Source organism: Onychomys torridus, chromosome X (genome assembly GCF_903995425.1).
Source record: "Onychomys torridus chromosome X, mOncTor1.1, whole genome shotgun sequence".
NCBI classification, from domain to species: domain Eukaryota; kingdom Metazoa; phylum Chordata; class Mammalia; order Rodentia; family Cricetidae; genus Onychomys; species Onychomys torridus.
Window position 1 is genome coordinate 131,573,969 of NC_050466.1, and position 144,179 is coordinate 131,718,147.

General features: G+C 42.8%; 3 protein-coding genes and 2 long non-coding RNA genes across 11 annotated transcripts; 1 reads left to right on the top strand and 4 right to left on the bottom strand.

The window, feature by feature from the left end:
- Positions 1–326: 326 nt before the first annotated feature.
- LOC118574185 lies at positions 327–14,793 on the bottom strand. Of its 2 annotated transcripts, XR_004943696.1 has the most exons (6): positions 14,762–14,793; positions 12,536–12,630; positions 12,368–12,440; positions 11,789–12,006; positions 3,597–3,688; positions 327–1,445 (listed from the first exon to the last, which is right to left on the bottom strand). It is a non-coding gene; the product is annotated as an uncharacterized LOC118574185 (long non-coding RNA). The 2 variants fall into 2 exon arrangements; XR_004943695.1 differs by lacking the exon at positions 12,536–12,630.
- A 59-nt stretch (positions 14,794–14,852) lies between these two features.
- Positions 14,853–36,867, bottom strand: LOC118573595. Of its 2 annotated transcripts, none has more exons than XR_004943666.1 (3): positions 36,689–36,867; positions 36,483–36,562; positions 14,853–14,882 (listed from the first exon to the last, which is right to left on the bottom strand). It is a non-coding gene; the product is annotated as an uncharacterized LOC118573595 (long non-coding RNA). The 2 variants fall into 2 exon arrangements; XR_004943667.1 differs by lacking the exon at positions 14,853–14,882 and adding an exon at positions 16,007–16,036.
- A 6,014-nt stretch (positions 36,868–42,881) lies between these two features.
- On the bottom strand, positions 42,882–48,636 carry Tspyl2 (TSPY like 2). Its single transcript, XM_036175473.1, has 7 exons — positions 47,680–48,636; positions 46,475–46,552; positions 46,255–46,366; positions 46,034–46,179; positions 45,812–45,906; positions 44,860–45,530; positions 42,882–43,607 (listed from the first exon to the last, which is right to left on the bottom strand). Exons 1-7 carry the CDS (start codon positions 48,469–48,471, stop codon positions 43,459–43,461), a joined length of 2,043 nt encoding a protein of 680 aa, XP_036031366.1. The 5' UTR covers positions 48,472–48,636; the 3' UTR covers positions 42,882–43,458.
- A 74-nt stretch (positions 48,637–48,710) lies between these two features.
- Positions 48,711–74,989, bottom strand: Gpr173 (G protein-coupled receptor 173). 5 transcript variants are annotated; one of them, XM_036175474.1, is made up of 3 exons: positions 73,966–74,989; positions 73,258–73,347; positions 48,711–53,780 (listed from the first exon to the last, which is right to left on the bottom strand). In XM_036175474.1, the coding sequence occupies exon 3, from the start codon at positions 53,681–53,683 to the stop codon at positions 52,562–52,564; it is 1,122 nt and encodes a 373-aa protein (XP_036031367.1). In that variant the 5' UTR covers positions 53,684–53,780; positions 73,258–73,347; positions 73,966–74,989; the 3' UTR covers positions 48,711–52,561. The 5 variants fall into 5 exon arrangements, 4 of the variants coding, with proteins under 4 accessions (XP_036031367.1, XP_036031368.1, XP_036031370.1 ...); XR_004943736.1 differs by lacking the exon at positions 48,711–53,780 and adding an exon at positions 68,068–73,106; XM_036175475.1 differs by lacking the exon at positions 73,258–73,347.
- An 874-nt stretch (positions 74,990–75,863) lies between these two features.
- On the top strand, positions 75,864–121,664 carry LOC118574533 (protein FAM156A/FAM156B-like). Its single transcript, XM_036175493.1, has 3 exons — positions 75,864–75,881; positions 120,042–120,053; positions 120,275–121,664. Exon 3 carries the CDS (start codon positions 120,397–120,399, stop codon positions 121,042–121,044), a length of 648 nt encoding a protein of 215 aa, XP_036031386.1. The 5' UTR covers positions 75,864–75,881; positions 120,042–120,053; positions 120,275–120,396; the 3' UTR covers positions 121,045–121,664.
- The last annotated feature ends 22,515 nt before the right edge of the window (positions 121,665–144,179 follow it).

Sequence of the window (144,179 nt, forward strand, 5' to 3'; positions counted from 1 at the left end):
TCAGGAATAAAACAAACGTAAAAATCCCCCAAACATCTGGGAGCTTAAAAACATACTTCTGTATAATTCATGAGTCAAAGAAGTAAGGATAATAGATATGCTCAAGTTCTTGGAACTGAACAACAACGAACTAACTACCACAGACGATCATGTAGGCAAGTAGCATTAGCAGGAAATTTGTAGCTTTTCAATACATGAACCAGAAAACAAGAAAGGCAGAGAGCTAGGCCCAGTGCCTCCTGCCTGTAATCCCTGCACTGGGGAGGCTAAGGAGGAAATTATGAATTTGAGGTTAGCCTGGGCTATGGAGTGAGACCCTGTCTCAAAGAAAAACCAACACCCAAACCAAGCAAACAGAAAAAGAAAAGACTGAAAATGAATGAGCTCAACATACAGTTTAAGAAATCAGAAAAACAATAGCAGAATAAATCCAAAAAATGTGGAAGGCAGGAGGTCAAAAAAAATGAGAGCAGAAATTAAAGAAATGGAGAACAGAGACACAATAGAGAGGAGTAACAAAGCCAAAAGCTGGTTCTTTGTGAAGACTAGTAAAATAGACAAGCCTCTGGTGAGATTGATCAGGAAAAAAAGGGAGAAGGCACAAATGACCAGTATTAGCAACGAGAAAGGAGACATAGCTACAGATTATATATAGCAGAGAATTTAAAAATGGAACTTTAGGCCAGTGAATTTGGAAACAGACAAAATGGAGCAATTCCTAAGAAACTATATCTAAGACTATATCCAAAAGCGACAAAAATACATTCTCAGTAGTACTTACTATAACTACAGAAGGGAGGGAAGCAACATTTAAAACTCTTCTCGCCAAGAGGATAAAAATGAAAATACAAATCGTTCACAGCGGTTGCCAGCTGGGATGTGGATTAGATAGGTGAAAAGATGAGGATCTCTGCAGTCCTGGAGGTGTCTGGGTAGGTAGGACTCAAGGCAGTGAAGAGTCTATGAAGAGCCCCCTTTACTAGTGGACCCTTCTCTGGAGGGATCCCCAGAGGGTGGCCCTTAGCGACCTGGGGCCTGACAACTCTCTCTGTAGTCCCTGTTGGTGGTGAGCACAGATTCCAGATTCAGCACTCAGTGACTGCTCTGTGGTCAAGGTGCTAAGCAAGGCCAGTAAGGTGCTCTGCCACCTGCACCGCCTCTTCAGTAGCCGGCTTCTGTTGTCTTCTGCTCATTGAGGACAAAGGGCCTGGAGAGCAGCTGGAGGAGTCTGTGTTCCAGTTGCCAAGAAACACCAAGCACAGCCCAAGTTGTAAGTGGTTGGGATGGCGTTGGGTGCAGGGAAGCCAAGCAGGGGCTTCTGGAGGGTGTAGCTCCAGGCGGAAACCCTGAAACTCTGTCTTCATGAATATCAGCTACTCCTGATGAGCCCTTTTAATGATGTCCAAGCTAGCTGCAGGGTGACGGTTCTAATAATGGTGGACGGTCTGCAAATAAGAGCTTCATCATTATTTTGAAATAGTTAATAAAAAAGACATGAAATGGATTTGAAATCTACTCACATCATCATAGAAATTCCAACAATATATTTGTCAGTGCAACAAAAGAAAAACTTATATTGTTTTAGCTGTTAAACATCTTTGAACAATTTAAGAACTGGCTTTATGTATTTTATCACCTACTCATATTACAAGTTTTTGTTGGTGGTGAGTGACTGTTAAGAATTTGATAGATACATTATTACAAAGTCTTGGTTAGGATTTGTGTATATCCATTTCAAATATAAAATATTACATGAAAAAATATGTGGTGAAAGCACATTTCAAAATTCTCATTTAAAACATTGAAAAGAGGAGTGGGAGAGATGGCTTAGCTGTTAAGAATATGTGCTGCTCTTGCAGAGGACCTGGGTTCCATTCTCAGTACCTGTACAACAGCTATAAACTGTAACTCCAGTTCCAGAGGATCCAACAAACACCCTTTCCTGGCCTCTGCAGGTACTAAGTATATACATGGCGCACAGACATGCATGTATACATCTTTAATTAATTAACCATTTTTTTAATTTTATGTTCATTAGTGTTTTATATGTATATGCACCATGTGCATGCTTAGGGCCTGCAGAGGCCAGAAAAGGGCGTTGGGTCCCCTGAAACTGGAGCTACAGGTGGTTGCTAGGAATTGAACCAGAATCCTCTGGAAGAACAACAATGCTCTTAACCACTGAACTATTGCTCCAGTCCCCATGTATAAATCTTTAAAAAAAAAAAAATGCAAAATTGTTCAAGCATGAGAAAAGTCTAAATTTAATTGGGCTATCAGACTATTGGAGACAAAATATATTCATTTCTAAGAAACAGAAAAAAAGTCCAACATTCTTTCATGGTTTAAAACAATAAAAACTTCTTAGTATAGAGAAATAAGATAAAATTTCGTAACCTGATGAAACCTGTAGAAACCAGATGAGAAATATTGTTCTAAATAAGGAAAACTTAATGTTATTTCCTTGAAAATACACAATCAAGGAGGAATGTCCCTTTAACCTTTCTATTAAAAATTGTACTAGGTGTCCTGGACATCTCATTAAAACAAGAAAATAGATTAAAGGCACAAAAACTGAATAGGGAAAAAACCCCATTTCATTATTTATAGTTGACAAGGTTGTCAATATAGAAAACACAAAAGCTGAGAAGACAGCTCGAAGGGAGCCAGGTGTTTTTGGAAAATAACAAGATGACTCTGGAGTATCTTATAGAACCAGAAAGCAATGAAGTCCTTAAAACCAAGAATGAGGGACTTGAGAAATTGGTTCAGTGGTTAAGAATGCTTACTGCTTTTGCTAAGGACACAAACTCAGATCCCACACCTTTATCAGACAGCTCACAACAGCCTGTGACTCCAGCTCCAGGGAATCTGGCACGCTATATTCTGGCCTCCATTGACACCTCTATACTTGTGGTATATATGCACACAGACATACATATAAGTATAAATAGCCAATAAGGAGGAGAACATGCCAAGGGGACATAGGAGCCAAGGTGAAAGTGTTGCCAGGGGGCAAAGGTGAAACAATTTAAGCATCAAACCAAGAAACTGAGTATTGAATTTATCGAAATTCTCCCAGGGGCCTGCCCTGAGTAAAGACGTTAAGGCCAGAGTGCGGTAATCTGAGGGAAAAGAATCTATGTACACCATGCTCTTTTGTCTGTTTACTTTATTCCTCTGAGATGAAATTCTGTCTCCACAGCTTTATTGCTATTCTTATAAATTGCTCCTCTCCGCCCTTCCTCTCATAGCTCTAAGCTCTTCTTTGCCCTCCATTCCTTCATCTCCATCTTTCCTTCCTCTCCTACTCTCTTGACCTGATTCAAATCCACCTACAATCTGCAAAACCTTTTCCTTCCTGCCTTCTCCTTGGGCCACGCTACCCTAACTCTCCTGCTTTCTCCTCAGGCTGAGCTACATCTCCTCCTCCCCCATCCAGTCAGGAACTCTTCCCCAGCCTTCACTTGCACTTGGTCATGCAAAAAATCCTTTTGTCCTCAGTCAATAGCTCTGCAATGCCACTAGGCCTTTGTCAGGGGGATGGTCTGAGCTTCATTTGCACAAGAAACAAAGCTATGCATCTACATACCCACCTGCTAGGAGACAGGTGTCGTCTCTGTAGGAGTGTTACCTAGTTTGGATCAGCAGTAGGTCTGAGACTCTTAGGCTGTTTACCGTCTGTGGCCTAGGAGTATGAGCACACAAGAAATTAACAATAGGAAACAGCTGATATATTAAAAGCCAAATAACACCAAATATTCCTTGATATGGCTTCCCTCTAGAATAATTCTTTGATCTTTCTAGGTATAGCTTTATCATATACAACTGAATCTTTATTTCATATTCTTGAGGCCTGCAGTGTGGATTTATAACTCAAATTATTAAAGAAATATGCATGAGCTCATACAGATGTAAACAAGTGACAGAATAATAAAAGATACGACACAAATCATTACAGAAGAATTCCAAGAAACACATACATTAGACATACCCTCTTCTAGGGGCGCGAGCTCAATTGCCCCCCCCCCCACCTTCTTGAGAGTGGATTAGATTCCTCCAAAGAACAGAATATTAAAAGAGAAAAAGAATCAGCCACTTTCCCATGCAGAAACACAGCAAATACTACTTTAACCAAAGGATTATAGTTCACATCATCAGGGATGCCATGTAGATACCATGTACTCCTTGATATGTATGATGAGAAGAACATTTACATTCTGTGGCATTCTTTCTAAAAAGCTCAGTCTAGTTATGATAAAAACTTCAGACAGCTCTAAATTGAGGAGCATTGTATAGTACTCAAAACCATTAACGTCATAAAAATAAGGACCAACAGATCAGGGTTATCCAAAAGATTCCCCAAACAATGTTGGCTATTATTGCAATTGCCCTTGGTTGCCTCCCAGAGGTTGAAGTTAAATCACTATTGCTAAAGACACCTATGCTTTGGACATTGGATCTGTGTGATCTGAGCTGGATCTGACCTGAAAGCCGCCTTCCTAAGGACTAGCTTCCTTTAGGACTGGAAGGTGCTGCGCAAGCTTCCAAGGGAGGGAAACAATCAATAGTTCTATCCAGCTGTGATGTCTATGAACCACAACACTGACATCATGACAAGATATCCCTAAAAGTGCGATAGTGGCATTCATTATCTTGGTGGGAACCAACATCTGTCTAATTGAACTTACAGCCCACTCAACAGAGGAAATCATGCCCAATACTGAAAACTTACCCAACTTTCTGGAGCCACTGAGGCCATGGATCTTACAAGAAAACCTTCCACCACCATTTTACTAAACCAGCATTCTAAATACTTATCCTTATACCCACAGATAAGTATAGTTCTCACACCTCATCAAAGAAACTTCTCTTTCCAATAAATGGAGAGCATTGCAGAAAACCACACTGGTCAAAATACAAAATGCAAAAAGAAAAAAAAAGCCCCAAAAACTGATCATGGAGTGCCCAGCCCCAATAGATACATCTACAACACAACTTGTGCATCTAGGGGTCAGGGAACATCATGGCAGAAAGATTCCAAGAGGCAAAGGACCAAGAAATCTCCTGTGAGATTGTATCAACCTAGAAATCATACAGAGGTTTTCCCCAGGAAGTCTCATTAACATGGCTTCCTAAATCAGACCTGAACAAGTACAACACCAACAGACATGTTAACATGGAAGGGGGAAGTCATACAGGGCCCCATCCCTAAATAAAGAACTACAGTGACTAAGAAATCCTGAGAGCTGGAGAATATGTCTTCCCCAGGGATGAGCCCCCTAATTGATTATTGGATACCAACTGGTCAGCCTTGAAATCATTTACATACAAGTAATACTAAAGAGACTGAGCAAGTTGTCTTTGTATACTTATGCATATACATATCTATATAGGTAACAATAACAAAGAAAAGGAGGCCATGAACTTGAGAGGGAGCAATGTGGGAGAAACATGGGAGGGGTTGGAAGGAGGAAAGGGAAGGAGGAACGATGTAATTACATTTTAATTAAAAAAAAAAATCATTGAAAAAAAGGGAGCAGTAGAGGAATTGTCTTCGGCCAGAGAACACTATGGAGATATCACAACTACATACAAGGGAGTATTTTGAACTGGACAATAGTAGGAAACATGACAAATTCTTGTAAAAGTCTTATCTAGTTAACAGGGATATATTGATGTTGCTTTCTTCGTTTTAAAAAGTATACTACAGTCAGCTATAGGAAGTTGCTATAGGAACTCTCTGCTTACTAACTTAACTTTCTGTACAACTTGAATTACTACAAAACGTAAAGTGTAGACATGAAGAATGCAGTGACGCACACCTATAAATTCCAGTTCTTGGGAGGTTGGGGCAAGCAGATCACAGTTTGGGGTTAGCTTGGGCTTTATAAGAAATTTCAGGACAACTTGGATTGTATAGTAAGACTTTCTCCAAAAACCCTAACAGCAGCAGCAGCAACAACAATAACAGTTTATAGAGTGAGTGATTATACTATCAATCAAAATCCATTTCATTTTTATATACCTAGGAAATTGATAAAAAAAATACTAAATGAAAATATCTCTTGGGTTGGAGGAATAGCTAGGTAGTAAAGCATTCATGAGGTTTTGGATTTAATACCTAATACCACGAGAATAAAATTTCCGCCTATTACAGCATACAAATCCACAAAAATGAAGGGGTATAGCTCATACAATATACAAAAGGCTTTATATAAAAAAATCCTAAATATATACAACCATACCACCCCGAACAGGCTGATCTTGTCTGATGTCAGAAGCTAAGCAGGGCTGGACTTGGTTAGTACTTGGATGGGAAACTGCCTGGGAATAATACCGGGCACTGTAGGCTTAATACAATTCTTTTAAAAAATCATAATACTCAGACAAAAAGACACACAAGAATGTATTTAAAATAAAAGAACATACCAAATTTATAGCTAAGAAAACTCAACTTCATAAGCATCAATTTATCTTCAAACTGATTTATATAATCACTGCAATTCCCAAAACCTTATAAAACGTAACAAGTGGATTTGGAAGTGTATTTAAAATATATAAAAAAAGGAATATCTAAAGAAGGTTGGGCATGGTTGTATGCATCTTTAATTCAAACACTTGGGAGAGGCAGGTGGATTTCTGTGAGATTGAGGCTAGCCTGGTCTACATAGTGAGTTTCAGATCAACCAGGGTTACATAGTGAGTCTGTCTCAAATAAAAATAAAAATAAAGTATGAAGACTATTTGGGCAAAACAATCTAGGAAGGTTAATTTTGCTTTATTAAATAACAATATTTACTAGGAAACTGAAATAATTTAGGGAACGTGATAGTGGTTCAGGGACAAAAAGTTAATCAATAGCAAAGAGAGTCTATAATCAGACCTATGTGATAATGTGACTAATAGTGTTAATTTTACTAGATTAAGTAATACTTAGTCCAGAACATTAGTGAGTTGTGGTTATGAGGGTGACTCCAGAGATGTTTAACCAAGATGGGAAGATTAAGTAATACTTAGTCCAGAACATTAGTGAGTTGTGGTTATGAGGGTGACTCCAGAGATGTTTAACCAAGAAGGGAAGACGCATCCTGAATGTGAGTGGCACTGCCCATGGGCTGGGGTCCAGGCTAATTTCAAAGGGGAAAAGAAGCCAGCAGAATGTTGACATTCCTTTTTTGTTTCGTGATCCACCTGGATGTGAGCAAACAGCCTCTAGCTACCAGGATGGATTGCATCCCCAACCTGTGAGCTAAAATAAACCTTTCATCCCTTACGTTGCTTATTGCCATGTATTTGATTGAGCACAGCAATGAGAAAGTAACCAAACTAGGAGCTTTGATGTATGACAGAAGTGGCGTTGGGTTATCCATGTGGAAAATGATGAAACTAGCTCCCTACCTTATACCACACCAAAAAATCAATTCCACTTGGACTAAATACAAAAGGCAAACTTTTATTAGAAAAATAATAAATAAATACATATGTATGATCATGGTCCAAGGAACTCTAGAAAATTGCCAGCTACAACAGAGAAAAAGAATGATTCATTCAATTCCTTAAAGAAAAGAATTTCTGGGGCTGAGGATAGAGTACTTGCCTAGCACTGGTGAGGTTACAGAGCTCTGGCTTCGCTCCTCAGCATCACAGGAAAAAAACATCTGCTCATGGAAAGACACAATAAAGCAAAAAGCCACAAATGGAGAGTATGTTGGCTAGTTTTATGTCAACTTGGCACAGGTTAGAGTCATTTGAGAGATGGGACCCTTGATTGAGAAAATGTCTCCATAAGCTTAGGCTGCAGGCACATCTCTAGGGCATTTTCTTAATGTGTGATTTATTGGGGAAAGCGTAGCCACTATGGATGGTGTCACCCCTGGGCTGGTGGTCCTGGGTTCTAGAAGAAAACAGGCCAAGAAAGCCAGGGGAAGCAAGCCAGTAAGCAGCACTCCTCCATGAACTCTGTATCAGCTCCTGCTTCCAGGTTCCTGTTCTGACTTCCTTTAGTGATAAACAGCAATGTTGAAGTGTAAGCCAAATAAACCCTTTCCTCCCCAACTTGCTTTTGGTCATGGTGTTTCACTGCAGCAATAGTAACCCTAACCAAGACAGAGAGAAAAGATTTGACATACACAACCCAACATATTATGAGAATCCAAAACAAAAAATTCCTACAAATCAACAACATTTATTTTAAAGATTCAAACATGATCAATAACCAGGAAAAGATGATCAGCTATATCAATAACTAGGATGCAGAGTCTATATTAAACTATCATGGTGGTGGTGGTGGTGCATGCCTTTAATCCCAGCACTTGGGAAGCAGAGCCAGGTGGATCTCTGTGAGTTCGAGGCCAGCCTGGGCTATCAAGTGAGTTCCAGGAAAGGCGCAAAGCTACACAGAGAAACCCTGTCTCAAAAAACAAAACAAAAAAAACAACCAAAAACAAAAAATTAAATTATTAAACATTAAATTACTTTTTTAAAAAAATGTTAAAAAAATAATATATATATATATATATCATTTTATACTATATTGACAAAATAGGTGGGATTATATCAAGTAGGTGAGGTTATGGATCAACAGAATCTTTCATTCATTGCAAAAGAGCATAACTTGTATCATCTTTTAGAATATGGTTTAATAGACTCCTGTGAGGCTAAACTTCCATATATCTTATTAGCTAGCAACTCCATTCCTAGGTATATACTTATGTGGGAAGCAGAGACATGCACAATAACGAAAGCAGTGCTGTTCATAAGAGGAAAAAGCTGGAAAGGACCCAAATGTCCATCAACGGAAACATGGATTATTTGTTTTATGATCACCTGAAATGCTACCCATCATTGATAATGAACTACAACCATATGCAGCAAAAGATGTGTCTCCCAGGAATATAATACAGATGAAAAAGTAAGTTACACAAAACCATATACAATATTGTTCTGTAGCTATTTCCTCTGAACTGAAACATTCTCTGGAAGGGAGAAGGCAGATGTTTAAGACTCAAGATGCAAAAGGGATTTCCAAGGCCCAGCAAGTTCACAAGATCTCTAAGCAAGTTTATAAAAGCAGTAAGAAATTAATGGGGAGTGGAGACTCTCAGTGGGGGCTTCATACAGGACAGGCTAAGAGCTCCAGGGATGCAGCTTTTGTGAGTTATCATCCATGCTGGCATGGGCATTTCAGGGATGCAGCTTGTTTTCAATCTCCCATGCACCTATAAGTAACTCTAATACATTCATTGGTTCATGTGATGGTTAATACTGTCAACTTGACAGGATCTAGAATACTGAAGAATGAGCCTTCAGGAATGTCTGTGAGGGATTATCTAGATTAGGATTAACTGGGGTGAAAAGCTTCACCCAAAATATGTGTGGTACCATTCTATACACTGGGGTCCAAGACGGAATAAAAAGGAGAAAGCTGAGTGCATTTATTCATCACTGTTTGCTTCTGACCGTGAACACAATGTGAACAACTGCCTCAAGCTCCTGCTGCCATGACCTTCTCACCATGATGGACTGTCCCCCCCCAACTGTGTGTCAATACAAACCCTCTGACTACTGAAGAAGAGGAGGGCAGAGAGATTGTAAGGAGCAGAGGTCAGGTCAAACAATGTCTTCTGGAGTGCACAGGACTTCTGCACTCATAAACTCACAGCAGTTGTGCTTGCCTGTGCACGATCAAGCCAGTCAACACTCCAGCATGGAAGGAGGAAGGCTCAAGAGCCCCCATATCTGACAGAGGAGCTACTGACAGTTGATGACTTCTGGAGGAAAGACGGTTTTCTTTAAGGATGTGGCCCCCTGGCTAGGCTGGCCATATTCTAATGGATGCACCCATAACTATGTGTATATGGGCAGTATAAATTGGAATCTGTGTGATATTAAAAATAGAGGATGCGGATGGACATGGGAAGAGTTAGGAGGAGGGGTGGGAGGTGAAAATGACCGAAATGCATTGCATGTGGGGCAGGTGTGGTTGCACACACGTTTTAATCCCAGCATGCAGGAAGCAGCAGCAGCAGCAGCAGGCGGGTCTCTCTGAGTTCCAGGCAAGCCTGGTCTACTTGGTGAGTTCCATACCAGCCAAGACTACACGAGATCCTCTCTCAAATAAATAAATGAATAAATAAATAAAAAATAAAAAAAAAGAGAAAAAAAGAGAAACAGCCCCCTAACCACTGTATGCACGTATGAAACCCTAAACAAGTTAATAAAAATACTCTGTTTCACAAAAATAAACCTTTTCATGGTTTGCATTCATTTCAGCAATGTCATAACACAGAAAACATCCGATAGGGAGAGAAGTGAGGCCAGTACCCATCCTGAGCTGGCGGCAGAATTTGGTAAGAGTCTTTCGCATGGTACTGGTTTTGAAGGCATGAAAGATGCAGGATTGAGGGGGGTCATGGATTGTTGCACTGTGGTTCCAGACTGCACTGAGGCCAGACAACATATGGGTTTGAGTCCCTGAAAAGCATAAGAGGCCACTGTGTAAAGCTGTGAAGGTGAAGCCTAAATTGTAATGGAGATCCCCAAATCCTAGAGATGGTGGAACCATGGCAGGTGTGCAGGCATAGAAATGAGTCACTTCAAAAGGCTATGTGCACTGCAGGAAGCAGAGATGGAGGGGTGGGGACACCTCATGAGTTCCAGTGCTCAACACAGAACTACAGGAATTTGCGTTTTCATACTGAATTTTGTTTCTACTTTGGTCCAATCATTCCTTGCTACGCCATCATTCTTTCCTTTGGAAATGGGAGTGTTTATTTTGTGCCATTATGTACTAGAAATACGTAACTTGGTTTTTAGTTTTATAGATCACATCTAAGAGATTGCCTTGAACCTGAGATGAGACGCAGACTAAGCTTTTTTGTTTTTGTTTGTTTCAAGACAAGGTTTCTCTATATAACAGTCCTGGCTGTCCTGGAACTCACTTTGTAGAGCAGGCTGGCCTTGAACTCATAGAGATCTGCCTGCCTCTGTGCTGGGATTAAAGGCGTGCGCCACCACTGCCAGGCTAGACTTTTTAAAAGTGTTGAAACTGTTAAAGGCAATGAATGCAGACTTTGAATAAATTTTGCATTGTAAGATGTCCACACTTTAGGAACAAGGGGTGGAAAATTAGTTTGAAAGTGATAATGTTTGGGTGTCACTGAACAGACACGTCTGGGCAAATCTGTTCAGGATTATCTAGATTAAGATAACTGAGGTGAGAAGACCCACCCTAAACATGGGTGGTACCATGGTAACGGCTAGGTCCTGAACTACATAAATCCAAGCTCTTCCTCTCCATGATTGTGCTGGTTAGTTGGTCAACTTGATATAAACTAGAGACATCTGGGAAGAGGGAATCTCCATTGAGAAAAAGCCTCCATAAAATCAGGCTGTAGGCAAGTCTGTAGGGCATTTCCTTAACTAGTGATTAATGCGGAGGGTATACCGGAACCAGTGCTACTCCTGGTCCAGAGCTGTATGGAAAATAGTTTGTTGATCTCTTCATTGTGTCTAGCTGTGTTTTCTGTAATGGTCTCCAAGAGAAGTTTCTTTGATGAGGAATGAGAGCTACACTTATCTGTGGGTAAAAAGGATACATGTTTAGAAGGCAGGTAGGAATTATGCTGGTCTAGTAAAGTGGTGTAGGAGGGTCTCTGCTAAGATTCATGACAGCATCAGTCATGATTTTCCTCCTGTTGAGGGGGCCTTAAGTCCAATTAGACCACTGTTGTCTAATTACCACCAAGATATGCATACCACTATTGCCCCTTTAGGGATATCTTACCATTGTTAGTAGTTCTGTGGTTCGTAGGCACCACAGCTGAATAGGAGTCGTGACTGCTTCCCTCCCTCGACAGCTTGCATAGTACTTTCTGGTACTATGGAAGCTAGACCACAGGAAGGAGGCTTTCGGGTCAGATCCAACTCAAATAATCCAAGTCTTGTCTCTAAGTGTGTGGTTTCTTCGCCAATATGAACTTATCTTCAACCTCTGAGAGGCACCTAAGGGCAACAGCAATAGTCAATATGGTTTTTGGAGTCACTTGGACTACCCTGACCAACACCTGCAACAGAGGATTTTCATGCCTAGCATTGGGGTTTTGTTAGGTAGTCTATGACTCTTGTGGGGAGCACTGTCAGCCAAAAAGGCATAACTTGTTTAGGAGATATATGGCAGTGGTGGCGCACACCTTTATATAATATAAACATATAATTTCTAAAGGTTTTATCAAATAACCGTGGCTTCATTTCTCTCTTCCTTTTTTCTATATTGACCTTCCTCCCCCTCCCCAACTAGAGCGCCCCCTCCCCATTTCCATTTCATCTCACCTATATCCTGCTATTCCCCACATATCCCCCTTACCCCATGGTTTCTTGATAGTTTCTCAGTTTCTTTGGTTATTCCATGTCATACACTCACATCTGAAGATTTGGAGCTAGGAATGGCAGACAAGAGAGAATATGTGGCACTTATCTTTGTGGGTCTGGGCTACTTCACTCAATATAATCTTTTCAAGTTCCATCCATTTACCTGAAAATTTCATGACTTCATTTTTCTGGACACAATGTAGAGATCAAGGGATCATAGGGAACCCAGCCACGATGAATACATCCTCAACACAATGCCTACAATTAAGGTTCAGGGAACATTTACAGTTGAGGGGGCAAAAAGATTACAGGAGCCAGAAGATCAGTAAGTCTGCTGTGAGACTTTGTCTCTTAAAAAGGCTGTCCAGCCTTTAATCCCAGTACTCACAGGCAGGGGGATCTCTGTGAGTTCGATCCCAGCCTGGTCTACATAGTGAGTTCCAGGTCAGCCAGGACTGTTACACAGAAAAACTCTGTCTCAAAAAACAAAAACAAAAATAAATGGCTGTCTAAATAAGACCTGAACAATGACAATATTAATAGATATGCTAACAGGGAAGGGGGTAAAACCTCATAGAGTCACTCCTAGACAAAAAAACCACAGGGAACTAATGACTGCTGATAGAGGGAAAAAAAATAGCCTCTCCCAGGGATGAGCCCTCTATCTGGTTATATAATACAAAGTGGTCAGTCCTGAAATCATGTACACATACACACAGACACATAGCAAAACGAACTCAGAGGGTTGTATTTAACATATACATATACATGTACATACATACATACATACATACATACATACATATATATATATATATACACAATAAAGAAAAAGGAGACGGGCTGGAGAGATGGCTCAGAAGTTAAGAGCACTGACTGCTCTTCCAGATGTCCTGAGTTCAATTCCCAGCAACCAAATGGTGGCTCACAGCCATCTATAATGGGATCTGGTGCCCTCTTCTGGCCTGCAGCAGGACACTATATATATAAAATAAATAAATATTTTTTTTAAAAAAGAAAGGAGCCGGGCGGTGGTGGAGCAAGCCTTTAATCCCAGCACTTGGGAGGCAGAGCCAGGAGGATCTCTGTGAATTCGAGGCCAGTGTGGGCTATCAAGTGAGTTCCAGGAAAGGCGTAAAGCTACACAGAGAAACCCTGTCTTGAAAAACAAAAAAAAAAAAAAAAAAAAAAAAAGAAAGGAGCCATCAATTTGAGAGGGAGATGGGTGGGGGGAAGGGTTGCAGAGAGGAAAAGGAAGGGGGAAATAATGTAATTATATTTTAGTTAAAATACATTAAAATTTTAATGTTAAAAAAATGGAAATGAAAAAAAAAAAGCAGGCTGAGCAAGCTATGGAGAACAAGCCATTAAGCAGCATTCCTTCATGGTCTCTGTATCCATTTCTGCTTCCAGGTTCCTGCTTTGAGTTCTGTCCTGACTTCCCTTCATGATAAACTAGAAGCTGTAACATGAAATAAACCCTTTCCTCCCCAAGTTCTTTTGGTCATGGTGTTTCCCACAGCAATCGAAAACAAACTAAGACAATGACAGGCTCTACTCAAACTGTGTATCAAAATCAGCCCTTCCTTCCCAAAGGATTTGTCAGGGATTTTGTCATGGCAAGGAGACAAGTGACTCCAGGTCATCAAGCTAGACTTGGGTGGAACAATTTCTTTAGCTCACTGTCAGTGTCCTATCTGAGATGAAAAGACATCTGTTCATGTCTCTCCAAGGAAAAGGTCACACCACTATGATACTATTTTCCAAAAGTTTGCAACCAAGTCAAATAAGCAACATATTCGTTAAACAGTACCACAAATTTGAAAAAAATTCCACATGTCTAAAATAGCACAATAATGTTAAACTCAAATTTAAGGGTGGCAACTTGTTTTTTGTTTGTTTGGTTTTGTTTTTAAAGGCATATCCCATCGCCACCTGGTTTAATGATTTATTTATTTTTATTTTATGTGTATTGGTGTTTTGCCTGCATGCATGTCTATGTGAGAGTGTTGGATCCCCTGGAACTGGAGTTACAGACAGTTGTGAGCTGCTTTGTGGGTGCTGAATAGAACCTGGGTCCTCTGGAAGAGCAACCTGTTTTTAAGACAGGGTCTCACTATGTAGCCCTGGTTGGCCTGAAACTCACAGAGATCCACCCATCTCTGCCTCTCCAGTGCTGGGATTAAAGACAAGAACCACCATGCCTGGCTAGGAGTAGCGATTTTGATGGGTCAGACAGGCAGGGACAGGGGACATATGGATAGATGCTATCATTAATGTCATCCTTTCATGGAGTGCTGGATTCTTGAGTTTTCAATAAGTTATCTTTATAATATATATATTTTTCATTTATTGAATATAATTTTAAATGTATTTTTAAAAGATTTACCTTTGGGGCTGAAGAGATGGCTCAGTAGTTAAGAGTTCATACTGTTCTTCCAGAAGACCCCACAATTGCCTATAACTCCAGCTCCACGGGATCCGATGCCGTCTTCTGGTCTCCACAAGCACTACTCAGAAGCACAAACGCACATCCAGAAACACATACATATACATAAATAAACAAATATTTATCTTTAGTTTTACTTATGTGTATGTGTGCACGTCTGTGAGTGTATGCCATGTGTGTACAGGTGTTCATAGAGGCCAGAAAAGGGCACTAGACTCTGTCCTGGTTAGTGACTCCGTCAACTTGACACAAGCTAGAGTCATTTGGGAAGAGAGAACCTCAGTTGAGAAAATGCTCCCCCCAGAGTGGCCTATGGGGGAATTTTCTCTATTAATGATTGATGTGGGAGAGACTGGTGAAGCAGAGGCAGGAGGATCTCTGAGTTCGAGGCCAGTCTGGTCTACAGAGTGAGTTCCAGGACAGCCAAGACTCCACAGAGAAACCCTGTCTTGAAATATTAAACAACAACAAAACCCAAAAACAAACAAACAATCAGCTGAGCAAGCTATGAAGTACAAGCCAGTAAGCAGCACTCCTCCATGGCCTCTGCATCAGCTCCTGCCTCTAGGTTCTTGCCCTGACTTCCTTCAGTGATGGAGTAAAACACAAGAATTCTAAGATGTAAAAAATCCTTTCCTCCCCAACTTGCTTTTGGTTATAGTGTTTTATCCCAGCAATAGAAACCCTGACTAAGACATAGCCTAGAGCTGCCCGATGAAGGTGCTTGGAACTGAACTCCACTCTGCAAGATCAGCAAAGGCTTTAACTACTGAGCCATCTCTTTAGTCCCATATCTATATACTCTATATTAACAAAAAGAATGGAAGAAGAAAAGAGAAATTAAGGATGAAAATGCTTCAAAAGTTTTGCCATCAAGATAATTAAAGAATTAAATAATAGTTGCATAGGGACATGGTATAGGAAATGCACTTTTTTTGAGACAGACATGGTACAAGCCTGTAGTCCCTATTACCCAGCGAGCTGAGATAGGAAATCAGCAGCTTGTGGCCACCATGGCTATATTTCAAGATTATGTTTCAAAAAGCAGAGGGCTATATAGCCTGGAGAGATGACTTAGTTGTTAACAGTGCACACTCCTCTTATAGAAAATCTGACTTTGATTCCCAGCACCTATGTTGGGTGGCTCACAATTGCCTGTAACTCCAGCTCCAGGGAATATGATACCTTTTTTGGGCTCCACAGGTACCAGTCCTCCTGTACACACACACACACACACACACACACACACACACACACACACACACACACACACAGAGAGAGAGAGAGAGAGAGAGAGAGAGAGACATATAATTTAAAATATAATAAAAATAATTCTTAAAAACACCTGAGTGCTAGGGCTGATCATTTATCTATCATGTATAAGGCCCTGAATTCCATCACCAGCACCTACCCATACACTCACACTTATACCCACACCCACCTGCACACACAAATAAAACCACACCTCAAAAACCATTTCTTAAAAACAGAATTAAGAAATCCATAGAATGGCTGAGAAAGGACTTTGATGAATTCACTTTTTCCCTCCAGAACACTAAAAACATGAGCAAACCAACCAAATCATTTCAAAACTGTGGCAATTAGCCATAGTAACACAATGAAGTCAAAACCATCCAAGAGACTACTGAATCCCGAGGAAACAGTACGGTTTGTAGCACTGTAATTGTGGCTAGTCCCTCTGTGAACTTGCTACCTGTCTCTGGTGTGTTAGCCCAAAGGTGGATGAAGTTCCAGACAATGTATATTACCACCTTGGGAATTTAAAGGGAGAAAATGGGTAGACCAGGCTGGCTTCAAACTCAGAGATCTTACTGCCTCTGCCTCTAGAGTTCTGGGATTAAAGGCCACTAGACCTGACACAAAAAGGAAGCTTTGGAGACTGATACAACCAGAACTTCGTTTTTTTTTTCAGAGCTGAGGAGCCAACCCAGGGCCTTGCGCTTGCTAGGCAAGCGCTCTACCACTGAGCTAAATCCCCAGCCCTGTTTTTTTTTTTTTTTTTAAATAGTTCAAAATTTTCTTTTCTTTTTTCTTTTTTAGATTAATTAATTAATTTTTCTATTATCAGCTTGATACAGTATAAATTCTTATCTTAATAGTGTAATGTTTCAACAACCAGAACTTTGAAAAGCTCTGACATATTACTAAGGATTTGATGGGCTGTAGATATACTCAAGGCCATGTGTATGCACAGGAAAAACAGGGAAAGACTAAAGTCACTCACTTCTGACTAACTGTGAAGGCCCTGTGCAAATAGAAAATGAAAACTTAGGTGGTCTTATAAACCATCTGAAATCTGTAGGTATGTTTTCATACACGGATCTTCACAATAAAAAGTGAAAAACATATAGGTAAATATTTAAGATTTTCTCAGCAATTATTGGCTGATTACAAAACGTATTCACCTAGGCCTGATCCTTAGGAATCCAGGCTTAAAAATAAGAACAAGAACTTAAAAAATGTTAAAAGAGCCTGGAACTCCCATCTGGACCAGAGGTGAGTGCCTGGGGTTGTAGTCAGAGAGGCAACCACCTCTGGGTCCCACCCCTGGGCACCAGCCATCCCGGGAGGACCTGACCAACTTGGCCCCAGTTTCCGGCCATTCATCGGGCCCTTTGGGAAGGCTCCCCCTTTCCAAGACTGCAGGCAGACCCTGCAGTCTCCACACCCTGCCCCCACACCCATTTGCCCGAGATCCCAGCCACTTCCTGAGACTCAGAGACCAGCCCCCAGCTCCCATCCGCCCCAGAACTCCCATCTGGACCAGAGAGACCCTCTGGTGGACACTACAACCTCAACGCCTTGCCCCCACACCCACCTGCCGGAGACCCCAGCCACTTCCGGAGACTTAGAAACCAGCCTCCAGCATTCTATCCTGCCCCGAACTCCCATCTGGACCAGAAAGCCCCAGCTACCATCCGCCCTGGAACTCCCATCTGGACCAGAGGTTCCATCCTGTCCCGGAACTCCCATCTGGACAAGAGGAGCTCCCATCTGGACAAGATAAGGAGACCCCAGGGACTTCCTGAGACTCAGAGTCCAGCCCCCCAGCTCCTATCCAGCCAGCACTCTCATCTGGCCCAGAGCTTCCATATGGACCAGAGAGAGGCTCCCTAAATCTGTCAGCTCTGTCTGGACCAAGTGCACTGATAAGACCAAGAACGAATCCACAAGGAGATGGGCAGGCGTCAAGGCAGAAAGAAGTACATACAACAAAATAAAGAACAATACAGCATCACCAGAACCTAGCCCTTCTCCAACAGCTAGACCTGAACATCACGGAATGGAAGAAGAAGAAGAAAACAACCTTATAAGTAACATCATGAAGATGCTAGAGCCTTATATAGAAGAAATCAAAAATAGAGGAACAGACAAACAAAAAATGGGAAGAACGCTGTAAAAAACTAGAGGAAAGGACAGTTAAAGCAGAAGAAAACAATAAATCCCTGAATGAAAATCATGAAAAAGCCAGGGAGACAATTCGAGACCTGAAGAGGGAAATAGAAAAAATGAAGAAGACACTAGCAGAAGAAATGCTGGAAATAGGAAATCTGAGTAAATGAACAGGAACTTCAGATGCAAGTATAACCAACACAATGCAAGAGATGGAAGAGAGGATCTCTGGTGTTGAAGATACGGTAGAAGAAATAGATTCATCAGTCAAAGAAAACACTAAAACCAACAAAGTCATGACCCAAAATGTCCAAGAAATTTGGGACACCATGAAAAGACAAAACCTACGAATAATAGGGATAGAGGAAGGAGAAGAATACCAACTCAAAGGCACAGAAAATATATTTAACAAGATCATAGAAGAAAACTTTCCCAACTTAAAGAAGGAAATGCTTATGAAGATACAAGAAGCCTATAGACTAGACCAAACAGACTAGACCCCCCAAAAAAGTCCCCTCGCCACATAATAATTAAACAACTAAACGTACAGAATAAAGAAAGAATATTAAGGGCAGCAAAGGAAAAAGGCCAAGTGACTTATAAAGGCAAACCCATCAGAATAACACCCGATTTCTCAATGGAGACTTTGAAAGCCAGAAGGACCTGGACAGATATAATGCAGACACTAAGAGACCATGGATGCCAGCCTAGACTAATATACCCAGCAAAACTTTCAATCATCATAGATGGAGTGAACAAGACCTTCCAAGACAAAACCAGATTTAAACAATACTTATCCACAAACCCAGCCCTACAGAAAGCACTGGAAGGAAAATTCCAACCTGAGGAAGGCAGATACACCCATGAAAAGACAGGCAATAGATAACACCATAGCAGTAAACACCAAAGAAGAGAAGTACACACACACTACCACCAAAAAATAAAAATAACGACAGGAACAAACAATCACTGGTCATTAATATCCCTTAATATCAATGGACTTAATTCGCCTATAAAAAGACACAGACTAACAGAATGGATACGAAAACAGGACCCATCTTTCTGCTGCATACAAGAAACACACCTCAAATTCAAAGATAGGCACCTCCTAAGACTAAAAGGCTGGGAAAAGACTTTCCAATCAAATGGTCTTAAGAAGCAAGCTGGTGTAGCCATGCTAATATCCAGCAAAATAGGCTTCAAACTAAAATCAATCAAAAGAGATGATGAAGGACATTACATACTCATCGCAGGAAAGATCCACCAAGATGAAGTTTCAATTCTGAACCTTTATGCCCCAAACACAAGAGTACCCACATATGTAAAAGAAACATTACAAAAGCTTAAATCACATATAAAACCCCACACATTAATAGTGGGAGACTTCAACACCCCACTCTGGACAGATCTGCCAAAGTGAAACTTAACAGAGAAATAATGGACTTAACTGATGTTATGGCTCAAATGGACTTAATCAATACCTACAGAACATTCCACCTGAACAAAAAAGAATATACCTTCTTCTCAGCACCCCATGGAACGAACCTTCTCTAAAATCGACCACATACTTGGCCACAAAGCAAATTTCAACAGATACAAAACAAATGGAATAAATTCATGTGTTCTATCAGACCACCATGGTTTAAAGTTAGATTTCAACAACAGAAAAAACTACAGAAATCCTACAATCTCATGGAAACTGAATAATGCTCAACTGAATCACCAATGGGATAAGGAAGAAATAAAAAGAAATTAAAGACTTCCTAGAGATCAATGAAAATGAATACACCACATACCCAAACTTATGGGATACTATGAAAGCAGTGCTAAGAGGGAAATTCATAGCACTAAATGCCCACATAAAGAAGCTGGAGAAATCTCATGCTAGTGACTTGACAGCACACCCGAAAGCCCTTGAACAGGAAGAAGCAAAGTCTCCCAGGAGGAACAGACACCAGGAAATTAGAGTTGGTTCTTTCAGACGATCAACAAGATAGACAAGCCCTTATCCAAACAAACCAAAAGACGGAGAGAGAGCTTCCAAATTAACAAAATCAGAAATGAAAAGGGGGACATAACAACAGACAATGAGGAAATCCAGAGAATCATCAGGTCATACTTCAAAAACCTCTACTCCACAAAACTGGAAAATCTAAAAGAAATGGATAATTTTCTGGATAGGTACCACATACCTAAGTTAAATCAAGACCAGATAAACCATTTACATAGTCCAATAACCCCTAAGGAAATAGAATCAGACATTAAAAGTCTCCCAACCAAAAAAAGCCCTGGACCAGATGGTTTCACTGCAGAATTCTACCAGATCTTCAAAGAAGACTTAATACCAATACTCTTTAAATTGTTCCACACAATAGAAGCAGAAGGTATATTACCAAACTCCTTCTATGAGGCTACAATTACCCTGATTCCTAAACCAAACAAAGATGCAACAAAGAAAGAGAACTACAGACTGATCACCCTCATGAACATTGATGCAAAAATACTCAATAAAATTCTGGCGAACAGACTCCAAGAACACATCAAAACAATTATCCACCATGATCAAGTAGGCTTCATCCCAGGGATGCAAGGGTGGTTCAACATATGAAAGTCCGTCAATGTAATACACCATATAAACAAACTCAAAGAAAAAAAAAACCCACATGATCATCTCACTAGATGCAGAAAAGGCATTTGACAAAATCCAACACCCCTTCATGATAAAGGTCTTGGAGTGATCAGGAATACAGGGAACATACCTAAACATAATAAAGGCAATCTATAGCAAGCCAACAGCCAACATCAAATTAAATGGAGAGAAACTCAAAGCAATACCACTAAAATCAGGAAAAAGGCAAGGCGGTCCCCTCTCCCCATACTTATCAATATAGTACTTGAAGTTCTAGCCAGAGCTATAAGACAACATAAAGAGATTAAGGGGATACAAATTGGAAAGGAAGAAGTCATGCTCTCCCTATTTGCAGATGACATGATAGTATACATGAGTGTCCCCAAAAATACAACCAAGGAACTGATACAGCCAATAAAAACCTTCAGCAACATAGCAGGATATAAGATCAACTCAAAACAATCAGTAGCCCTCCTATATACAATAGACAAACAGGCTAAGAAGGAAATCAGAGATAAATCACCCTTTACAATAGCCATAAATGATATAAAATACCTTGGGGTTACTCTAACTAAGCACGTGAAGGACCTATATGACAAGAACTTTAAGTCCCTGAAAAAAGAAATTGAAGAAGATGTCAGAAAATGGAAAGATCTCCCATGCTCATGGATAGGCAGGATTAACATAGTAAAAATGGCGATCTTACCAAAAGTAATCTACAGATTCAACGCAATTCCCATCAAATTACCAACACAATTCTTCACAGATCTGGAAAGAATAATACTCAACTTCATATGGAAAAACAAAAAAACCCAGGATAGCCAAAAGAATCCTGTACAATAAAACAACCTCTGGAGGCATCACAATCCCTGACCTCAAGCTCTACTATAGAGCTACCATAATAAAAACAGCTTGGTACTGCCATAAAAACCGACATGTGGACCAATGGAATCGAATTGAAGACCCTGACATTAACACGCACACCTATGAACATATAATTTTTGACAAAGAAGCCAAAAATGTACAATGGAAAAAAGAAAGCATCTTCAACAAATGATGCTGGCATAACTGGATGTCAATGTGTAGAAGGCTGCAAATAGATCCATATCTGTCACCATGCACAAAACTTAAGTCCAATTGGATCAAAGACCTCAACATAAATCCAGTTACTCTGAACCTGATAGAAGAGAAAGTAGGAAGTAGTCTAGAACACATTGGCACCAGAGATCACTTCTAAATATAATACCAGTAGTACAGACACTGAGAGAAACAATATCAATGGGACCTGTTGAAACTGAGAAGCTTTTGTAGAGTAAACAAGACAAAGCGACAGCCTACAGAATGGGAAAATGTCTTCACCAACCCCACATCAGAGGGCTGATATCCAGAATATATAAAGAACTCAAGAAATTAGACATCAAAATGTCCAACAGTCCAATTAAGAAATAGGCTGTAGAACTAAACAGAGAATTCTCAGCAGAGGAAGTTCAAATGGCTGAAAGACATTTAAGGAATTGCTCAACATCCCTAATTATACGGGAAATGCAAATCAAAACGACTCTGAGATACCACCTTACACCTGTCAGAGTGGCTAAGATCAAAAACACATAAGACAGCTTATGCTGGAGAGGATGTGGAGCAAGGGGAACTCTCCTTCACTGCTGGTGGGAATGCAAGCTTATACAGCCACTTTGGAAATCAATATGGCGCTTCCTTAGAAAACTGGGAATCCATCTCCCCCAAGACCCAGCTGTAGCACTCTTGGGCATATACCCAAGGAATGCTCAATCATACCACAAGGGTATTTGCTCAGCTATGTTCATATCAGCATTGTTTGTAATAGCCAGAACCTGGAAACAACCTAGATGCCCTTCAACTGAAGAATGGATAAAGAAAATATGGTACATATACACAATGGAGTACTACTCCTCAGAGAAAAACAATGACATCATGAGGTTTGCAGGCAAATGGATGGATCTAGAAAATATCATCTTGAGTGAGGTAACCCAGACTCAGAAGGACAAACATGGTATGTACTCACTCATAGGAGGATACTAGATGTAAAACAAAGATGACTAGACTGCTACACAACTCCAGGGAGGCTACCTAGAAAACAGGACCCTAGGAAAGACACAGGGATTGCCCAGTGACAGAGAAATGGATGAGATCTACATGAACAACTCGGACAACAGTGGGAGTAATGAAGGGCAAGCTTAGGGGAGCAGGAAATCCCAGCTGGATCAAGAACAGAAAGGGAGAACAAGGAATAACAGACCATGATAAATGATGACCACATGAGAACAGGAATAGGCAGAATGCTGGAGAGGTCCCCAGAAATCCACAATGATATATCCTCTGTAGACTGCTGGCAATGGTCGAGAGAAAGCCTGATCTGACCTAGTCTGGTGATCAGATGGCCAAACACCCTAACGGTCGTGCTGGAACTCTCATCCAATAACTGATGGAAGTGGATGCAGAGATCCTCAGCCAGGCCCCAGGTGGAGCTCCAGGAGTCCAATTGTCAAGAAAGAGGAGGGACTGTAAGAGTGTGAATTGTTGAGACCAAGATTGGAGAGGCACAGGGACAAATAGCCAAACGAATGGAAGCACATGAATTATGAATCAAAGGCTGTGGAGCCCCCAGCTCGATCAGGCCCTCTGGATAAGTGAGACAATTGAATAGCTTGAACTGTTTGGGAGGCATCCAGGCTGTGGGACCCAGACCCTGTCCTTAGTGCATGAGCTGGCTGTTTGGAACCTTGGGCTTACACAGGGACACTTTGCTCAGCCTAGAAGGAGGGGACTGGACCTGCCTGTACTGAATCCACCAGGTTTAAATGAATCCCCAGGGGTGTTTTGGTCCTGGAGGAGATGGGAGTGGAGGGGAGGGGATGGGGGGGAAGGTGGGGGTGGGGGGTGGGAGGGGGAGGACAGGGGAACCCATGGCTGTTGTGTAAAATTAAAACACAAATATAATAAAAAAATTTTAAAAAGGTTAAAAGAAAACTCAGGAGTCACATAATATAGTACAGAGAACACAAAATCCATAGAATTAGTCCCCAGAATTCAATAAATACATAGCAACAACCAAAAATAGTCCTATATAACAGCAGTAACATAAACCAAAACAAAATAAATCAGAACAAAATCTAGAGAATCCAGATGTCAGCCAGATGGCAGAATGGGACTTTCCAGCATTTGCCCCCGTTACATGAAAATGCTATTATTCAAGCTAAGGAAAGCAGGTGGCAGGTTACAGTACCTGGTGCAGCAGAGAAGTAAGATGGCACATTGAAGACACATGCAGTAAGGGCGGTGCTCTATCACTCATCCCCCAAACCCAGTCACTACCCTTGTTTTTGACACCCAACTTGAGCTGATCCTAGTAAAGTCCCATTCTGGGCATCTAATGCAGTCCCAAACTCTAGGTCAGTACCTGATGATAGCCTCAAGGCCCATCTTGGCACCACAGTCCCCAAGGCTTCAGGCTACTGGTTCCTGATGGGTTCAGAACCAACCCACCAGGAGAACTCAAGTGGTCACAGGCTCCAGAATGGGCTAAGTATCAAACCTGTTTAAGTACCAGGTCAGACCTCGCATGCTTAGGCTATAAGCTTACTTCATAGCCAATTGTGTCCCAGTGAGCCTGGGTCCCATACTTCAGGCCCACTCTAGCAATAGGCCAGCCTTTGTAGTCTTATGCCTGCCTCAACCTAAGGGCAGCACTCTTGGCTATAGTTACCAAGTTGGTACCACAGACACACGTTTTAGGCCTGCCTAGTGATGGGCTAGCCCCCTATATCTCTATATTCTATAACACCCACAGTCTAGGCTATTCTAGCAGAATGAGGATCCAGGTATATCCCAGCAGACCTCAATGCTGGGCCAAACCCCATAGATCCATGCCCCATACTTGCCCCAGTACCAGGCCTACCCAGAATCTAAGCTAGCCTCCATGGTTTCAGGCTCCATGGAATTCAGATTCTAAGTCTTCTCCAGCATAGACAGGATCCATGCTTAGCCCAGTATGCAGTGGTAGCTGGCCAATCTCCGTAGATGTAAGCTGTAGTCTTATCTTATAGATCCAGAGTCTAGATCTCCAGCCCCATGGTTCAGATTGTAAGACTGTCCTAGTGCTAGGCTAGATCTCACTGACTTAGGATTTAGGCACAAGTCAACATATCAGACACCATCTCAAATCCTGGCTAGCTTCTGCAGACTCAAGCTCAAGGCTCACCCAGTATCTAGTGGACTCTGTGGACCTAGACCTCAAGCTACTGCCTGAAGATACCCATGGACATAAGCTCTAGGCCTATTGCTTAAGACTCAATCAATAGATCAACGCTGTTGTAGCCAGAGTTCTAGGCCTAATAACACATAGCCAGGCATGAGGCCCACCTACTGGCAACCCAGGTATCAGGAACAAACTTTGCCATACTAACTTTGTCTATAGAACATACTGACCGGGCTGGAGTGATGGCTTAGAGGTTAAAAGCACCGACTGCTCTTCCAGAGGTCCTGAGTTCAATTCCCAGCAACCACATGGGGCTCACAACCATCTGTAATGATATCTGGCGCCCTCTTCTGTATACATAATAAATAAAAATTAAAAAAAAAGAACATACTGATCAGTGATGGGCTGCCACAGAAAAAGCCACTATAGAACGATGAAAATAAGGTCCTACTTCTTCAGATGTACAGACACAAAGGCACAGCCGCAGGGATCAATAACAATCAGAGAAACCGTGCTAAAGGGGCCAAGGAAAGCACGAGTAACTAATTGTAAAGAAGAGATTTAGGACTGGCCGAAAAGGGTTCAATATAATCATTAAAAAGTTCACTGAGAGCCAATGAAAATACAGAGGAAAACAATTCAATGTTAGCAAGACAACACTAAGTGGCCAAAAGGAAAAATTAACAAGGACACTGAAATTATTTTTTAAAAAAAATCAAACAAAAATTGCAATGCAATCATTGAAGTGGAAAATGTAATAGAGAGCATCAAAAGAATCCGAAAGAGGAAATCATCTGTGGACTCAAAAGCACTCTATTTGAGAATATATAGTCAGAGTAGAATAAAAGAATGGAAATGAAGAAGCTTATGGGACACGAAAAAAGCATAAATACATGACAGAGAAGAGAGAGAAAGGGACAAAGAACTGAAAGAAGAAGAGAAAATGCTTTGACTTTTACAAAAGATCCAACTACGGGAAAGTCCAAGAGATTCAATCAGATTCAATGCAAAGAGGACTTCAGAAAGACAGAGTTAATCATAAAAAACCAAGAACAAAGAGTCCCAAAAGTGGCAAAAAAGAAGCAAGCAACATACAGAGTTGCAATAAGGTTGGCATCAGATTCCTCAGCAGGGATCTTAGAGGTCAGGAAAGAATGAGAGGGTCTAGTCAGTCTGCTGAAGGAAACCAAACCAAACCTTCCCAGTTAAGAAGCTTGTACTTGGCAAAGCTGTTCTTCACAGATGAAGAGACACTTCACCAGACAAACAAAAGCTGAGGAAGTTAGGCATCCTTAACCGTCTCTTAAGAGATGCTAAAGGGAGTTCTTCAAGCTTATACCTTTACCATGAATAGTAAGCGACAAAATACTTAAAAAAAAGTGCAACAATTTAACAAGCATGCAATACAAAAAATGTAGCTGTGACATCAAAAACTTGAGATGTAGTGAGAATGAAATAAAAGTATAGTTACGTGATCCAATCAAAGTTGCTATCCGCTCATAACAGCTTCTGATGGGGTCAAGTACAGAGAACCCACAGAATCAGGACTGGTGAGGTGGCTCAGAGCTTAAGAGCACTGGCTGTTCTTCCAAAGGTTTTGAGTTCAATTCCCAGCAACCACATGGTGGCTCACAACCACTTGTAATGAGATCTGGTGCCCTCTTCTGGCCTGCAGGGACACATGCAGGAGGAACACTGCACACATAATAAATCTAAAAAAAAAAAAAAAAAGAAAGAAAAGAAAGAAAAGAAAAAAGAGAAAGAGAAAACCCACCGAATCAACTAACCTGGACTCATAGGGGCTCACAGAGAGTAAACCGACAGTCAGGGAGCCTGCATGGGACTGACCTAGGCCATCTACATATATGCTATAGCTGTGTAGCTTGGTCTTCTTGTGGGACACCTAACAGTGGGAGCAGGGGCTGTCTCTGACTCTGTTGCCTGCTTTTGGGAACCTTTCCTCCTATTAGGTTGCCTTGTCCAGCTTTAATAATAGGAGAGATGCCCAGTCTCACTGTAACTTGATATACCATGGCTGGCTGATATCCCTGGAAGGCTCGCCCTTTTCTGAAGAGAAACAGAGGGGGAGGAGTGGATGGGGGGATGTGAAGAGGGGACTAAGGAGGGGCAACTGCAGTGAGGATGTAATATAGAGAGAAGAATACATTCTAAAATTAAAGAAACTGGAGCTACAAAAAAATAGCCTCTTATAATTAACTTGAATTTAAGTCAATTAAAGTCTCCAATTCAAAGGTTAAATGGATTAAAACAGACTATACCCAAATACGTGCTGCTAATAAAGATACTCAATCTATTTTTAAAGATGTATTTATTTATTATTATATATACAGTATGTATGCCTGCAGGCCAGAAGAGGGCACCAGATCTCATTATAGATGGTTGTGAGCCACCATGTGGTTGCTGGGAATTGAACTCAGGACCTCTGGAAGAGCAGTTGGTGCTCTTAACCACTGAGCCATCTCTCCAGCCCAAGATACTCAATCTTTAAGACACATACAGACTAAAAGTGAAAAGATGGAAACTGAATCAGCAGGGGTAGTTGTATTATTTAAGTTAATTAGATTTTGAAAACTATTGCCAGACAAAAGATCAAGAAAAAATAATCAGCCCTGGGGCTGGAGAGATGGCTGGGGGTCTTAAGTGCTTAATGCTCTTGGGGAAGACCTTGGTGCAGTTCCCAGTACTCACAGAGAATCCTGAAATGTGGCAGATTTGTTTCTCCCCTTAAGGAAACTATTTAATAACAAATGAACTGTGAAACCGAAGATACTATTTAATGAGGTTGTATGTTTCAGAGCAAATCTAAGCGGTTGTAGCTGTATATGCAGAGTGAATTAACTCTAACTTAGTGCTAGTCTTGAGAATACTTGTTGCTTGAGAAGAAGGTATGAAGTTTTAGTTAAAAAATCTTCAGTTTGGGGTTGGGGATTTAGCTCAGTGGTAGTTGGCCTCAGCTCCAAAAAACAAACAAACAAACAAACAAAAACCCTTCAGTTTGCATTTTCCCACTACAAACTGTAACGTCTGATCACTTAAATACTCTCACTTCTATTGGCTGAAACTTGACATTTTAGAAATTTAAGGGTTTGCTTTGTTTCCCTACTAGTTAGCACCCCACATCACTGTTCACTCCAGCAACAGATGTGTTGTTAGAGGGGCAGTGGGAGGGAGAAGCTGAAGTATGTAGAAGGTAATTTTAAATTCATTCATTCTCTCTCTCTCTCTCTCTCTCTCTCTCTCTCTCTCTCTCTCTCTCTCTCTCTGTGTGTGTGTGTGTGTGCGCGCACATGTGGAGGTCAGAGGACAGCTCTGTTGAGTCCTTTTCTCCTTCCATCTTTATGTAGGTTCTAGGAATCAAACAGACTCAAGTCACCTGGGGCAATTGTCTTTACCCACTAAGCCTTATTTTCTTATTTTTCAGGTAGAAGGGAATTTCAAAGATCTATATGTGGACCTTTTTTCCCCCTAAAGATTTATTTATTTATTATGTATACAGTGTTCTGTTTGTATGTGTGTCTGCACACCAGAAGAGGGCACCAGATCTCATTACAGGTGGTTGTGAGCCACCATGTGGGTGCTGGGAATTGAACTCAGGACCTCTGGAAGAGCAGTCAGTGCTCTTAACCTCTGAGCCATATCTCCAGTCTCCTATATGGACCTTTTTGCAGTGCTTGGGACAGAACCTGCATCCCTGGTCCTGAAAATATTATTAATATTAGAAACCTCATACTTGAAAAAAGCCTCAAAGATCAGTTAAAAGCTAAGCTGGAAAGCACACAAACGGATCTGTGTTTGTTTTGTGTGAGTAGCTTGTTGCCAATTATTTTCATTTAGTGTGTAGTTCTTTGATAGTTTGCTGCCACTTTATACTCTATTAAGTGTGTTGTTTATATTGTTTAATCCATTATATTAATTATAGCAATTTTACTTTGTCTTTTTAAAATTTTCATACAAGTACCTACTATATATGAAGCATATCCAGGAGGAGTGGATCTGGAAGCCGGGAGGTTGGGAGTGGGGCTGGTATGAGTGGAGGGAGGGGAAACTGTGATCAGGATGTATTATATGAGAGAAGAGTAAAATTTTTAAAAAAGCATATCACTATCTTTTTTTTTTATCAGTTTGATTAGTCTGAAAGTTTTTTAGGTCTTGCAATAAGTCTTGACTAAGTGATTTTTTTTAACAAAATAAAAAATGAAAATGGGGGCTGGAGAGATGGCTCAGCGGTTAAGAGCACTGGCTGCTGTTCTTCCAGGGGTCCTGAGTTCAATTCCCAGCACCCACATGGTGGCTGACAACCATCTGTAATGAGATCTGGCGCCCTCTCCTGTATACTAAATAAATAAATCCTAAAAAAAAAAAAAAAAGACTTAATAACAATTGCCTCTCAAAAACCATGAGGCCAGAAGATGGTATGCTGACAACTTCAAAATGAAAAAAGAAAAATACCATCAACTTAGAATTCTATAGCTAGCATTACTGTCCTATGAAAACGAAAAAAATTAAGATAAAACAAAAACCTCATTGCTACCAGATTTACACGAAACACTAATTCATGTTGGAATTAAAGGGTTAAATATTAACTTGAAGATAACTACACAGATTTTATGAAGCAAAGTATTTTGTTTGTGATTTTTTAAAAATCTGTTTAAAAATAATTGCATAAAGGAGTACTATTAGAACTATTGACAGTTCTTTTTTTATTTTTATATATATTGGTGTTTTGCCATGGGTGTCAAGTCCCCTGGAACTAGAATTACAGATAGTTGTGAGCTGCCATGTGGGTACTGGGAACTGAATCCAGGTCCTCTGCAAGAGCAGTCGGTGCTCTTAACCACTGAGCCATCTCTCCAGTCCCCTATTGACAGTTCTTATGACAATACTACAACAGACACAGGAGAGATCAAGTTACAGAGCAGAAAGCCCCTCTTTCCCTCCCTCCCTCCTTTGACAGCATCTTGCTATGTATGCAGTGGAGGCTCTTCTTAGCCCTGCCATCTTTCTCCCTCAGCACCAAAGTTCTTATACACACCTAAAGTAGATTGTTTCAAGTTGCAATTTTAATTGTAACGCCTAGAGCAATCACTGAAAACTTAACTAAAAACATCTTTACAAAGGAATTAAAAGGTGATAGTAGACAGACTATATTTAACACAAAAGAGAAATTAAGAACAGAAGAACGAAAGACACATAGAAAAACAACAAACAGCAGTCTGTGTTAGTTACTGTCCTCCTTGCTACAACAAGATGCCTGAGCAGAGGAACTTAGGGAAGGAAATGTCTACTTTGGCTCGCAGGTCAAGGGTACAGTTCATCATGGTGGGGAAAGGCACGGCAGTGACAGAAGCATGAGGCAGTTGTTTCTATTAGAGCCACAGTTAGGAAGTAGAGAGTAGTGAATGCTTGCGTTAAGTTCTCTTTTCATTCAGTCCTAGATCCCAGTGCAGGGCATGGCACTGCCCATATCCAGGGTGGGCCCTCCTACCTCAGTTAACCCAATCTAGATGAGCTCTCCCAGGCATGCGCACAGGCTTGTCTCCTAGGGGATTCTAGGTCCTGTCAAGTTGACAATTGATATTAACTATCACACAATTTTACACAAATCTTTTGCAAAACTAAAGGAAGAGGAAACAGTTGGCAAGTCATCCTAAAGGAAAAAAAATGCCTCTGAAACTAAAATGTGATAAAGCCATCATGAGGAAACTATACATACAGTCTGTGTGAACAAATGCACAAATTACAACGTATCACCGGCTAGCCAAATCCAGTGGTATATTTTAAAAACATCTTTAGTTTTTGAAAATGTTATACTTAGTGTGTGTTTGCTTGTGTGCATGCCATACAACACACGTGGAGGTCAGATGACAACTTGTGGGGGGGGGGGTGGTTCACTCCTTCCACCATGTGAGTCTCAGAGGTCGAACTCGGCCCATCAGGCATAGCAACAAGTGCCTGTATCCATTGAGCCAACTTCCCAGCCCTTAAAAGTCGTATCTAATATGACTAAGCCCTTCCTGAAGAAAATTAGAGGTGAATGTTGTGGCTTACTTCTGTAATCCCAATAATTGGGAGGCTGATATAAGAGGTTCAGGTGTTCAAGGATATCCTTGGCTACATAGTGAGTTCAAGGATGGCCTGGGTTACAATGAGAACCTGTTCTCAAAAAAAAAAAAAAAAGTGAAAAATACAAAACAAAGGAGCTATAAGAGAAAACTCAAACTTAACTCACTCACAAATGGAAATACATTAGAATAACATCAAACCACTTATCGACTCTAAAAGCCAGGGAAGTATAGAATAGTGTATGCATTTCAGTCTGTGAGAGTAAGTACCTACCAATCCATCAAAGTTATCTGTTCAAATTGAAACAGAAAGGAGGTTGTTTCAATACAAACACAAACGAAAGCAATTCATAACCCCTGTGCCAGAACTTGCAGAGGATGATAAAAGAATCTTAAACACAGAGGAGAAAGAAATGCAGCCAACGAGGAAAGCATAGTAGAGAATAAATTTCATGAGAACAAAGAACTAGAAAAGAATCCTATGTCCAACACAGAACTAGGAAGCCCCTAATAACAACAACCAGGAAAACAGAAAAGAACAAAGAATAATGCAAGCAGCCAGAAGAAAAAAGAAAAACACCAACAAAATGATAAGAATTAGAAAATAACCTTAAATAGAAATTATCTTAGTTTTCCAATTAAAAGCAGAAAATTAGCTCAGAGTTAAAAACAAAATAAAACAGAAAACCAAAACCACCCTCCCCAACCCCAAGATCCAAGTATCTGGTGTCATTGGCAAAGACATTCGCAGACTGAGAGCCAAAGCAAGAAAGTTAATTTGTAAAGTAAATGGAAGCTGAAAAAATGTCGGCATTGCTATTCTAACTTTGATAAAGTCGATTTCAAATCACAATTAGTCAGAAACATAAAGGCCACTGCATATTAATAAGAGGAACAATTCAACAAGAAGACTGTCTTAGTCAGTGTTCTGTTGCTGTGAAGAGATGCCAGGATCATGGCCACTCTTAGAAAGAAAGCATTTCACCGGGGGCTGGCTTACAGGTTCAGAGGTTCAGTCCATTATCAGCATTGTGGGAGCAGTAGCTGAGAGCTTTACAGCCTGATTCACAGGCAGAGAGATAGATTAGGCCTGATGTGGGCTTTTGAAACCTCAAAGCCTCCAACAAGGCCATACATAGTGATCCTTCCCAAACACTTCCACTAACTTGGGACCAAGCATTTAAACATGAGCCTATGGGGGTCATTCTCATTCAAACTACCACAAAGATGTAATAATGGTAAATATATTAACATATAATGTTGGGGTTCTTTCTCAATTTCATAAAACACACACTGATGGGCATAAAGGTCAGATAGGTCCTGATATAATAATGGTGGGTGACATCATTACTCACTTTCATTTTTTTTTTTTTTTTGGTTTTTTTGAGACAAGGGTTTTTCTGTGTAGCTTTGTGCCTTTCCTGGGACTCACTTGGTAGCCCAGGCTGGCCTCGAACTCAGAGATCCGCCTGCCTCTGCCTCCTGAGTACTGGGATTAAAGGCATGTGCCACCACCGCACAGCCTTTCACTTTCATATTTAGCTAAGTCATCCAAACTAAAAATCAACCAACAAACTTCAGGACTAAATTAACCATAAATCAAATGGACCTAACAAGAAATAGTCTATTCAATATATGCAGAACACACATTCTTCTTAGGAACCTTCTCTACACTAGAACACCTTTTAGGCTACAAAGCAAGGCTTAACAAGTATAAAAGAACCACAACAGCTTCTTTTAAAAAAAAACTTTTTATGGAGCGTGGCTGTAGAGATGCATTTAAGAACACTTGCTGCTCCTGCAGAGGGCCTGGGTTTAGTTCCCAGCACCTACAAAGCAGCTCACAACCGATTTAAACTCCAGTTCCATGGATCCAAGGCCCTTTTCTGTCCTCCTTGGGAACAAGACACACCTACACACACACACACACACACACACACACACACACACACACACACACAGGCATTCACATAAAAGAAAACGTTTTTAAAAAGCCTTACAATTATTTTAAAGATTTCTTTTTATTTTAGAAGTTGGAAAGAAGCAGCTAAGAGCAGGTACTACATGGGCATGGGGCATGTGATGGTATATGCCTTCAATCCCAGCACTCAGGAGGCTGAGGCAGGCAGATCTGGGAGTCCAACAAGAGTCAGTTTCAAGCCAGCAAGAGACACATAGTAAGACCCTGTCTCAACAACAAACAAACAACAACAAAAACCTAGGTACTGCTCCCATAGAGGGCCTGAGTTTGTTCTCAGAAACCACATTACGAGGCTCACAACTAGATGTGACCCTAGTTCCTGGGCCATTTGCTGTCCCTGACCTTTACAAGCACAAGTACAACTCCCCCTACCCCAATGTAACTTACCAGAACCCTTAGGATATAGAAAAAGTTCTAAGAGGGAAGTGTACAGCCATGAGTGCTATAAATCAGAGAGATGTCAAATATATTATTTAATGATACATCTCAGAGTCCTAGAAAAACAAGAACAAGTCAAACTCCAAAGCAAGTTCCAGTGGATCTGACTCCCTCACACAGACATACATGTAAGCCAAACACCAATGCACATAAAAAAATACTTCTATAGACAGAGAGCAAAAGTATATTAGTGCTTGCCTAGGACTGGGGGGTAGGGAGGGAAATACTAGGAACTGACTACTAATAACTATGAAGCATTTTTAGCATGAGATAAAAATAAAAGGGTTCCAAACTGATCATGGTGATGGCTGCGTATCATCATGAATATACTACAACCACTGAATACCCCTCAAAGGGGTACACTGTATGGTATGTAAAATATATCTCAACAAATTGTCACAAAAAAAGATGGGAATGGACGGGGGTGTAGCTTAGTGGTAAAGTGTGTGCTTAGCATGTGAGACGGTTCAATTCCCAGCACCAGAAATATGAGACAGAAAAATGGGAAGCAATGATATAACATTTGGGTGTTGATGATAACTTGTTTTAAAGAGAAGGGAGAACTGGCAAAGCAATGTCTTCAAGAGGATAAGGGGCTTTCACTGGGCATAGGGTACACACCTTTAATCCTAGCACTTGGGAGGTAGTGATGGATCTCTGTGAGTTCCAGGATAGCTAGAGCTGTATAGGGAGATCCTGTCTTGGGAAAAAAACACGAAGTGAATATGGGACTTTTTTTTTTTTTTTTGGTTTTTTTGAAACAGGGTTTCTCTGTAGCTTTGGAGGCTGTCCTGGAACTCGCTTTGTAGACAGGGCTAGCTCAGTCGGTAGAGCATGAGACTCTTAATCTCAGGGTCGTGGGTTTGTGCCCCACGTTGGGCGCCATTTGTAGTTGGAGAGCTTCTCTCTAGCCCCCGCCAAGCCCTATTAGTCCAACAACCCACTTACAAAATAAACACACAGACATTTATATTATTTAAACTGCTTGGCCATTAGCTCAGGCCTACCATTGTCTAGCTCTTACTCTTATATTTAGCCCATTTCTATTAATCTATACTTTGCCAGGTGGCTCGTGGCTTACCAGCACCTTAAGTCTTTTCTCTCATGGTGGTGGCGTGGCAGTGTCTCCCCTCAGCCTTCACTTCCCCGCCTTCTCCTCTTCCTTGTCCCGCCTACCCTATGCTTCCTGCCTGGCTACTGGCCAATCAGCACTTTATTTATTTTAACCAATCAGAGCAACACATTTGACATACAGAATATCCCACAGCACAGAACTGTAGCCTACCTGTGGTTTCTGAGTTACCACTCAATACACATGTGGCTGTCTCATGCCAGGGTCACATGCATGTATTTATGTGTAAGACTATTTCATTATTTCTTCTAGTGTAGCCATATTCAAGTATTTAGGTATTGAAGTGCATACTGTTTTATTATAAATTTTTCTTCAGCCCAGTGTGGTGGTGCACGCCTTTGATCCCAGCACTCAGGAGGCAGAGGCAGGCAGATTTCTGTAGTTCAAGGCCAGCCTTGTCTACAGAGTGAGTTCCAGGACAGCCAGGGCTGTTACACAGAGAAACCCTGCCTCAAAACAACAAACAAAAATAAAATTTTCTGATATCACAAGTGAAGCGTTATATTAGCTTTGAAGGGATTGTCCATGTAGATTCTACTTTCTATGCTCTTCATTTTAAAATAGTGAAGGAGGTATTTTAAACTATACATTATAGAAATAGAATACTGGATCAATGGGTGTCAGAATGACAAAGGTATGGCAATAATGTTCAAAAGTTAGGATAGGAATGGGGATGGGCTTTGGTGGTACTTGACAGTGAGTTTCCAAAGGTTTGATCTAGAAGAACTCCTGGATGAAGACAGAAAAGATGTTCAGGGCTCCATGGAGACATAATTAGAAGATCCCTGGACTGCCTATGGTGACCAACATTACACAAGGCTATTAAAAAGTGTTTTGTGTGTGTGCGGGATGGGGGTGGGGTTCAGACAGTGTTTATACTGCACCCCAGATTTATTTTGAACTCACTATGTAGCTCAGGCTGGCCTTGAACTTGTGGCAATCCTCCTGCCTGCTGTGAATTCAGGCATGTACCACCACCAAAAAGTAGTTTGTAATCTTATTTTCTCCCCATCCTTGGTGTCTCTACCTGTTTAACAGAGAAGGCTGGGGAACAAAGAAGGCCCTTTCCCCAATGAGACTTAGAAGCAGCCCAAGGCCAGGCTCCAGTTTTGTGCCCTACCCTTGGGCCACTCTCACTGGCTATAAATAGTGCACCTCTAACCACATTAGGGATGGGAAAGAGATAGGTTCAGGGGGGAAAGATAAGAGAGGACAGAAGCATTGAGGGTCAGAGACAGACAAGAGTGATTAAAAAAAAAGTCAGACTAAGAGAATTAATATTCTTTTCAATCACAATCATCCTTATTTATTGAAAAAACTTCTAGGGACCAAGCATGTGCATTGGCTCAGGTAGAGACAGACCTCCATTTGACCGATGATGAAACTGAGGCCCAGATGAGTAAAGTGGATAGTTCAAAGTTTCATAGCTGGTTTTAAGTGGTTAGGTCAAGATTAGACGTCCTGAGTCTGGGATGTCTTAGTATGTCGATTGAGACAGAGACAGAGACAGAGACAGACAGACAGACAGACAGACAGACACACACACACACACACACACACACACACACACACACACACACACACACACACACACACACATACAGAGACAGAGGAGGCAGATATGGAGTCGAGACTGGAACACAGACAGACAATCACGTGAGCAGCAGACCTGCACGGAATCTTTTCCCCAGAGGCTGGGATAGGAGGTCCACAGAGGGTGGGCACGGGTGGTGGGTTCAAGGGTACTCACCTGGGTGCCGTCTGGAGGGCTGCAGGAGCACTCGCCTTCCCTTTTTTCGCTACGCAAATGATCCTCCACCACCCACGGACCTAGAGTTGAAAGGCCGCCCAGGTAAAAGCGCGCCAGGTCCCTCCCTACACGCGTTCTGGGCCGCTCTCTCCCCTCCCGCCGCTCTCTTTCCCACCACCCCATCTTTACTGCTTGTCGCGGGGTACCTCTAGCCTCCGTAGGTTCTACAGCTGCCGCAGGAGAACGGATACCTGGCTCACAGCAAAATCTTGCAGACACACGGATGCTTCACGCGACGATCGGCGGAGCGATGGCAGGGTAGCGGGGCTCCATCTCTACCGCGGGCTCCTCGGCTCCCATTGGAGGAGTGCCCTTTTGCATTCCCTCAGATTGGCTAGAGATGGAAGCACCGATGAAAACTCCACCCTCTCGAAGGTGTGATTGGCTTAAGAGCCAAGCCCTTCCGTTAACAACCCTGGCCAGGAAAGGATCACTCCTCATGCCATTCGACTGGTCTTCCGGGGGTCGCTTGTGAACATGCAGGAAACCCGAAACCAGGCTAAGCACAAATCACTAAATAGACTTCCAACTTTCCTGACATCTTCTTTCTTTCTGTAGCCACTTTGCCCTCACACCGCTTTGCTAAGAGACACTCTGCTCCCGGTTTCCCATAGCTCCACACCCACTTGTAGGAGTTTCTGAGCCAGGTGTCTCTCATTCCAGGTAAGCCTTGTTCCTAATGTCATCCATGGAGAAAAAAAGGTAACCCTACTTCGTAGCCCTGGCTGACCTAGAACTCGCCATGTAAACCAGGCCTGCTTCTCCCTGGGATTAAAGGCGTGAGCCACTATACCCGGCAGAGTTCATTTACTTTTTAATTAGGTGTATAAGTCAGTGTTCAAGTAGAATAAGGCAAGCTTGGTGAGGTGCTGGTGGTATAGTGGTGAGCATAGCTGCCTTCCAAAAGAGGCAAACTTACTGGCCTGAAATTGAGCAGCAATTACCCAGAATAAACCCCAGCCCTCTGTCTTCTAAAGGAAAGCTATTTAAGAAGGAAGGGAGAACAGGAAGGCTCCTTTTATGAGCAAGTTTTGTTTTTTTTTTAAATTTGGGTAGCACAGATCCTCTAGGAGAGTCTGGGGGTAGGGTTTGGGGGCAAGGAGGAATGACTTGGATGGAAATTAATTTACATCTTTGCTTCCCTTCCTGTTTAGCAACATTTAGCATGTTTTCAATAAAGAATGTAACTCACGTATTCTGGAGGCAGAGGCAGGCGGATCTCTAGGTTCAAGGCCAGCCTGGTCTACAGAGTGAGTTCCAGGACAGCCAGGGCTACGCAGAGAAATCTTGTTTTCAAAAAACAATAAAAAGGTGTAATTCACCATGACTGTAATAGTAATATTGGCGATTGTCACCAGTAGTAATCAGAGATTTGTCCATCATATAAAGTTGCAGATATCTCAAATATATAACCTCTGAAATTTATAATTAGTGTTTAAAATCATGATAATCGGGAGCCAGAGAGACAACTCAATGGTTAAGCTTGCTGCTCTTGTAGAGGACCTGAGTTTGGTTGCCAGCACAAATGTCACTTGCCTGTGACTCCAGCTCCATGGGATTAGAGACCTTTTTTCTGGTCTTCATGGGAACCTGAGCACATGTGCCACACACCTTTGCCTAGCACGCATGAGTGTATGCATGGGAGCACACACCAAAATACACACATAAATAAAAATTAAAAAACCTAAAATCATGATAATCATTGTAGTCATTAAGCCATAGCATTTTACAGTTTAATGGACTCTAGCACATATACTTTTCCTGTATTTTACTATTTCAATTTTTGGCTTTCTTTCTAATTCTAGATTTTTTTTCTGATTTTAAAAGATATTTTTGTGAGAAAGGGGCTATAGGCTTCATTAGGCCACAAAAGAGATCAATGACACAAAAAATTGAGCTTGATCTCCGAGCTCCAATAGGCCAGACATTCTTTTCTTTTCTTTTCTTTCCTTGTTATATTCCTAGTCTAGTATGAGGCACATAGTAAGTACTCAGTGACAATGTGTTAAATGAACAATTGAGAGAACAAATGCTGGCTTTTTGGGTCATCTAAGGAGGGACATTCCTGAATCTAGTTTTGTCCCTGCCAATCTGATTCTGTCTACAAAAGTGAATGGCGCTTCTATGTGACACCAGGAGATCTTGGGAACCTCCCACCCAACTGCAGTATCCTTTGTTGTGGAGGGCTGTAAAATGTGAAGTTGACAAAAACAAGTAGTTTTAACACGAGAACAGGCCCTGGGGACCCATCATTACTCATTCTTCTGGTTTCTGTTTATAGTCCCAGCTAATGATGCCCATGTTCTCTGATGCTTGCTGTATGCTGTATGTTAGAGCTAGATTTGACATTAAAAGCATTCTAACCTTCTTTTTGAAGAGTGGGATTGAGAAAGGAGAGTACTTATAACAAGATGTCACTCTGGGTGAAGCACTTGAGCCCAGGGCATGAGCACTCTGGCCAACCATATTAAACTCCCATAACGGACTCCTAAGAGTGTCCCAGAAGACTAGGGTCCCTTTTGGATAGGTGGATAAAGAAGAGCCTCACATGCCAGAATGAAGAGTAGAAGATTTGATCGGGGGAGAACATGATGAAGACTAGACTTCGAAGACTAGCTTCAAGTTTAGACTCTGTCCTGGGATCTTGGGCAGGTTGTTAGCCCTGGGCTGCGTTTCCCAGAATAATAAGGCTAAAATAGTAATTGGGAGGATTGAAACCTGCTAGAGAGGATGAGGGAATTACATCATTTTGATACACTGAGGCAAGAGGAACCAACCAGGCTTGCTCCCTGTTACACTGACTGAGCTATTCTTGCCAGGCTGACTTCCTTTCTGGTCCACTCTGAGACCTCCTCTTCTCCCTTCACCTTCACACATACTTGCTCACCGGGACTGGCTTCAGATAGTTCAGGGATATATATCCTTATTCTTCACAAGGTGCCTTGGTTAAGATTCTGTTCTATAAACTCTAGTCTTGAGATACTGCATATACTGCATTACCTTGCATGAGACACCCCCTTACCTTTTTTTGTTTTGTTTTGTTTTGTTTTGTTTTTTTTGACAGCTCTGGCTGTCCTGGAACTCTTGTAGACCAGGCTGGCCTTGAACCCCCTCAAAGATCTACCTACCTCTGCCTTCCGAATTCTGGGATTAAAGGTGTGTGCCACCACTGCTCGGCCCCTCTTTCTTTTTCTTTCCTTTTTTGGGAGGGGGTTTCGAGACAGGGTCCCTCCGTGTAGCCCTGGCTGTTCTGTAACTCTGTAGACCAGGCTGGCCTTGAACTCAGAGATCCACCTGCCTTCCGAGTGCTGGGATTAAAGGTGTGTGCCACCACTGCCCAGTCCCCTTTATTTCTTCTTCCTTCCTTCCTTTCTTTTTCTTTCTTTTTTTTTTTTTTTTTTTGGTTTTTCAAGACAGGGTTTCTCTGTGTAGCTTTGCGCCTTTCCTGGGACTCACTTGGTAGCCCAGGCTGGCCTTGAATTCACAGAGATCCACCTGTCTCTGCCTCCCAAGTGCTGGGATTAACGGCGTGTGCCACCACAGCCGGCCCCCTTTTATTCCAATAGCTAGTTTTTCCTTTTGAAGACTACAGAAAAATGGAAAGTTGCTGTGTTGCTCAGGCTGGTCTTGAATTCCGGCCTTAAAAGCAATCTTGCTGCCTTGGCCTTCTGAGTACTTAGAAGTAAGCAGCACCATGCCTGGCTAAGACAGTCCTCCCTTCTAAGTCTCAATCCTGTTTACCTTACTTTGACAAGGTGAGTCAAGGTCAAAATCAGAATCATCGAAATCTATATCTTTTCTCCAAAACATTTATCAAGAACATGTAGAGCTATTTCTAAGATCTAGCATTCAAACCATAGCAAAGAAGAAAAGGCCCAGAAAGGGAAGGGGTCTTGCTAAGGATCCCACAGCAACCTAGCACCGTCTTTACTCCTTTATTCTCACTTACCATAGGCAAAGGCTGTCAGTTCCAGTATCCTAAAAGCTATTAGGGAACAGGGAGAGTTCTTGTGCAATAGAATTCCAATTAGTTTATGTAGGCTCTTTCCTCTCAAGTAAAAGGAGCATAATTTCTCATTTTTTAAGCATGGGCTGCACTTGACTTCTCTGCAGAGTACAGGACAAGGAAGAAAGAGTAACTTTAGGGCAGAGAAACCTGATAGACTGGGTGATCAAAGTTAAGATCTACAGTGATGTCATATTCATAGTATCTACCTTTGATATGATGAAAGGAAAATGGCCTTCCTCCCTCAAACCTATAACCCTCTGTAATAAGTAGAAAATAACAGATATTTCTTAGTCAGAGGACATTCTACAAACTATTCCTCAAGTGTTGACAATTCCAGTGCATCAAAAACAAGGAAACTCTGAGAAAGTGCCGTAACCAAGAGGAATCTAAGGAGACAGACATGATGATTAAATGAGTGTGGTATTCTGGATGAGAACTTGAGACAGAAAAGGACCATAGGTTAAAACTAAGGAAGCCTGAATAAGATACAGACTTTGGATAATTGAATGTGATGATATTGGTTCTTTAATTGACTAATGTGAAATATAAATAATAAGGGAAACTGGCTGTGAGGTATTCAAGACTTCTCTTTTTTTTTTTTTGCAGTATTTCTCAGATCTAAAACTGTTCTGAAATTAAAAAAGAATCTCTTAAAAATTTCCAAATCCCAGCACTTGGGAAGCAGAAGCAGGTGGATCTCTGTGAGTTCGAAGTCAGCCCAGTCTACAAAATGAGTTGCAGTACTGCTAAGGATGTTACACAGAGAAACCCTGTCTCAAAAACCAAACACAAACAAACAGAATTTCAAATTCAGCCAGGTGTGGTGGCGCACGCCTTTAATCCCAGCACTTGGGAGGCAGAAGCAGGTGGATCTCTGTGAGTTCGAGGCCAGCCTGGTCTACAGAGTGAGTTCCAGGGCAGCCAGAAACACTGTCTCGAAAAACAAACAACCAAAACCAAAACCAAACAAATTTCCAAATTTGTCCACACCATGCCCCTCTCATCTGAGCTACAGATAACCCCACTTCCACACGACTCTCCTTCCATGCTCCTGGCAATCAGCAGGGGGCATTTTCTAAAATGCAAATTTGACAAAGCTGTCCTTCGAAATAAGGCTTTGGACGGGAAGTTCAGGAGATATATTGATTAAAAACCCACTAGGGTATCTACTTAAAAGGCATCTTTAGGGCTCGAAGGATGGTTCAGTGGTTAAGAGTATATATTGCTTTTCCAGAGGACCAGAGGTTGGTTCCAGAGCACCATTGGTAGAGTGGTGCAGGGGACCTGACACTTCTTGCCTCTTTGGACACCTGCACATATGTACACCTCTGTACACTACACATAGTTAAAATAATTAAAATAGGGGGCTGGAGCCATGCTCAGTGGTTAAGAGCACTTACTGCTCTTGCAGAAGACCCAAGTTGGGTTCCTAGCATCCAATTGCAGCTCACAACCGTCTGTAACTCCAGTTCCAGAGGATCTGATATCCTCTTCTGACCTCTACCGGTACCAGGCAAGCAAGTGGTGCGCATATAAATATGCAGGCAAAACACCCACACACATAAAAATAAATCTTAAATAATAAAATAATTAAAAAATTAGTCATCATTATGATTGAGTGAATATGGTAAACATTTCTGGTGTCTGTTGAAATAAACTTTAGCATTTGCTAGTCTTTCCAAGGTCTTCCAGATAAAGCTTGCCTTTTAAATGTCCAGCCTGTCTGTCTCATCACACAGCTACACAGTAATTTTCCTTAGCTTTCCCATTATCTTCAATGCAAACTCCACGACCTAGACCATCTTTTTTCCCTGCTTTGCCCACTGGGCCCAAGGCCAGGAACCCTGCACCCCCTCCCTAAGACAGAAGAACACTTCTTCGTGACTCGGTTGTGCTGTCTAGACTGTTGTCGTGACTTCTTTTTTTAAAAAACTATGTGTGAACAAAAAAAAAAAAAAAAAAAAAAAAAGCTCCCCCACGCCCAGCTTGAACTAGGCCTGAAAAAATGGTTTGACGCACTGTAAACGAATAGATGAATCACCAAATTGATGTTCTAGGACGCAGGATCTTTCTGCGCGTGCGCCAGAGGAAAAGGCGTGGGAAGCGCTTTCCTACCTGGCTGGGTTTCTTAGGTCTCTGAGGGTGGGAGGGGGTGCCCCCAACCTCGTCCAGTCATTGGCTAGGGCAGTCCGCATTGGTCTGATGCAATGCTTTTGCAGTCTCGCGGAGCTGTACTCCGCCAGTGAAACCGTTCAGTACCAGCATCGTGCCAGGGCGTTTCCTGCCGGCCAAGGGACGGCGCAGTGAGGCGGACAAAAGACTCCAAGTGGCACTTTGAATTTGCTCAGTTTTATTAGGCTCGTCAAGGGTCACGGGGAAAGGGGCGGGGCTTCTGGGGAGCAGGGGTACCACAAAGGCGAAGCTGCCTTGCAAAGACACTGAGGCGGGCAGGCTAGCGGTCAGGGCTGGTGAAGGGAAGAAAGGGATTGGAGAGAGACTTCGCAGAAGGGGGTGGTAGCAGAGTCTCGAGGCCACTGCGCAGTTGTGACGAAGGTCACAGCGGCCCTCCTCACTTAGTGATCAGGATGTTGTTCACAGAGCATGGAGAGAGGGGCTTGGGCCTATGCTCACGAGGAGGGGGCTAGAGGGGCCCTGACCAAGGCATCACAATAAATAAGATTAGCAGCACACAGAAGCCTGCAGGGGAGGAGGGCCAAAGGGGAGGGTAATTCCTCCTCCAAATAAGGATTCTGCAATTACTAAACCATAAAAATAAACTTTAAACCCGTGTAATAAGTCGGTCTCCCCCAGAAGTGCAATGTGGGGCCGCACAGCCCTAGCTGAAGAGGAGGGCAAATGGGATAGGGTATAGGGGTATATAGAGAGAGCCCCCAAAGGGTAAGATGTTTATCCGATTTTCCCTTTCTTCCCCAGGCGGGCCCAAGCGTTTGGGACCGGCAGCACCTCCTGGATATCAGAATCATCGGAATTCACTTCACTTCCTTCATCCTCATAGATTTGTTCCTCTATGTAGCTGTCCTCGGTTAGTTCGGTATCTGTGAAGGGGAGAAGGAGGAGCGTGGTTGGACGGCCCTCGAAAAGTGAACAGAACAAAATAGCTGTGGCTTTTGAGGGCCTGGGACCACTTGCCAAGTTCCTCTGCTTGGAACAGGGAGGGTGAGAGAGAGGACACAGGAGGGGAGGGAGATGGGAGAGGAAGTGCCACTGAGATTGTTGGTATTCGAACCCAAGGTTAGAGGAGCTGAGGGAGGCAGGAAGGCAGAGCATTTATCTTTGCCCAGTCAAAAGGGAACATCCCTGAAAGTAGCTTTTTCTCCCTCTGCCCCGATACTCCTCAATGTGTGTCTGTTCCTGAGCAGGCCTTGGGCGTATGCTCATCAGTTACTTTTTGCCTTTAGTGCGATCCAAACAGACTCCAGTTTGTCTTCTTAAATCCGGTTCCCCACCCCCACTCCAGAGCTGGGCAGTTCTGCCTGGCATCCTTGGAGAAAAGTGACGCCATCAGACGGGAGGCAAAGAAGACCGACAGTTTCCTTAGTCTCCCTAGCTTACCCCAAAATATGTGTATGTGGCTCCTCACTCCCTAACCCTTCACCCTTTGTGCCCTGCTCCTTTCTTCAATGCAAGTTTGCCAGGAACCCCATGAGCAAGCCTTCAGTAATGGTTTTTCCCCATCCTCTCCACCTCCCTCAGGGGCTTCCCACTCCTCAAAGGAGTTCTTTCACTAGTCTTCCAGGCCAGAACTAAACCTGGGAGTCACCTTAAATACTGCTCTTCCCCTCAGACTTTCATGTGCAATCTTTCCTAAGCAGTTCCCCAAATGCATACCTTGTTGGACAAAGACCATGTTCGGTGGTCCAGAAGTTTGGGAAATGGGGAGTTCTGCGAAGTGTAATGGGGTTTTTAAAGGCAGGGGTCTCAGAATGTGTAGAGGATGCTGTACGCTTTATTTGCCTAATGCATTTGATCAGCAAACCCTTCTGTGGGAAGCAGCTTTCAAACCTGGTGAAGGGTCCTCAGATAATCCTGGAAGCCTTGCGAAACATTCTAGGTTACTGATGGAGTAACCATGTAGAAGGCTCCATATTGCTCTTTAGCAGAAAAACAACTTCCAACTCAAATGGTACCTCCTTTCCCTGGCTCTCCCTCTCCTTTCCCACTCCTTGAGGTGAAATTAACTGTTCTGTCCTTTGAGTGAGAGAACATACGTGTTCACCTCACCACTAGCTGCCCAAAGAAGCCTGGGCATTCTCAGGAGACAAAGGAAGGGGGAGGGACCTAGCTCACCTTCCTCACTGGCCTCCTCCTCTTCTTCCTCTGTGGAATCGTCAGAGATGATTTCGACCTCCTCCTCATAGACATCCTGGTTGGTGCTGTTATCTAGAGTCTTCTCAAAGACTTCAATGCCATTCTTATAGTATTTAATGTCCCTGTCATCATCATCACTGCCCTCATTGTCACCCTCATTGCCATCATCATCACTGCCCTCACTGTCACCTTCATTGCCATCATTATCTTCGTCATCACTGCCCTCGTCTCCACGGTCACTATCACTGCTCTCTTGGATGATATTACCCTGCTGATTGTCACCTTCAAGGTTTTCGCTGTCGCCATCAGCTTTCTCATTGGTGGAATCCTCACTGTCAGAGGTGTTCTTCTCGTCTGGGTTCTCGCTGCTGTCATCTGTACTGGCAGCATTGCTCTCGACCTTATTGTTGGGGCCCTCAGTATGGTCAGGGTTCTCGCTGTCACACAGGGGCTCGTTGATGTCGGTTACCTCATTATCAGTGGTCTCAAAGTAGTCAGTGGTCTCCATGAAGTCAGAGATCTTGATGTCATGAATGGTCTCATTGTCAGTGATCTCATCAGTTTCTGAGATTTCACTGAGAATGTCTTCAATGGCATAATGGTCATGAGCATCTTCCATGATCACCATTTCATATTCTTTCTTGGCTTTACTGTGGGGAAGTTTGAAGCTGAGTATAAGGTTAATGGGAGAAACTGGGAAGGCAGTAGGGTACTAGGACTTCTGAGAATGGGGGAAAGTCCCATTGCCACCCCTAACTATGTAACCTCAGGCCACTTCTGGGCATCACTGCTCATTTGTAAACAATGCATTGAATTATCTCAGTGGTCCCTTGCACCTCTATAAATCCTGTGTGACACTAGTCTAGTCTCTGCCCTATTTGAAAACAAAACAAAACAAAAAAACCCTCTCAGGCACCAATTCTTGAGTCACCTTTCCTTTCTGTCTTGCTTCCTTCTGTTTGTCCTGTAGCCACGTCCTTTCATGTAGTAGCGCACTGGATTAACCCATAGGTCGTTCTTGATAATCTGAGAGAGGGGGGTAAAAGAGAGAAAAGAGCCATGAGTGTAAGCCCTAGAACCTAGTCACAATTTCTCAGGCACGCAGGGGCAAGTCTGGCAAGGCTTTCTTTGGCAATGCCAGGAGGGGTCTCACCTCAGCAATTCTGTCAGCTTCTGGGAGGCTGTGGTTGGAAAACCAGTTGAAGAAACTTTCTCTGGTGTCATGGTTCCTGCGATGATAGGCCTGGGGTTCCTGCCCCCGGTGCCAACGTATTGGTGTAGAATGAGACACCAGCCGGCCTAAAAAAAGAGGAAGGGATGCAGAAGGGAGTAGAAATGATAATATGGGGGCCACAGATTTATTCTGCCACTTACCTGAGCGGTTGCGCTGGAACTCCTTGACAATCACCATGTTTGTAAAGTATGGGTTGGTCTGGAAGTACAGCTTCATTTTGTAGCCCATGGAGATATGTCTGAGATCCTGTACCTGCTCAGGGTGGGGGTAATGGTGGTACATATCCCTTCCATGGCCCTTCCCACCCCCCCCCCCTCACCTCTAAGGACCAGATTCCTTGGCTTTCCTTCTTCCTCTGACCTGGAGATTGGTCAAGTAGCGGAAAATGTCTTCATCACGTTGGTTGATCAAGATTGAAATTTTGGGGTGGTTGAGGAACTAATGAGTGGAGCAGTTTAGGTCAAGGATTTACTGTTCAATATGAAGGAGGGCAGAGCAAAACAGGCTGAAGCAGGAGGATTCCTTTTATGTTTGAGTGATGTATGTGGAATAAATGAGTGCTTATGCAATATTAAGCCTCAGTGTTAGGTAGCCTTGCCATGGTTCATATTTGCTGTGTGTCTGGATGCTAAGGCTCTGTGACCATGTCCACGTGATCCTTGTCTCTTGGTGACAGGTGCTTATGTTCACAAAATGCTATGGGTCTGGGAGCTGAAAGCCCAAGTCTAAGTATTAATGTATTTGGTTACCAAGAGCCTGTATTTACATGCTGTTGTATGTGTAGGTGTTGATGGTCAGTGTCCACATGATGTATAAGTGGCTCTAGTGGTCTGCATGCTTAGGCCCTGTTGCCTCATCCTGTGCCTGTCTGCTGAGGGCCTGTGATCATGTGACATGTTTTATCATGGGCCAAGTATTTATATCTACATAAATTCTATTAAAATGTTGAACCTATGTATTTCAAATGTTACATATGTGTTTCCTGGAGATGAGCTCAATAGTGGATTGGATTCTTCCTGGTCTACCTTTTCCTTCATTTAACCATTTGACCTCCATATCCAAGTGGTCTTTCTCCTGATTCTTCAGGGGTTCCATCCCATTTCTCTCATTTCCCCTCTAATAGAGGGTATTGTAGACAGATTTGAGGTCTCTAGAGATATGTAAGCAGAGACTCAGGCTTACAGAGCCTTGTGTGGTTTCAGCACCCTTCCTGGAGTTTATTTGTCCTCCCTCCCAACTGTCAGCTCATCACCTGTATTCCCCTCCCCCTTTTACTATCTGTGATCCTGTTTATCAGCTGCGTGCCTTCTCTGTTATCCCTCCCTCTTTTACTGTCTGTGATCCATTTTTTTTTTTTAATTTTTATGTTATGGTGCTACTGTTTTCCCATCTCCAGTCCAGTTTTTATGCTATTTTGCCCCCTTGCCATCCCTCTTCTCGTTCTAGAATCTTCTAATGGGGATTCACTCCCATCTCTGACCCTCCCCCACACCCCTTGTTTCTCTTCTGCACATCTCTCCTTCAGACATGGGCTTCTGGCCCATGAGTATCGATGAGAAGGATACTGCTTTGACCCAGAAGCCTGGGATGTGCTGGATGATGAGGTCTCTGCGCTCCAAAAAGGGTCTTCGCATCTGGATGAATTTGCGTTTGAGACGCAAGAAGGCCTTGCCGGCCTTGATGTTCACCGCCTCCAGGTCCATTTGAATGCTCTCCAGGGCCTGCAGTATGCTTTCCATCCTCTGGGCACCCCTCTCGCGGTTCTCCTTCACCTTCCTCAGCTTCCTCCTCCTCCTCCTACGCCGCCGCTGCCGCCTCCTCACACTTTCCTTTTCATCCTCATCGTCATCTTCCACTATGATGATAGCCTCTTCCTTCCTCTTTGGACCGACTAACATCTGGGGCCCCCACCCCCCCAAGCTACAGGTTTCTAGGGCCTTCTCTCCAGCAAGGCTGCTGGGCTCTGCAACCTGAAAGTCAATTTCCAGGCTCCCCCCGGAGGTTTCTGAAGAGGGGAGTGTATCCATGATCCCTGTGGGAGGGGGCTCCCCAAATCCCGACTCTATTGCAGGATCCCAGCCGGGACACCCAGTACCCAGGGTGAAATACGCGCGGATCCCTCCCTCCTCGAGAATGACATAGGGCAGTGGCGGGGGCAGCGTGGGGCCCACCCCCCTCATGTCAGCCAGCACCTGTGCAGCCTCGGTTTCTTCCTGGGGTCTCGGACGCTGCTGGGGTGGAGGCAGGGGCAGTCGCAGGAGCGGCGGGGGTGGCGGGGGCGGCAGGTCGCGCTGACGGGGTTCCGAGCTGCTCAGGCGGGGGGTCTTGGCCGGAGGCCCCTCATCCGGGCGGTCCATGGTGACCGCGCTCAGAGCTCGGGGAATTGCACGGGCTCTTCGGCTCTCAGACGAGGCCGTCGCCACCAGTCACACTTGAAGCGGAGCCGCCACACCTCACGCGACCAGCTCTGCTCACCACCTCGCTCTGACGTCCCCTCCCACAGCGCCTGCCCTGCTCCCACAGCGCCCGCCGCCGAGGCCCCGCCCACTCCTTGGCAAGGCGTCTGTCCTGCCCACCATTGGCTGCAGGCCTCGGAGGTGGCGTTAGCGTTCCCTCAACCCCTGCCTTCTCTCACGCAATCCGCTTGCCAACACTACACATCATCATTTTCTAATTGGCTCCCTTCGCACCTACCAATCATCAGGCTGGCTGCCCCAGTGATGAGAGGAAAACTGAAGGGCGATTGGCTGTGAGGAAAGCTAGGGTAAGAAACCCCTTACCCTCGTTCTTGCCATGTTTTATCCAATGGGAAAAGTACCAGCGATTCGGAAGACCAAAGACTAGACGCGGAGAGGGTGGCTGGAAGTGCGCAAGCACCAGGGAGCGAGATGTGCTCGAATGAAATCAGAGAGCCTCGCTATCGTTCTCCCCGCCCCGCTCCCCAGATCAACTACGCACTTTTTAAAATCTGTCCCTTCCCCCACCAGCATAAGTCCCTGGGGAGAGCGCTGTAGCCCCTCAGACGTAGGTTGCCTTGACGTGCTAGTAATTTAAATATCTGAGGTCTTTGGTTTGGTGGTCAGGTTTTGACATGGCTTTTTCCATCTCTGCAAAATGGCTCCAGAAACAAGCACAGACGCAAAAAATAACTTCCTCTGCGTCATAAAAATTAATGGAGATTCAACTAATCTGCTAGATTTTTCTAGAACTTTAAAATCTCTTTGTGTACACAGTATTTCTCCTCCCAGCTTTTCCTAAGTGAATGTTGCTATTAATCACACCCTAAGATTTTATTTTATTTTATTTTATTTATGACCAGAGATAGCTGGTCTTTGTCGAGGCATGATGGTGGAGTTTTGGCTTTGATTCTAGAGTTCACATCGCAGGAGACTAGCATTGTGACTCTAGCCAAATCACTGCCCCTCTCTGAGCTCGTTTCCTTTAAATTAGGCATCCCTAAGGAGAGGAGATAATTGCCCATTGCAGCCTTGCTGTGGTAGCAGAGGAAAGGAACCCAGGAGTCCATTACCAGGAGAATGAATAAAATGTGATATATGTTTTAGATGGACCTACTAGAATGAATTTGATCTATGTATAGCAACATGGCTGGATCTCTCAAAAAACAGAATGTTGAGTGAAAAAAGAAACAGAACAAGCTTTATAGTACAATACTGTTTATGTAAATCAAAACATCAATACCATATATTTTCCACAGATACACTTAAGTAAATAAACACATGAACGGTGGTTTAGAAGGACATACATTAAGTACAGAAGAGTGGTGTCTGTGTGGGGTGGGGAAGGATGGGATCGGGCATGGGTGATGAAAGGCACAAAACAAAATAATAAAAGGACCTTGCATGGACCAATGATGATATAGTGTGCCAAGAACTGAGGAATATGGTTAGCTCAATTCTGTGCACCTGAAGGAATAAGTAAATAAACAGTAAATTAATTGAGCGCCTAGGGAGTAGACCAGCTGGGTAGACCCCCAGATTTGGGTTTTGTTTTTCTCCATGTCATCCTTCCTTCTGAATTTAGTGAAAACTAAGCAAAGTCCCAACTGTATACAGTGGAACCTTAAGAATTCCCAGTTCAAACTCAGCAATTCCTCTGAAAGCCATTACATTGCAGGGGGCCATTTCTTAACCCCATTATCTCCATGTTTGATCCCCCCACTCCCAGTTCCTATTTCCATGGTGGTCCAATTTCAGAAATACCTTATTTGAATTTTGGGGTAGGCACTGAATCTCCAGACATTTGGAAGAGATGGGGTTCTAAACTATCTTCTCCTCACCTGGTGCTCAGAAGCTGGGCCAAGGGAAGACAATCTCATGAGATGGAAGTTGATCCTCTTGACACATACATACATAAAAAATTTCAGGTTCCATCTCCTAAGCACGCTATTTCCTGCTGCAGGCACATACTAAGTTTTGTCTCCTCTCCTTCTTTGTGTGTCTCCTCTCCCCGTGTGTGTGTGTGTGTGTGTGTGTGTGTGTGTGTGTGTGTGTGTATACTCTATTCCCTCACATAGGTATTTGCTTACATATGTGTACCAGGCAAGCTTTCCTCAGGGTTTCCTATCCACACAAAGTCACACAGACACACACAGTCTCACTCAGTCATACCTCCCAACGTGTGATCATACACAGATAGGACACAGACAGAGAAAAACACGAGAGAGAGAGAGAGAGAGAGAGAGAGAGAGAGAGAGAGAGAGAGAACACCCAATATAACATTGTTCATTTCAGTTTTTCCATTTACAAAATCCAATGATGAATCCAGGCAGTTAGAAAAAGGGAATGGAGGAAACCCCTCCTGAGTCTACCCTATTTGCCCTCCCACCTTGGTCTTTCCACCCCAGCCTTCAGAAAGGCTTTCCTATCATCATCACTGAGAGAATAGCCCAGCCCCCCACATTCCCAGCCTCTCAGCTACTCTGGTCTGCTTTTCCACGGCAACTCCACAACCAGCATCATCAATATCTCTTCTGTCTAGAGCACCCCCTTCATTGCTTTTGGGTCAAGGCTTCCTCAGTTCAGGGGCTGTCTTGGGGTAGAGGTGGAGTTTAGGACAGGAGTGTATAAGGAAAGAAAGGGGATGGAGAGATCACAGTCCCAAACTTAGGCAAAGAGTTCCAGCTTGGCTCACCAGTCTATAGAACTGGCCTTGAAGTAAGCCCAGAGTGGCCTCTGTCTGTGGGAAAGAGGCTTGGGACCTTCCACCTGTGGAATTCGGGTGTAGTCTGCTCCACTTTGCGTGTAAGTAAAGGTGGAGGTAGGAAGGACTGCGAGGAAGGATATTTGGGCCCAGAAGAGCAACTAAGGAGGGACAAAAAAGAGGTTCCAGGAAGGGATGGACTCAAGTCCACGGGGCCTTGACGTTTGTAGCACTATTGATTACCAAGGCCCCCAAAGAATTTTCAGTTTCAGAATAGTGTGAACCCAAGAAACAACTGTGGGGTTGAATTAGCTCTCACCCCAGGCTCTGGAGTCCAGCCACTCTGAGGAGTTCAACCATCTCCCTATACTTCCACGGATGACTTCCCCTCTCAGCTTATACCCACATCATCCCTGCAAGTGCATGTGTATTTCTAGGGAGAAAGGGTAGGGGACCCAAGGGAAAGTTTGAGAGAATGTAGCTAAGTTTGGTCTATTTTGCTTGAGGAGCTCATCTACTGCTTGGCTCTTCATCTAGCCTGGGCACATCATGGAGACCCTTCCCTGTATGCTCTCGGCTTCTCAAACAGAGCCTCAAGAAACACCTGCAAAAGTCTGGATATGGTAGGGAGGGATAGGAGACTAGGCTTGGGATCAAGGTTAGCCAGAAACAACATTGCACACAACATAGCAATTTAAACATCCTTGCTCCCCAGGAGGGCAGCACCCCATTTGGTCCCTCTTGTGTGAAGCCTTAAGTCAATATTTCCTAAACATCCAGGTCTTGCTAAGGGACTTAGAAGGGGAGGGTGAATGGGAGCCCAGGGGGCAGTAAGATCTCTGGAAATCTATTTTACAGGAGAAATTTCCCATTTCCTGACAATGTCAAAGGGGCGGGGGGGGGGTACATTTAAGTAAGAAAGCCTGTTTCCTCAGCTGTTATTATTAAAACCCCTGCATTTTCAGTTCGTTTTCTTTTACTGACTCGTCACTTTAGAAAGACAGGACAGGGGAGTGGGATAGAGAGGCAGGGAGGGCACGGGAAAAGGAGATTGGAGAAGTGGAGGAGGCTGCAGGACAAGCCCCACAAAACTAGAAATGCCTCCAGTTCCTCAGCCAGTTTCCAGCCCGAGGGAGGTGTTGGCGAAATGCCTCAGCTAGGGATGGTTTGAGAGCCTGGGCTGCAGCTCAAAAAGGAAGGCTTCTGTATGGGTCCCTCTCTTCCCCTGCTGTTGGCCCCAATATGGTGATCACGACTTTCCCCCAGCCTATCACCTACTGGCTTGCTTCACATGACACAGTAGGGTTCCCTGGGAGCTGGGGCACCTCCTGTGCCCCAGCAAGGGGCATGAGTCCTCAGGCACTTCTTGAGGTCCTTGTTAAGCAGGAAGCAGACGATTGGGTTGACAGCAGCCTGGGCGAAGCTCATCCAAACAGCAGTGGCCAGGTAGCGGTGGGGCACAGCGCAGGCTTTCACAAACACTCGCCAGTAGCAGGCCACGATGTATGGTGACCAGAGGAGCAGGAAGAGCAGTGTAATCGCGTAGAACATTCGGCCCAGCTGCTTTTCACCCTTGACCTCGTCCATGCCCAGTAGCCGCCGGCTAGCTGCATGCCCATTCTGCCGGATACCCAGCAGAGTTGGTGGCATGGGCCCACGGCCAAAGCCAGCGATCCAGTTGGCAGCAGCCTGGCCGGTAGCCCCAGGGCCATGGAATGTCCAGTTTTGGCTGATGGCTGGCACCATCTGCACTGGCTTCATCTTGCGGTGACGATACTCGAAGAGTAGCAGCTTGCCATAGACAGCATGTGTGGCTGCCATGAGCACAGCCAACATAAGCATAAAGCCCAGTGTGTCATTTGCTTTGAAGTAGCGATGCTCAAAGATGCACTGGTCTTCCTCTCGGATAAACTTGTAGGTGCCCACATCAAAGACAGGTGGGAAAGCCATGGCCACAGACAAGGTCCAGGCCATGCAGATGACAGCTGCGCATGTCCAGAGTGTCATGCGCTTGGCATAGAAGCGGTGGTGGGCGATGGCCATGTAGCGGGTGACGCTGATGCAGAACAGCATGAAGGCCGCATGGAAGCAAAAGAGCACAGCCATAAAGGCCACAATCTTACAGCTGAGTGCACTGAAGGTCCATGAGGAGCCATGGCGCACAGAAGCCAGTACAAAGGGGAAGCAGATGGCAGAGCGTATGCCATCAGCTAGGCACAGGTCCAGCAGAAAGTAGTAAGGAGCCTTGTGCAGGGCACGCTCCTTGAGCACCAGCAGGGACAAGATGGCATTGCCTGCCAGGCTTACACACATGATCAGTCCCAGCAGCACCAGCTTCACATAAGCCGATGCTGATGGCAGGGACAGTGCGCCGCTCACCTCCTCAGGCTCTCCGGTGGTGTTGGCCATACTGAGGGGCAAGGGCTACCCCCAACCCTAGGGGGTCGGCCAGTCCAGTATTTGATGGGCCCCGGGGGACTCCATCAGTTGTCTTGCTGAGCTACACCTGCAAATGGAGACAATGGAGGGAGACGGAGACGGAGAGACAGAGAGATGAAGGTAGGAGGCAGAAACAATGCAGGCACAGAGCAGTAAATAATGAGATTGGAAAATGGAGACAAGGATATAAATGGACAGCAAACAATACAGAAATGGAAGGAATGGAACATGATGGAGGGAGGGAGAAACAGATGAGGAAGAAACAGAGAGGGCAGGTTAGTGTCTATGAGCCCTTCCCAGATATTCCTGCTCCTAGCCTCCTTGCTTTGTCTCCTAATGTCCTCAGATACCTCACTCTCCACCGGTGGCTCCGCAGGGTTGTGGATGTTGGTCCAACTCTTGTTCCTACTTAGAAGCCCTAAAGTTGTACTCAAGCATTGTTTTTTCACCGCTACCCATAACCCAGAACACACACACACACACACACACACACACACACACACACACCCCTCAACTAAAAGTTTTACACGGTACTAATCTAATTGTCATACACTTATTCATTTCTGTTGTAGTTCATGTTTTGCTTTGTTAAACTATTGACAGCCACTCATTAGATTTCTTTCTGTCTTTGGCTCTTCCCATTTCCTCCCCACCCCCCTCTTACTTTGTTTCTTCTTCTCTCTGTCTTTTCTTTTTGATGTACTGGGGATTGAATTTACAGCTGCAGGCCTGGGAGGAAAGAGGTCTACCAATGAGCTATATCTCTAAACCCTTTAAAAAATTTACTAAACTTTTAATTAATTAATTTAATTAATTACTAAAAATTAATTAAACTTTTAATTTTGTAATGGGGTCTTGTGAAGTTGACCAGGCTGGCTATGAACACTTTCCCCAGCTCAGGCAGGCCTTGAACTTGGGATCATTCTGCCTCAGACTCCCATGTGCTAGGATTATAGCTCTGTGCCACCGTGCTCAGCAAAATAGCTTCATTTGTGGTCAGGAATGTGCGTCGCATGCTCTCTGAGCAATGAGAAGACTAATGTTGTTAAATGGTGCATTTTAGAGATACAGTGGTAGGAGATGAAGCCACAGAGGACCAGATGTTGTAGGGCTGTGGATTATGATAAGGCCTCTGGCTTTTATTTTCTGTGAGTGTAGGATTATATATGAATATAAAAATGTAAGTATGTTTGTTGTGTTGGTTCATTGGAAAAGTATTTATTTCATAGGTCATTCACTGTTTTAGGCAATGAGGATGCAGTTGTGAATCAGACAGATGAAAGATTCCTACTCTAGCATTCAGGAGGCAGAGGCAAATGGATCTTTGTGAGTTTGAGGCCAGCCTGGTCTACAGAATGAGTTCCAGGACAGCCAGGACTACACAGAGAAACCATCTCTCAATGAACGAACGAACGAAACGAACGAACGAACAAACAAATCAAAAACGAAATAAGCTTCCTGGTTTTGTGTAATTGACAAATTAGGCAATAAGAAGAGACATGGGTGAAGTTAGTATCTCAGATGATGACAATATTCTAAAATATAATCATAAAGTCGAGGAGGAGGATTTGAAGTGTCCGAGGTGAGAAGGGTGTTGCTGTTTTTGATGAGCGGGATAGGGAGGGCTTCATAAAGGAGGAGTCATTTTAGCCAACAGGTGAGGACCTAAGTCCTGTGGCTTTTTAGGAGTAGAGAACTCTAGGCAGGAAGAATAGTGAGAACAAAGGCTCTGAGGCAAAGCTACTCATGGCACACCGAGAAAGAGCGAGGGAGCCATGGTAGGTGGAACATTGAGTAAAGGGCACGAGATGGGAGGTGAAGTCAGTTACAGGGTCCCCAAGGACGTATCATGGAAGCCATAGTGAGGACTTTGATTCAGAATTGCTTGGGAGGGTTTTGAAGAGAGGGAAGATGTGATTCGCATTCAGGGTCGAATACAATTCTACTTTTTGCTGTGAGAACAGGGCACGTTCCATAAAGGTATGCGGGAGCAGGGTAGGGAGCTTTGTGAGGCTTCCGTAGTAATCAAGGTAAGAGGCCATAGCATCCCCATGCCCTTTCCCTTTTCACCAGAATCTCTCTCTTCTATCTCTATCATTTAGTCTTCAAATTTAGATTATTGCCTGTCTCATCCTATTAGAAGAGAAGCCTCAGAAGGGCAGGGTAGGCTCCCTCCCTCTAAAAGGTCAGCATCACGCATAGTAGGTTCCCGGTGAAAAGATGCCAAAGGCTCCATGCAAGTACTCACACTGCAGTTGCTGAAAGCACAGCCCGGGGATCAGGGGAGTGCTGGTCGTGTGCAGGCAGGCAGTGTGCGGCGGCGGGTCATGACAAAGTGACAGCATTTCCCAGAGGGAGGGGAGCTGGGCCAGGCCATATGGAATTGAAGCAGGAGAGGCTCAGGCTTACAGTTGGGGCTAGTCTGGGGAGGTGAGTCTCCTTCCTAGCCAGGTTGTCCCCTTTATGTTGTTTTCTAGCTCAGTACAGTCTGCTCTGTCGCCGAAAAGCAGTCATTTCTGTTTTGACAGCACTAAGGAGTCTCACAGCCAATGGCCTACTGAAATGAGAGGGTGCTAGGGCAGGGGTTGGAGAGAAACACACACAGTCAGGTCTGATGTCTCCTACCCTTCCCATGCAGACAGCCCTCTGCTGTGTGTGTGCAAAGGTGCACACACACAAACATGCCTTAGCCTTCAGGGAAGACAAGGGGGAAAAGTTTGGCCTAGAGACAGACTAAGTACAAGAGGTAGTCAGAGACACACATGACATGAGAGGCATGTTTGGGGCAGGCAGATGGTGACATGGGGTAAGGAAAGACAAAAACAAAAAAGGGCAGGGAAGAGACAGATGTGGAGAAGGAGAGGGAGGAAGAACGACTTAAAAGAGACATAGAGATAACCCAGAGGAACAGCAAATGGTGGAAAAGGCAGTTAAGGATAACTGAAGGGGGCGGCGCCAGGGAGGGGGGGACGGGGGGGGGGGGGACGGGACGACGGGGGACACACACCACACATCCAGAACACAGCTCCTTAAACTACGGGGTTGCATAACTGAATGGGAGGGTTTCAAGAAATTTTACAAGATGTCTGGATGTGTAATAATCAAAAATTGATTCAAAATCAGGGTATGACGAATGTCACATGTTTCTGGCAGCACTTGCTTGTGTTGCATCATACATACATTATGGAAGCCATGCTTTTGAGCATACAACAATCATACTTTGCATTGCGCATGCCACCATACAACCAGGACAGCAAATGCTATTTGAAATACCTCAGCTCAGATGACACTACTGTATGCTAGGAATTGCAATGATTTTGTTGTACCTACAGTTTTTTTCTTTTATAAAGCATAGTGGTTTAAGGATAGAAAATAAAACTTTAGTACTTTCCTACTGTCATGTAAGTATCAAATTAGCATGCCATTATATTATATTGTATTAGAATGTTTGACTGTAAAAGATTGTTGTTTCAGGTGGATCTCTGTAAGTTCGAGGCCAGCTTGGTCTATGTAGAAAATTCCAGGGCAGCTAGAGCTGCATAGATCCTGTCTCACCGCCCCCAGTAAAAAAAAAAAAAAAAAAAAAAAAAAAAAAAAAAAAAAAAAAATTAAAAATTGCCATTTGAGTTGCTGATTTGAATGTCATAAAAAAAACCATTAGATGAATTTTGGCTTGGGAATAGGGCAGAATTTCCAACAATTTTTGAAAGGTCCCTAACCATACTTTCACCATTTTGTATTGTATGTTTATGTGAAGTGGGGTTCTCAGTATTGACAGTTATAAAATCAAAATACCAGTCAACTCTTAAAAACATTGAAGATGCTTTATATGTTGCAGTATCAAATATTCAGAAAAGATTTAATTCTTTATGTAAAAAAGCACATCTATCTCAGTACGCAAATTTACCTTTGTCTTTAATGAATATTAAAATTATAGGCATGCCTGAGAATTTGTTAATTAATAGTAAATGTTTGATTTGTATACTTATTTTATATAACTATATACCTGGGGGTGCATAAGAAAGAAATTTCTTAGGTGAAAAGGGGTCATAAATAGAAAAAAAAAATGTAAGGAACTATGATCTAGAACACTAGGGAGAGATAAGAGGGCAGTGAGAAACAGGTAGACACAGAGACAAGGCACACAAACATGTAGGGGGGTGGGGAGACATACTAAAACTGATACACTAATGTGTAGCTCAGGGTCTCAGGAAAAACAAACGTTAAATCTAAAACCAACCCCCCTCAGAAAAAACCAAAAACCAGCCCACCAGCCCCAAAACCAATACAGCAAGCAAACAAAGCCCCCGGTGTTGCTGGGAAAGCTTGAAGAGGTTGCATAAATGAGGTCAGGTGCTCCTAAGCAGTCTGGCAGCTGTAGGTTAGGCCCAGTCATGTGTGTGCACAGAGCATATCTGCCTGTACCTGGACACCCTTGTGTACAGACCTACACACTCACAGGCATCCAAAAAACAGCCTCATGGACAGCAAGCAGACACTCAGAGACACACATACACAGAGACACACATAGACACACAGACACAGACAGACAGACAGACAGACAGACACACACACACACACACACACACACACACACACACACACACACACACACACACACACACACACACACACACACACACACACACACACGTGCGCGCGCACACTGTGCATGCACAGATGGAGGAAGTTCTTGTACCTGGTCTTAGTACAGGGCTTTGTTCTTTACAAAGGCATTACTGCCCCCTAGGGGACATTTTGGAAATCTACAGGAACAGGGTGGGGCTGTGGTGCGAGGTGGGTTAAGTTGCCTCAATGTTAAGAGTGCAAGATGCCCTAATATTTAGGGATGTAGAGAGAGAGTGTCCATCACTTAGTGATATGTGGGGTAGTCTGACTTTACTAACACATGTCCTGCAACTCCTACGATTAGAATTAAGCTCAAAATCTCTTTTATAAAGATAAATGAGGTTTCTCCTAGTTTTAGCATACCCTGAATTATCCAGGAATGTGGCTATCATGTGAATCAATAGGAGACTGTGTTTTGCTTTTTGGTGCACTTGACTAGTTTGTAAACTCTCAAAATGACAATCTGTACTTTGTGAGCCTGATTTTTCTTCTAAACAATGTTTTTCCCCCTCCCTCTAAACAACGTTTATGCGCTTACAACTCTCCGATTATTTTCTTGAATCTCCTGAAGTGTGCCACACCTAAGCACTTATATACCCAAATAAAATTATTGTAAATCACTTCTTATTTGTATTATAGTTAATATAATATGTATATTGTATAGGTACAGTATGGACTTCTTTTGAAATGGCATGTGCAGAAATCTTATATATATCTACAAACTCCACTTCCAGATAGTAAAGGACAAATTTTATGTAACAAATTTGTTACATAAAAGGCACATTAAGTGAGGGCTGAGAATTGGTCATCAATGCAGACACACTGACACATTGTCTCACATACACATATCACAATCCTTCCTCCCCTTAGAGTTCTCCCAGTACACACACACACACACACACATTGATGAATAAATACACAAAGCAAACCTGCTGTCATTTTACACAGACTCCTATATATTCGCTGATGTATTTGATTGCTCAAATACTCCCACATATTCGAAATCTCACAACAGCATATCTACATCATCACATATACAAACACTGTACCAAACTAACATTCAGATTAAATATCACTCACATCATCAAATTCACAAACACTTGAAAACTGCTCCTCAGGTATGTGTACACAAATATAATCCCCCCGAGATACCTACAGATACATTTGCAGGCAAGTAAAAAATTGCTCACATATGTAAATACCTCAAAGAAACCAACTTACCTCCCCTCACATAGATTAGGTACACTCAGCAATACAGATATGTACATCCTGGCACATATATGCCACTCTTCATTGATAGATAAACTCTCACTGATAAACGAAAGTGTAATAGATCTAAAGTATCCACAAAAGAATAGAGAGCATCACTCTCTTACTCAAATATTTCATCAAATAGAGACAAAAACTTACTTGCATGTGCAGACACTGGAATAGAAAAAGACACTTGCACATGGACAAATGTGTGTAAACATACCAATTTGCTCTCACACACACTAACTGATACACACAGGCAACAACAGGTATAATAGAAATCTGCTCATGTGCATACATCAGCTAACCTCTGCAGGTATATGTGGGAACATGAGAAGAGCTGTCTGGCTGGTAGGTACTTGCCATACCAGGAAAGTCGACTAAGAACAGGCACAGGAGGTCGTGGCAAGAAGTACACTGTGTTTCCACTGCTTCTTAGCAAAACATCCCAGATAGTTTGATTATTACCGCCCACTTACTTATCATCAGTGATGGTTTTCGTTTGGCCTATATCTACATGTGTGGTCTTTGTTTTCTTTTAATTTACTCTTGTTCTTACTTTTCCTCACCAACAAAAATAGAAAAGTTGGGGGATCAGTGGAAGTGCACTTGCTTAGCATACATGTGCTCACAGGAGGGAGAGGGGAGAGGGAGGGAAGAGAAGAGGAGGATCGGGGAGGAGTGCTGTATGATTATTGCTATGGACTACAGTTTGCTTATCTCTCACCCAAAAATGCGTGCGAGTATCAGACACTGGACTTTTCTGGAATATTTGTGTAGATACAGATGATGACCTTGGAGATGAGACATAAATCTAAACATGCAACTCATTTGTGTTTTGTATATACACAACATGAAGGTAATTTTATGCAATGTTTTAGTGTGTCTACATTTTGTCTATGACTTGTCACAAGATATTGGGTGGGAAACTTACCCCATGGTGTCATGTTAGCATTAAAAAATTTTTCAGCTTGTGGACTATTTCAGATTTTTGATTATGTATTTCTTTGGTGTTCTTAAACAGAATGTAATCATTTAGTTATTTCCCTTGATTGTTATTTCTTAATAAAAAGAACTCTTTATTATAGTTATCTCAAACATAAAAATGCAAGTGGGAACATAGCAATGAACCTTGGTGGACTCAATGCCTAGATTTAGCAATTATGAACTCAGAGCACAGTCTTCTTCTGCCCATAACCCTATCCACTTCTCTTAACCCTCAGTTTTGTAAACTATAATTATTATACTATGTCACTCATAGACATTTCATTCTCTGTTTTGAAAAGATGAGGGTTCCTCTGTAAACATCATGACACAACATTTTTATTCTTTCTTAGTCTATTTATTGATTTACTCACTATTGGCATCTGCTATTAAGAACTAGGCAAATTTGATTCTTGGTGGTATTTCATGTTTACGACCTCTAGGCAAAGGTCATTTTAGGTAAAAATGTTTGTTGGGCTGGCCAGTGGTGGCACATGCCTTTAATCCCAGCACTTGGGAGGCAGAGGCAGGTGAATCTCAGTGAGTTCAAGGCCAGCCTGGTCTACAAAGCGAGTTCCAGGATAGCCAGAGCTGTTACACAGACAAACTCTGTCTCAAAAAACCAAAAACCAAAAACCAAAAAAAAAAAAAAAAAGTTTGTTGGTGAATCAGTGAAGCCTTGTAATGGTTGTGCTGGTTAGTATTTTTGTCAACTTGACACAACCAGGGTCATTTGGGATGAAGGAACCTCAACTAAGAAAATGCCTCCATAGATTGGCCTGTAGGCAAGTCTGTGGGGACATTTTCTTGATTAATGATTGATGTGGGCAGTGTCTTCCCTGGGCTGGTGTTCCTGGGTTGTATAAGCAAGCAGACTGAGCGAGCAAGCCAGTAAGCAGCACCCCTCCATGTTTCTGCTTCAGTTTCTGTCTCCAGGTTCTTCCCTTGAGTTCCTGCTCTGATTTCCCTTCATCATGGACTGTAAGCTGTAAGCTGAAATAAACCCTTTCCTTCCCAGGTTGCTTTAGGTCATGGTCCTTATCACATGAATGGAAAGCAAACTAAGATACTAGTTTAATTGAACTGATTCATCAAAAGTCAGCCTAGGATTTTTTTGTTTTTGTCTCAGTGTTCCCTTCTAAAAAATGCAGTGAAAATTAAGTTTCAGAAGCCACAAAGGTCTTCTGTCCCCTTCAATAAAAAGATGTAAGGGCTGGGCATGCAGCTTAATGGTAGGTAGAGTGCTGGCTTAACGTGTATGAAGCCTGGGGGGTTGGCGAGAGAGAGAGAGAGAGAGAGAGAGAGAGAGAGAGAGAGAGAGAGAGAGAGAGAGAGGAAAGGAGGAAAGGAGGAAGGGAGAGGAGAGAGAAAGAGAGGGGGAGGGAAGGAGGGATGAGTAGAGAGATGTTGATTTGGATTTTTTGCTTGTTTTTTTTTAAAACAAGGTCTAGGTAGCCATGAATGATCACCATATTCATCACATAGCCCTAGGTGACCTTAAACTCCTAATAATCTTCCTGCCTCAGCTTTCTGAGTAGTGGGTACAGGCATGTGACACCATATCACCTAAGATTCAGGTTTCTTTTTTATGTTAGCCCTGGCTGTCCTGGAACTCACTCTATAGACCAGACTGGCCTCCAACTCAGAGATCTGCCTGCCTCTACCTCTTGAGTGCTGGGATTATAGGTGTGTGTCACCACTGCCCAGCCAGATTCACATTTTTAAAAAAATTTAAATTTATTTTCATTTTATGATCATTGGTGTTTTGCCTGCATGTCTGTCTGTCTGTGTGAGGGTGTTAGAAGCCCTGGAACTGGAGTTACAAACAGGTTTGAGCTGCCATGTGGGAATCATCCTCTGGAAGAGCAGCCAGTGCTCTTCACTGCTGAGCCATCCCTCTAGCCCCAGATTCAGATTTTTCTTAAAAGCACTTGGGGCTTGGAGAGATGGCTCATATTGGTAGCATGAAGTAGACTCTGTGAGTTTAAAAAAAGAAGCATGGGCTGGAGAGATGGCTCAGGGATTAAGAACATTTGTTGCTCTTGGCGAGGACCTAGGTTCGGTACTCATCACCCACATTGTGGTTCACAACCATCTGTAACTCCAGTTTCAGAAGATCTGACAGGTTATTACCTTTGTGGGCACCAGGTATATACATTGTACTCATACACACATGCAGGCAAAACACTTATACATGTAAAATAAAATAAAATAAATCTAAAATAAAAAATTTTAAAGTACTTACTTAGAAGTGCAAATTAAGAAACCAAAGCCATGGTGGTGCATGCCTTTAATCCCAGCACTTGGGGAGCAGAGGCATGGGAATCACTGAGTTTGAGGCCAGCGTGGTCTACAAAGTGAGTTCCAGGACAGCAAGGGCTGTTACACAGAGAAGCCCTGTCTCGAAAAACAAACAAACAAACAAAACAACAAAAAAGAAAAGAAACCAAGATTCTTTATGAGATGATTAGACTATTCTTATACAGAGCTCAATCAGCTAGTGACAGTGTTGTAAGGCTAGCAAGAAAAGCTAAGCAAAATCTTACATGCTAGCATTCTTCAAGGAAATTGTTCACAAGGTGTTTAGGAAGGATGAGGTAAAGGAAATAGGCAAAGGGACACAAAGTAGACTGGTAACAGGGCAGAGATGGCACTAGCCTAAAAAACTGTTGAACTGAAAGGAGTTTCACTATATATTGATTTATGGATGTGTGTCTGTCTATGCTTAGACTACAGTAGTAGTCAGAGATCCCAAAGAGAAATGCAATTCGGACAAAAACAAGGTTAATATGTGCAAATTTATCCATGAATATTTTGAAGTATTATGGAAATTACATAGGCCTATGGATCAAAGCTACTGTTATTTTGTTTTGTTTAGAGACAGGGTCCCATTATGTAGCCTTGACCTGCCTGGAGCTTGATAAGTAGACCAGACTGGATGCTATTGTGATGACAAGTTTGCTTTGATAATTCCAAATTCACTTGTAAAAGTTGCGAAGTCTGATTTCTGCAGTACATGATGAACTAACAAACTAACTAAATGATACATTTAGCTAAGTCCAAGACTGTTCCCATGTACCTATTAGTTTTGTGTGAAGAATTGGAATCATACATGTTTTAAATCTAAGTGTGTAGGAATTTTGTAAAAAATACTGTGAGGCGTGGTAGGATGGCTCAGAAGGTAAAGGTACTTGCTTTCAAGCCTGAAGACCTGGGCTAATGCACTCCTACAAGTGGTGCTGTGACTTCCATATGTGCTTAGTGGCATGTGTGCACCACCCCTGCCAAATGTTAATTTTTGAAAAGTATTAGGAGCTAAAAGAAGCATCCAGTTACTTCTTTGTGTGTGTTTCTCACTTTGCAGATTTGATATTTACTGGCTTCAGCATATCCCTCTTTGAACATATGAGAATAGAATTACATAAAAAAATAGCTATCTGCATTTCTTTTTTCTTTTGTGCAATAGGGTGGTCTTGAGCTCTCTATGCAAGTGAAGATAACCTTGAGCTTCTGAACCTCCCATCTCCACTTCCCCATTGTTGGGATTATAGGCATGTACTACTACACCTGGTTTACGGGCTGCTGGGGATTGATCTCAAGGCTTTGTGCATGGTAGGTGAGCACCATGTCAGCTTAGCTATGTGCCCAGCACTGCAATGCATTGCATACACTCAAAATACTGTATATCAAAGTAGACAGCACTGACACGGCTTATAGATTTAAAGGAAAACTCCAAATAAGGAAAATGGAGGTTAACTATGGCTCCTGGAGTGATGTCTACGTGGTGTTGAAATCTGAATGATAGAATAGGTATAGAGCCAAATCTGTGTCTACTTAGAAGTAAAGTTTCTTCATAATTTTGAGATACTCAAAATGAAAATGATCTGTTAGATTCAAAATTCATGACTACTTGCTATAAGAATTTTATGTGCGTGTGTATGGTATGTGTGTGTGGGCACACATGTGTGGTGGTTAGAGGACAATCTTGTGTGTCAGTCCTTGCTTTCCACTTTGTTTGAGACAGGGTCTTTATTGTTTGCTGTTGTCTGTGCCACGCTAGCTGGCCCCAAAACTTGTGTGGAGTTCTCCTGTTTCCACTTCCCATCTCGTGTAGGTGCACTGGGATTAAATATGCACACTGCTGTGTCTGGCTTCAAGGAGGCTCCTGGTATCTGAACTCAGGTCTTCATGCTGGCATGGCAAGTGGCTTTTTTTTTTTTTAAGTAGGCTTTGTTGACTTGCAGATTCATACAGCTGTGTTTCATACATTCAAGTGAATTATGAAAGGAAATTAGGGCAAAGATGTGCCTGAGCCACCTCCCTGGTTACCTTATACATGGCTTCCAAGATTAGGAAGTATCAAGCCATGATAGAAGTTCATATGTGACAAAATTATATGCAATTACTTAATCCTTTTTTGTTGTTGTTGTTTGGAGCTTTCATCAAGAAATACAATTACCCGAGGTAGCACCAACAGATTTACCAAATCCAGATAAAAACGAGCAAAAATAATGAATGAAACAACAATAAATCAAGCCATGGTAGTAATGACCAAAGGCTCAAAAAGAGTGGCCACAGATGCTGACCACTAGGGACTCCCATCAGTGAATTAAAAAAAAAATTATACTCTGAGCTGAGTATGGTGACACACACCTTTGATCCCAGCACCAGGAGGATGAGGCAAGTGGAACTCTGTGAGTTCCAGGGCAGCCTGGTCTACATAGTTGCTCCAGGCTGGCCAAGGCAAAATCGTGAGACACTGTCTCAAAAAAAAAAATTTTTTTTTGATACTGTGAGCTGGGTGTGGTGCATGCCTGTAAACACATTTGAGAGGAAGAAGCAAGTTTTTATTTTTTATGTTTGAGACAGGGTCTCAACTATGTGGTTCTGGCTGTCCTGGATCTCACTCTGTAGACCAAGCTGGCCTCGAACTCACAGAGATCTGCCTGCCTCTGCCTCTCAAGTGCTGGGATTAGAGGTGTGCACCACCGTGCTCTGCTGGGAAACCACAAGTTTGAAGCCAGCCTGGGCTACACTATGAGCTCTAGGCCAGCAAGACCCTGTTTCAGAAAAAGAAAGAGAGAAAGAAAGTAAGGGAGGGAGGGAGGGAAAAAAAGATGTTCTGCACTCTAGTGTGTCATGAAATAATCTGCAAAAGATTTTATTTGAAAGCTGCATACAAATTCAATATTTAATAAATCTGCTAAAACTTTGCAGTTTTTCCTTATAATTGTATAATACGAAGAAAAAGTAAGGAATTTCTTTTCATCAAGCTCCTGTACCTCTAAAAACTTTAGTTTACCCTAGTGTGCCATACAGATTTTACTTTCTCTGGATGTTGAGTCATGTGAATGCCCTAAACCACTCGCATCTAGTCACTGCATGGAAACACTCAACACACACAGATAAATATGGGGCACAGGACATTCAAGCATGAGCTCATATTTAGAGTTAAATCAATTGATAAATACAATTAGTCTCTCTCTCACAAGGAAAATAGGGATGTGATCTGGTACCCATTTAACAGCAAATCACTGAGGGATATAAAATGCACAGAGAGCATAGGCAAGAGACACAGTCACCATTCAAAGGGCACTTGGAAGTCAGACATGGTGGCGCACGCTTTTAATCCTAGCACTCGGGAGGAAGAGGAAGGTGAATCTCTGAGTTTGAGGTCACCCTGGTCTACAGAGTGAGTTCCAGAATAGCCAGGGCTGTTATCCAGAGAAACTCTATCTCAAAAAAGCCAAAAAAAAAAAGTACATCAAAGGGCACTTGGGGATGCACAAACACACAAACCTAACTGTATGGACTTACACTTTTAGACACAGTCCTGCATGTGCAGGCATAAAAATTGACATTAGACAGGGGTCAAGTTTTGCTCATGTCCTATAATCCAGACATTCTCTGCCTCTCACTGTCTCTTACACCAAGACACTGAAGCTATTACATTTTAATTTGAAGAATATTTATTTATGTGTGTTCATCATCTGTACCCCACACGCGCGTGCATGCACACACACACACACACACACACACACACACACACACAGGAGTCAGAGAACAACTTTCAGAGTTGGTTCTCTCTTTCTACCATGTGGGTCTCAGGTATTGAATTCAGGTTATCTGCCTTGGTGGCAGTCACCTTTACCCACTGAGCCATCTTACTGGCCCCAAACCCACTATTTTATAAAAACCACTTTCACAAATCTGCCCTGGTACACAGTCATTTACATCTAGTATCGACATACTTGAAGGCATATTACTCAGCTCACAGCAGCTCAGAGAGGCAATCAAGCAGATGAAACAATTCAGACTCATGCATCCCAAACCCACATAACCACTGAGGCTTAGAAGCGTACAGACACAAGTCTTCAGATGCCTGCACATCAATTCACACATACACATTCCACCCTCATTGAACAACACAGATGCACACATTTTAATACATGGCTGTATAGACACAAACTCATACCGCATAAATGTTTCCACTGCATTCATAACATATGAAAGAATATCAGCCTTCTGAATTTTACAGGCAGAACAGAGACCCCGCCCACACATGCACATACTGGTAACTTACAAACCTAGTTTCCTAGTCAGATAAAAATACACTGGCATGTGTGCACACAGAATCATGTTCATACATGTAGATATACCTGCATTCTCACAGATGCTACACTATCACACATATGGATGTGTGCACTCATGCACCTACATTTCTATGTATACTAGCAAATATATACAAAGGGCTTAATGCCCTTTCACTTAGCCTTGAGCACATTTCTCCCCACACATCTGTGTTCTGTATGAACACTGAGATAGTTTATAACTATAAAACAATTTTCATGTACAAACACACTCTTACATAAAAAAAGAGGCCAGGTTCATTTTCTTGGACATACACGTGGGCACATATTATGAGGCAAATATGCATATGAAAACCTCCTTTGCACTTGTAGATGAATGCACAGTTAGTCATCAGGAAGGGATAATTGTAATAGGTATATACAGGTGATACAGACAGGTAAGATACTGTTGTTACCTTTAGTAAGTAATTCCTCATGAGAGGGCTCATTACATGCTAGGCACTGTTCCAAGCACTCTTAGCATATTAACTCAGCCTATCCTAATGTTACAAGATAGGTAGTTTTATTTCTTCCATTTTACAGACAGGAGACTGGGGCTTTGTTGCGGTTATGTGATTTACCCCAAACTGCACGTCTAATAAACTCTAACCCAAAGGCTGTCTCTAGATACCTTGCAGACTCAATTCATGTTTAGAAATATATTTACCTCAGGGGCTGGAGAGATGGCTCAGCAGTTAAGAGCATCGGCTGCTTTTCCAGAGGACCCAGGTTCAATTCCCACCACCCACATGGCAGCTCATGTAACTCCAGTTCCAGGGGATCTCATACTCTCACACCAATGTACATAAAATAAAATTAAATAAATTATTAAAAAGTAAAAACAAATATATTCACCTCAAACATAAATTTTATTATATATATACACATATATAATAAAACTATATAGCACTTGTACACACAAGTTAGTTCCCATTTACTCACACACTTAGGTACAAATGGTCATTCATACCGAGTTATGGACAAATTCACATTACAGACATTTTAGCAGAGATATATACACTCAAGAAAATATATTCATGTGTGGTCACAATCACAAACTTTACTCAAAAATAACCACACTATTGAATACACAAAACATCTCGATACAGCACTTATAAAACAGCCACATAAATCCATGTTAGTTATCTTCCCAACTGAAATACATGCAAACACACACTATTCAGATATACCTTCACACATGCTAGATTCACTCATTTCACACAAACATATATTTTCTTTTTCACACACCCCACTTAGATTCTCTCCTTCCCATACACCCAGAGAACTGCACATATCCTAGTCAGATATACCCACATTCTCACAAGCCCCAAACCCAGATATATACACATTCATTTTCCTTCACACACACCACTCAGATACACCCACTGTCACACATATACCCAACACCAATACACCCACACTTTCACACACATTCCATTTACATACATCTATTCTCATATATAATCACCTCAAATATGCTTACACTTATAGTCACTCTATCCAATTAAAGTCACACTTACAGTCTCTAACTCAGCATGCCCACATTCTCACATACAGTGTTTAAATACACCTAAACTTAACCCCACCCCAACTTGGAGCCCTCATACCTGTCTTAAGTTTACCTACAATCTCTTTCAAATGCACACTATCAAAATACACCCAAAGTGACACATGTACCCCCCAAAAACACTGCACTTAGATACACCCCACCTAGATATATCCACAATTTCCCATGCCAAATATATGCACACAGTGACACACACATTCATATACCACTCAGATACTAACCTAATTTAGAGAACTCACATTCAAACATAAATTTTGTCCAGATGTATATTCATACATCTCATGTTATCTGTCTGTTTCTGTCTCTCTCTCTCTCACAATACACATTGCCATCTAAGTATATTCACGCTTTGACCTGCTCACTATTCAAACACATCTACATTCAAATCCATTCTCTTCCAAATGTACCCACACATTGTCGCACACACAGCCCGAATGTGCCTATACACTTTTTTTCATATACTCTCAGGATATAGCCACATCTCATAAACATGTTTCATCCCAATAAACATACTCTCATGCTCACTGATTCTACTGCTGTAAACTGGATGGAGTGTATGAAGAAAGTGCTTAAGGCGCATTTGTGTGGGAAGTACTGTGCAGAGTGTGGGTTGGGTACATCCATATGGTGTGGAGGAGATGAAAGCATGGGTGTATTTGGATAGTAGGTTTGTGTAGAGGTATACACAAGATTGTTTGTGTGACAGTTGAAAATATTTAGGTGGGATGTGTGCGTGTATCTTTGTGTTTCAAAGAATCCTCTCCTCCCTAACATACACAATTATCTCACATGCACACCCTACCCTGGAACACATATAATCTCTTACATATACATACTCTACACACTCATGCTCCCCCATACCTACTACTTTCCTAAGATATACTGTCACTTATACATATTTATTAACATCTAGATTTCTGCCTGGTGCCATAACTTGGGTGCTTTCTGTGAAATGTCCAGATGTACACTCATACTTTCTCATATTATCTGTCTCTCTCTTTGTCTCTCTTTACACACACACACATTGTCCAACCATAGCTCTTCCTAACCCTAGGCACTATTATGATGCCATCCTGCCCTATGCCTTTGGCAGTGGTGGGATATCAAAGTTTTATCTATGCCCCCAGTGGTCATTAGTGAGCACGTGGAGAATACTGCACAGAATGTGAGTAAATCCATGTGGTGTGAACAAGATGAAAGCATGGGTGTATTTGGGTAGAAGGTTTGTGTAGAGGTCAGTCTGCACAAGACCAAGGCCAAATCTCACATCAGACAGGCAGATGCACAAATACCTTTATTTATCCACACACAGGCACATTTCCATTGGACTTAGTCACAAGTACATCTATTTACTCTTTTAAATAGACTATAGTCACATGATTTACTCATGAATGACATGCATTCACTCACAAACACAAGTGTGTACACAGGCATACTTTTACATATCTACAGAGATATGTAAAAATATATATCATATCTAAAGAGATGATAAAGAAAAAGGGGCACAGAAGAGGGAACTCACAAACGTGTATACATATATACTCAAACATAACCACAGAAGTATATTTGCATGCATGCGTGCATACATACATACATACAGCCATATCTGTATAGGTGTGTTCACACATATCCATACCCAGATATGTGGAAGCTTATAAATGAGATGATGTAAACATCTGCAGATATTCTAACACATAGACTTGTATGTACAGCTGGCCATGTACCCACACAGCATATTCACATGTTTATAGACTTGTACATACATTAATTCATTCATATATATAAATTAAGTATAGAAACACAGATACTCACAAAAGCACACTATCACAGTCAGGTATATATACACTATTACATCCATACAACCATTCTGAGAAGCTGCATAAATGAAAGAAGAGGAACTTATATGTACATTGGAATAGAACTCAAAGGCATATTCTAACACATGCACATATAGAATGTATTCTTGCACGTGCACTTGCTGATCTGCATAAGAAGATTTGATCAACTTATCACATACATACATGCAAAACTATCTTAAATAGATGCATAGACACACATACACACAAATGTACTTGTGAACTAAGAGTGGCATGCACATAGATTTATATGCATCATTCTATAATATATGCTTTAGACTAAATGAAGATAAATACAAATAGACAAACAAAAATAAGAACTGTGTAAACTGGTACTTCACACATTTGTGTATTCAGACAGGCATACACACTGGCCTATTCAAAGACATACACTTAATTTTGTTTGACCACACATACCTATGTGCAGATATGTTCACTTGTATATATGCACAGTCAGGTATTAACAAATAGTAGCATATATATGCACAGTCACTCAAGGCATATTCAAATACACACTCAAAAATTCAAATAAAACATGTAGTGAGACACATGCACCCAAGTATTATGAAATGTGGTTACTCATGCATACTATAATCAGATATGCACTTACACCAAATTAGACATCATACAAATGTACCCATTCACCTATGCACACAGCCTTGTTGAGTACTGTAAATCCCACAGTCATTAAAAAATGTAGTCTAATGTGCACACATAAAATATTTTTCACTCATCTACTCTTTCCTTATCACAGTGTGCCTATTTATACTTACATTTCTTTAAATAGACATGAACACATAGGTTTGTTGAGAGACAGTGGGCACTCAAATAAGCACACGCAGACATAGACCATGAAAAATGCTAACGAATCTATACAGACTTTTACACATAGGCCTATTCACACAAATATATGAGAGACACACCCACAACACATATAAGCATGTTCACACACATCCTTTCCTACATGCATGGGACACATGTATATGTCTTTATGCTTACACACATTATTTAGATGAACACACACTGAAAGGCACATGTGGGAAAACAGGAATATACACAATCAGATCCAACTAGGCATTCATTTAAATGGACTTTAGACTGAGACACTCGTATACATATGACCAGACATGTGTGTTCAAAGACAAATTGATACCACACACATATATAAACAAACATTCAACAGGCCTAATATAGGCTCTGAGAAACACACAAATACTTGGGTCAGAATCAAGCATGACCATTTGCTCACCAGATATGCAAAGCCATACCCTTTAGTACAGACACAAACCTATGCAGACACCCACACAATCCCATATGCCATCACATAGCCTGTTCACACACACACCTAAACTCATATCAACCTAGAGATGAGACAAGTACACACAGACTACACATGCAGTCACTTGTTTTCATGTATATGTTTAGTTTCAGGTCCAGATACTTTTGGGCAACAGGCTAGGTCCTCTCCCTTCCACACCAAGTGCTTCTTCAGGAAAGTGTACTCATGTCTAAAGGTCCTAGCCCTCCCTGTCCCTCTGAGGAAACCTGTCTTCAATCTCTCCCCTCTTTTGGCTCTTCTGCTGGCCCCCCTCCCTTTGGTATTCTACCACATCTCCATATCTAGAAACCAGCTAGGAAACCCCACACTCTCTCCCCAGCCCAGGGTCTAGGTGGGCAAACTCTGCTACAGGTCTGGCTACTGCATGGACCACACCCCAGCTCTACTCAAAGCCCTATAATCTCAAAAGCTTCAGCCTTGTCTCCAGTCCCTGCCAATCACTGACCATAAGCCAAACTCTTGCTAATTTCCCCTCAACAGAGGGACACATACCAGGGCCAGAAATGCTGCAGGCTGTAAGCCAGGCCTCTGCTGGCTCACAGTCTGGTGTGTGTGTGTGTGTGTGTGTGTGTGTGTGTGTGTGTGTGTGTGTGCAAATAGGAGCGAGTGCAAGGAAAGAACCCCAAGAAGGATAGGGATGACTGCCCACGGCTACCCATCATTCCTTACAAATGAGAAGAACCAGCATAAAGCTGTTCTATTTCCCTCCACTTGCGACCCTCCATCTTCCCACCTGCTGCCTTCTCTAGCTCTCTGCTGAGACCCTGGAGGAAAGGTGCTAATCCTTCTCCTAATCAATAGCAATACAAATCACGAACAACCAGCAATAAGATTGATCCTGAGCTTTGCTGACACTGTTCAGTGCCACCCTATGCACACATTTAATTATTTGCATGCCATCAATTTATTTAATCCCTGCACACATCCACAAAGAAAGGGTTACCAGTCTCTTTGACAAATGGGAAAACCAAGGTTCAACAAGTGACATGCCTCCACTAAAGTTGTGAGCTAGTAGTTAGGAGCCGTGTCCCTAGTAGAATCCATGTTCTCCATATACCAGGTTTTCCTGCACCTCCAGATACAGGGACCTCTGGCTACTGTGTCATTGATCTGGAGGTCCCAAACACAATATGGGTATCTGAAACAGAAACAGAGAGCCATGTGATAGAAGCCAGGGCCCACAGTGTGGGGACCACTATGTTGTTCCTGTCCCCTGTATATTGTCATGGGGACATGTTCAAGCTCTCTCAGAGCCCATGGCCTGAATGTGCTCCCTACCCCCACCTTACCTTCCTCTATTCCTATAGCCGCTTCCTCCCACTAGTTGGGACACATCTTCCAGGGTGAGTGAGCAAAAGTATGTGACCTGTGGGTAGAGACTGGGAAAAGAATAAAGGAAGGAATGAGGGGTGGCCTGCACTAGGAGCAGCTTTCTTGTCATATCTACCCACCTGCTAGCTGCCCAGGTTCTGTCTCTATCTCTCTTACACACACACACACACACACACACACACACACACACACACACGAGAGAGAGAGAGAGAGAGAGAGAGAGAGAGAGAGAGAGAGAGAGAGAGAGAGCTCACACATATTTCTGTAAGCCAAGGAACCTGGAGAAGGGTGAAGGAGGGAGGAAAAGCTGCAGGCATTGGGAGAACAAGGCTCACTGGGGCCCCAGGTACCCCTTGCACAGCTAGCACACAAGGAATGCTCTTGTGTCGAAATGTGATCATAATGATAGAAGCAGACCCTGGGGGGGGGGGGGGGGGGGGAAACAGGTGGTGGTTCCCTTTCTTACGGGACATTCGGGATTAAGGAAGATGGGGAAAGAGAGGCAGTCCTGGGGCTTGAGTGTTGTCATAGTCAGTGATGAAGCAGAGAGACTAACGGACAGGAAGCATGACAGTGATAGAGACTGAAATATGTGGGGAGACAGAAGAGAAGTCCCAGTTCCCCTCCTCCCCTGGCTCCTTCATGGAAAGATGCTGACTACTTACCTGGGTTCTCTTAGCAGGACTGTCTTGGAATTCAGGAAGGGGGAATCACTCGATCTCAACCAGGATACACCACAGTCCAGTCCACATTGTGGGACCCTCAGTGATCTGGCAGCCAGTGACACTCCTGCTTCTGTTGCCGTGGATACAGCCTGGTTGGTCTAAATCGCTGGCAGCAGGGGAAGCAGGTGCCAGAGGGGTGCACTTGGTAGAGCTGGAGATGTTGGGGAACACCAGGTGGACAGCACACAGCTTTGGGGTGCCCAAGTAGCGGGCAGGTGGGGGTCCTGGCAGGTGCTTCTCCCGCTACACACTCCCACCCCCATCTTCATGCTACCGCCAGTCTGGGAGGGGGCCAGGGCTGGCTTCCCTACTGGTCTGCCTGCCTGGCTGCCGGTTCCCCCCCAACCCCCCACCCAGTCTGCCTGCTGGCCGCAGCCTTTTGTCCTCAGAAGACACGGTCCCAGCGGGGCCTCTGCCAAGCTTCTAGCAGATGCTCAGGGTCCTGGACTCCTCCCTGGGAGCACACGAGCCATGGCCTGGGAGGGCCCCAGGTTAGGGGCACACTCTCATCCAGGCTAACCCCACTCTCCGGGCCTGGCGAGGATGGAGAAGAGGTGCAGGTCCACAGCCAGAGGCAGCAGCAGAGGTGGTGTTGGGGAGGGGATGGACGCCAGAAAGAGGGGGAGGGGTGGAGGGAGAGAGAGGCTGGCCTGATAGCCGTGTCCCAGGTTTTAGATCCGGGTTGAGAAGGGTGGCTCAGAGCATCCAAGAGGGGTCCTGATGCGAGATGAAGGTATGGTGGACCTGCCGGAAGGACCTTCCTGGCCCGGGAATCACCCCGCTTCACACAAATCCAGGTTCCATGATGCGGGAAACACCTAGCTTGGCTAGGGTCTCAGGGAGGAATCGTGGCCTCTTAGCTGGACCCTATGTAGCCTGTTGGTCCTCCCCTCTCCTCGATTTGCACAGTCCCTGCCCGAGGGGCGGGTGGAGGAGGGAGGGAAGCAGGGAGAGCAAGGGAGGGAAGAAGGGAGGCTGAGCAGCCGGGAGACTCCCAGCCACCAGCAAGGTCCTCCCTGGGGCGGGGCGGCTGGGGTTGGGGGAGGGGGCTGGCGAGACCGGGAGAACTTGGCTGGCTGGCTGACTGAATGGGGATGCTTCTTGTGGTGGCTGTTCTTGCCAGGACAATAGCTGGCTGACAAAATCAGGCTCAGGCCTTTCTGACTTGAGAGAAGCCTGCGTGGAGGTGAGAAGAAGTAACGGTAAAGGTCTGGGGTCTGGTTTTGGACAAAGATTTGGTGGACATATCTCAGGCTTGGCATGGCAAGGCTTGGAAGACAGGGTAGATAACCTTATTTAGAATGGGATTTTATGGGCAGGGTCTGGGAGCTGGCTTGGAGGGAGGTGGAGGAGTTTAGACACCAAGCTCAGAACAGTCCCTGTCAGGATATCTCCAATGCTACTTCTACCTTTGCTGGGCCAGGAGGCAGGCATGAATCCATACTTAAGGTTGTGTTCCGGGACAGCAATAAGCAAAAGATGAGAAGAATGCCTGGTGAACAGAAATGTGAAGACCAGGGAGTGCATTTCTGTTTGAATCGGTTTAAATTGGGTCCAAATGATGCTGTAGTGGTTCCTCTAACTTATAGCATTCAACAATTCCAATGCTCTTGATATAAAAATTGTGTTTTATTTGTTTTCTTTCCTCATTTGTTGGTTCATTCATTAAACACAGCTTTATGTCGGTCCAGTGCTGGCCTCAGATGACTTGGGTGGATCAGACTTGCTGCCTGCACTTATGAAGCCCATGATCTGCTACCAACCTGTGGGCTTGGAAGTCATGCACCTGCAGCTGGATCCCTCTGGGACTTGTGAAATGTAGGTCCCAAGGCCTACTCCCTGGAAATATAAATCTGGTAGGTGGGAGAGGTGTGAAACATTTTTAGAAAACCTTTAGGTGGTTATTTTTATATCTCTAAAATTTGGGCACCATGCTTTGGAAAGGGATAAAATCCTGTGCACAGAACATACATTCACAGTGGGAATTAGGGAATATTTTGGACTGACCTAGAATGAAAATCTTCACCTGAAATCTTGTGAAATGCCTCTAGGGCTGTGTGGAGGGAGACTTTTGTAGCTTTAAATTGATCTGTTTTAAAAAGGAAGAGCTGGATTTCTGTCTTAAGTTAGAAAAAAAGATAACAAATTAGCCTTAAAGGACGGAAATGGTAGACTGGATAATGGAATAGAGAATAGAGCCACAGCAGAGATCAGCAGAGTTAATGGTTCTTTGAAGAATCCTTGAGACATCATGATTCAGAAAGTAAGAAAGTATCCAGAACAAAAGGAGCACTACACTGTATAACATTAAATTATAAAGAGAGGCTATTGGAATTAGAATTTTATGCTTGCAAATTTGAAATTTTTGAGACAGTGGAAAAATTCTTGGCAGATAAAATTTATTCAAAGTCACAGAAAATAGAGACTATCTGAGCAATCATAACTATTAAATAAGCTGAATTTGTAATTTTAAAAGGCTTATACAGAGAAATCTTCATGAGGCTAGGGAGATGGCCTCAGTGGTTAAGAACACTTGCTCTGTAAGCATGAAGGTCTGAGTTCAAATCCGTAGCAATCATGTAAAAGTGTGGCATGGCTGTGCCTGCCTGTAACCCTGTAATCCATAGAACTTGCTGGCCAGGCAGCCTAGCCAAAAACAGCAAGCTTCCAGTTCAGTGAGAGACCCTTTCTCAAGGCGTTTATGTGGAGAGCAGTAGAGGGAAACATCTGAAGTTCTGCTCTGGTCTCTTTGTGTATGTACACACGTGCACACTCTCCAGGGCCAGAGAGTGTTCAATAGTAAGTTCCACAAAATATTCAGAGAACTGCTCCTCCACTAACTTTTTAATTTTATTTGAATTCTTCAGGTGATTGGAGAACAATTATGATTGTTCAATAGGCGCAAAAGAAAAGTACTATAACCAACAAGCAAAAAGAACTCATAGCAGCCAGGCGGTGGTGGCACACGCCTTTAATCCCAGCACTTGGGAGGCAGAGCCAGATGGATCTCTGTGAGTTCGAGGCCAGCCTAGTCTACAGAGTGAGATCCAGGACAGGCACCAAAACTACACAGAGAAACCCTGTCTCGAAAAACCAAAAAAAAAAAAAACCAAAAAAAAAAAAAAACCCAACAACAACAACAACAAAAACCAACCAAACAACTCATAGCAAACTTAAGTTTCCTAAGAATTTAAAGAAGGTTATTAAAATACCATGGTTTCAGACTGCACACCTAATAGGGAAATACTGAATGCTTCTTGTGTTGGTTAGCTTTTGTCAAGATACAAACTAGTCACCTGGAAAGAGGGAACTTCAATTAAGGAATTGCCTCTAGCACTCTGGCCTGTGGGCATGTCTGTGGGGCATTTTCTTGATCAGTTATTGATCTGGGAGGGCCCAGCCCGTTGTGGGAAGTGCCACCTGTTGGCAGGTAGTCCTGGTTTGTATTAGAAAGCCAGTGGAGCAAGCCATGGAAAGCAGGCTAGTAAATGGTCTCTGCTTTAGTTCCTGCTTCTATGTTCCCATCCTGACCTCTGTCAGTGATGGCCCTGGAAGTGGAAGACAACATAAACCTCTTCCTCCTCAAGCTGTTTGTGGCCAGAGTATGTTACAGCCCAGGAAAACAAAGGAGAACACTTCCTGAGATTGGGAACACGACTACGCTGCCCACTACAATCAGTTTTCTTCAAATTGTACTGAAAGTCTTGGCCAATGCAAGAACAATATAAAAAAAGGCTCAAGATAAAAATTGCAGTACAGGGCATGGGATACCTCCCTATGAGGTTTTGGTCAAGGAAGCTCCAGTGTCTCCAAAATAACACAGGCCATCGCTCTTGTCCTTGGCTCTCCACTGGAACTATCCAGTAAGGTTCTACCACACACTTTTGTTGCAGGGCATAGAGAAATCAGTTTCACCCTGAACAGGAAATGTCTTCCTCCTTTCTGGCTGGTTTTCATATGGCCAGAAGGTGCTCACTTGCCTGGTAGCTGAGGAAAAAACACTATCAATGGTCTTTCCAAGTGCTGGACCTTGCATGCTGCAATTATGATTTGCCAGGCAAGAAGTACCTATTGGTGCAATAGTGGTACAACGTTTATGGAGTAACTAAGCACTTTGCGATTGGACTTGAGGCCTGCTCCATAGCAGGGATTTTCATTCTAGGTATTGGAATTCTGATCAAAATCCCATGGCGGGGAAGGTCATAGACCCTAAGGTAGAACCCGCTATTGTTATTTTGCTAAATGGTCATGCTATCAAATTGCTTTCTAAATATGATCATATTCTGTTGCACATGTATATGGAAGTCTCAAAAATAAAGAAAAAGTTTAAGATAAAGAAGCAATTATTTACATTAAACACTATTTTATTTGTATTTCAGTTACACAAAGATAAAGCTCTGATAAAGAAAGAAAAGACATGAGAAAAGGAAGCATGCAAATATTTACAAGTATGAATGAATAGAAAATGAAAATGTATTTACAATGATTAGAGTTAGAAAAATTATCAGGGTTATGAGACAGTAATGAGTTAAAAAGATGATGAAGAAGAAGACATTATTAAATTCCTTATTAAAAGTTCTTTGAGAATTTCACACATGAATACAACGAAATATGATATCTACCCCTCGCCCCATTTTCTCTCCTACTCTCCCGGCGTACCACCTAATTCCTCCCCCTCCTACCTTCATGCTATAGTAGTCTAAGTGAGAAGTGTTCCAAATAGGCCCAGTTATTTGAACATTTATTCCCCCAGTTGGTGGCACTGTTTGCAGAGATTGAGGTGGTGCAAACTTGCTGGAGGAAGTATGCCACTGGAGGTGGGCTTTGTGATTAAAAGTGTCATGCCATTTCTAGGTCATTATCTCTGCTTCATGCTTATGATTCAAGATGTGAGCTCTCAGCTTCCTGTTTCTGCCACTATGTCTGCTACTTGCTGCCATACCTCTATCTCACATTATGGGTTCTTGTCCTTCTGGACCCATAAGCCAAAAATACATTTTTTCTTCCTTAAGTCACTTTGGTCATGGTGTTTTTTCATGAAAATAGAAAAGTAACACACACACATACACACACACACACACACACACACACACACACACACACACACTCATGCACACATTCCTTGGATGGAGGGGTATATGTGTGTGTGATAAAGATGGGCTGAACACCCACTAAGTCTTTTCTTCTCAGCACTCAGACCAGTTAGGCATCTCTACACTGACTGTAGTCCACTGCAAAAGGAAGCTTCTCTTACCAAAGTGAGGGCAGTATAGGTCTGTAGGTATTTATAAATAAATATAAATATTTAGAACACAAATTGACAGCATGGTAATTGACAAAATAATACTAGAAGATTCTACCATTGGATCCAAGACTGCTCCAACCATGGGCTTAATTTTTTTATTAGTTCTTGATGAGTTTCATACAACATGTTTTGATTATATTCACCCTGCCTCAATTTTTTTCGAGATCCACCACCTCTTCCCTATTCACTCAACTTTGTGCCCTTTTAAAAAACACTTCTCAAAACCAATCTGTGCTGCCCAACTAATTATTCTTGGAGTGTGTAGTCTTTCACTAGAGTGTAGTTGACTAACTAGGGGTAACACACTTAGAGAAAACTGTTTCCCTTTCTTCCAGAAGCTAATAGTAAGAGGTTCTCCCTTATGGCTTATAACCTGTCTAGTCACAGGTTGTTGGCCTGATAATGGTGCTATGTATGGGTTTCATCTTGTGGAGTGGGACTTATATACAATCAGAAATTGGTTGGTTACTCCCATGATGTTGATGTCATTATTGCACTAACGGTCTTTTCAGGCCAGTTATTATTGTAGCTGACAGGATTCACAGCTGAGTGTGATCGAGAACTACTTTTCTACTCTGGTAGTATACATAGGCTCTTCCATCATCATGAAAGCTAGCCAATAGGGATGAAGATTTCAGGTTAGTAACATCTTACTTTATGTTCAATGACTCAAATATTGAACAGCAACAGTATCTTACTGTCAAGTTCTGGGGTGTAACCAAGAGCAATGGCAATGGCCTGTATTGTTTTGGGGGGTGGTCTATGGGACCTCACTGACTAACAACTCTGAATAAGTTCTTATCACAACATTTTTCTCTTTTTTGGTTTGTGTGTATGTTTTTACTTTTTAATTTTTTGTTTAAAAATTATTTTCATACAATATATTTTGATCATATTATTCCCCATCCCCCAGCTCCTCCTATATTGTCCCCACATCCTTAACCACACAACTTCATGTACTCTCTCTCTCTTAAAAAAAACCCCAGGAAAAGCAAAAAACAAAAAATCAAAACAGACAAAGAAGGAAATTAACAAGAGAAAATCCAAACCAAATCAGTACAAAATCCAAAACAAAATATGCACAAAAAAAACATGGAGTCCATTTTGTGTTGGCCAACTATTCCTGAGTGTGGGGCCTGCCTGGAGTGTGGTTGATATTTCCAGTAACACTCCATTAAAGAAAGCTGATTTCCCCCTTCCCAACAGGTATTGACTACAAATAATTTCTTGGTTAGGGATGGGATTTGTAGCCACTTCCTCTTCTCAGTGCTGAAATTTTGTCTGGTTTGAACTTGTGTGGGTCTTGTGTGTGCTGTCACAGTCTCTGTGAGTTCATATGTGGGTCAATTCTGTTGTGGCTGTTTCTTAGGAGTCATCTACCATCCCTGGCTCTTGTAATCTTTCCTCCTTTTCTTTCCTGTAAATCACTGATCCTTAAGAGGAGGGGTTTAATAAAGACATCCCTTTTAGGGCTGTGTGCTCCAAAGCCTCTCTCTGTACATTGTCCCATAGTAGATCTCTTTGTTAATTACTGTCTATGGCAAGAAGCTTTTCTGATGAGGATTGAGTGATAGTGTGCCCTATGACTATAGCAACATGTCATTAAGAGTTATTTGATTGCTATATTCATTTAGCAGAATGATAGCAGTAGGTTTTCCCCTAGGCCCATGAGCTAGCTAGTCTCAGGTTATTGACCACTTTAGCAGTGTCAGATATGGGTTCCATCACATGGAATGGGACTTAAATTCAATTTTAAAAAGTGGTTGGTTACTCCTATAACTTTTATGCCACTCTTGCACCAGTGTATCTTGGAGGCATGGCTCTGTTTTCGGTCACAGGGTTTTTAGCTGGGTGAAACTGATGATTATTTTTCTCCTCCAGCAGCATGCAAAGTACCTTGCAGCACCGTGAATGCCAATAAGTAGGGGTGAAGCTTCTTGTTAGGCACCAACTTGATTTCTCCACGTTAGATGACATAAATAAGTGTTGTCTTCGGCAATAAGGACTTCCCATCAGGTTATGGAGAGTAACCAATAATCTTGATAATAGCCTATTATAGTTGGGAGGGTCTATGAGACTCATTTGGCCAATCACTCAACAAGATGTAACCAATTCCTGACACTGGAGGTTTTAATTGGTGGCATAAGACATCTAGTTGGGGCATTCTCTCCACGGTGACTCGATTTAAATTCTTTCCACAATTGTATATATTTTAGGAAGCTTCTTCAGGAGTAGGCTTCCATATGGTTTTTCAAGTAGCCGTTAGTGTTAGTTGTCAATCCCCATATTCCTTCCTTTACCCTGTGCTCCATTCTCCTCTCCATTTAACCCTCCTATTCTAGCTTCCCTTTGTCTCTTTTATAACACTATATTACTCTATTTCACTTTTCTTGAAAGACCTCCCCTCCCTGTGGTCACTTACTAGGTACCTGACCTCTGTGGTTATTTGGATGGAAACACACATATAGAAAACCTAAAAGCTAGCATCGTCTTGCAAGAGAAAAGTTGCAATATTGGTTTTTTTTCCCCCGGTCTGGAGTACCTTAATCAGAATTATTTTTTTCCTAGCTCCATCCATTAACCTTCAGATTTCATAATTTCATTTTTCTTAACAAATGAATAGTATTCTATTGTGGAAATGTACCACATTTTATTATCCATTCATCAGTTGATGGGCATCTTAGATTGTTTCCAATTTCTGGCTATTATGAATAGTGTGGCAATGAACATGCATGAGCAATTATCTCTGTAGTAGGATGTAGAGTCCTTTGGGTATATGCCCAAGAGTGTTAGAGCTGAGCTTGTGGTAGATTGATTTTCAGCTTTTTGAGAAACCTCCACACTCATTTCCATAGTGACCATACTAGTTTGCACTCTCACCAATAATGAATAAATGCTCCCTTCCCCCTGCATTCAAACTAGCATGTGCTGCCATTTGTTTTATCGATCTTGGCCATTCTGACTGGGGTAAGATAAAATCTCAAAGCCATTTTAATTTGCATTTCCCTGATGGCAATGGATGTTGAACATTTCTTTAAGTGTTTCTCAGCCATTTGAGTCTCATCTTTGGAGAACTCCGTGTTTAATTCTACATCCCGTTTTAAAATTGGGCTATTTGTTTTCTTGATGTTCAGGGCTTTTTTTTCCTCCTTTGTTTACTCTAGATATTAACCTTATACCAGATGTATAATTGGTAAAGCTCTTTTTCCATTCTGTAGGCTGTCACATTGGTGGAATGATAGTGTCCTTTGTTGTACAGAAGCTTTTTTAGCTTCATTAGGCTCCATTTGTTAATTGTTGGGCTTAATGCCTGTGCTATCAATGTCCTGTTCAGAAATTCCTTTCCCATGCCATTGAGTTCAAGCATATTCGCTGCTCTCTTTTCTATCAGTTTCAGAGTATCTGATCTTATGTTGAGGTCCTTGACCCACTTGGAGTTGAGTTTTGTGCAGTGATAAGTATGGATTTATTTGCATTTTTCTATATGCAGCTGTCCAGTTGGACCACTGCCATTGTTGAAGATGCTGTCTTCAATTTGATTCCACTGATCAATGTGTCTGTTTTTTTATTATCACATTATAATGCTGTTTTTATTACTATAGTTCTATAGTTTGAAATCTGGGATGGTGACAACTCCAGCAGTTCTTTTATTATTCAGGATAATTTTGTTTATCCTTTTTTTGCTGTGTTTCTGTAAGAATTTGAAGATTTTTAAAATTTATGTGAAGAGATGTGTTGAAATATTGATGGGGATGACATTGAATCTGTAGATTGCTTTTGGTGGGATGGCCATTTTTACTATGTTAATCCTATTGGTCCATGAGCATGGGAGATCTTCCATGTTCAAGAGTCTTCTTCAATTTCTTTCTTCAATGTCTTAAAATTTTTTATTGTATAAGTCTTTTATTGCTTGATTAGAGTTATTTCAAGTTATATTATTTTTTGACACTCTTGTGAATAACACCGTTTTTCTGATTTCTTTCTCATTTTGTGTTTAATTTTTATATAGGAGGACTGCTGATTTTTATGTGTTTATTTTGTACCTTGCTACTTTTCTGAAAGTGTTAATCAGCTGTAGAAGTTTCCTGGTAGAGTCTTTTGGGTCCTTTATGTGTAAAATCATATCTTCTGCAAATAAAGATACTTTGACTTCTTCCTTTCCAATTTGTATCTCTTGATTTCTTTCAGCCATCTGATTGCTTTAGCTAAGACTTCAAGTACTATAATGAATAGATATGGAGAGAGTGGACATCCTTGTCTTGTTCTTGATTTTAGTGGAACTGCTTAGTGGAGTTTCTCTTCATTTATGTTGATGTTGGCTATGGGTTTGCTGTAAAGTGCCTTTTATGTTGAGATTATCTCCCTTGTTTCCCTAATATCTCCAGGACTTTTATCATGAAGTGCTGTTGGACTTTATCAGAGGTCCTTTCTGCATCTAATGAGATGATCATGTAGTTTTTGTCTTTCAGTATGTTTACATTTCATATTTTTCCTATTTCTTTGTGTTCAGTACTGAGTTTGATCTTTTTCTTTCCATCCAATCTTTTTGGAGTTTATTTCTTGTTCTTCTAGAGCTTTCAAGTGTGTCATTAAGTTATTAATATGGGATCTCTCCAGTTTTTTTTAATGTGGGCACTTAATGATATGAATTTTACTCTTAGAACTTACTTCATTTTGTTCTTAAGGTTTGGGTATATTGTGTTTTCATTTTCATTCAATTTAAAATGCTTTTTAAAATTTCCTTCTTGATATTTGTCTTAACACAATTTTCATTCAGTGGTGATTTGTTCAGTTTTCATGAATTTGTATACTTTCTTCTGTGTCTACTCTTGTTGATATCCAGCTTTAATCCAGGTGGTATGGGTATTATTTTGGGTATAATTCAGGGTATTATTTCAAATTTTTAAAAAATATATGTTGAGACTTGCTTTGTGTCCTAATATGTAGTTAGTTTTTTTTAGTATGTTTCATGGGGTGCTGAGAAGAAAGTATATTCTTTTGTGTTTGGGTGGAATGTTCTTTAGGTGTGTTAGGTATCTTTGATTTATAATATTATTTAATGCCATGATTTCTCTGTTTATTTTGTCAAGATGATCAGTCTATTGGCATGAGTGAGGTATTGAAGTCTCCCACTATCAGTGGGTTAGGGTCAATATGTGATTTAAGCTGTAGTTGTGTTTCTTTTACAAACTTGGTTGCCCTTGGGTTTGGTGAATAGATGTTAAAAATTGCAGTGTCCTTGATGGATTTTTTTCCTTTAATGAGTATGTAGTATCCTTCACTATCTCTTCTGATTAGTTTTGGTTTGAAGTCTATTTTGTGAGATATTAAAATGGCTGTACCAGCTTGCTTCTTAGGCCCATTTGCTTGGGATATATTTTCCTAACTCTTTACTCTGAGGTAATATCTGTCCTTAATATTAAGGTATGTTTCTTGGATGCATCAGATGGATAGATCCTATTTTTGAATCCATGCTGTTAGTCTGTGATTTGGGCAATTGAGAATGGGCAGTGTTTATTTACTTCTATTATTTTGTTTTTGTGTTGTGGATTTTTCATTCCCTCTTTTGATTTACTGTTCTTGGATTATTATTCTTTGTGAACTCTTGGGTATAGTTAGATTCTTAAGACTAAAATTTTCCTTCTAGCATCTTCTACAGAGATGGATTGGTAGATAGAAATTTCTTAAATTTGCTTTGATCTTGGAATGTTTTTCTTTCTCTGTTAATTGTGACCAGTTGTTTTTCTGGGTACAGTAGTCTGGACTTGCATCTGTAGTCTCTCAGAGCTTGTAGAACATCTGTCTAGGCCCTCCTGGCTTTCAGAGCCTCCATTGAGAAGTAAGATGCAATTCGAATAGGTCTGCTTTTATATATGATTTGGTCTTTTTCCCTTGCAGCTTTTAATATCCTTTGTTTTGTACATTTAGTATTTTGATTATTATGTGCTGAGGGGACTTACTTTTCTAGTCCTGTCTATTTGGTGTTCTGTATGCTTCTTGTATAGACATCTCCTTCTTTAGGTCAGAAAATTTTTCTTCTATGATCTTGTTGAAAGTATTTTCTGTGCTTTTGAAAAATATTTCTGGGTTTCTTCTCTTTCCTCCATACTTATTTGTAAGTTTAGTCTTTTTATAGTGTCCCAGATTTCCTGGGTATCTTGTGCTTGGGATTTTTTTATTTAACATTTTCTTTTTCTTACCTATCCATTTCTTTTTTTTCATCCACAAACATTTTTTAAAATTTATTCTTCTCTCATATAATACATCTCTACCACAATTTTTCCTCCCACCATTCCTCCCAGTCCTCCCCCTCCACCTATCCTTTCCCCAAGATCCACTCCTCCTTCTTCATTTTCCTTCAGGAAAGAGCAGGCCTCCCAGTGATATCAACCAAAACACTGCGTAACAAGTTACAATAAAACTAGGTACAAACTCTCATATCAAGGTTGAACAAGGTAACCCAGTTGGTGCTCCAGGTAGGAAAACTCTAACTACACCCAGTAGGAACAAAAACATCCCAAGAGCAGACAAAAGAGTCAGAGACACCCCTACTCTCACTGTTAGGATTCCCACAAGAATACCAAGTTGCACAATCATAACATATATGCAGAGGACATAGCAGAGACTATGGTTCTGTGATTGTCGCTTCAGTCTCTGTGAGCCCCTATGAACCCTGCTTAGTTGATTCTGTGGGCTGTGTTCTCCTGATGTCCTTGACCTCTCTGGCTCCTACAATCTTTCCTCCCACTCTTCTATGCTTGGTTGTGGGTTTCTTCACCTGTTTCCATCAGTTGCAGGATGAAGCCTCTCTGTTGACAATTGGGCTAGGCACCATTCTATGAGTATAGCGGAATATCATTAGGAATCATTTCATTGACTTTTTCTTTCTGGCTAGTTGTGAGTTGTGTTTGGTTCTATCCTAGGTCTCTAGGCTATCTAGCCTCTGCTTCCTGGCCCTTCAGGCAGTGTCAGGAGTGGGCCCCCTCTCATGGCATGGGTCTCAGGCTGGACCAATTATTGGTTGGCCACTCCCACAAGTTCTGTCCTACTTTTACCCCAGCCATCTTGAAGACAGGACAAATTGTAGGTTGAAGGTTTTGTGGCTGGGTTGGTGTCCCAGTCCCACCACTGAGATCCTTGCCTGGCTACAGAAGATGGTCTGTTTAGGCTCTGTATCTCCCATTCCAAGGGTTCTCTCTGGGGTTACCCTCATAGATTCTAGAGAGTTTCCACTACGCTAGGTTTCTCCTGCCTGATCCCTCCTGTTCCCATCCCCACACATCCCCAGTCCACCTGTGAAATCTATTCTATTTCCCCTTCCCAGGGAGATCCATGCACCCCCCACTCTTCACCCCCATTGCCATGTTCCCATCCCCAACTCAGGCAGATATCCCCTGCTCAAGTGCAGGCCACATCAGTCAGAAGAACAAGTAGACAAACTCAGAGAGAGATTTCCTGCTGGACTAGAGGCCACACCTCTGACCACCAGAATTCCAGATAGTTCCCCTGCCCACTGACCTCCTACACTTTCTCAGATCCTCCTTCTGACACTATTCCCAATCCTCCTTCCCCTCCCCTTCGCCATATCCAAGACCCAACTCAGACCTCTGACAAGAGAGCCCTCAGCTCCAACAGAGGCCAGGTAGGCCTCTAGCCCATGGACCTCCCCAACTCTCACAGTACCTCCTTCCTATCCCCCATCCTCTCTCCACTCTTTGTCACCTTGCCTCGGCCCTCAAGTTGGGTAGAGACTTTCTGCTCAACCACAGGCCACAGAGATAAGAAGACCAGAGAGGAAACAGAAACCAAGGGGATCTAGGTATCTGGAATTTATGATGCTTGAGGTGTTCCTTAGTGTATGCATCTGGACTTGTCTTTGTTGGGTGGGTGTTTTATTCTTTTGTTGCTGCTGCCTACTCTGGATCCTAGCCAAGTGTAGTGGCTGTGGGCTACTGGTAGAGAGTGTTTCTGTGGGTTGGCAGGTGACACAAAGAAACGAAGATGGGCTAGGGGGAATTGCTGAGAGGGGCTGTGGGAAAGCGCTAGGGAGACCTTGGGTCCACACCCAAGAGGCAGCGAATGAAGGTGAGTGGGAGGTAAGGGCTCCTGCAGGCAGGCTGCAGCAGGGCTGAGAGTATTTCTGCAGAGACAGGGATGCATGACAAGATGGCTAGTGAAAATGGCCTACTTCCTAGGGATATCAACCAAACACAGCATGACAAGATGCAGCAAGACTAGGTCCAAACCCAGGAGTGGATCTGGGGAAGAGAGAAGATGGCAGGGGGAGGTCAGGAGGAGTGGAAGGAGTAGAAGGAGGGGAAACTTGGGTTGAGTTGTATTGCGTGAGAGAAGAAAAAGAAAATATTGCCTACCAGAGTCCCAACCCAGTGTGGTTACTGAGGGTCCCTGGGTAGAAAGTGTTTCTGCAAGTTGGTGAGTGACCCAAAAGAATGGAGTTGAGATAGAAGGGATGGCTGAGAGGGTGGCAGGAAATAGCTAGGGGGACCCTGGGTTCCCATCAAGAGGTGGAGTCCCCATGGGATGGAGGTGAGGTAGTAAGAGGGACTCTTGCAGGCATATTAAGGCAGGACTAAGAGCAAGTCAGGAGATACTAGAATGAAAGAACTCACCTTATTTTCTTACATTTCCTCCTTTTCCTTTCCTCCCTCCAACATCTCCTATCTCCTCTCTCCTTGCTTCCTCTCAAATTCATTACCTCTTTTCACACACACACACACACACACACACACACACACACACACACGTACACACACTACTGAGTTTGTTTAGTGTTACTTGTAGGTATGTTTCAGGGCTGAGCACTTGGTATTGGATAACCAATTAGGGTGCTCATCCCTTGGGAAATCTAATTCTTCCTCTCTTAGTTGACTGCATTTCTCTGTCTAAGGGTGGGACCCCTTGGAATTTCCCTCTTCCATGTCAGTATGCCTATCAGTATTGTATTTTTTTTTCATGTTTTATTTATACAGCCATATTGTTGATGTATCAAGGGTGACACTCCCCTGTCATTTCCGGGTGATACAATCTTTCAGCAGACTTCCTAGTTCTCTGGTTCTTACAGTCTTTTATTTCTCAATTCCTCATTGTTATCTTTGTTTTAGGTGTGAGGGATGTGTTATAGTTGTGGCTGGGCACCCTGTGATCAGCTGTTCTCTGCATTTTGACCAGTTATGGCTTTTTGTAGTGATCTCTGTGTGTTGCAAAGAGAACCTTCTTGGATGAGGGGTGGGGAACTGTACTTTCTGTGGGTATAAGGATAAATGTTTAGAATGCAGTTAAGAATTGTCCTAGATTGTATACAGAATGAACAAGTTATATTTAAGAATATATATGTATATATCTATATGCATGCAATAACAATTAGTGAAAAAACGAGGTCATGACTTTCAAGGACAGTGGGAGGGGTATATAGGAAGGTTTGGATGGAGGAAAGGGAAGGGAGAAACGTTGTAATTAAATTATAATCTAAAAAAAAACCAGAGTTATGCTGGATTAGTAAAGTCGTGGCAGAAATTTCTTTTTTAGGATTCATTACCTCACTAACCTCAGGTAGCTGCCTAGGTTTTTAGTACTGGGCATGATTTCCCTCCTGTTTAGCAGAACTTAAGTCCAATTAGACAACTATTGGTTACTGCCAAGGTATGTGTGCCACTATTACACATTTGTGGATATCATGCCATGCTGATCACTGTGGTTTATTGGCATAATAGCTGGGTAAGACTGTTCATGTTTTTCTCCTTTGGCAGTTTGCATATCACCTTCTGGTACTATGAAAGCTAGTGCTCAGTGAAGAGACTTTCAGGTCAGATCCTGCTTCAATCCTCTGAGTCCTGCATCCAAAGTTCGCAGTGTCTTTGGCAATAGGGACTCACCTTCATCTTCTGGAAGACAACCAAGGGCAACAACAATAGCCTATATTGTTTTGGGAGTCTTCTGGACTCCTCTTGTTTGTTCTCCAACTTTTGAGCTTTCATCTTTCTGTTTCACAAAATGACTAGACTATTCAAAATTTTCCACACACATTTTATAACATGAATCAGTTGGCCAATTGTTACCAAATAATGAAAAGACCACAGTGATCTTAATTTGGATTGCATTGAGTCTAGAGGACAATGCTGTGTATCTACATTCAGTTAAGATTGCTTCAGTTTCCTTTAGCTAAGATATGTAAGGTTTTATGTATGAGTCTTATACATACTTTGTTAAGCTAAATTAGCCACCACTACATATTACATGACTCTGTGCTATAGTAAAAGATACTAGTTTTTATTTAAATTTTAATTGTATGTGGCTGGCATATAGAAATAGAAATGACTTTTTCTATAAGTATCATATACCATGTTAGTTATTAGCTCATGTAGTTTTCATTATTTTTATGGAATCACACCTTTTCTGTAAATAAAAGCTGTTTTGATTTTTCTTGCAAACAGCCCATAAAATATTGAATAAAAGTGGCAAAGGCGCACATCCTTGCCTTTTCCTCAGTCTGAAGATGGAAAGTATTTACTTTCATTTGAATTAGTGTTAAAAGTCAGTATACAAAGTAGTGTGTTTTCGTGACTGAGTCCCTTCCTACCCAATTAGGCCCCTTCTGCATTCATGTCACATGTATTCTCTTACTCTTCCCCCCAGCCCTCCCTTAAGAGCTCTTTTCCCCCCTTTCACGGTCCTTTCTTGAGTTACATGACCTATACTCATCTTTGCAAACTATATTTCAGACAGGAGGTTGGTATTTAGTATATATATATATAAGAATTGTAAACATTAACCACCCAAACTCCAAATAGTGCAGTCAATAAATGAGCCATTTAATGAAACAGTTTTCAAAAGAAGAAACACAAATGGCTTATAAATATTTTTTAAAAAAAGTATTCACCATTCTTAGCCATCAGAGAAATGCAGATTAAAATTACTTTGAGATTTCATCTCACCCTAGTCAGATTGGCTAGTACTCAGTCTTTTATAATTAAAGATTATGTTAACTTTTGATATTTTATAGATTACATTTATCAGCATAAAGATGTTTCTTTCTATTCCCAGTTTGCTGGTAATTTATACCATGTTGAATTTTATCAAGTGATTTTATGTATTGATTGACATGTTCATTTTTAGAAGTCTATGAAGTACAGAAATTAATTTCAAAATGTTCAGCCCACTTTCAAACTATAATATAAACCCCATGAGGCTATAGAATTTTTTTTTATGTTTAGACTCTTTTTTTTTAAAGATTTATTTATTTATTATGTATACAGAAGAGGTTGCCAGATCTCATTACAGATGGTTGTGAGCCACCATGTGGTTGCTGGGAATTTAACTCAGGACCTGTGGAAGAGCAGCTACTGCTCTTTACCTCTAAGCCATCTCTCCTGCACCCCCCACCCCCTTTGTTTTTTTTGAGACAGGGTTTCTCTATGTAGTTTTGGTGCCTGTCCTGGATCTCGCTCTATAGACCAGGCTGGCCTCGAACTCACAGAGATCTGCCTGGCTCTGCCTCCCAATTGCTAGGATTAAAGGTGTACACCACCACTGCCCAGCTAGAATTTTACCTTTTTAATTTTAATTTTACCTTTTTGCTGCTAAAAAACTGCTAACATTTTATTTTGGATTGCCACATCAGTGTTCATGGGTTGTGTGGTAGTTTTAACATAATTGGCCTCCATGAACTCATAGGGAGTGGCATTATTAATAGGTTTGGCTTTGTTGGAGTAGGTATGGCCTTGCTGGAGGAAGTGTGTCACTGTAGGGGCAGACTTTGAGGTTTCATATATGCTCAAGCTGCTCCCAGTATGTCAGACCACTTCCTGTTGCCTTCTGATCAAGAGGTAATCAGCACCATGCCTGCATACCACCATGCTCCCCACCATGATGATAATGGACTGAACCTCTGAAACTGTAAGCAAGCCACCCAATTAAATGTTTTCCTTTATAAGAGTTGCTATGGTCATGGTGTTTCTTCACAGCAACAGAAATCCTAAGACAAATTGTATTTTATTTTCTTAAAATTTTATGTCTTGAGTGTGATAGAGTAATACTGATTCTCTGGGACACTTTGGGAAGGTTTGCCTCTTCAGCTATCTGGAAGGCTTGAATACAGTTGGGATTATTTATTTCATACATGTTTGGTACTTTTTTTAAACTTGAATTTAATCTCTTCAATAAATATAGATTGTTAATGTCTATTTTTGATTGATATTTGCCAGTTATTGTTTTTCAAGAAATTTTCCCATTTCTTCTAAGTATCATTTTTGGGATAATATTTTAAATAATATCTTCTTATGATTAATTTAACAGCTGAAGAATCTATACTTTGAGATTATTGATATTGCTCATTTGTTTTACAAATACACACACACACACACACACACACACACACACACACACACACCAGTTCTTTGTTCTTTTTTTTTTTTTTTTAACCAGAATCTGTTAAATTTAGTGCTCTTTTAAAAAAGCACACATCTTTAATCCTAGCACTTAGGAAGCAGAGGCAGGCAGATTTCTGGGTTCAAGGCCAGCCTGTTCTACAGAGTGAGTTCCAGGACAGCCAGGGCTTTTACACAGAGAAACCATGCCTTGAAAAAACAACAACAACAAAAAGAACTTACTTTTGATTTCATTCATTTATTCTATCAATATTTGTCATATCTGTTTAGATGATGTTTGAAAAATACCTTTTTTTTGTCCTTTTGCTTCTCTTGGGTTCATTCTGATTTTCTCTGTATTTAAACTTTATTTGGAGCTCTGTGATGGTGGTGCACACCTCAGGAGGCAGAGCCAGGTGGATCTCTATGAGTTCAAGGCCAGCGTGGTCTATGAGTTCCAAGATAGGCTCTAAAGCTACACAGAGAAACCCTGTCTCAGAAAAAACAAAAACAAAAACAAAAACAAAAACAAAAACAAAACTCCAAAAAAAAACCCAACAAAACTTTATTTGGTTCCTTTTTATTTTTTTGGGTTTTGTTTTAATATAGACTGCTGCTTAGCCCAGGCTGCTTAAAATTCACTATGTAATCCAGGATAGACTCAAATTCATAGTCCTCTTCCTCCAGCCTCCCAAGTGCTAGGATTATAGGCATGTTCCATTGTTTTCTAATATCTTAAGGTGGAAACTTACCTGTTTTGAGGCTATTGTTTTATAAGAATTTAATGACATAAATTTCCCTCTCTGAATGGGTTTTGTTTCACTTCAGAAATTCTTATATATTGTTTTCATTTTCTAACCCTTTTAAAATTCTCCTTTGGTCCTAGCAATATTTAAAAAAATGACATTCATTATGAATATATTTTGTGATTTTTTTCAAGTGTCTTGCTTTGACTAATTTCTGTTTTAATTATTTGTGGTCAGAGAACATATGGTTTTGGTCCCTTTGAAGTTGTTGAGACTGACTTTATGGCACAGCACATGGTCTGTATTGGTGAACATTTTATTTTTATATTAGGATAATGTGCATGCTTTTGTTATTAACATACAAATAATATTTACCATAAAATAGTCCACAGTATTAAGTCTTTTATATATTTCCTGATTTTTTTTTTGTCTACTTGTGATGGAATAATGCTGGTGTTTCCAAATATCTAACTGTGGAATTGTTTATCCCTCCTTTCTGTTCTGTCAGTTGATAGTTCTTGTGTTTGGGAGATGCACATGCATTTATTCCTTTTCATTTTATTTTTTAATTTTGTCATTCAAGTTAATTCATATTAATAGTATCCATACAAGTATGTATCATATCCTGATCATACTTCTCCCATAGCCCCCAGCTCTCCCTTTCCTCATGCCTCTCCACTACCTGATCATTTCCTTTGTCCCTCTAGACAGTTTTACTTCTATGTCACAGATGTATACATGATTTTACATGTCTATAAAAATCTTTAATCCACAAATGAGAGAAAGAACACAATGTTTATATGAGACTTGCTTAGTTCACTTAATACAACTATGTCCAGTTGGATTCATTTTTCTATAAACAATATAAGCTTTTTTTTTGAGACAGGGTTTCTTTGTGCAGCCCTGGCTATCCTGGAACTCTCTCTGTAGACCATGATGGCTTTGAACTCAGAGATCCTTCTGCATCTGCCTTCCAAGTGCTAGTATTAAAGGTGTGTGCTTGCTACCATGATGATCATGGATTAACCCTCTGAAACTATAAGCAAGCCCCCAATTAAGTGCTTCCTTTTTATAAGACATTCACTTACTTATCGTGTGTATATTTTGTGGGTATGTAGATATGCACATGTGGATGTCTCAAGACAACTTTGGAGAGAACAGGAAATTATCCAAGTGGAAACAGCAAGTTTCCTGGATATTCTCCCTAATTCTCATTCTTCCCTTCCTCTGCCTCTGCTTCACTTAGTCTTGCTCTATGTCCTATTCAGGAGACTGGCAGTACCTCACTGTGGCTCTCTATCTGGCAGATATCTCACTGTGTGTATCTCTAGGGAATCAAGTCTGACTTCTTTCATGGTCTGCATATAGACATCTTGGACACATTTGGAGGTCCTTGCTGCAGATTGTTAGAGGCTTGAGGTGTCTAGGGTCCTGGGACTCAGCTGCGAGGTTTTTGAGGAATAGAGGACTTGTGCTCAGAGTGAGAGATTTCTGGGGTGTTTAAGAGTTTCTATTCTAATAGAGAAAATATATAATCTGTATTATGAACTTTGTCTAGAAGTGCACACATTATCACACTTTTGTGATTGTGCATTTCAAGAATTAGCATTCAAGCAACCTTGAGGGGTTTTGTGAGGGACACAACACCATTAAGCCCACAAGATAACAGGCATTTGATGACTGGGGAATTCTGTATCTTACATGTGACCTCCATGACCTGGTTATAGTGTGAGGCAGAGGGTTCCAGTATATCTTGCATGAAAAACATTGGACTTTGCTAGGCAGTAGTGGTGCATGCCTTTAATGCCAGCACCCAAGAGGCTGAGGCAGGTGAACATCTGTAGCTTTAAGGCCAGCTTGGCTTACTGAAGGAATTTCATGATAGCCAGGGTTACCTGTCTCTAATGTCCCCCCACACCACCACCAAAACAAACAAACAAACAAGCAAAAACCATAAAAACTTTGGGCTTCAAAGGAATTTGTCCATCATACCCTGAGGTCTTTGAGATATTTGCTACAGGAATAATCCTCATTCCTGGGATCTGTCCTTTAGGTTATTTTCTGTGTCTATCTCCCAATATGTGGACTATGATTTAATGGGCTTCTGAGACAAGGAAGGGTATGAGATCTTTGAACTATCTGAGTACCTGAACCACAAGTTAGAAATTTTCAAAAATACATGTGGGCTGGAATTTGATGTCTCTAGATTTTTATTTTGTTTGTTTGTTTTTGTTCTGTGAGCCATTCAGGATTGCATGTCTAAAGTTTGGAGGTCATGCTGCAGAGATAGCTCAACTGGTAAAAGTACTTACTGCATAAATATTATGAGCTGGAATCAGTCCCCAGAACCAACACAAAGGTGGAAAAAAGAGAACTGACTCTACAAAGTAACTTCTTTATGCATTCTGTGATACATATGTGCCAATGTACAACACACACACACACACACACACATACACACACTATAATAATATATAATGTTATTTAATTCGAAGTTTGGAGGCATCTGAGCTATACTTTCCTGTGTCGGTATTTGGTTGCTATATGCCATTGTAATATTTGGGGTGTGTGTGTGACCAATAGTGGGAGTATATTTAAGAGCCTCTGTTTATAATATGACCTTTCTGAGCTGATGGGAGATCAACATCTCAGAGTGAAGTCTGGTCTGTCTTTGTTCTGTATCTAATGTCTTGAAAGGCCTGAGCTGTTTGCTGTTCACATCACCAAGACCAGACACGAGGGGTCTATGACTCTCTCCAGATGTTCTGGTCTGACAACTGTCCAGAAACACAGAAAAGTCTTCCACATTGGCCCAACTATGAGCATCATATCATTCTCCTAAGGATTTCATAAACCACCACAATATGTTTACAATTTAACACATCAAGAATAACTTGAGGACCCAGAACAAAGCCAAAATACCAAATAAATTCCTATTTCTTGAATGTAAGTGTCTGTGGTTGGAAAGAAAGGCAGGTGGCCTCAATAGGTGCCCAGAAGCTATCTTTGCCAGAGGGTGAGGCAGCAGCAGACAGACAGACTGAGGCAGCAGCACACAGGGGAAAATGATTACCCCTAAAGTCTTAGTCTTGTGGGGATGCTGCCAGGCACATCCCCTTGGGTCCCATATGCTTTATCCCATGAATTCTCTGAGAAAGGCACTACTCTAGTTGTTGGGACACATCAGCAAGCAGATAGAAATCCCCGGGTTGGAGACCTGCACAGGTTCAAGCCAGCCGGGGTCCCAGTGCAGGGAGGGGAAGTGGACACAGACGCCATTACTAACTGAGAAGCTATCACCAATTGACACCCACTTGCAAAGGAAAAATCCGTTCTCTCCAATGGAGTCTCACTGGGGACACTCGCCACACAGGGCAGGCCCCATGCCCAGCAGTAGATGGCAACACAGAATGGACTCAGGGGTATTTTTGTAGACTTTTTGTCTCATATCACTTTACTGGGAGGTTTTTTTGTCTTACTGATCTTTTGCTTGTATATTATGTGTTTTTATGGGTTCACGTGTATGTGTGTTTCTTGTGCTTTCTCTGTTACTTTGAAAGAATTTTGTTTTGTTTGCTTTTGTTGTTTTCCTGATTGTTTTCTAAAGAGAGAGAGAAAGAAGGTATGGAGTTTTGTGGATAGGGAGGAGCTGGGAGGAGTTGGGGAAGGGGAAACCATGATCAGAACATATTTCACAAACATTATTTTCAGCTAAAAATAAAGTAAAAATGTCCTTATAACAAACAAACAAACAAACAAACAAAAAAGAAAATATGCCAGGAAAGCTTCCACTGGGTCTACAGAAAGAGAGATATGTGTATGGCTTTTTGTTAAAGTATTGTTACTTGTTAAAAATATCTGCTTGTTGCTATATAGAAGCAATCTGAGAGCTTTAAGCAAATCAGTGTGCTTGTGAAAGAAAACAAGTTCATGCTTTAAAATATGTGAACTTTTCAGCAGGCTAATTCAAATGTTAATTAAAAAAACTGGAAGAAAAGAAAGAAATTCCTAAGCATTCAGTCCCCAAACAGGAAGTGGAAGGTGGCAGGTGACAAATTCTCAGTGATAGTCTGGCAAGCTGCATAGTGAGTACAGTTGACAGTGAGGGATGCTGGAACTGAACACAGACAAGGCACCAGCAAGATGCCTTACCCAAGTCTGATGACCTCAATTCGATGCCCAGGACCCAAATAGTGGAAGAAGAGAACCGATTATAGAAAGTTGTGTTCTGAGCTCCATGTACATTGCATGGCATGTGTGTGAGCACTTACCTGTGTTCAGACACACACTCAAAGTAAAGTTTAAAAATGTAATTTAAAGAGAAAGAAGGAAAAAGAAAAGCTGTACCAGTTGTGGTAACAGGATGGAAAGCTTGGGCCAGGAAGTAAATGAACTGCAGGTTGGAATCTGTAGTGGAGTGACCAGAATAAGCAGCATGGGGAAAATTATTTTCTGATATCAATGTGAGGGAGATGTCAGGCAAGCAGATATCTAGAGATGGGGCTTTCCAGACAAAGAGAACATCTGGGGAGGAGAAGGTGAAGAAGAACCCACCAGGCACATGGAGGACACCACGGCAGTCAGCAGAGAAGAGAGCTGAAGGGAAGGTGGGAGGTGCCCAGGGTGCTGTCTGGTAGAGATGCTTCTGTTTGGTCAGCCTGACAGAAAAGGACAACTGAGGGTCACAGATGCTGCCAGCAAGTCTGTGCAGGGCTGCAAGGGCCAGGTAAAAGAGGGACACATGGAAAGAGTAGTCAGCAAGTTGGGAGGCTTGGGCAATGAGCTAGTACTTCAATCAGATGAGGATCTGTCTTCCCGCTCTTGTCCCAGGAGGCATCTGCATTGTATCCACAGACTCAAGTGCTCAATTAGTCAGCCTGAATTTGCTCACCAGCCTTCCAATTGAACCCATGCTTGAGGGGCTATGTGCACTGGCCTCTGGGCACATGGACAATTTGGTGACCAATAGGTTCAATTCCTCTGTGAGGCCAGATCTGAGCTGGACAGACTTTACGAGATTAGCTGACTTGCACTGCAGAAATTTGTATCCTCTTTAAAATTATTTTTATCTTTATGTGTATGACTGTTTTGCTTGTTTATATGTCTAATGTATGTATGTGCATCACATGTATGTAGTGCCCACAGAGGCCATAAGAAGACATCAAATCTCTATAATTGGAGACACAGATGGGTGTGAGTCACCATGTGGGTGCTTGGAAGTGAACTCGGGTCCTCTGCAAGAGCACCAAGTGCTCTTAATCTCTGAGCCATCTCTCCAGCCCCTATATCTTCTTTTCAGCCGGAGCTCCAGGATTAGGAATTTGATGAAAGATACAACTTTCTCAGTGCAACTGAAAGAATCTGATTGTCTGTTCTACCTTCCTGAACCATTTCTACTGCACAAATAGTGGCAACAATTGACAACTACCTGCTCTTCCCATTGGCCAAGTACCTCCAGTCACGATCTTTCAAGCACTGAATAAGCAAGCACGTTTGAAGCTCCAGGTGAATCGCTCATCTTTAGGTACAGGACCCGGTGGGGATTTAGACTATATCCTTGCAGGAAGATGCTCCCACTCTGGTGTGTGTGAGGAGAAGGATACTAGAGTTTAAGTAGCAGTATTCTGGAAATAGAAGATGGCTCCTGACCCTCCTCACCTGAGGAATGTGGGAGGGTTTGCACAGGATAGACACGTGGGATGGAAAGTTGATGAAGTGGGTAGTTACATTACACATGTCACAGAGTCAAGGCAGGTGGAGATAGTGATCTACATAGGCATTGCTAGGTCTCCATCTTTGGCCTGGTGGGTCCCATACCACCTCTGGGGTCTGCATAGCTCTACAGATGTGCTGTTGTCAATAGAAAGGCCTCTTCCAGTTCTGTTGGTTCCCACATTCTTTCAGGTAGAGCTTGAAATTGAAAAGTGACACATAACTTGGGCTTGAAGGTGGGTTATTTAAGTGCCTCTGAATGACATGGTCTCCCCAAGGAAAACTAGAAGATAGTCTTTCTCAGCAGTTATCTCTGAGGCCAGTATTATCACCAATGGACTCCAGGGCTGTTAGGTAAGGGCAACACTGGGAAAGGCCGACATAGTACTGTCCTAGAACCTTTCAGAGTGGCTTTGCCCGAATGGACACCTGCCTTTCACTTGTGGATATGGTGTTATAACAAAGAATATTCCACTGGTATGCAGTGTTACCATCTTACCAAGTGGAATGTAAGCAAAGGGTGCCAGCATGACTGCAAAAACAGCCTAGCATGTCTTTCCTGAGCAAACCCTCATATACTCCATGTAAATGAGGAGGGTAAGGTGCTCTCCTTGGCGGTCCTCTTTGGTTGGAATCAGCCAGACCTTGGATGTGACTTCTCAATTTACCCTTTTCTGTTTGAGATACCAAACATCTCACACTTTGTTTCTTCTCTTTGTAATTGGCCCCAAACGTTAGTGATCTTTGTGCTTATCTCCCAAGCGTTACCATTACAGGTATCTTCCACCTAGCCAGGCTATTTTCATGTGTTGTTTTCTTGGGGTTTGAATACTTATTCTTTTTGGAACTTTGAGGGTTTTTGTTGTTGTTGTTGTTGTTGTTGCTTGTTTGCTTGTTCTTGCACTGGTGGGAATTGATCTCAAGGTCTCACATCTGCTAAGTAAGTGTTCTGTCACTGACCTATGCTCCTAGTCTCTCTGGACCTTTGTACATTAAAAACTATACATATGAATAATAGCTAGGCTCCAAGAAGAGTCATCCTGATGTGTCTAATGTGCTTCTCCCATAGGGCTACTTAAAAGTAACATGTTAATATGGAGAGCATGATGCTGGTGCCCCTAGGAAGCTAGCCAAACCTCAAGCCATGTTTGAGTGTGGAGCGGCAGTGGTGGGACTAGTGACACTCCCATCTTTTCTTTTTGTTTGTTGTTCACCTGTTCAAAATCCTCTGGCATTTTGTTTGTTTTTCACTTCATTTCTTTCTCAGCGATGTCTAGTAGTTGGCGGACAGTGCATTCTTCTTGGAGGGCCAGAAAAATAGATACAGATCACTTTCTGACATTTTGTAAAATCTGGCTTAAGCTTTATAGAGAAGCATGCTTGTTTGCTTATGCATATGCCTTTAGGGGTGCATATGGACATGTGTGGACATGGGCATGTATGAGCATGTGTGTGGAGATAAGAGGCCAATGTCAGGTTTCTTTCTGAGTCACTCTCCATCTTACTTTTTGAAATAAGATCTCTCTGGAAACCAGGAGCTCGCTGGCTCAGGGAGGCTGCCTGGCCACGGAGCTCCAGGAATTTGCCTGCCTCTCCAACTTTGGGATTGCAGATATGTGCTCCTGTGATAAGATTTTTGTATATTGGTGCTGGGGATTAAAGTCATGTCCTCATGCTTGTATGGCAAGCAATTTAGTGACTAAGCCCACTCCCCAGTTGCCAGGACACAGACCACATCTCATATTTAGGCATGCTGTGCTAAGTAAGAAGAATTAGATTGGGCGACAGTACATGGGAGCTAAACCTCATAAGTGCCTCAATGTTTTCTATGGCTGTGATGAAACACCATGACCAAAAGCAAGTTGGGGAGGAAAGGGTTTATTTAATGTCACAACTTGTAGTCCATCATCCAGGAAGTCAGAACAGAAACTCAAAACAGGAAACTGGAGGCAGGAACTAATGCAGAGGCCATGGAGGAGTGCTGCTTACTGGCTTGCATGGCTTTCCTAGTCTTTCTTATAACATCCAGAGTGACCATCCCAAGGGTGGCACAGCCCACAGTGAGTGTGGCACTCCTACATCAACCATCACTGAACAAAACATACCACAGGCTTTCCCACAGATTCCAGTTTGTGTTGAGTTGATGTAAAAGTAGATAGCACAATCGACCCCTTGAGAAATTAACACACAAACACATCACTATTAAACCATGACCTTTCCTTTCTTGTTATCCACAAGATGTCATGTTACTATTATAGTATAAAACAAATTAGTTTTTGAGACAGGGTTTCTCTATTATGTAGTCATGGCTGTCTTAGAAATCAAATGTAATTTAAAAGTCCATGGTTCTTAAAAGTTTGAACATTCGGGTTGGAGAGATGGCTCAGAGGTTAAGAGAGGTTAAGAGCACTTGCTGTTCTTACAGAGGTCCTGAGTTCAATTCCCAGCAACCACATGGTGCTCACAACCATCTAGAATGAGATCTGGTGCCCTCTTCTGGCGTGCAGGCATACATACAGGCAGAACATTGTATACATAATAAATAATAAAAAAAAATAAAAAATCAAAAAAATTTTGAACATTCAAAACCTTGGCTTCATTAAAATATCCAAAGTATCTCTAACATTGCAAAGTTTCTTTAAAGTATCCATGGTCTCACAACTGTGGGCTCCTGTACAAACCAAAAACAAGCTAAATACTTTCTTATTCTGAGAGAGAAGAACCAGGGCATAGTTAATATCAAATCTTAGCAAAACCAAAGTTCAACAACATAAAAAGCTCAGTGCTTGATGTCTGGGTGCCACTCACAATCATCTGGGCTCCAAAGGGGCTGGGCAGCTGCTAGCTCCACTTCTTGGGCCTACAATCAGCCACACATACGAGTTGTATCTTATGTTCAGGCCAGCCCCACCCTATGGCTGCTGCGGTCCTTGACAGTTGTTCCATGGTATTGAAGTCTCCAAAATGTTGCAACTGCACTACACTTTCACCAGTAACTTCTTCTGGGCTCTCTTCAGGGTCTCTAACACAGCACATGGTATCAGTTTCTCTGCACGGTCTCTTCCATCCCCATCATTCTATTACAACTGAGGCTACACCTTCACTAATTGCCTTTTCTGGCCTCTCTTCAGGGATTCCAGCCCTGCCACACAGTTCCAAGCCTCAGCTACTCTCCACGACCCTTTCATGCCTTCACAACCAGTACCAACTGGGTGACCCTTACACTACCAGATTTGGTTGCCAGCATGAGGTTCATACAACCTTGGCCACCTCTGGAACACAGCTTTTTTGTGCCGACCCTAATAAAATACGGAAGATTTCATCCATGATGCTGGTCTTCCCCCACCGCCTCTGTCGAGACAGGGTTTCTCTGTGTAACAGTCCTGGCCATCCTGGAACTCACTTTGTAGACCATGCTGGCCTCGAACTCACAGAGATCCCCTTGCCTCTGCCTCCTGAGTACTGGGATTAAAGACATCTGCCACCACAGCTGGGCAAAAAACCACTCTTTTTGTTTTGTTTTTGTTTTTTGAGACAGGGTTTTTCTGTGTAGCCCAGGCTGTCCTGGAACTTGCTGTGTAGACCAGTTCAAGGTTTGAACTCACAAAATCTGCCTGCCTCAGCCTTCCCGGTGCTGAGATTAAAGGTGAGTACCACCAGTGCCAGTGCTGGTCTCTTCTTAATCACTGCTAATTTCTCACCTCCACCTGACCAGCATTTATTGTTCCAGCAAAGCAAAGGCTTTACTTTAGTGGTTCTTTTTTAAAAGGGTCTTTTATTTATTTTTATGTGCATTGGTGTTTTGCCTGCATGTATGTCTGTGTTAGGATCTCAGATTCCCTTGAACTGGACTTGCAGGCAGTTGTGCGCTGCCATGTGGGTGCTGGGAATTGAACCTGGGTTCTTTGTCAGAACAGCCAGCCTCTTAACCACATGACCATCTCTCCAGCCCAAGTGGTTTTTAATTCAAAATGTCCAGTCAATGGCCCTGGCAGAGTTTTCACTTCCCTCTACAAGTTTTAAGGTAGCCCTCCACCATCTGCACTGCTCTCCCCATTGTAGTCTACAGTCTCACAACAGCTCATTAAGCTTGAAACACCATGACCAAAAGCAATTCGGGTAGAAAAGTGTTAAAGTTAGGGCGGGGACCTGGAGGCAGGAACTGATGCAGAGGCCATGGAGTGCTGCTTATTGGCTTGCTCAGCCTTCTTTCTTATACCACTCAGGACCACCAGGTTTGGGCTGGTACCTCCCACAGTGAGTTGAGCACTCATCAATCAACGAAGAAAACATAGCACAGCTTTCTCACAGGTCAATATGGTGGAGGCAATTTTTTTTCAATTGAGGCTCTCTCTTACAAATGACTACAGCTTAAAGTTGACATAAAATAGGCAGCACAATATGATATGAGGTAGCACCAGCTCACTTGAAAGCAGGTAGACCCAGCTTTGGGTCTGATCTTTCCTCAGGATATGGAAGGAACTGACTGAGTTCCCTCTCACTGTCTTTGGCACCCACTGAGGGCATTGAAACCACTGCAGAGTCCCTTCCAGGCTCCCTGACTGGGAAGATGGCTGACATTGACCTCCCTGAAGATCCACAATGGCCAGTTGCTGTGCAAAAAGATTACAAGTCAGTACAACTTGTTAGTGTCACTAATCTTACAGTGAAGAACTATTTCACCAAAATGCAGTCAGCAATGAGGACCACTCCTATTTAGTCCTTGTTCAAGGATGCCATGAAGTGGCACAGCCTATCCACATTCCTGCTGCTCCCTCTCCCTGGTGAGGTATGTCCTTAGCCTGGACACCACCATGGTAAACAAAATTAGGGCTGTAATTCTCACTTCAAATTCAAATGCAACAGCAGGTCCATAAAAATTAAGGGGAGAGCTATGCTATATGTATCCCACTCCTTCTCTGAAAGTCCTTTAAATCCATGCATTTATTTTCTTTAGGTGTCATTTATTTTGATATTTATTTTTCTAATATAAAATACATAATGTGATGCTTTGAACGATAGAGAGTAAAATAATGGCTCCATTCAAGAAAGTTAGCCTTTCACTTTCCACTGTTTATTATTCACCTTCCACTGTATATTATTCTACTTTCCTTTAAGCTTTAAGCAGAAAATCTTGCTCTCAGATTCTACTCCAATTAGTCAGTCCATTAGGAGAATCTTAACAAATCACCATCACCTGCCCCTCAGTCACAATATGAAAACTTTTGAGTTTGCCTTTTTATCCTGCCACTCCCTACATAAGATGGAAATTGCTTTACTCAGAATAACTAAGGAGAGCTGGGAGGTTAACTGGAAGTCAGGCAGGAGAAAGGGAGAGGTGCATGACAAACAAAGGGAACGTCACCTGTGAGGCTGTAGAAATCAGAGAGAGAAATATAGGACCGGTATGGATCACATAAACGACTTAGAAACCACCCAGCCAACCATGTGTACTGGTTAGAATTTGCACTAGGGGGCAGCAACAGGAGAGGTATGCTGATGAGAGTGAGACAGGGCCAAGTGTGCCTTGTCAAGGAGGCAGGGTGTAGCAGGCAGCTCAAAGTGTAGCGGGCAATCCCTCCGGACTCTGGCAGGAGTGACATGACCTTATTAGTAGGTAGAGTGGTCCCTCATGTCACTGGATTAGAGAGTGAGTGGCAAGGTGCCAAGAGTGCTGGCAGGAGGAACAGCTGTGAATTGATGGTTGTGGTGGTTTGAAAAAGAACGGCTCACACAGACTCATATAGTTGGATGCTTAGTCACCAGGGAGTGATACTAATGAACGGGATTAGAAGGGTTAGGAAGTGTGACCCTGTTGGAGGAAGTATGGAATAGGGGATGAGCTTTGACATTTTTTTTTTTTGTTGTTGTTTTGGTTTTTCAAGACAGGGTTTCTCTGTGTAGCTTTGCGCCTTTTTCCTGGAACTCATTTGGTAGCCCAGGCGGGCCTCGAACTCACAGAGATCTGCCTGGCTCTGCCTCCCGAGTGCGCTGGGATTAAAGGCGTGCGCCACGATCGCCCGGCTAGCTTTGACGTTTTTAAAGCCCATGCCAGGAGCAGTCTCTCTCCCTCTCCCCTTTTCTCCTTCTTTTTCACTGCCTGAAGGTTACTATGTAAAGCTCTGAGCTCCAGGGCCATGTCTGCTTACATGCCACCATGCTCCTCACTATGATGTAATGGACTAAGCCTTTGAAACTGTAAGCCAGCCGCAATTAAATGCTTTCCTTTAGAAGAGTTGCCCTCCTCATGGTGTCTCTTCACAGCACTAAAACACTGGTTAAAACAGTGGCGGTTGTGAAGGACAGACATGAGGGTGAGTGGACAAGGGGGATGGAGACATGAACTCTTAACCTTCGTCCACTCCTGACCCCTTTTGCCTGAAAGTGTTATGTGACCCTGAGCATAAAGATATGTAAGTTCAACATTTACTGATAGTAAATCATAAAGAAATTTATTATAAAAAAACCTTTGGGTATATGCTGCTCATGTGTTGGTTACAGAAAGATGACACAAAATTATCCTTATTGGGAAAAAGGGCCATAAGACCATGATTGTGTCTTAGTGGGAGAGCATTAAAGAGGGATGTTATCTTATTACAGCCACAATGAAGGGAAAGAGAGGCTTCCCTTCAAAACCTGCAGAGAAGATCTATTAAAAGGGGTAGCTTAAAGTAAAAATAAGAGAAAGAGCCATCATGGATAGGTAACAGGGTGGAGGTGTGGCTTCAGAGAAATCTCCTCAGCAAGAGAAAATATCTGACTTTGACATCCTTTCAGAGAGTGACAGGATGTTCTGTACCACATGATTTAGTTCAACATAGCCCGTTCGACATAGAGCATAGTGGGACCAAGTAGGAGCTTTAAAACTGTGTGTGTGTGTGTGTGTGTGTGTGTGTGTGTGTGTGTGTGTGTGTGTGGTCTCTGAAAACACCATGGCCAGCAGAGTGTCAATCCGAGTGAGGCAATAAGGAAGTTCAGTTCATCATGACTCAGCCAGTGTTGGTTCAACCTTGTAGAGTCTGACACTGGGCAGTTTATTTTAGGCACATTTAAGTACAGTGCAGTTTGGAAGAAGTATCATGGTATAACACAATCCCGTGTGCACAATAAAGTGTAAGGCATAATTACATTGAAACTCATTTCAAAGTATATGTTACTTCTTCCATAAAGATGTGATCTATAGATGGACTGCATGTATTATCTTAAGGGTTTGTGGAAGGATCTGGTGTGGTCTCAGTCATACAGACAGTGCAGAGGTCACCTGGGCAATTAGCCAACTCTGGTCCTGTTTGTAAGACCCTGGGGGAGCCAGATGTAGCTTGGCCCTCCATGTAGCACAGAGGTCACTAGGCTGTGAACCACATCCATTCTCAGCCTTCTGGGTGGAAAACAGGTTATACATCTCTTTCTTTGAAGAGACAACACTGTGTGTTTAACCTTCCTGGATTCCCTGGTGCTTATCTGTGAGCACAAGGACCTTTGTGCCCCCAATGTAAAACCACAGCACAACTGGCTTCTTAACTCTTGGTGACAGAGAATAGGGGGGTGAAGGACATGGAGTGATTTCTTCAGGGTGTGAGATTTGACCAGCTTACAGTGACCAGCATCTTAGGGGGGCAGCCCCATGTCACAGTATGCAGATACTTTGATCATCTATTCGAGATGAAAGCAAATTCACATAATAATGAGATGGAAGTGCTTGTTTATATTTACAAACAATTGAATCTTGATCTGCAGGACTTAGAACATTTTCAGCATTTCTTAGAGTTGATTGACATTTTGATCTTATAATAGATGCTGAGAATACAGCTTCACATAAATATGTAGTATAGAGTGATGAAACAGAAGTATCCTTGAAATCATTTTAGAACAGTTGGAAATTCTGTTTTAATCCCAAGACAAAATTCATTTATCCATTTAAAAAATTTTAACCCATGTCATCAACTCAGTCATTTTTTTAGATCAAACATTTTTAACACAATCCAATCCAAGGATATTTGGTATGTTAGTGCTGAGTAATGTTAGTAGAAGAAAGAAATGCCTGTTTCCCATTGTGTTTCTAGAAGAACAGAGAACTCTGTATGTACAGTAAAATGCTGCAATTCATAACATGAGGACTTATGATAGTGTTGAGTTTGACCCCAGGTGTTTCGAGTATTTCCGATGGTGTAGCACAGCACGGATCAACAGCACGTGAAAAATGCAGATTGTGTGTTCAAAACCAAGGCTGCAGAGATGGATGTCATGCGGTGCAACTGGGGCAAACCCTGCCAGAATTACATTAGATTACACATTTGATTTTGAATTAAATTTTGTGTTGAATGTTCAATTTTTTTTTTCTGTTGCCACATCAAGTAGCTGTGGACTAGGGAACTAATGGTGGTGATGGGTATAAAGACTTGTAAAGTTCTCCCATAGATAGATATGGCAGGTGGAACTGGCTGGGCTTCAGGCTTGTGGGGCTGGGGGAGAGAAGCACCAATGAAGAAGGGCTTCAAACCTCTAGCCCAGTAGTTCTCAACTTCCTAATGCTGAGACCCTTTAATACAGTTTCCCATATTGTAGTGACCTCCAACCATAGAATTATTTTCATTGCAATTTGATAACTGTAATGTTGCTACTGTTATGAATTGTAATGTAAATATCTGATATGCTGGATATCTGATATTTGACCCCCAAAGTGGTCACGACCATCTGGTTGAGAACTACTGCTCTAGCCTAAGCAGCAGAAAAGTAGTTGGTGTCTGGAAGGCAGCAGTGGGGGAGGGGGTGTTGTGCAGAAGATGTGGGCTGACTACCGCTGTTTGGGTTAATCTTGGGAACACACTCTGTAACTCATTTGTTGAGACTTTCACATATATACAAAATGCATTATGATCACAGCCACTCTAACTGTAACCCCTTTATTCCCCTAGACACACCTTAACATATCCCAAATTCTTCCCAAATTCATGTCCTCTTATTCTTTCTTTTTAAAAAAAAAGCTTCTAATTAGTGATATCCATCTGTACATGGCATGTGTTACGCCATCCACAGAGTGTGGGCAACTAACAGTGGCCACACCCCCAAAGAAAAATGACTCTCTTGCCTCCAGCTACCATCACCCGCCAACAGTTCCTCAAATAAGGGTAAGGCTTAGTGAGCCCCTCCCTTATCCATGCTATAACTTTGACTACCTTCATCTTGTGCAGGTCCCGTGAGTTCATGAGTGCAACATATCCATCAAGACCTAAAGACAGTATTTGGTGCACACCTCCGCATCATCTGGTTCTTACATTCTTCTACCTCCACAGCCCTTCAACAACGTTCCTTGATCCTTCTTGGGGTATGGTTTATATAGATTTCCCTGTGCGGGCTGAGTGTGCGACACATTTTGCAGCTCTTTGACCAGTTATGAATTTGTGTATTAACCACTGTCCATCACAAAAAGGAGTTTCTCTGATGAAGGCTGAGAACAGCTCAGACATATGAGAAAAAAAAAATCGGAAAGCAGCTTGACAACACAACCATTTATCAAACTAACAACAGCAAGCTACCCCAAAGGGCCTATGATTTTAACAAGATTTTCAGTACCAGGTATGACTTGTCTCCTGTGGATCAGGGCTCAAATCTCATCAGAAATTGGCTGTTTACCTTTTAACATTCATGCCACTACTACAGCATATCCTGCCTGGTGGTACTACAGCATGCAGGGGCCAGCACTAGCTAAGTTCACAGGTGTCTTTTCCCCTTCTGTGGCCTGCATAGCATATTCTGGCATCATAGAAGCTAGCCAGCGGGTAGGAAGTTTCCCAGTCAGCTCAAGATTGTCTTTTCTATGTCCTGCAAACAAACTCAAATGCTTACTCCTGGAGTGACTTAGGGAAGCTGACCTAACTAACCTCTGTATCTAGGATGTCTACCTGTTATATAACAATGATACCAATGATTAGAAAATGTTCAAATTGGTTTCATTTGATTAGTCTCACAGCAAGTTCTCTGCATCTATCTCAGGCTGTGGTGATCCTCATGAGCAGGTAGGTATTCATCAGCTTAAAAGGGTATGTCTTCACTCACCTATGTATCTGCATGGACTTCCAGTCCGTCTTGGAACATTTTCACCACCATACACCAAGTATTGACATTGTAAAAAGAAACAAAATATAAAGAGGGGAGGGCACTGAGGGAAGAGGATCTCAAGTTGGAGTCAGCTTGAGTCACACGATACAACCTTGTCTAAAATAACGACGACAAAGAAGTAAACTGAGAAGAGTCGGGGTGTATGATCAACATGTGGAGAATTAAGGCCCACCAGGATGTCTCTGAGAAGTACCATCCCCCACCCAAACCCTTCTAAACTTTCTGTGGCTGCTCTTCTCCCTCCAGGAGGGAGGATAGGGCCCTTTCCGCCCGTCACTGGATCCTCTCTGGTCATATACACTGCCCTGGTGCTTTGAGTGCAATATGACTTGAGGGTGGTCAGGTGGCTAAAGAGTTTGGAGTTCAGGAGAGGACTGAGCTGGCTGGGAGGATCTGGAAAGCAATGACATGTGGTTGTCAGCACGAGGTCATCAAGCCCTGGATATGAATCAAGGATGCATCACTTAATCCTTGTGTAACTCTAGTCATATTGTATCAGTGAAGACCAGGGCCGTGGACAAAACTCAGATCACAAAGATAGAGAGCTGGGTTACTTGATCTCTCTAGGGCTCAGAGACCACTTTTCTTTTTTCTTTTCCTATCTTAAAAGGACAGTACTGGCCATCAAACCCAGAGACTCACATCTGCTAACCAAGCCTTTTACCATACTGTTACATCCCTGCATTAGATACTTGTCTGCGACTGTGAATGCTACCTGGGTGGCAGAACACCTACCTGCCTAGCTTTCGTGAAGCCCAGGATTCAATCACTAGCACAAAAAGTTACAAGGTTTATAAAAAATGAGGATGATGATGATATTCCAGGATAACATCCAGTTTTGTCTTCTTTATTTAGATCATGAAACACTAGCTTATCCAAAGTATAAAGAGTTATCAATGAATGAGTCACTCCCAGGGAAAAAGGGAAGTTTTGGGCTATGGATACACCACAGTTGGTAGAGTCCTTAGCTACTCTGAACTAGGTCCTGGATTCATTCCCCAGCAATGAATAAATCCAGTGATGCATACCTGTAATCCCAGAACTTGGATGTTGGATGCAGGAGGATCAAGAATTGAGGTCATTCCCGACTACATATCAAGTTTAAGGCCAGCCTAGGGTATATAAGACCATGTAACAGAAAGAAAGATCCCTGTGTCTACCTGTGCAGGTCTTTGCTCAATGATATGGAGAATGTTGCATTTCACTTGCTTCCCTGAATTGACACCTGGTAGAGAGGTTCGTTCACAGTATTCCTTCCAGGTAAATGGCTGGCATAAAGGATCACCCTTCACCATGTACGTTGGGGTAAGGCTGTGTGAATAAGAAAGAATTCCTAGAAAGAAGCTCTGTCCACTAAAGCTGATTGACTGAGAAAAAATTCGACTGTCGACAGTTTGGGTGAACATTTTTCTTGTGCTATCTTTAGCCCCTTAAGAGATATTCCTTGTCCACCTCCCTGTTGGACCTAGCTAGCATCCCTATAAACAGATAAAAACCTTCAGACTGTATTAGCAATAGCCTTTTTCCCCCCAGTGAAGAGGCTGAGAATGCTATCACATAGAATCTGAGGTCTGTGGCTGGTGTTCTTCTACCTGAAACATGCCTCTCTGATGTTTCCATGGATGCATTATAAACATGCCTTCGTGCACAACTTTGTTGTTATTATAAGAACTTGATGGAGCTGCTTGGACATTGGAACACTGATCTGGGAGCAGCCTAAATGCATGTTCCGGGACCATGGTCACTTCCATTTGGCTCCAGAACAATCTTTGAGGTGAGAGCTGTGTTTTTCAGTTGATCCTTGACATGTACTCTCTTGTCACGATCTGCAATACTCCTGGATGACAGGCCGTCCTACTCCTATACTTTTTTCTCACGGACAGTCCACTCGGGTGGGAAGCTTGTTCTAAACTACCTGGGCACAGAGATAAAAGTTCCCTGCACAGCGGGCTGAGAGTTCCCCTGAGTCCACTGCCACCCCATTTGCCGCCACAGCTGACAACTTCTTCCACAGGAAGCTGAAAAGCAAACAGCAAATTCACCCAGACACTTGATCCCCACATCTGACAGCCTTGGTGCAACTCCTTTACTTGGTTGGATTTCATTTTCCCATGAGCTCACGCCCTCACACAAAGACGACTCATCTTCCCCTGCACTCTGTGGCCCCCAGCTGATCTGCACATCCCCTGGCAGGCAGCCTCCCAAGACCTCTCTTGGGCTTCCTGGAGCCCCGCGTGACGTCACCTCCGCTGCGTGCTATCTCTCCTCTCCCCACTGTGGGGAGGTCCTGGGGGCTGCTGCTGCGTGCTGTCCTGTCGGGAGAGCGGCCTCCATAGAGACCACAGGCCCTGCGCTGGGCAGTGCGGGCCGCGACGCCCCATGCCACCGCTCCTGGGAGAAAATCGCTGCCGCCCCCCACCCTGAGATTCGGGCTGCAGCAGAGGCAGCTAAGGGAGATAGATCTCTTTTCTCTAAAGTCTTCCTCCCCGGGAGCCACGAGCCAGGCAGGCCTCAGTCCCTGCCTGCAGCACCAAGGCCTCTCTAGCCTCTGGAGGACCGCTCCTCTTGGTGGTCTTAACCCTTGGTGTCTGAGAGCCAAGCTGCGTTTCCAGGGTTGAGCAAAGGAAGTGGTACTCTGGCGGCCAGACTGCAGGACCTGATTCACTGACGAAATACCCGTGAGAAAGCCAGAGAGACAAAGAGGGAGAATGAGAGTGAGGGAGTGAAGGCTTTGAGGGAGGTCCAGAAAGAGTGCATGAGGGTTCTTAGGAGATGGGGGTGGGGAGAGACCTGGGAGCAACAGGCAAAGAGGGAATTGGGGACTTGGGGGTGGGGAGGGGGAGAAGAGGAGGGAGGCTCCCAAGGATGGGCCAAGGGAAGGCAAAACCCAGAGAGAAGCTCCTAGAACGGGTGGGGGTGGGTGGGTGGGGGGAGAACTGGAGCACATGTGGGTCTAGACCAGGATCCCTCCTTGGCGAGCCTGAATGGTGCTTTCTGAGAGGCATCCTTGTTTTTCTCAGAAGGGCCATCTCTTCAGTGTCAGAATCATGGTTGGGCTATCTCTGTGTGATGTATTTGTCTTTCTCTACCTGGGGATTGTGATTTTACAGGGAGAGGGGGCCCAAATTTCTTGTAGTTACCACTAGGGATCCGGGGTGTCACTGGACTCTGTTCAAGCTCACAGATGACTTGTCTCCTTGGCACTGCCAGCCGCCCACCCCATCTGCCACCCTACAGCGTGAGACAGAGTCCCTGAGGAGTTACTGCTTTCAATGGAGACGGCATTTGCCCGATAGAAACGTCAGAGAAACTCTTCTTGAGATTCCTGACAAAGATAAGGATCAGGATGTGACTTAGAAATAGAACTTACAGAAATTCAGCTCTGTGATTCCTGTATCAGCAGCAAGTCCTTGGACAGTTTCCCTCAGAGGCAAGCTGCAGCAGAAGACACTCAGAGAGAAGGCCTGCGTGGTTGTCCTGCTTGCTGGAGGACAGCTGACTCTGGGCAGTAGACCTCTGTGGGATGGGAAACTGGTTGTTAGGATTGGTCAAGGATGCCATTTGCCTTTCCAATATGGTCTCTCTAGATTGACTCACGCTGTTGGCGGTGTGTTGATATGTGTGTTGACCTCTGTGTGGGTGCTGTTTTGTTAGCCTTGTCTGAAAAGATCAAGTGAGGATCCTTGTGTGGCTGAGCCTCACAAGCAATAGAGAGGAAGGGTTTCTGTATTATAAGGGGAACAGTTTCAACAGCTCTCTGTCAAAGAGGCAGTGTCTTCACTTAGACCACCTTGGCATCTAAGACGATGTTTTGTCAATAGCTTTTGTGAGGAAACAGCGGCTTTATTCTTGTCAGTTACTGTGAAAATTGTACATGGGATTGAATGCGATAGCTAAGTTAAGACCATGGCCTCAGCCCATGCTCTTTACTCAGTATGAGGGTGGAAAGGAAACCCTCCATATTTGTTCGGGTCTGGCATGGGCATCCAATTGTGTATTGTGAGGAATAGTTGCCTTGTCAAGTGATAGTCCTGGGCTAAAACAGAATGTGTGTCCAACATTTACCAGATGGTGAGAAGCAAAGGGAGGGAGCTCTCTGCTTAGTGGAAGATGGTGGATGCAAGTTCAGGCCAGTAGGTGGCAGTCGTGAGAGAACAGATTATTGTGGCTGCTAGTAAAGACAGCATGAAAAGAAGTGATCACCATCAAAAACTAGCTGGGTCACCATCAGTGAGTGGCTGAGCCTTTATGTCACCAACTGCCTCATCTACAGGGAGGGTAACAGCACTGTTTGAACACCCCTAATCTGAGCCTGCTAAATCCAAATGCTCCAAATTCTGACAATTTCCTAGCACCAGATGAAACCACACAGAGAAATTACACATCTCACCTCCTCCTGGCAGCTGGTTACACTGCAAGCCAGGGTGGAGATGTGTTTCAGAGGTGGAGTATGGACGCTGTGTTCAATCAGGCATGCACACAGACAAACAGTAACACACACACAAACACACACACACACACATACACACATGCGCGCGCACACACACACACACACACACACAGGGAAGTATTTAAAATGCATGAATAATGTATGTATAATGTGTATATGAAATGTAAATGGATTCTGGGCTTCATAGCCCCAGGATATTTCATCATGTCTATGCATATATAATCTACTCAAAAAGAAATCACAATGTTAGGTAAGGGCTATGGAGCCTGTGCACCCAAGTCCCATCACAGCCAGCCTATGCCCTTCTTGATCATGCGGCTGCAGAGCCTCCTCTGTATATCGTTCCCCTCTGGCTGACACAATCACATGGTCTGTTGTCATTTTCACATCAGGCCCCTGCCCTGCAGTTAGGAGTCCTCTGAACAATGTTAGCTTGCCCGATATATGTGTGAATGCAGGAAGTGTCAGGACTTAGTTTCCTGTTCACCCGGAGAAGGCCTATGCCTTTTACCCCTGCAGTCTCCAGAATCTGGAAGTATGTGATGTGAGTGCAGTAGCCACACGGTCCTTGTTTGTAGGTAGGTGGTATCCTGCCACTTGGTTTTGAGCGGGAACTCATGTGTTCTGAATGGCGGTGGCAGATGGGAATCTTGAATTCCTGTTCATTCTGGGGAATGACATGTATTGTGTCTTCTCTCCCCACTCTGTTCCCCAGGGTCCAGCAGCAGTGCAGACCCCATTTCCTCCCTTATTGTATGCTTCACAGCACTTTGCCTCGGGCCTCAGGATTGGGCTCCAGGGATGATGGAACCGCTGTGTCCCCAGGGAAGACAGGTTAGGTGAATGCACTCTGGCCAGCCTCGTGTTGTCTTGTAGGGGATGTGTAGGTGTCACACAGACCATAGGTGGCAGAATCTATGCCGCGGACCCAGAGATCTGTGACTGTGGTGATCAGGGGGGCTTGTCACTGCTGAGAAATGACTGTCTTCTTCCTGTTGCTCTGCCCCTCTCCTTTGCCCTTCCATTCAACTTCCGGTAAAGCTCCACATCTCTTGTCAGTGTCTTTTAGTTCCACATGGCAGGAGCTCCCAAGGCTAACAACTGTGTTTCATGGTCCTCTTCGAATCTTCTTTCACACTCATAGATGGACATTACTTGGCGTTGAGTGACTTTGATGTTCTTTTTAGGGACACTGCTAAGAAGAGTGTCTCTTCTTTTCTAGGCCTGGTGAGATTGGATACATCGCTGTAGGCACCAGAAATAGAGAAGTCCTGAGAGCCAGGGCCTGGACAAACTCACCTGTCCGTGTGGTGTTCCTTGGCTGAAATTCAGGCTCCTCCCCTGCTGCCCTTGTACGTGGTAGGTGGCCACTCTTTGGCACCCATTGCCTTGTACAGATGTGACATGTTGCCATTCTTGGCACAAATGTCCCCATGTTGTCTAAACAAAATGATGAAATGAATTCATTTCCTCTCAACTGAAATAAATTCATTTCCTAAGTATATTTTATTGCTGACACAACAGTGGGACAGATAACCTTTTAATTTTCAAAGTGAATTCACCTCTGTTCATAGTATTCATCACCTCCACATAGGAAGAATTAGAGTGTTTAGCTTCTTATTATTCCTCATCCACACTGAGGTGCAAGTCAAGGAGAGAAGGAGCCTGGCCAGGTTGGTTTGGGGTGCATAGACTGGCAAGGTTTGTTTGACAGCCCACCAGATATTGAGAGCACAGCACGGTCTGATGCAGGATGGTAAGTATTTGCTACATCAGTTTCCTGATCTGGGCACCCAGCCTAGCCTCCAGACCAGTCCATCTGAATTCCATACCTCAAGATTACTCACTAACTCAGGCTTCTGAGGAGACTGCGAATCCAGAGAGCTGTTGTTCCACCACCAAAGGCACAGGCGTCTGGAGTCAGGCAGGCCCACGCTGGAATTCCACTCCATGTGGTCATGTGATCTTAGGGACTTTACCAAGACTCTCGGTGTTGGGACTCTCTTCCATTATAGTGTGGGAAAATATGGATTCTGTAAGGCAGAAATACTGATATGTTTAGAAAACGGCTCCGAGTTCTCCAAACTTCTTATGATCGATACTAGTGTACATCACTAGGACAAAGGCTCAGTGAAGAATGGCCAGAGAAACTCAATGACTGCTCACTTGGCTCCCAGGATAGTGATTTGACATACAGATAACCATCCCTTGACAGCTGAACAGGCTTGGGTAGAAAAATACAGGGTGCTGTGGGAACCTTAGGAAGGTCCCCAGTCCAGATGGTTTGAAGGAAGCCAGAGAATGCCTTTGGGAAGAAGTCCTGTCTAAGCTGAGTCCTAAAGGATGGATAAGAGGGGAAAACCTTGCTTAGAGGCCCCCATGCCAAACCTTCCATCGAAGACTGCTATCATCATCTATCCACTGGCTCCCAGGTGGCAGAGGAATGGGGAAGTAATGTGCGTTGACCAACATGAGTGGAAAAGAATACCTACCTGCTCTGTCTTGTAGCATGAATCTTAAAAGGTCTTATTAATAAAAAACAAACCCAGAGCCAGGTATTGGGGTGAAAACTGGAAGATCAGAGAAGCAGAACAAGCCACAAACCTCACCAATTCCTCAGCTGATCCTGTTTCCTCAGACTGGAAGCTTCTGAGTCCTCATCCGAAAAGAACCTCAGCTAAACTGCTGCTCCAAATCCTAAAAGCTTAACCAGCATCTAGTTCCTGGTTTTCATGACTTATATGCCTTTCTGCTTCCTGCCATTACTTCCTGGGATTAAAGGCGTGTGTCACCATGCCTGGCTGTTTCCAGTGTGGCTTTAACCTCACAGAGATCCAGATGGATCTCTGTCTTTGGAATGCTAAGATTAAAGGTGTATGTGCCACCATTTTCTGGCCTCTATATCTTGTGGCTGTTCTGTTCTCTGACCCCAGGTAAGTTTATTAGGATGCACGATATATTGGGGAACATAATATCACCACAATATCTGCTGGGGGCTTTGGAAGTATCTGCTCTCAGGAAATATTTATGAATAGAAAGTGCTTTGCTAAACTAGGCTCATGCCACCTGTAGATTTCAGAAAAGACTGGTGGTCCTTGATGGCATCAGTAGATCACAGATTGTACCTGACCTGCTCCCAACAACCCCTACTTCCTCCTGAGTGTTTGGTGAAGTGGGGAATCATTGTTCTGATTAGTCCTTAGTGATAAGGGGTTCTCTTTACTCATGGCCATAAGCAGACTTTCTTCCATGGGGAGCGTTGTGTATGTTTGTGTGTCTATTTTTGAGAGGGCAATATGGTACGGTAGTTCAGGACATGATCTCTATTCCTGACACATTTCCTAATAGCCCAGATCTGCCATGTGCCTTTCTATCTTCTTGAGGAAATTACTGTTTTCAACTTTGAAATGATTTTGTTATTAAGAACCTCAGTATCATTGGCTATGAGGGCTCACTTGTGTAATCCAAACACTCACAAGGATGAGGCAGGAGGATTGACTTGAATTTGAGGATAGTCCAGGCTACAGAGGATCACCCTATCTCAGAAATTGAAGACTGGAGGAGGATTAGAATCAGAATAACCAAGTCAGAGGGTTCTCTTAGCAGATGGGTAATGTGAAGGGAAAGAAAGTAGAAAGGGGCACATTTGTTACTTCCACCCACAGTGCTGTGGGATGTTTGGGAGATGGACTTCCCACTCACTTCATGGTCCTCAGCAGGGAACACAGCAGTTACCCTAGACTTCTCAGATAGATTAAGGGCTTTTCCCGCTCTGCCATTTCTAAGCCCTTTATGTATGGTCCTTGCTCATAATGCTGGCTCTTCTACTGTGTGTTCCTCATCTATTAACCACACACACACACACACACACACACACACACACACACACACACACACACACACACGTCTTACATTGTATGCATATTTCTAATTCAGTTTTAGTCCTGTCTGTAGGTCAGTGGTGCTGTTTCTTGGTTTGGTGGACGCCACAGGACAGATGACAGAGAGTGTGATGTTGTTTGTTCCTTCATGTCACTGGAAGCTTTCTGAGATGTGGCCCCGCTGTTCTATGCAAACCCATCTCCTTCAGCTTCATATTTGCACCAGGTCCCAGGTCATGCCCAGCCTCTGGTGTGTCTCTCCTTTCGTTTCAAGTTTTGTATTTGTGAAATGACAATGATTCTACCAAGTTTGGATTTTTCTGGGGAGACCATAGTGGAGGAAGGAGGTAAAGCACCCAGCACACATTTTGTGTTTTGGGGGAGGCACTCTGTGTCTCAAGACATTGCTTCCACTGCGATGAACCCTGGCAAGTGCCAATTCTGGAGGTCAAGTGGCTTGGTTGGATATTATTCATTTAGGAGTTGATGTTATAGTCGGTATGTAAAATAAGTGAAAAATATGGTATTTAAATAAAAAAGAATTGATGTTGTAATTTTGAGCCTGAATTCCGCAGGCAGACTGGAATGCTCTAAAATTAGAGAGAGAGAGAGAGAGAGAGAGAGAGAGAGAGAGAGAGAGAGAGAGAGAGAGTGTGTGTGTGTTGGGGTCAGGAGACTGAATTGCCTCCACCCTGGGAGGGGCTTCAGACTTTGCCTGACTTGATGAAGTCCATTTACACAATGAAAGATAACATGTGTCACTTAAAGTCTAATGGTAGTAAAAGTCTCTCAGTCTGCAAATAGCTTTACATAAATATTTAGGCTAGTGTGTGATCAACCAGGCATCACCGCCTACCCACCTTGACACATAACAATGACCACCACAGTGGGCAAACACTACACTACCAAACAAAATCTTTGACCAATAAAACTTTTGGGTCTGTTCATGTCCAGCCATCATGTCTTCCAATCCTTCATAAACTATGTGAGAAGATGATGGTAGCGGTAGTGGTGGTGATGATGATGATGATGATGATAGCAATGAGGGGGTGGTGGTGGTGGTGGTGGTGGTGGTGGTGGTGGTGGTGGTGGTGGTGGTGGTGGTGGTGGTAGAAGAAACAGGAAGTTGCCTTGACTTGAGCTGAAGTTTGGTATAAGGTCTGTATCCCTCTGAGCTAAGAGAATGTTGATGAAGTGAGATGCAGGATGGGAAGTCGTTTCTTTTCCTCTAGTTGCTCTCCACATCCTAAACAGGACATTTGTGGGCCTCCTTGTATTTAATGCCTCTAGAGATGATCACGAGTAACTTCGTGATCATTTTGTGCTGGCACTATTGGATTGGAAATAGTTCACAGAAATAGGGAGAGAGGGGGAGTACAACATGGGGTTAAAATGCTACCTAGTTGTGATTTGATGTTTCCGAAGTCTAGGCAATTTCTTGATTAAAAGGTATTTGTGAGACTTATTTTCTTCCTGTACAAATTGGCTTTCTACATGAAGCAATATCCTGGGAGTGTCTCTGTGACTTGTGAAGACTGATCAGATCTGTGAATCTCAATTGGCAATGGATTCTGACTGGATAAGTCTCAATCTGAGGGTCCTGATCTACATGCTTCACACTTAAGTATCTGTGTGGTGTGCTGATGGCCCTTGGATTATAACTGCACGAGCCAGGGCTTTCAGTGATGAAATCCTGAAGAGTCTCCCTTCCTAGGACATCTGTTTTTGTTTCTATGTGTAAAAAGTCAACTCACGTGGCTTGATATCTTTTTGATACTGTTCTGAGTTTCTTCCGGTTATAACACATTCTAAGTATTCTGTGTGTATTAAAGAAACTCCTGACTTCTTGATTTCCAAATTTGCTAAAATGACAGGGCCTGAGGTACCATTCTTACAATTCCATTTAGCACCTAGAGAGGGAGAGTGAGGCAGGCAGGCAGAGACACAGAGAAGGGGCAGTGGTTTTGAGAATCCTCCAGTCAAAATATACGGAAAGAATAAGATGAGGTACCTATTAAATATCTACCATTTGGAGGTATTAGTTAGCATATAGTAATATTGGCATTTTTCCTTTCAATCCAGATTTTAAATATTTTATTTTTAATTATGTGTATGCATGTCTGTTTGTATGTGGATTTGTGCATCATGCTTTTGGTTCAAGAATTGTTGATACCTCTTCTGTGTTCCTAAAGGCGTTTATGTTCAGTGTCTTCTGAAAAGCATATTATTATGCAATTGAGGCTTACTTCTGAAACCCTTTAATTTACTGGGTGTGTAAATGATGAGGCTGAGGTTTATATATTTGCATATGGGTATGCAGAGATTTCTGTTTGTTGAAAAGATTCAGCATTCTCTGATTCCCTTTGTGCTTTCTTCTCCAGACTCATTTATAAGAGCGCATTTGTTGATTGTTTTCTTCTGTGCATCTAAGTGTCTATTCCTTTCCATGACAATAGTCTTCCTGATTGCTGGCTGGTTTTGTGTCAACTTGACACAAGCTAGAGTCATTTGGGAAGAAGTAACTCAACTGAGAAAATGCTCCCAAGAGGTTGACCAGTGAGCAAGCCTCTGGTGGTTTTCTTAACTAGTGATTGATATGGGATGGCCCAGCACATTGTGAGTGGTGCTCTCACTGGACAGGGGCCCTAGGGATGTATAAGAAAGCAGGCTGAGCATTCCTTGGGGGAGCAAGCCAGTGAGCAGCATTCTCCCATGGCCTCCGCATCTGTTCCTTCTTGCAGGTTCCTGCCTTGAAGATTTGCCCTGACTTCCCTCACTGATGGACTGTGATACAGAAATGTAAACAGACTTAAGCCATTTCCACCCCAAGGTGCTTTTGGTCATGGTGTTTCCATCACAGCCAGGCAAAACCAAACGAAGACACTACCCTTAGAGTAAGGCTTAAAAGTAACTGATGTGATTTATGCAAATCATTCCTGTTTTTCAAAACTTGGAAATTCTAGGTGGAAGGTAGGCTCAGCTTGTTTATGAACAACAGCAAAAAAAAAAAAAAATTCCTTCTAGGATTTTGATTGGCTTTGGATTAATTCACTTGAAGAAAATCAACTTCCCAATCCCATGGCAAATCTCCCAACCCAGGCATACAGGAATACATTGTCCACGTTTAAGGAGGCCTTCTTTTATGAGCATTTTTATAGTGGTCTATATACCAGACTCTGGGTTTGTTTTGTTTGTTTTCTATATACCTACATCGTGTTTGTAGCTGTTATGTACATTGTTTTTAGATCTAGTTTTCTACTGTTTATTTGGTAGTTTTTCATGTGTAGGCCTTACTTTTTTGTCTGTTTCTTGGAGTTTTCTCTGTGTGTGACTTCGTGTGCAGTGTAAGCATTCAGGAGCCTGTGCAGTCTCTTAATCTCTGAGCCATCTCTCCAGCATGTTCCTTTTTCTTTCTTCCAGACAGGCAACTGAGTGAGTATTACCCTGGAAAATCTCTGTTTGTGATCCTTCTGCCTCAGGGGTGTGATGCCCTTCTGGGCTTGTCTCTGCTCTCCATTCCCCAACTCTGGCATTAGTCTCGAAATCTGGACAGAGGTCCAGTTTCCATCTGGGAAGATGCAGCACAGAAAGGTGAAATGAGGTGAATAACCACGGGATTTCTCTCCCCCACCCCTTGTCACCTTTCATTTCAGTCTGGCTACTTCTGGCTGTACACATTCGTCCTCCCTACCTTCTAGTTATCATAGAACCCACCACCTTCCACTTCCTGAGTAGACCCCAGGCCGGGTGTGGCCCCCAGCTCAGACTAGCCCCCATGGATCCCCTCCAGAAATGGGACTCAGCATTGATTTCCGGGTCTTCCCAAGTGGCCATTGTGGAGACCTCCCAGGAAGGTTCTGCATCCTCTCACCTCATCTCTTTAGAAGAGCTGAGGATGGGCCTCAGTGGCCTGAGCACCACTCCTGGCTCCAGCGCCCCTACACCTTTGGCAGAGCGGCTGCTCCAGAGGCAGTGCATGGAGCAGAATAACGTCCTGGAGCAGCGCTGTGGACGCCTGGGTTTCCCTCAGAAGAAGAAAGCATTCCTGGGACAATTGAGACGCAGGCACCGAGATCACAGGGCACCTTACCCGGTGGAAAAGGACAGCAGAATCTTCCGCTCAGGCAACAGAGCAAAGAATTGGTTCCGATGTGAATGTCTGTATTGCCAGGCCCGTGGGCAAAATATTATTGGGGAAAGGGATGGGGCCACCAATCCTTCCTCCTGGGATACACTAGTGCAGGGACTTGGTGGCCTTACCCTCAGCCTGGGGGCTGAGAGACCCAGCCTCCCGCCAGAGGGGCCACAGCAGCAGCCTCAGCAGCAGTGTCAGCAGAGACAGCAGCCGCCAGAACACAAGTGCCAGCGGGAAAGCAAGAGGAGGTTCCAGAAGCTGTTCAAACAGTGGTTGGAAGAAAACTGAGGTGCTCAGCTTCAGGGGCACAGAGACCCCAATGATCCGCACAGTGCTTCGTTGTCAGCTTTTGCGTGTAGGCTTCTTTGTGGGACAAAATACAGAGCTGTTCATCGCGGGACTCCCAAGGCCTGCGCGTTTTCACCAACATCTTCCAGGCATGAGATGTGACCCATTCCCAGGAGGACCTCTGCTTTGCTGCCTGTTATTTGTGGAGTAGTGTGGAGCGTTCTAGTGTAAAGGAGACTACACACCCCTGGTCCTCAGATCATCTCCTGTGCTCCTGTGATGCATGTTGACACTTTCCCTGCCTGGATCTCTGTCTTTCCTACCTACTTCCTTATTGGTACAGTGAGGGTGTCTGTGGCCTTGTCGATGTCCACGTGCTTTTGTGCCCTTTGATCCAGGTTCAAGAATCTGCAACTGTAGAGTGTGGGGAGAAAGGTGGAGTCAGACCATGGTGGTTCACTGTTTTACCTTCTGTATAAACAAGATAGTCAACTAGGCTAGGCTAACTGGAAGTTCACGTGTAGCTGCTCCTTAACAGTAGAGTAATATTCTCCCACACGGGAATTTCTGATGGAGTACCTCATTGTCAATGCCAAATAATAAACACACTTGTGAAAGAAGAGTGCCCGTAGAAGGCAGGGCGGTGGTATTTTGTTTCTTGTCAGAGCTGGAAAATCCCTGACTGGTAGGCTAGACTCGAACAGGAGGATCTCAGCCCCATGGAGATTTGGAAAGCAGGGTGGAGTGGGATTGGAGGGTTTGGGGTGCAGTGGAGGGCATGGTGGTTTAAATGAGATTGTCCCCCATTGGCTCATATAGTCAGACACCTGGTCCCCAGTTGGAAATGGTTGGAAGGATTAGGGGATGTGGCCTTGTTGGAGGAGGTGTGTCACTTGGAGTGAGTCTTGAGGTTTCAATAGCCCGGTCCCTTCCCAGTTATCTCCTCTCTGCCTGCTGCTTTTGCATCAGAGGTAACCTCTGAGCTACTGACCCACACCATGCTACCTGCCTGCTGCCATGTTGGGCAGAGACTCTAACCCTCTGCAAAAGTGAGCCTCAAATTAAATGTTTCATTTGTAAGTTGCCTTGGTTAGGGTGTTCTGTCATGGCCACAGAGAAGCTACTGAGACAGCACAATGAGAACACAGTCCAGTCACTCACTCTTGGAGCACTGAATTCCGTGGGACTGTCATCCAAAGCAGTCAGGCTGTGAGGTGGGAAGAGTATCCTCCTACCCACAGGAGAGTCCCCAGCAACCAATGGGGCATGGCTGGGGCTTAGTGGGTTGACATTGATGTGCTGGCAGAGGGAGCCAGTGGCCATTCCTCATAGACTTGTATGCCAGGCTGGTGAACATGAACAGAGTCTGTGAGCCAGCTTCATGAGAACCAGAGCACTACTGAATTATTTCACAGTTGTGTCAGTATTTAGACACATACTTTTAATTTCAAGAGGTGTAAAAGGTGAAATCTACACTGCCCCGTAAGGTATCCTGTGATGTATTCACGGCCAGAGACCATGCTACTGGGAGCTGAAAGCAAACCATGCTTTGTGTCAGGCTACCCTTTCAGGAGAGAAGCCGGGGCTGCCTTGCACCAAAAATCTCCATGTCTCCTGGCAACAGAAGCAGCCTGAGAACAGGTGAGTTTCTCAACTTCCAAGCTTGCTGGTGTCTCATCCAGGGTCAAGAGTTAGGCTGAGCATGGCAGAATTGCCTCCCAACTCCTTAGGAGAGTTAATATAAATGAGAATTAATGTAAACTGTGTTGAATTTCATAGGCCTGAATTCAGAATGGTGATTCTGGGTGGTGTGTCTTGAACATGGCAGTGTACCCTAGCATTGGTTAGTAGTGTCAGACAGTATCCTGTGTATTCTTGTTTACTCCCTCCCTCTTTTCAGCCTCTCTCTTAGACCCATCATTTTAACAAGTGTCTGTCATCAACAGCAGGGATGTTGTCTTGTTAGGGATCTGGGCATGGTCACACAGAGAGCAAGAGCCAGAGCTGGCATACATCCTATGCAGTCTGCATTCTAGCTGCCTCTCTTGCCAGGTTTTCCTCTGTCATGCCTAGAGTGAAGTGCAGAGACCTCTGGATGCCTCGTGCCTCAAAGGGCCAAGTCTCGGGAAGATGCACTATTGAATCCTCACCGCTTTACAATGGGCTGGCATAAGTACTAAGTACTCGAGTTTCACAGAACGTTTGTGGAGGTGGTAAATGGTATCCAGGGACACAGCCTTTGTCTGGCTCCCACACTGAACACTGTACCCTGCAGGCTCGCTATGTCTGTCTGTGGTCACACCAGGCTCCTTGAGCTACTAACAGTCATTGAGCTGACTGCCAGTGGTTTTGTTTGCTCAGTTTACCCCTTCCCTATTCTTCTCTGTGCTGGCTGCCCTGGTGCAGAAAGGAGAGGGAAGTGTGGAGGGATTCCTTGCCCTTACTTGGTGATCATTTCATCATGGAGAAAGATCTCACATGGGTCTTAGTCCATTTTGTTCTGCTGTAACAAAATGGCCTGGGCTGGGTAAATAGTAAGAGCAGAAAGTTACTTTGTAACTAGACCGGTTTTCATGCAGTGTGTCACCCCAAAAGCCAACCAGCAGAGACAGGAATTGAGTTTGAACAAGTTCTGCTCTTCTTAGTACACCTGAGAAGGCGGCAGATCAGCTTCACCCAAACAGCCACAGAAGATGGCACGCTGCCTCACATCTCATCTCATTATGGAGGGCAGGGGGACTGACGAGATCTGGGAATCCTTCTGGAGCCGTCTTTCCCCTCTGAGGCCCCTCTGATTAGCCACATTTCTGAGGCTTCTCCAGTCACCGCCCTTCTCACTCTGGCCTCCTTCTCTGGATGTCTGGCTTCAGGCAGGTTTTGAAATGCCCAGTCTACTTAGTTACTGCTGGTATCAACCTTGTACTCCACCAAGGGCGCCAGGGATGGGGTGGTGGTAGGGTGAATTCCGAACAAACCATTAATCATGTACACAGATCAAGCTGTTAACTTAGCTTATTAACTTATTACACATACTAAGCTTTTAAGCAGAAGCATGCAGATTCCTTTCTGTGATACGGAGTACAAATGCTTCTGTATATTGCAGAAGACAAAGGTGTCCCTATCTATCCCTCCTGACCCCTGTCAACGTCTCACAGTTCTGGAGTCCAGGAAGACCAACATCGAGTAGCACTGAGGAACATATTGACAGGTCCTCAAATGGCAGAATGCAGGAAGGCAAGTGGAGGTGAATTGCTTCCTCACCTGAGCCCAGAGGCAAATGCACTCACAAACTTCTTTAGTTTTGTTTTGCTTTGCTTCTCTTGGTGTGTGTGGTCCTCGTGCTTGGCCAGTGGTTGGCCCTGGATGTCTTTCTTGATAACTTTATTTACTGAGTCCTGTTCTCTCAATGAACACAGAGCTGGCCAGGCCTGCTCTCAGGGGTTTCCTGTCTCTGCTTGCAGAGTGCAGGGATGACAAGAGGTCTACCACGGCCACCTGGGTTTTGTGTGGAGGCTGGATCTCAACTGTGCTCATCATACTTGCATGGTAAGCACTTTATCCACACATCCCACTTCATCTCACACCCAGCCTCTTCATGGTCCTATTGATCCATTGACTGTGACAGAGCCCTCATATGACCCAGTGCCTCTTCCAGTTAACTCTCTCCTTTCCACACCAGTGCCTTGTGTGTTTTCAATGTGAGGATCTTCTTTGTTATGTTTTTGAGAAAGGCTCTCTCTTATGTAGCTCAGGCTGTCCTGAGACTCCCTATGTAGACTAGGCTTAGCACGGTGGGGTCTTGCCCTGAGGCCTCTACTCCTTTATTCCATGTAGCCTCAGGCTTTGCTTTAAACCTTTCAATCTTCTTGAGCACTGGACTTAACACTTTTACAGGTCTTGGTGCTCCTTTTCCCCTCCAACTGTACATTTTGTCTTTCTCCTTGTCCAACTTGCTTCTTCTTCTTATTGACCTGTAACATAACAGTGACCACTGTTTACTCCACAACAGTCAATACTAGGTTGTCTTGAGATCTCCTCTTCCAATGCTATTAATCCTAAACCCTTCTTGTTAGCTTCAAGCAGATGTTTTGGACAAGGGCAAAAGGCAACCCCTTTCATGGTCAAAATATCACAAGATCTGTCTCTAGGCAATTCACTAATATTCTTCTCCTTTGAGACCTTTGGATGTGGGCCTTCCAAAGCTCTAACGCTCCTAGGGTCACTGTCTTCCACAACTCTAGTAGTGTGGTCCATATTCCCTGATTAAAGTGGTCAACTGCTGTCCTGATCTAAAGTCCCAAAGTCCCCATTTCACCAACAAGAGGCATGGTCAGACCTGCCACAGCAATACCCCACTCCCTAGTGCCTTCTTCTGTCTTAGTCACTGCTCTATTGCTGTGGAGAGAGACCAGTTGCATGGCACCTCTTATGATAGCAAGCATGTGATTGGGGTTCGCTTACCCCTTCAGAGGTTTAGTCCACTGACATTATGGTGGGGAGTATGGGGGCAGACATGGTGCTGGAAAAGTAGTTGAAAGTTCTATATCGGGATCTACAGGCAGCAGGAAGAGAGAGAGCCTTGGGCCTGGCTTGAGCATCTGAAATCTCAAAGCCCACACCCAGGGACATGCTTTTCCAAGAAGACTACAACTACTCCAACAAGGCAACATCTCCTAATCCTTCTAAGAATACTAGTCCCTGATGAATAAGCATTCAAATATAGTACCTGTGTGTGTGTGTGTGTGTGTGTGTGTGTGTGTGTGTGTGTGTGTGTTGGCATTCTTATTTAAAACACTACATACATCCTGATTGGAACAGGCTGGCCAGGACTTCCTTTGTGGAAGTCCTTCAATTCAGCACTTGGTGGCATGAAGAGGCTGTTGATCAGAAAGCACAGTATCACATGCTAACCCTCCTGTGGTGATCACCATTGAACAGCTTACGGGCTGAGGACAATGGATAGGGCTTGAGAAGCAAATGGATTATGATGCTCAAGCAAGAAGTTAAATGAGACTTTGCTGTATTAGAGACTGTGCACAGGTTTCAACTCCTGCAATGCTACTGAAAACCAGACAAGGGGCAAATGACCCTTAGATTTCAGAAGTAGGTTAGATACCAATCTGAAAATGACTTTCTCAAACTAATCTTAGAGAGGTGTTATGGAAAACATTTGCCTTCGACAATGACAATATGGAATGTAGCAAGATTTACATGACATCGAGGCTGTATAGCAACACATGGGACCCTTCAACCTGACTTGCTTTTTCCTACTATGATTCCAAAAGTTTGCCAATTGAGAACTGTAGATCCAAAAGATGATTTTTCCACAATTCCCTTAACATCACAAGACTGTGAAAGGCTTGCCTATACCATAGCAATACTAATATGAGATCCCCTGCCAAAAGGTACCAATAAAAAGTGCTATGTCAAGGCATATTAAACAGCCCAAATATATGTTAGTCACATGTGGGTTCTCCTTTGGCCCCTGTGGAAAAAAATTCACTCGGGCATATATTACCCATGATACAGATGATGTTTTGATTGCTGTCCCTGAGACACAACTTCAGAGGACCTCAGGCATTAGAGGACTTTATTTTCTCAACAAAACTGTACTTGATCTAGCAATTGGTGACTAGTGAAACTAGGGTCTGCCTGTAACAGAAATGGTTAATTGGAATCCACAAAATCAATGAAGGGCAGCATTTCATGACAATTCCATTTCAGTCTCCATTTGCTATTATTCAGCACATCTGCTAGTAGAGGCAGGCAGGATGCCAGTCAATGGGGTTGCTTAGAGTTCCGTCTCACATTGTGTGTCTGTAGACCACTGCGTGAGCAACCTGCAGTCTGAAACGGCCACAAATCGTATGATTTACCTGGAGTAAAGCCACAGGCTGTTTCACTGATCTGAATGTTCTTGTGTGAAGAGGGGTATGTTCGACCACATAAAAGTCCAGATAGAAATGTACCTTAGCAGACCCACGTGGATAATGAAGACAAGAACGAATAAATGGTAAGTTGACTCGTATATTCAAGCCCATGTCCAAGCTAGTTGGTTCATGTGAAAGCGAGGTTTGCCTGGCCCAGTCTGAAAGATTGCTCATGGGAGTGGCTTTTGTTTCTTTGCTTTTTGAGGATTGGCAATGACTGTTCGTGTTCAAAGTACTATTGTCCAAAGTAGCCTCAAAATCACTAACAGCTCATATTGCATCAGGCAGTTTTCTGGTAACTAAGTATTTTTCTCCTCTAACACAAACCTGCCTCCCTTTTTCATGGTTTATTCCATTAAAACAGGGACAATTATGGGTTTTTAATTTAAAGAAAGCAACTGTTTAACACATACTACTTAATTTCTTTCCTGGTTTAATAATTTTCCTTTGATGATTTTAGGCATAATCAGTTGGCTCAATTAAAAAAAATTAAATTGCAGAGTGCAGCAGCGTATGTTATTCTTTCCCCTGTGCTAGACTGGAGGCTGTCTTTTCCACACAGACACAGACAGCCCTTTGGTCCTGTTTACTTTGTTTTTGAAATGCTCTCCTTGGGCCCACAGGTTAAGATACTGGCTTTACCGAAGCCTCCTTTTGGATCTGTCTGTGGTGATGCAGTGTAGACTTGGGGCAACTCGTTTTTGCTGTAAGCCTTACACGAGGATGGTGATAGCTTACTTTATGCTCCTCAGTCAGCGGCTTCATGAAGTGTAATGGGCCCACGTGTGATGACTAGTTTTCTTCTTGATATAGCTGTTACCTTGATTGTGAAAAGTATTTTATCGTATCTTCTTTTCCTCTCACTGAACAAGGGCCTGAAACCCTTTCTTCTAAAATAGGGGGTTTCTCATGTTTTCCTTGTATGTACTGCTAATCCTATGAAAATATAAAAGTCAGCCAGACTGTGGTGGTGGTGCAGGCCTTCATACACTGTACTGTGGAGATAGAGCTAGGGAGATCTCTTTGAGTTCGAGGCCAGCCTGGTCTACAAAGGGACTTTCAGGTCAGCGACAACTGTTACACAGAAAAACCTGTCTGGAAAAGGAAAAAAACCACAACAAACAAAAAAGTAAAAGTCTATAACTGTGCTTTTCTGGTTCATCTCTTTGCACTTCTGAGACAAAAAGCCATATAACCTAGGCATTTTAAAAACAGAACCAAATCAATGTGTTTTTGTTACAAAACTGTTTAACATGTTCACTTAAAAATCCATGAACTAACATTGCTATTTTTGCCTATTGTTTAAAATGATGCATATTTAATTTTCAAGTATTTCAAAATGAAATTGTCAACAGTGAAGACCTTTTGGAGCTCTCTGTTGAAATCTTAGTTTGTTAGCAGATTGCTTGATCTGACTTTCTAGGAAGTCTTCTTCTTTGTCAGTATCCTAAAAGCAAGCTACTCTCCTCTTTATAGTCTACCATTTTTATAGTTCCCAAAGTTGTTCTCACTGTACTCAATAAGGAACCTTCTATCTAGTAGACTGGTGGTATCGGTCTAGTGCAGGCATCCTATGCTGGACCAATCATGAAGAGTCTACAAACAACATTTTCCTTTTCTTCAACACAACAAAATGATTTATATGCTGTCCAGATATTGCTACAGGATGTTTCCACCTCATTTCATCCTGTGACTGGTTCTTAATATGCTACAGTTTCGTGACCACTTTTACAAAAGACTACCATTATACAAAATGAAAAGAATCCTGTCTCTTTGATATGTTTTTAGGTTCAACACTTGGAAAGACAGTGAATCTATCCTATATATATATTACTCATACTAGATCTCATGCTGGGGCTATGGGTCCCCTTGAAAAGGAGAATGGTCAAGTAGATAAGTTGCTATCCTTTACAGCTATCAAAGATCTTCAGTGCTGGCATACAGTTCCACATGCTCAGCTGTCTTCCTTGCAAAAATGCTTTTCTTTGTCTATATCTCACGCATTACATAGCATCCATTCCTGACCCTCTTGTGCCATTTCAAATATTTTTTCTTTCCCAGATGGGGTCCATTGAGCTCTGGCAGAAGTTTGTTACTCATATTCAATTCTTTGGTCGTTTCTTCTTTGTTCATGTATGTGGTTGACACTTAATCAGGTTACACCTGAGTTACAGTGCTACCTGGAGAAAGGGCCATTCATTCCGTTACACCTTTACTAAACACTCTATTTTAGCTGAGGTAGTACTATTAAGACTGATAATGCACCTGCATACCCTGGTACGCACTTGGTCTGATTCTTAGCTGATTGGCACATTCAACATGTACAGCTATCCCTTTGATAGAACCTCCAGGGCCAAGCCATAATTAAGCATAAACCTCATATCATAACAATGTTTTCTGAAAAACGTATAGGGCGATATCTTACCTGCTCCAAAGATTTATTATCTCTTACTCTATATTGTGTACATTTAAGATTTTGGATGATCACTGGAGTTCAGAAGAACAGCAGTATTGGGCTCAGCCAATGCCACCTGCTGCTCCCAGACAATTTGATAGGAAGGGCAAGTTGATGGTGCTTGGAAGGAAGCCTGCCCTTGCCAAGGTGAGGGGTCAAGAATGTGCTTGTGTTTTCACAGAAGACAAAAGGGACATTTGGCTGCCGGCAAAGAGATTAAAACATCATCATGAAGCAACACAATTTTGATTATGTCATTCAAATGGATACACATCACCATCCCTAAAGAGGAATATAGGCCCCTCCCCATGCCGCGTGCTACGCGGGGGGTGGGGGGGCCCCTCACCCCAGCCGGGGCCCAAGCACCTGCCAGCATGTTGGGCCCGCTGCACGCCACCACCCCCCTACCCCCTGCTCTACACTCCCCATGTCTGCTTTTATTTTTTTTTTAATGAATTTTGAACAATGGGATCTCTGTCTCTGATTAAACCACGTGGATCCGTCTTCCTTCCCCTTCTTATTCATTCCGTTCCCCAACCCCCCCTCCCCAGCATTGTTTTTTTTAACCTTTCCTGTGGTGGTGGTGGGGGAGGGAGAAAAAAAAAAGAAAAAATATTAAAAAAAACAACAACAAAAAACCAGGAACGTACGTAAGCCTCACACATTGCAAGCATCACCACCTCCTGGGGGACAATTAAAACAATTTACACTAGAAGCTGAATGCCTGATTCAAGGAACAAGACAAGATGTCGCCCCTACAACCATACTCCTCATGATGTTAGTTATCGGTCATGTAAGCACTATACAAGGGAGTAATCAACCATCTGCTTCCATTGTATGTCCAGCTATTGTGTTCTCCACTGTTGTGAGATTGTACTTGCTTATGTAATAAAACTGTTCTTGTCCAATTAGGTGGTACAAGGATGGGTTAGAGACATTAGATAAAATGACAGGAGAGGTCCTTGGAAAAAATATCACTGTTCAGAATAAAGGAATAATGTTAATTTTGATATTTTTTAATGCCCCTGACTTTAATTCCATCTGATAGAAGGAATTGTACTTGTGCAAACAAAGGGCAATCTGGATACTTTTTGTGCTTCTGCAACTTCCTTCAAAAGTAGACTTCTTATTTGGACCCACTTGTCTCCTAACCAACAAAACTTTAGGGCAAGTTTGCTTAGATACCATGAACCAGACCCCATTTTGTGTTCAGGAGGGACAACCTGTTCATCGTCTACTCTGAAAACAATCTGGTTTGGATTGTCAGTAAGGTATGATGACTATGTTAATGTCACAGGAGAGGACTTCACTTCACAGAGCGATCCAATCATGACATACAATCCAGACTTGTCAATGCATTGCCTTTTGTGCAGGCTCAATGCTTATATTTTGAAGGTACTAATACTGACTATGCACCCCTTCCCTGCACTGTGGAAAGAAATGCATCTTTGCCCTTCTGGGCAGTGCTTTGTCTTCTGGATGGGCCTTTTATGCAATCATTCAGACATTGCCAGCCTTCTTCTAGGAATAGTGCGCTATAGGCAGAATTCCTCCACTCCATTCTTTCCCTCTGTAGCTAACACACAGTGACCCTACATCTACTTGTGATGACCAACTGTAGTTGTTAAGTCTAATTCCAACTGCTGTCGTGGGTGCCTTCCGACCTTTAGGACAGATAGTGCACCTTCAATAGGAAGTCTCTCTACGAGCTTGTGTCGTCAGCAACACTGCCATTGCCCCCAGACACTATCTTAGGAGAATGAAATACAGACAGGAAGGAAATTGCTGCGGTTGATTATTTGCTGCTAAAACATCATATGGGCTATGAACAGTGCCCTGGTATGTAGTGCTTCAGTAGTACTGGTAACTCTTCCCTGGTCCAACAACAGTTGGATCAAGTGCTTCAGGAGACCAATAAAATCGCAGCCTCCTCTGGGTGGGGCTGGCCTGATTGGTTCTCTTGGCTTCTTCCCTTTCTGGGACCACTGGCAGCGAGTCTAAATTTGATATTGCTTTTCTACGATGCAATTTTCAGTTCCTCGTGAATTCCATGTATGGTCTTACTCAATGATAGGTACTTTCTATTGCTCTTAATGAGTTCACAGGAAAGGGTGGGGGTGGCATGCAGGTAACACACTTTGCCACACTCCCTGCTCTTGGCACTCTGTCTCCAGAGATCTTTGCTTGCCCCCTGGAAGGACCTCCACCTGCCCCAGGACTGCTTCTGACAAGATGTTTCCTGTGCTCTCCTTAGCAATGCAGCTTAGTGCTTTCAAGGACATTATGCAAACAGCCTTCTGTCTCCTGAACAACCTGCTGATAGTGATGAGAAATACTCGGTGTGGTTTCCACTGTTTCTCTGTCCCTGCTTTGAACCCTGAGCTATCCAAATGAAAGCTTCACAGAATGCCAGTGAAGACACCTATGAGCAGCATGGCCTTGAATCCTCTGGTTTGTTTGAATCTCAAATTCCTCTTCAGTGCCTCCACACCTGATGGTGATTTTCACCTTCAGGCCTTTATCTGAATGTTTTCCCTTGGGAAATGTTTTGTTTTTGTTTTTGCTGCCTTTGAAAAAGTATTTGTGAAACTCTTGCTTTTTTCTCGTCTCCTTGTAACATCTTCTCCCCCTCTATTCATTCTTTTCTTTTTCTTAACCTTGGTACGCACCCCCCCCCCCCCCATTTTCTTCTTTCCTGCCTAGTCCTTTTATGTCATCCATCATTTCCATATTTAGTCTCGATACTTTTTAAACTTCTGATCACATTCCTTTTCCATTGTCTGGTCATGGCTGTGTGAGCTGTAATTGCTTTTAAGTCTGCGTCTGTGCCTACTATGGTTTGATGTCAGTGTTGAAGTTTGTTTTCTCCTTGTTGAGTGCTCCCAGGGAGTTGGGCCTTGAACAGTGCTGTGGTGGTCTGAATGAGAGATGGTCCCACCACTTCAGGCATCTGAAGACTGGTTTCCCAGTTGGCGGCACTGTTTAGGGAATGTTAGGTGCTGTAGCCTTGCTGGAGTAATTACGTCACTGGAGGAGGCTTTGAGCTCAAACCCCTCACCATTTCTAGTTACACTCTCTGCTCTGTGCTTGCGGTTCAAGATGCATGCTCTGGCTTTCGGTTCCTGCCTCCGTGCCTGTTACTTGATGCCATGCCTCCAGTCTGCCTTCACAGACTCTTGACCCTTTGGAGCCATAAGCCATATAAACCTTTTCTTTCATAAGTCACCTTTGGCCATAATGTTGTATCACAGCAACAGAAACAAAGCTAATACAGGTGGGTTTCTCAGTAAGAAGATCTGTGATGGTCAATATCAATATTGATATTGAACCTGACAGTGTCTGGAACCACCCCAGTGACTTCTCATCGAGAGAAAGAATTTTCTAGATTATGTTTGTTGATGTGGTAAGATCCACCTCTAACTAAATATGATTCGCACCAGTCCATGGGCTGGGGTCTTGGACTGCGTTTAAATGAGAAAGCAAGCTAAGTGCAAACATTCATCCCTCTCTGTGTCCTCATACCATGTGAGCAGCTGTGTTCCACTCCTGCTGACATGACTTTCCTTCCCTTAAACTGTAGCCAGAAATACACGCTTCCTTCCTTCAGTGGGTGGCACCACTCTCTAGGCAGGGAATTTAGAATTGTCTAATAGGAGGAAGAGAGCTGAGCACTAGCATGCATGTGTGCTTTCATTCATTGCTCTCTGCTCTGGACTGTGGTTGTCATGTGACTAGCAGCTTCAAGGAACTGCCACCTTGACCTTGGTGCAATGATCGACTGTAACCTGGAACTGTAAGCCGGATAACTCCTTTCTCCCTTGTTTTTGTTAGAGCACAGCATCAGGAAACAAAATGAGACCAACATTGTAATCCGTGGGAGAAAGCTGAAAGCATTTCCTCTAACATCAGGAAGGAGGAGGTCGTGATGACCACTCTCCACCCTCACTGCTCTTACAATAATGTGCTCACAGTCTTAACTAGATCAATAAGGCAAAAGAAATAAAAGAGCTTCAAGTAGGAAAGGAAGAAATCAAATTATCCCAATTTCATATGGCATGATCCTAAATAATCTAACAGGAGATTTTTAGGTGTAGCTAATACTTTTTATCAAAGTAGCAAAATATGACATCAACATGAAAGACCCAGAAGCCTTTCTATATACTCTAGTAAACCCGCCAAGAAAGAAATCAGCAATAGGATTCCATTTATAATAGCCTCAAGAAAAACGAAATGACTAGAAATATATGTAATAAAGGAAGTGAAATATTTCTTCAATGGAAACTTTAAGACACCAAGGAAAGACAGAGAAAGGGACACTAGATGGTGGAAAGCCCTTCCATGTTCATGAATCAGCTGAATCATTATTGTAATAATGTCTGTAGTACATTTAGGCATTCCTAAACTACTTATCCAAACACAACAGACTGGGATTAGCAAAAGCAATCCTGAGTAGATAGAGAAATGCTGATATCTGATCATAATAACTGATCTCAGACTGTATTACAGAGCTATGGTGGCCAAAGTGCATGATACCAATGCAAAAACCACACATGTAGACTGATGGAATAGGACAGGAGACCCAGAACCAAATCCACATAGATACATCATCCAATTTTCACCAAAAAATGTAGAGTGCTGAGAAAACTGTGTATCCACCTATCAAATAATGAAACTCAATCTATGTCTCTCACCCTGTGCATAAATTCAAAATCAAAGATTCTCATATACGTCAGGAAACTCAAAACTACTAGAGAATGAACTATAAACACTTCAAGATACAGATATAAAGATGTGCTTTCTGAAGGATACTCAGTAGCACAAGAAATATCCACGGATTGACAATTGCTAGTACATAAATATGAATAGCTTCTGCACAGTGATGGGAATGCTCACCACAGTGAAGAGACAATCCGCATAATAGGAGAGGAGACTGATCCTTTGTCAATTATACGTCAGATGTGAGATTAATGTATTGAATATATGATGAAATGCAGGAATTATACTCCCAATTTCCTCAAACCAGCCATTCAGTGATTGGGCCAATGACTAGGACAAACTGTTCTCAAAGTAAGAAATAGAAATGGGCAATACACCATTGATAAATGCTCATCATCATCGGCCTCCTGGAAATACAAATTAAAACTTCTATGAGAGTCTACCTCAGCCTAGTCATCGAGAAAACAAATGACAGCAAGGCTATAGGGAAACAGGAGTCCTTACATGCTGCTCCTGGAAATGTAAGCAGGTGAAGGCATTATGGAGGCCATTGTGGAGGTTCTTCAAGAAAACTGGAGGTAGACCACGTGACCCAGCTCTGAGACTCTTTGATATATATACCTGAAAGGCTTAAAACTGGCATATCACAGAGATATGTGCACATCTGCGTTCATTGATGCTCTATTAACCATTGCCAAGACAAGGAAGCAACCTAGATGTCCATCAGCAGATGAACAGATAAAGAAATGTGGTACATAATGCACAGGGGAATTTTATTTGGACACACACACACAAATGGAATCATGATATTTAAAGGAAATAGATGCAACTGGATATCCTAATGTTAAACAAAATAAGTCAGACTTGGACAATGCCAAGTTTTCTTTCCTAAGTGGATTCTGTTTTTAAATACATAGACATCTATGTATGTGAGGTGTTATGATTATGGTTGGGGGACCATGCAAGAGGACGGAGAAACTTTCAGGGAGGGCAGATGGAGGGAGGATGAAGTAATGGACTGCATGTGCCATGAAATCAGAAGGTGGTGTCTATTTAGGGATAGGATGGGGAAGTAGAGGAGATGAGGGATAGTAGCAGAGGGGGATTAATAAGAACAAGGTATAATGACGTAAATGTGTGGAAAAAGCCACAGTGAACCCCATCACTTTGTTTGCCGGCTTAAAAAGATATGTATAAATTAAGAAATAAAAAAAATTGGTTAAGATGGAAATGATAGGCTACTGCCAAGGGCCATGTCTGGGTTGGTGTTGATATCCATGGCTCCTGTTGCCATTAAGGGTCATGTGGGTGCCACGGGTCTGAGGGACGTGCTGAGGCTGGGTCTGTGCCAATCTGAGTGGTCTGCACTGCCATCCATGGCTAGGGTGTTAACGGGGCTCAAGCTGCTGCCGGGGGTCATGTCTGAGTCTGTGGCCCTGCTGCAGCCAGGGTCTGTGTCAAAGTCCGTGGCTCCTGTTACCACTGAAGGCTGTGCAGATGTCTGGGGTATTGGCCAACACCTAAGGCCATGTTGGTGCCCAAGGGTTATGCTGCAGCTGGGGCCATACAGATCGGGATGGACTGTGTTGCCACCTGGGGACAGAGCTGCAGCCAATGGACATGTCTGGCTCTGTGGCCCTACTGCAACTAGGGTCTGTGTTGAGATCCATGGCTCCTGGTACTATTGAAGGCCATGCTGATGCCAGGGTCTGTACTGCCACCTGGGGCCATGTTGGAATTCAGGGACCACACTGCTGCTGGGCCCATGCTGATCTAAGAAGCCTACGTTACCACCTAGGTGACATCCGAGCCCAAGCTGCTACTAATGCCATTTAGGAGTCCATGGTCTCACTGCAGCTGATATCCATTGCCTGTGTTACCACAGGGTCCTGTGCGAACCTGTGTTGAAGTACAAGGGCCTCACTGAGCTGGCCCTGCCCCTCACTGGCTGGGGAAAGCCTGCCCTCCCAACAGGAGAGCTGACCCCTCAGTGGCCCTGGGATAACAGACCCCAATAACTTCAGTACAGGAAAGCTGGCACCAGCCCCAATAGGGGAGTTGTCCCCCACATACACACTTAGAAAAGGTGGTCCTGCCCCTCACCATGGGTCTGGAAGTGCTGGCTTCACCCCTCACCTGAGGGGAGTGGTCCTAGTGACCCAGACTGACCAACTCAGCTGTCATCCATGCACACATCTAGGGCTTTGAGCTGGCCCACTCCAAATCTACCCCATCTATGACCTGCTGGAGTGGGTGAAGGGACAGCTCCTGTGGAACCATAGCTGCAGGATCTCCATGACTGGATATCAGAGAGGAATGTCAGTGGGGGTCCAGTATTGATGGTGTACCAAAGCCAGAGGCCTTGAACCTGACCAACAACTCATTACACAATGAACATTGGCAAGTAAAGCTATTTGAACAAAAGGATCTACTGCATGATACACAATAGCTCCCAGTGCCAGTAAGATGAATGAAGAGGCAATGGAGAGGTGGGAAAGATAGAAGAGTAATGTTTTGTTTTTGTTTTCTTGTTAGTTTTTAAAATTGATATTGTTATTCTAATTTGCATCTTTTATTATTTTATTTTTTTAAAATTTTTCTTATTTCTTTTTTAGTTTTCCTTTGGGAGAGAGCCTCTACAAGGATGAGGGACAGATATGGAGGGACTTGAAGATGAGTGGAATTGATGTACATGATGTGTAATTCCCAAAGAATCAATAAAAATTATGTTAATAATAAAAAAGATGGAAATGACAGTAGAGAAAGAAGAAATAACACTGATCCTTCATAAACCTTGCAGAATGTTCAAGATGGGGGAATATTTTCCAGCACATTCTCTATGAGAATAATATTCTACCTCTAAAACCAGGCTGAGCCATCACAAGGACCCCCACAGTCCAACATATGAAAAATTCCTCAAGAAAATATTAAGAATTCAAATCCAGCAAAAACATGGAAAACACATGACATTATTTTTTGTGTGTACATGTTTGTTTTGAAACATATTTTCACTTTGCAAGTCTGGTCTGGGAATCACTGTGGAGCCTTGTCCTGGCTCAAACTCACAGTCCTCCTGCCTCCAAGTGCTGGGATTTCACTTGCATACTAGCATGCCTGACAGATTAGGCAACACTTCCAAGTAAGATTCCTCCCAGATATGTACAACATTCAAATTTCAGTTAATGTAATGTAGCATGTTAGTGTAATCAAGAACAAAGATTGTTTGATCATTTTGGCATTTCACAATATCCAAGACACAATTGTGATTAAAAAACAGTCAACAGGAGACTTGTCCCTGAATAAGAATGATTTTCCCTCTGGAATTGGGGGAGGGAGGATTAAATACAATACTCGAGTATGAAATTCTCAAAACCCAAAACATGGTCAACAGGCCAAGATTAGTGGCACATGCCTCTAATCCAAGCACTTGGCAAGCAGAGATGGGTGGATCTCTGAGTTACAGGCCAGGCTAATCTGCCTAACGAGGCCCTGTGTCAAAAGACAAAATGAGATATAGTCAACAACTTCAGAGTAACAGAGAAGGCCTCCAACTTGTAAAGCACATAGTGTGCATTGTGGTGAAAGAAGAGGTGCTTTTTCCATAAGACTGAGGCCAAGACAGATACCTTTACACTTAGATGTGTTATGGATCATCTCCTCCAAAATGCATGTTGAATTTTAATCTGCATATGAGAGATTAAGAAATGGGGCTAGGAGTGGTACTTAAGAATTAATTGTGTTCTTCCCTCTTGATTGAGTTAGGATTTCATGCAATTATTGAAGGAATGGGAGCTGGGGATATAACTCAGTGATAAATAAGTTGTTTAGCATGTGCAAGGCTTTCAGTTCAATTCCCAGTACTGAAAAGGAAGGAGGAATAAGAGAGGAAGAGAGTGAGAGAAAAGAAGGAAAGATGGGACAAAAACAAATGCAGATGGATGGATAAGTGGGCTAAAGTGTTATCTGGGGTGTAGGTCTATGTTGTATTTTTTTTTCTGGGGTGGCATGAGCAAGTATATCTATTCACTGTGTATAGGGCACCAATGCAGTCCAATAGAATGACCCCAGCCACATGCAGCTTGTTGAACTAATGGGTTTAATTGGGTTGTTACTCACTAGAACATGGGCAAATTTCAGGCAGCTATGCCATACTCTGAGGAATTCTCCCCACCTACTACCATCAAGTTAACTCTCTTATATATTCTTGGAGAGAGGGCTCATGACCCAATTGGTCTTCCCCCACTTTCACAAGCGAATTTTTATAGGCTTAATCTTGTGAGAATCTCCTGTGGGTAATCTTATAGCTCTTCTAATTTCAAGACAGCAGTGGCCATATTGTAATTCCTGTAGGATGTACTTTCACACCAATTTTTTATGAAAGCCAGTTAAGCAAGGACACTCCCATGCTCCATGTCTCCTTGCCATGTGATGGCTTCCTCCTGGTCCATTTGAGCACACTGCTAGCAAGAAGCCCCTTCGTCTTAGATGAGGATCATAACCCCAAATAAATATTCTTTTTCTTTCTTTCTTTCTTTCTTTCTTTCTTTCTTTCTTTCTTTCTTTCTTTTTTTTTTTTTGGTTTTTCAAGACAGGGTTTCTCTGTGTAGTTTTGCGCCTTTCCTGGAACTCCCTCTGTAGTCCAGGCTGGCCTTGAACTCACAGAGATCCACCTGCCTCTGCCTCCCGAGTGCTGGGATTAAAGATGTGTGCCACCACCGCCCCAAAATAAATCTTTATACCTTATCCAGCTTGTGTTTGTGATTCCATGTTATCATAAACAATGAACAGACAAAGACAACATGTATTCTGATGGCCATAGAAGCATTATTCATGATGGGCCCAAAGTAGAAATAAAACAAATTGGTAAAGAGATAAAAGAAAGGTGGCATATCAGTGAGGAAAAATATTATTATAATTATAATATTATTGAATGATGGACTTAGAAACTGTTGATGCTGATACTATAACATGTACAAACATCATAAACTTAAGTTTGCAATTGTTTATTCATTTTTGTGTTGGGGATGTTATATATTCCAAAGCATTTGTATTGATATTAGAGGATAATTTGCAAGAGTTGGTTCTCTCCTTCTACTCTATGGATTTTGGGGACCAAATTCAGGTCATCAGGCTTAACAACAAGGACCTTAGCTACTGAGCCATTTCACTGGCCCAAAGCCTTCTTACTAAGTGTCAAAAGACCACTTACTATGTGAGTCAGTTCAAAGAAAATGCTCACAAAGGGCATTATACAAAGACAAGACATAGATTATGGATTGCCTGAACCTGGAGGTAATCATAGAGATTGTTTTCCATATTATTTTTGAGTGGTAGAAGTGTTATAAAATGGGATTGTGTTGATAGTTACACAACTGTGTACATTTACTAAAAGTACTATACACATAGTTGCATGGTGTGTCAATTATGCCTCACTAAAGCTGTTTTAAAATGTAATGCACATGTGAAAGTCATGGAGGAAAGGATATACAATTATTTTTGCCATCATCTCCCAAAAGTAAGGAATATCTCACTCTCTCTTCCTTGTTATGAATCCTGCCTACTTATTCTGCTTCATTGCCTCTATTCACATGTCATGCTCTAGACAGACAGAGTCACTGTGCTCATGTGAGTAGGAAGCATGCTGGTGAGTTTCCACAGTGTGCGTGCGTGTGTGTGTGTGTGTGTGTGTGTGTGTGTACACTTGTTTGCATATGCACGAGCATCAAGAACAGATACTCTACGTGAATGGAATTATCAGCTTGCAATTTCAATATCTATAGGTAGGTTCCTGTTATCAATCCTGTGCACCAAATTTCATGTATGTAATTTTCTCTTCATGAATCTCAAATACCTGGCTTTGATCTCCCTGGAAACTAACCTCAGCCCTCAACTTCAACCTCTCTTTCCAGGAAGAAATCAGAGTGGGGAGGGCTACAGCCTTCTAACTGAGCTAGTGACCTGCTGGGGTTGAGAACCAGAGTGGTTTCTATGACAACAGTATTCAGATACCTTCCCACCTATAAAGTCCTTTCTGCCTGCTGGGCTAGCAAGTAGGAAAAGGGACAATGGAGAATGAACACACCAAGTCCTGGAGATTGCTTTAAATGTGACTGTAGAATAAATATCTCAAACATAGCTCTCCAAAGAGAAAGCACATTATCATTAAAAAGAAAAAACTGACAACAAAAAATAAGGCTATGGAAGCTGTGTTGATTAGTTTTTGTCAGCTTGACACAAATGTAGATTTATCTGGGAAGAAGGAATGTCAGTTGATGATTTGCTTCTATCATACTGTCCTATGGCAGTGGTTCTCAACCTTCCTAATACTGTAACCCTTTAATACAGTTTCTCATGTTGTGGTGACCCCAACCATAAAATTACTTTTGTTGCTATTTCAAAACTGCAATCTTGCTACTCTTATGAATCATAATGTAACTATCTGACATGCAGGATATCTGATGTGCAACCCCCATGAAAGGGTCATTTGACTCCAAAGGGGTTGTGACCCACATGTTGAGAATCACTGTTTATGGACCTGTCTGTGAGGCATTTTCTTGATTATGATTGATTTGGGAGAACCCAGCCCACTGTGGGTGGTGCCACCTCTGAGCAGGTGGTCATGGTGATATAAGAAAGCAACCTTAGCTGGGCGGTGGTGGCACATGCCTTTAATTCCAGCACTTGGGAGGCAGAGCCAGATCTTTGTGAGTTCGAGGCCAGCCTGGTCTACAGAGTGAGTTCCAGGAAAGGCGCAAAGCTACACAGAGAAACCCTGTCTCAAAAAACCAAAAAAAAAGGGGGGGGGGAAGGAAAGTAACCTTAAAAAGAGCAAGGCATTAAGTAGCATTCTTCCATGGTCTCTGCTTCAGTTCCTGCCTCCAGGCTCCTTCCTTGCTTGAATTCCTATCTTGGTATCCCTCAATGATGGACTATGATTGGGATATTGTGGTGGTTTGAATAGGAATGACCCCCATAGACTCATGTGTTTGAATGCTTGGCCATAGGAAGTGGCACTATTAGAAGGTGTGTCCTTCTTGATGTAGTCATGACTTTATTGGAGGAAGTGTGTCTTTGAGATCTCAAATGCTCAAGCCAGGCCTAGAGTGGCTCACTTCTTTTACTGCTACCTGCAGATCCAGATATAGAACTCTCAGCTCCTTCTCCAGCACCATGTCTGCCTACATGCTGCCATGTTCTGCCATGATGATAATGGACTAAACCTCTGAAACTATAAGTCAGCCCCAATTAAATGTTTTCCTTTATAAGAGTTGCTGTGGTGATAATGTCTCTTCACAGCACCTATGTCATTATGGAATTCATGGATGGCCTTTTCCAGAGCATTTTAGGAAAATACCATGGTCAATGACAAATAGAGAAAATTTGAGATAAGATAGCAGACTGGAGACTGCCTCTGTGTGAGCTGGTAAAGGAGAGAACTAGAATAAGAATAAATACACCTTTTTGAGATTTATATAGCTTTATTTAATGTCCTCTAAAATTATACCTATGCAATAAACTTAAACACTCATTCCAACAAGGGCCTATAGAAAATTAAATATTATTCATTCCTCATGAAGGTACAGTTAGAGATTTTATAAAGCACTTCTTCCCCATATCATTTACATACCTGTTTATTCCCATTTCCATAACCAACTCTTTCTGATCCTTAACCATTGAGTTTAGAAATCATTTTCTCCTGTCTCATCATTCCAAACTCCCACAGCCCATGCTTCTACCACAGCAGGTACTATATGTAATTGAACAGATTTGTGTTAATACATCCATTATCTCCAAAATAGAAGCTCCACAAAATCAGAAAGCAAAATCATCTTTTCCTATGAGTGTTTAAAACATATTAAGAAATATGTAAGAACATAGAATTCTGTAAGAGTTTATTTTGAATTCCTGATGGAATTAGCAAGGTACATGAATGTTATAGATTGTCTAATAGTGTATTCAAATAACTGCCTCTTTATTACAGAAAACAAGGAAGGATGACCCATATGTTCTCTAAGAATAAATATACTTTTTATCAGAGAGAAATAGAGGAGGAGCTTTGGAAATCCACAAAGGAAGAAAAAGGAAACCAGAAAAGAGCAGAAAAAATATGGTATGATCCAGGGTAATAAGCTGGTAGAGAGAGGGGAAACAGCAGCCACTTACCAAAGACAGAATCTAGGCAGTCCCACCCTCAGGACAAGCCTACAATCCTCACAAGCCTCGCATATACTAACAGTTTTTGTTAAGAGTAGGTCATGTAGCAGATGGATAAGTGGTGGAAAGAAATCCCATTTTGTCATTCTATATGACCTGGATGGCAGTGGCCAGGAGCCATCTTGATGGAGAACCTATTGTTCAAAACTGAGCTACCTCCATGTGGGAGTGGGTGCAGAGATGAGGGAACACAGTCCCTGGATGAAGTAAATCTCAGAGAGGCAGTTGTGAACAGCAGGAAGGCTGAACACTTACAAACCCTTTAAAGGGTGCAGGTAGCAGGCTCAAACTGGGAAGAGCATGAGAAGAGACAATCTACCCTTGGTGGCTGGGGAGCAGATCTCATCAACTGCAAATAGTTCTGGAGTTTGAAAGCTCTGAGCCTGAGGCCACAGAATGGATCAAAACCTGGAGCCACCCAGATTTCATTGCTGTTGGGCCAGAAATCTCTGAAGTTCAAGGGATGTACATGAGACCCAAAGCTGCATTCCTTGTATCAGCAGAGTGACTTAATGCTCAAGAGATCTGGCAAGTATAAGGACAGGTCCTCTGCCTGAGCCTTGGGAGACATCCTCCAGCTAAAACACTAGCCACTCCAGGGAGTATTGTCTGGGGCTGAGAGGATCTTCCCAGTCTGCAGAATGAAAAGTTAAATGTGGTTAACAGATCAGCTCACCCTACTATGTAAGGGAGAGAAACAACCAAAGAGGAAGATGATGGATATCAAACACTCATGCAATGCACACTCCACAACACCATAAGCCACAGGAAAGACAAGAGCACACAAGTTTAACTGACCATCCCCAACCCCCATGGTAACTGGCAGTATCCATTAGTCAAAGATACAGAAAGAAGCTTCAACATCTCATCTTTTCTTTTTGTTCCCTTGTGATTCCCCTTTTCTCCTTAGATGCTTAGTGAGCCTCTTTACTGCATTTTTATAAGTTTTTTCAGGTTTTTATTTATTTCCCTTCATGTAGTTTATGTGCTCTTTCCTTTTGGTTATGCAATATCCTAGCTAGCTTCAATTTTGATTGAGGAATTGCCAAGATTAGATTGTGGCCACATCAGCAAGAAACAGTCTTGGTTGATGATTGATGTGTGAGGGCCCAGCCCATTGTGGGTGGCACCATCTCTAGGCAGGTGGGCCTAGGCATAGTAGAAAGCTAGCTGAGCAAGTGAGAAAACAAGTCAATAAGCAATGTTACTCCACAGTTTCTGCTTCATTTCCTGCCCTGATTTCCCTCAATGATGGATTGTGACTTGAAATTGTAAGCTGAAATAAAGCCTTCCCATCTTCAAGTTGCTTTTGGTCAGAGTGTTTCATCACAGCAACAGAATGAAACTAGAACATGAACTTTTTTTATAGTGGGGGAAGAATTTTTTTCTTTTCTTCTGTTTTAGTTCTTCATATCTTAGGAATATTTTGACTTTACTCTGTTGGATAATAACCTCAGGTCATAAGGAACTGAGTCAGGCTGTACTGGGCAATGTCTTCTAGCCATAAAGAATTGCTTGGCCCCAGTCTGACTGTTTGGATCAACCTGTAGAAACAATATGGCTATCACAAACAAGCTACCCTACTTCTAACTAAACCACAAAAGAATAGATGTAACTTCCTGCTAGCTATATATATATATACATGTCCCTCAGGCCCTCTAAATGTGCTCAACCTTAATCCCACAGAAAGCTTAGTACCTCTTTCTGTTCCAATAAAGCAGTTTGAGCATGTTGAGATCAAGTCTGTCTGCTTCTTTGCCTCATTTTTCTTACATCTGATGCCAAAACCCGGGATCCTTTTCAAGTCCTCTGGGCAGAAA

Coding starts and splice junctions, on each gene's coding strand:
- Tspyl2 (XM_036175473.1), bottom strand. CDS start 48,471: ATGGACCGCCCGGATGAGGGGCCTCCGGCCAAGACCCCCCGCCTGAGC. Junction 46,367..46,474: donor GCTACTTGACCAATCTCCAG/GTCAGAGGAAGA, acceptor CACCCTGAGCAG/GTACAGGATCTCAGACATAT. Junction 46,180..46,254: donor GTTCCAGCGCAACCGCTCAG/GTAAGTGGCAGA, acceptor CTCTTTTTTTAG/GCCGGCTGGTGTCTCATTCT.
- Gpr173 (XM_036175475.1), bottom strand. CDS start 53,683: ATGGCCAACACCACCGGAGAGCCTGAGGAGGTGAGCGGCGCACTGTCC.
- LOC118574533 (XM_036175493.1), top strand. CDS start 120,397: ATGGATCCCCTCCAGAAATGGGACTCAGCATTGATTTCCGGGTCTTCC.